This window comes from Lygodium microphyllum, chromosome 4 (genome assembly GCF_053477565.2).
Source record: "Lygodium microphyllum isolate KBCC chromosome 4, Lygodium_microphyllum_v1.1.10, whole genome shotgun sequence".
Lineage (NCBI taxonomy): Eukaryota > Viridiplantae > Streptophyta > Polypodiopsida > Schizaeales > Lygodiaceae > Lygodium > Lygodium microphyllum.
Window position 1 is genome coordinate 146,594,843 of NC_141138.1, and position 144,179 is coordinate 146,739,021.

Consider the following 144,179-nt stretch of genomic DNA (forward strand, 5'->3'; position numbering starts at 1 on the left):
ATCTACTGATCAAACCAAGGCCCTTATGGAAAAGTTAGTATTGTCCAATGACCAACTTTTGGCACAAATCTCTAAACTCATACAATTGCAAGTGGCATCAAAAGAAGTTAATGAGAAGGCTTGTTCAAACAGTGACCCTTCAGTCCCACTTCAGCCATCCAACCAAAATGGTCATGGAGATGGGATCATTGGAAGAAGAGGCATACCAAATAGTCAGTATGAAGTAGGAGAAGCTTCACAAAGATATGATGACTATTTGGGCAGTTTAAATGGAGCCAATACTCAAACTTTTGGACTACATACTCAGAATTCCAGGGGTGCCTTACCAACATGAAGATTACATAGTAATTCTCAGCCACCTGTTGGAAGATTTCAGTCTCAATTTGGGGGTTCTATACTTAGAAATCCTGATCAGCCAGTTTTGGGACAGCAACCCTTTCATGATAGAGAATTCAAGGACAAAATTGTTTTATCCATATTCAATGGTCAGTCTTCTTCACCATCAGAATTAGAGGAATGGACCTCTAAGATGGAGTCCTATTTTGACATATTTCCTAAAACTGATGATATGAAGATACACTTTGCCTCCTTGCACTTAGAAGGATTTGCCCACACTTGGTGGAGGTATATCAAGAAAGAGAATGTACTTATTGAGAATTGGGAAGCTTTCAAGGCACTTATGGCTGAAGTCTTTGTTTCACCTCTTGAAAAAGAGAAGTTAGAACGAAGATGGTATGGTTTGGAACAAAGGGGCCTAAGTGTAAGAGAATATACAAACCAATTCCTCAACTTGACCATGTATGTGGAAAACATCAGTGATGAGGCCAAGTTACACAAGTTTATGTATGGTTTAGAACCATCCTTGTCAGCTGATGTTATGGCGCAGAATCCTACTTCACTTTTCAAGGCTATTGAGCTTGCAGAGCGCTATGGAAGGAAGTATAGGAAAGAGTCTTCATTTCAGCCAAGTTATGGACAGCCAAGGACTGTTTTAAAGCAAGGGCAAGTTGGTATCAATTATGGCAGCAATCATATGCCTAGTGGGAGCTTACGGATACCAACTTATCCTCCATTTAATGCTTCTAGGCTTCAAAGCAATTTCAGGACAGCAAACAGTCCAAAGGTTGAATTTAAGCAAGGTGACAATAAGCCTAAATCTACTTCAGCCAATACAAATTTCAGAAATATTCCCATGGATCTTTACAAGGAAAGAAAGGACAAAGGCTTATGCTTCAAGTGTGGAGAAAAGTATACTCCTGACCATGCTTCAAAGTGTGTATACAAAAATGCCAAGCCAAAATTTCAGAGTATGCTAGTTCTTGAGGACTTTGAAAATGACATAGATGAAGTTAATGCAGTCACAATCAATGCTGAAAATGAAGATTTCAAGGATGATGGTGGACATGAGTACTTCTATGATCCATCTGACTCTTTTCCTTTTGATCCAGGCGGTGATATCCCATTTGATCCTGGTGGATTTTGTAATGAGTTGCCTGCTGCCACTAATTGTTCTATCTCTATGGATGCTTGGACGGGATCTAAGAGCCCCAATACACTTCGTATGAAGGGAAGCATATGTGGAAAGCCAGTGTTCATCTTGATAGATAGTGGTAGTACTCACAGTTTTGTCAATAAATCTATTATGTACAAGTTGAATTGTGTTTCCACCGACTTACAGCAGCCCATTCGAGTACAAGTGGCTAATGGTGAAGAGGAAACCAGCACGCAGATTTGCCCACAGGTTTCTTTGCAGATGGCTGAAAATTTTGAAGTCAAAGTAAACCTGATTACTTTGGAAATGGGGCCCATAGATATTGTACTTGGTTGTGATTGGTTGATGACCTTACGCAGGATTACTATGGATTTCTCACAGTTATATATGGAGTTTTTCTCCAATGGACAGCTCATCCGTTTACAGGGGATCCCTAGTAGATCTAATTTTCAGCTTATCACCATTCAACAACTCAAGAGAGAGTATAAAAAGCGTTCACAGATATTTGTATTGCATTTGAACAAAGAAACATAGGATCAGCCCAATAATTCAGCAAACCATCTAGCCTTGACAGCTCTTCTTGAGGAGTATAGAGATTTATTTGAAGTGCCTACTTCATTGCCTCCTAAGAGAGCGGTGGATCATCCCATTGATTTGGAACCCAACTCAAAGACAATCAATAAGCCACCTTACAGACTATCAAAATGTGAACGAGAGGAAGTAGCCAAGCAAATCAAAGAGCTTCTTGAAATGGGATTTATTGAACCCAGTTCTTCACCATATGCATCCCCAGTCCTGTTAGTCAAAAAGAAAGATGGATCTTTCAGAATGTGCATTGACTACAGGGTTCTCAATAAGATAACAGTGAAGAACAGGTATCCTATACCCATGATAGATGATTTGCTTGATGAGCTTAAGGGGGCTCGATTCTTCACGAAGATTGATTTGAGATCAGGGTATCATCAGATTCGCATGAGAGAGGGTGATGAGGTCAAGACTGCTTTTAGGACTGATCGTGGGCTCTACCATTCCTTGGTGATGCCATTCGGCCTTACAAATGCTCCAGCTACCTTTCAAAGCCTGATGAATAAGATTCTATAACCTTTCCTCTTTCAGTTTGTCTTGGTGTTCTTCGACGACATTTTGATCTACAGCAAGACTTTTCAGGATCATTTGTCGCATATGAGGAAGGTTTTTGATGTGTTGAGACATCATAGGCTTTTTGCTAAGGAGAAGAAGTGTTCTTTCATGCAGACTGAAGTGGAATACTTGGGACATATAGTCAGTGAAAAAGGAATACAGGCTGATCCCAAGAAGGTGCAATGCATAAAAGATTGGCCAACGCCTACTACTACTACCTCTCTTAGAGGATTTCTTGGTCTATCTTCATTCTATCGCAGATTTATAAAGCATTATGCGACAATTGCAGCCCCTTTAACTTACAGGTTGAAGAAAGAGGCTTTCTTTTGGGATGCTCTTGCAAATAGTAGCTTCAACCAGCTAAAGGAATTACTTACTTCTGCTCCTATTCTTGTATGCCCGGATTTCTCTAAAGAGTTTACTATACAGTGTGATGCTAGCGGCCGTGGCATTGGGGCTGTTTTGCTTCAGGAGCATGGAGTAATTGCATTTGAAAGCCGTAAGCTTACTGATAAGGAGATGGCCATGAATGTTTATGACCAAGAAATGTTGGCTATTCTGCATGCAATCAAGAAATGGCACCATTACTTATATGGCAGCCGGTTCAGAGTACATAGTGATCATCGGGTACTCAAGTATTTCCTTACTCAGTCAAATCTTACTCCAAAGCAATGACGATGGGTAGCAACATTACAAAATTATGACTTTGACATCACTCATACAAGGGGCAAAGATAACATAGTGACTGATTCTCTCTCTCGTATGTGGGCCTGCAACGTATCCGCCATGACAGAATTACATAGTGATTGGATTGAAGAGCTACAAGAGGCATACCTCTTAGATGAGGAATTCAGCCAAATCTTTCAGAAATTATAGCAAGGTCTTATGGAAGAAAACTCACATTACTAGCTTAAAAATGGTCTTATTTGGTGGAAGGGCAAGATTGTTATTCCCTCTACTTCTTCTTTCAAGCGAAAAATTATGGAGTTGCATTCTTCGCCTTTAGCTGGACACTTGGGAGTTTTCAAGACTTATGACAGGATCAGCAAGAGCTTTTATTGGAAAGGATTGTGGAAAGATGTCAAGGACTTCGTTATGAAGTGTATGCCTTGTCAGCAAAATAAGGATAGCACCCATAAGCCAGCAGGTTTGTTGCAACCATTGCCTATTCCTACGGGTAAATGGACTCATATTACTATGGACTTTATCACTGGCTTACCTACTACCAAGAAGGGGTGGAATAGTATTTATGTGGTGGTTGACAGACTCACCAAAGCAGCTCATTTTATCCCAACAAAAATTCAGTTTACTGCTTCTCAGATGGCCAACCAGTTTATGGAGCATATTTTCAGATTACATGGATTACTGCAGGTGATTGTCCATGATAGGGACTCAAAGTTTATGAGTAACTTTTGGCAAGCGGTATTTACATCTATGGGTACTAAGTTGGCTCCATCTACGGCTTATCATCCCCAAACTGATGGACAGACAGTGAGAGTTAATAAATGGTTAGAGACTTATCTTCGCCATTTTTGCTATGATGTCCAAACCTCATGGGATTCTTGGTTACACCTGGCTGAGTTTGCTTATAATAATTCCACTCATGCGAGCGTAGGAGTTTCACCCTTTGAGGCTTTGTATGGTTACAAGGTGCCCCTACCCACAGTCATTTTTAACGAAAAGATCAACCCTCATGGGAAGGAAGAGTTGGAAAGAATGCAGACCCTTCTTCAGCAATGCAAGGTGAATCTAAGGAAGGCTCAAGATCAGATGAAGATGTATGCTGATGAGAAGAGGAGGCCTTTAGAGTTCCAAGAAGGAGAGCTGGTTTTGTTGAAGGTGCCCAAATCCAAGTACTCTACATTGAAAGATGGATCCAGTAATAAGCTTGCCCACAGATTCTATGGCCCTTACAGGATCCTTAAGCGGATTGGAGATTTGGCATACAAACTAGAGCTTCCCTCTTCTACAAAGATTCATAACATCTTCCATGTTAGTCAACTCAAGCCCTATTATGGTGATCCAGTGGATTTAGTTGATGATCTGCCACCTATTGATGAAGATGGTATTGTTCAGTACATCCCAGAGGTTGTTATAGGTCAGCGTGAAAAGAAGCTTCGATCACGTTCTATTGTGGAATATTTGATTAAATGGAGAGGTTTACCCTCTGAAGAGGCTTCTTGGAGACCTGATTCAATATTGGATGAGTATCCATACTTGAGGGATACATTGGTGGCTGAAGCCTATTGCTTATGGAGCTAGTATTGGTGCAGACTGGTTCAGGACAGCACGCTGTTTTAGAACAGTTTTTGTCGTACTTCATTTTTAGAATTGAGCTATCTATATGAGCTTAAAGTACTCTTCAAGAGCTTCGTTTTGATATGTGGTACATCTCATTTGAACACTTCTATCAAAAGTTATGGCTGATTTGGTCCAGCAGGGACTGTTATTTCAGCAAGCTGTCTACTTTCTTCTGGAACTATTTGTTGAAGATTTTATGGCTCCAATTGCTTCTGAAGTTCTTCAAATCATGTATATAGCAAGGTCCTCTTTCCATTCTTCAAATTCAACCCTTGTAATGATAATTCTTCACTCATCTCCCATTTGTAAGCTGTAAAACAGAGTAGTACTCTATTCTATCCATCTCTTCTTTAGTTCTTTTTAGGTTTGTTTTTTAGGACAAAAACTTTTGGGAAGGGATGGATTGTAAGAAGCTGGGAATAGTTAGAATGCTAATAATATGCCATGTCACATAGACACTGGTATATAATGAGAGAAGTTGTAATTTTTCACATCTTTTGGACATATCAATACATTTACAATCTTTCTCTTCCTTCTTGCTCCAAGCTTCCATGGCTTCTTCATCTTTCCTGTCTTTCTCTCTCCAATTCTAGTCTTTCTCTCTCCTCGTCACTCTATTTCTCTCTCTTCCTGCAGTCTTTCTCTCTCCTCTGCAGTCTTTCTCTCTCCTCGTCACTCTATTTCTCTCTCTTCCTGCAGTCTTTCTCTCTCCTCTGCAGTCTTTCTCTCTCCTCTGCAGTCTTTCTCTCTCCTCTTTCTCTCTCCCTAGTTCTCTCTCTGACAATAGACCCACTATCAGGTGCATCACTAAAATTCTTCATCATCTCACAGAGCAAAGCATCAACTACATCATCAACATAAGTTATAGGTGCCACTAATAAACATCCCAAAGAGTAGCCCCCCAAGAGATCCACCTATAGCAAATCATCTATATAATATTATTTCAAAGGATATTAAGAAATATCAATTCTTTATATGCTATAAGGCCGTAAAATAACCCATTTTACTTTACTAAACTTACAATTTTTTTTCAAATTGTAATTCAAAAAACCATTTTGTAAATATAATCCACTTTCTTTTGAACTCACATGGTATCTTACATTTTCTATAAGGTGCACTCCCCATGAGCAACCCCCCATCGCATCCATGTGTATTGACAAATATAGTCCTATAATAAGGACAACTATTGTCTAATTGAAGGTCTAAATATGATGGAGTAAGTAGATAATAGGTTGATATCTAGTAAACTCTTACTACTCTCTATCCATTTGGTATTAACGAATGACATGCTCAAGGGTAAAAACACTAGCATAATCATGGTGCTGATAAGTGTAATCTATAGCTTCGTGCATGGCAGTGATACCATAACATCAAAAATGTGTCCAAGAATGCCAACACAATAGTTGTGCATATACATAAAGATGCCTCTGGCACAATCAACAACTAAAATGGGGGTGGTTCTGTAAACAAAACATAACCACAAAATATACACCACAACACATCTCACCCCTCGGATCATACAAAACCATGTTGTGCATCTGAATTTGAGGAATATTATAAGGTCCTACATGTATAGGATCATAACTATTGGCATTGAGGTGAGATCTGAGTGCATCCACCCATAAGATATCCATATTCATAGCCCATTAAGAATAAATCCCCCCCAAAAGAAAAAAAAATCCAAAATTCAAATTAGACCATGATTATCCTAACCACAAACCTAATTGTACCTAGCTAACCCTAAGTCACAAAATGCTTAAGGCATAGGTCATTAACCCTAAAGATCTCATTCTCAGTATTAATGTCTTGTGCATCGATAGATCCATTGTCATTAATGTTAGTAACCTTAAAATATTGCAACAAAAAAACTTTAGGCTTCCCTAAAAATTTGTCGTAATGGCTATCATAAAGTAAAACTAAGTCACCCTCTTTAAACTCTTTTAATTTGATATTTTGATCATGCCAAGCTTTTCGATGTTTCTATATTGCTTCTAAGCTTTGTAAAGCTAATAGTCTTTCCTCATCTAGCTTCACTAATTGTAAAATCCTTTCCTTCAATGATTCAACTTCTCTTAACCATAATGATAGGGCTACTCGCAAAGTAGGAAACTATTGCTCAATTGGAAAAATAGCATCAATTCCATAAACTAAGATGAATTGTGTATTTTGTAGTCTCACCTTGTAGGTGGTTCTATAGGCCCATAAGGCCTTATACAGACCCTCATCCCAATCTCACCTATAGGAGAAGCAACAGTGCTAGTTAAAATCCCACAAATAATTCAATTAGTTACTTCTACTTGGCCATTAGCTCTAGGATAATAAGGTATTGATTTGTGATGTTTAATTTTGTATAATTTTGTCAACTTGCTTATTAAACCATTTAAGAAATGAAAACCTCGATCACTTATTAATTCCAATGGGATACCAAAATGTGTAATGATATTCTCATACATAAACTTAGCCACCTCAATGGCTTTATCCATTTTAAGCACTTTTTCTTCCACCCACTTAGTAATATAATCAGTACAAACTAAGATATATCAATTAGATCGATATCTTGTAGGTAGATAAATTGGGTCTACAAAATCAATTTCCCATTTTTAAAAAGGTACTAATGCCAATATAGGGATCAAAGGTGCAGCAAAACTTTTAGAAGGTCGACTAGTCCTTTCACATATGTCACATTTTCTACAGTAATAATGAGCATCTTTAACTAAGGTAGGCCACCAATAACCAGCTAAGAGAACCTTCCTTGCTATTAGTTCACTATAGCAAAATGGCCACCACAAGGCTCATCATGCAATGCTTTGAGAACCACCGGAACTTCATCTTCTCGTACACATGGACAATAAATACCCTCTCTTAGAAACAATTTATATAAATAATCCCCTAATAATCCATAGGAGTGTGCTTGCATTAGTATTTGTTGCTTTCATCATTTATCAGCACACTAGGTGGATACCAAGCTGTGCTAAGAAAATTAGTGATATCAGCATACCATGGAACTTGTGTCTCCACAATAAAAAGTGATTCATCCGACAAATCATCCTTCACACCTTCTTCTTTATCTAATGTTAATAATCGTGAAAGATGGTCCACTAAAACAAGTACTTACAGATGAGGCATTTCTTTTGCCATCCCATAGACAGAAACATCATCTAGAAAAACTTCCATCCATTGCCATTGAAAATATTGATAGGCTGCAATCATAATCCTTTGAAATGATGCAAATGCATTGCACAAACCAAAAGGCATCACTTTGTAAGCGAATATACCCCATTCCATACTAAAGTTAGTTTTAGATTGATCCTCAGGATGAATCAATGCGGCTTTGTCAAGTACTTGATCTGTAAATGGCAGAAGAAATTTATATTTTCATGTTTTACTATTAAGCTTCCTATAATCAACACATATACATATTTTCTTGCTATTCTTCTTTGGTATTATAATGATAGGAGTCACGCATTCACTTTATTCAACAAGATCTATAAATCCCATATCAAGAAGCTTAGTAATCTCAACTTTCAACAATTTTATATACACAAGATTTGTTCTACGTTGATGTTGACATATGAATTTTATGCCTGATTTTATATCAATATAATGTTGACAAAGTTTAGCCTTGATACCCTTAAGGTCAGTATAAGACCTCTGTATAAGACCATGCAAATCCCCCAACATGTGCTCATAATAATTCTTCAAATATTTCTCAATCTCTGGGTTCTAATTGAGCCCCTATATTTAAATATTTCCCTTCTATAGTTTCTATTCTAAGTACTTCCACCTCAAGCTCTTCAAATATGAAGAAGCCATTTTGCAAGGCGTAACCATAGGCACATCTTCAAATCATGTTTTAGCTCTAGAAAATTCTTAGGTACTAAAGGTTAAAACTAAGTCATGGTTCTTTCAAGTCCATTCCCATAGACAGTAAAATCCATTACTCTTTCTTTGGAATGGGGTAACATGACCTCACTCATATTTTGCAGGCAAGCCTTGATTGGTTTCAATTGGCTTCTATGATATCCCACTAGCTACCCCTTGGAATAATGGTACGTCTTCTGCTTATTGCCCATAGAGCGCTTAAAGGAATTGTATGACCAAGGAGCAGTAGTAGGATTTTTCTATATCTCGAAGTGAAATTTATTCTAGATAATGCATCTTCCTAATTTGGAATTTTGACTCCTCTTTTTGTAGCTCGGCAATTTTCTTCATCACTTCATTCATAGTAGTCACTGCTGCTTCACGTTCTATTTTCAGTGTCTCATTTAATTATCTAATTATTCTATCACAACTACCATAACATTCATCAAAAGTCAACACAAATCTATTTAAAGATGGAGATGGGTCATCCCTATCATCATGTAATATTAGTTATTGACTATCCATGTTTCTCTTCACTCTTTCCTTATTTTCCAACTAACAATAATAAGACCTTTTAGCAACAACGGGAAATTATTCGAACCCAAAAGGAAGAATATCTACCTCCTAAGGAAATGTAGTAACTAAACTCTCCTTACGTTGTCATTTTCATCCTCAATACTATCAACTAATTCCTCCATTTTTATTGAGGAGCATGTTGAAATTTCATCTAGGTGTCATGTTCTTGCCTTGTCCTCCTCCTCCTCTTCAAAAGCCTCAATAGAAAGGATTTCTAACTTGTTATATGCAAAAAATGCATCCCTAAGGTCACTTTTCTCCTTATTTTCACATAATCCAAGACATGCTTCAAAGAATGAATCATTCAAATCATTAAATGTATAGATCAAATCATCACGATGTTTATCTTCCCCTACTAAAATCAATAAATAATTTAGGGTTGTACCTTCTAAAGTGGATATCCAATTAGTAATATCGCTATCAAAGTCATTATGTGATGAGAAATAACAATATATTCACCAATACCCACTTGATCAGCTTTGTTAGGCTGATGTATAGTATTCACCTCTACTTTTTTTGCTCTTGATGGTCATTGTGCTTCAAATAGCTAGGCATAAGGCCCTTCGTTATCGATCCTCTCTACTTTCGAATCATAGAATTTTTTATTGGATTTTTCATCCCTCTTGTTAACTAGTTTATCTCCTAACTCTCTCAAAAACCTGTTTGTGATAACTTGTATCTTGACCCTATCGTTTCGAGGATGACCAAACACAATTGAGCCTTTATACCAATCATGAGTGCATCTTACTTGGTATAACTAAGGTCAACCTAGCAACACATAATATAAAGAGATATTCGTCGATGAGAAAACTACTAGGTAATTCACATGAATTCCTAGTCTAGCAATTACAAATTTCACATTGTCAAGCAACCCCAAAAGAGTCACTTTCATTTAATCAACCACACATAAAACTATATGTGTAGGTTCTAGATTATTCAACCCTAATTCTTGCATTATTTCTTTATCATTAAATTAATCAATAGACCACCATCTCATTGTACTTCATTCAATAAGTGTCCATTGATGGTAGTGTCTATAAGTGATGCTCCTAGATCCACAAAAAAATCTACTATTTTTACTTTCTTAGCTATTTTCCTTTTAGACGTATTTTCACTTACCTTAGAAGCATTAGTCTCAATCCTTTTCCTTCTACACCGAACTAGCTTATGATAAAGCTGCCTTTGGCATGTAAGTACTATTTCCAAAAATTGGATATGGTTAATTATTAAGTTTACTTCCTCCAGTGCTTCCTATAGATCATAGGCCTTATTTACCTTTTCCACTTGCTCTTTGCTTCCTTCCATTGGAGGTACCAGCCTTTCAAGAAAAGGAGCTACCCCTACTTAAATCTTAGGGTTTGCCAAGGGCACATACAATAACATATGATCAGAAGCGTGTTGAGGTGAGTCCAATTTAGGTGGCTCTATATTAGGATCTACATCCTTTGATTTATCTTTTGAAACTCCTTTTAATTGCAGACTTTCCTCATCTAGACTACCTTGCTCCTTTTATTGCTGCTTTTGCACTCTAGTAACGAGACCAATCATGGGGTTGGCCTTAAAGGTCACCCTACAAGGTAGGAATTTAGACTTGACTCCAATCTCTTGCCTCTTTGCAACTAAATTTGCAACTAATGTTGAGGATCAGTGGAGGATTTTTTTCCTTTATTGTTGGTCTTGTTATTATCCCTCTTGGGGCAATTCTCTTCATAATGCCCCTCACCACCACTACACCTCTTGCAAAGAGGAATATAATCTTGATTTTTTTGTGCATTCGGGAAATACATAGCTATACAACCTTGTTGTTGACATCGATAACAAATTATCGGTCCCCTGGGCCTCTATTGTCCACTTTGCCCCATTTGATTACAAAATTTACCATTATTTCTCCTAAAATGAGAATTTTTTTTCCTCAATTTCCATCACTATTATAATTGTTCCAAGGCACTAGAGATCTTTCTTGAGTAGACAATCCACAAGGCCGAAAAGGTTGATTGGGTGGCCCAATCTCGTAAGTAGTTTTATTGCATTCCACATAATTGTAATTTGTTTGCATCGCATGAGCTTGTTGTTGTTGTTGGCCAATCTTATGCCAACAATTGGTGTTTAAATGCCATGTTTTAAAGCAAAAAGTACAAAATGGAGGATGATCATGCATTAATCTTGAAGGCATTAGACATTCAGTAGCCACATGACCATAAGCATGACACTTACCACACCAAATATTTGATCTATGTGGGTTTGAAGTCGAGCTACTCGAAGGCTATTGTGAATTAGCAACTTGTGTTGTTATTGAAGAAATCCCTTTAATGGTGCTTGGACTGCACCCATTATTTCCCCTTTTAATTTTCCAAGAGAATTTACAATAATTTCTAGTATGTTAGCTTCATCTAAAGTGGACTAAGTTTGAGGTATAGATGACATAAATGTTTGCATCACGTAAGCCGAGATTGAGGTGTATGGATTCAAAGGTATACTTTCCACATTGAAACTTGCCATTGCAAATGGATTTAGAGGAACGGTCACATATGACATGTTCTTAGGTAGCCTACTTGAAGTGATGGAATATTCCACTCGAAGCTCCTTAAATAGATCCTTCTGTTGCTATTGGCTGAGTTGCATCTCTTTCCAGCATCTAGCATGTGTTTTACTATCAGCTAGAGTAGCTAGCCTTTGTAAGTTAACATGCTGATGGACTTCAGGATTAAGACCATCAATAAATTTACACTTTTTCGCAGGCTCATCAAGGGATGGATTCGTCTTTCAAATTATTGTTTCCATATGCTCTATATAGTGCTCAATACTTGCTCCTTGGGATAAATAGTCCAATTAAAGGACTAACCAGTCTTGGAAACCTTGTCGCCACCAAAACTTTTCTAAGAAAGCTCCTATCAAGAAGTGAACTGGAGAGAGAGAAAGAGGAGAGAGAAGAAGAGCAGAAGTGCGAGAAAGAGAGTGACGAAGGAGAGAGAAATACTAGAATAGGAGAGAGAAAGATAGGAAAGAGAAAGGAGCCATTGAAGCTATGAGCAAGGTAATGAGAAGAATGATAGTAATGTATTAATTTGTCAAAAAAGATGAGAAAATTTACATGTCCTCTCCTTTTATACCAATGTCAATGTGACATTGCATCAATATTATTTACACACTAAATTCTTATTCTTCCCAGCTTCTTATAATCCATCCTGTCATCCCAAAGGTTTTTGCCCTCAAAAATAAACTTACAAAGACTGGAAAAGGATGGATAGAATAGAGTACTACTCTGTTTTTAACTTTACAAATGGGAAAATGAATGAAAGATGAAAGATATATGGACTGAAATGGAAGAATAAGAGTAGGCCTTAGTTATATACATGATCAAGAATGCTTCAAAGGTACTTGGAGCCTTAAAGTCTTCAACTAATGAGCTCAAAATGAAGTAGATAGCTTGTTGTATAAATAGACCTTATTGAACCAAATCTTCCATAGCTTTTGGTAGAAGTATCCAAATGAGGCATGCCAATGTGAAAACATGGCTCTTGAAGAGTGCTTTGACCCTATGTCCTATGTAGATGGTATAATCTTGAAAATTAAGTAAAATAAAAATTGTTCTAAAACATTCTGCTACTCCTTGTCTGCACCATAACTAGCTCCATAGTCAATAAGCTTCAACCCCACCAATGTGTCCCTTAGGAAAGGAAACGCATCTAATATATGGAATCATGCCTCCAAGAAGCTTCCTCGGGTGGTAGACCTCTCCATTTGATCAAATATTCAATGATGGAATGATATCAAAGCTTCTTCTCATGCTGACCTATAACAACCTTTGGGATGTATTGAATAAGACCTTCTTCATCACAACAGGTGGCAGCTCATCAACTGTATCCATAGGATCACCATAGAAAGGCTTGAGCTGACTAATATGGAATACATTATGAATCTTAATAGAAGAGGCTTGGGCAATTTTATATCTATCTTTCAAAGTAGAGTACCGAGACTTGGGCACCTTCAACAAAACTAATTGTCTTTCTTGGAACTCTAAAGGTCGCCTCTTCTCATCTGCACACATCTTCATTTGGTCTTGAGATTTTGTAAGATTCATCTTACACTACTGAAGAAGGGTCTGCATTCTTTCCAATTCTTCTTTCCCGTGAGGATTGATTCTTTTATTAAAGATGATTGTGGGTAAGGGCACCTTATAGCCATACATAGTCTCAAAGGGTGAAACTCCAATGCTAGCATGAGTGGAGTTATTGTAGGCAAACTCATCCAAAAGTAACCAAGAATCCCATGAATCTGGACATCATAATAGAAATGGCAAAGATTTGGAGAGACCACTTATTTAACCTTTCTATCTGTATATCAGTCTATGGATGATAGACCATAGAAGTAGCCAATTTAGTGCCCATGGATGTGAATACTACCTGCCAAAAGTTACTTGTGAACTTTGAATCTCTGTCATGAATAATCACCTATGATAATCCATGTAGTCTAAAAATCTGCTCTACGAACTAACTGGCCGCTTGAGAAGCAATAAAATGGGTCTTGGTTGGAATGAAATGGGTTGCCTTGGTGAGTCTATCCACCACCACATATATACTATTCCATCCCTTTTTGATAGTAGCCAAGCTAGTAATGAAGTCCATGGTAATGTGCATCCATTTGCCTGTAGGAATGGATAATGGCTGCAACAAACCACCTGGCTTATGGGTGATGTCCTTATTCTACTAACAAGGAATACAATTCATGACAAAGTCTTTGACATCTTTCCACAACCCTTTCCAATAGAAGCTTTTGATGATCCTATCATAGGTTTTGAAAACTCCAAGGTGTCCAGCTAAAGGTGAAGAATGTAACTCTTCCATAATTTTCCGTGTAAAAGAAGAAGTAGAGGGAATGACAATCTTGCCATTTAACCAAATGAGGCCGTTTTGAAGTTGATAATACGAGTTATCTTCCATGAGACCTTGCTATAATTTCTGAAAAATATGGTTGAGCTCTTCATCCACAAGTTAAGCCTCCTGTAGTTCTTCAATACAGTCACTATGTAGCTCTGTCGTTTTGCTCAAACTTTGTATGCCCACATACGAGAAAGAGAATCAACCCCACTACATTGTCTTTGCCCCTCATATGAGTGATGTCAAAATCATAATTTTGCAATGTAGCTACCCACCTACGCTGCTTAGAAGTCAAGTTAGACTAAGTGAGAAAATACTTAAGGACCTTGTGATCACTTTGAACTCTAAAGCGGCTACCATACAAATAATGGTTCCATTTCTTAATTGCATGCAAGATATCCAACATCTCTTTGGTCATAAACATTCATAGCCATTTTCTTATCTATAAGCTTTACGCCTGTCAAAGGCAATCACTCCATGCTCCTGTAACAAAGCAGTCCCAATGTCTCTGCCTGGCATCACACTGTATGGTAAATTCCTTCAAAAAATCCGAGCATACTAGAATACGAGAAGAAATAAGGAGTTTATTTAACTGGTTGAAGCTAATGTCTGCAAGAGTATCCCAAAAGAAAGCTTCCTTCTTCAACCTATCATTCCAAAGGAGCTGCAATAGCCGCATAATGCTTGATGAATTAGAGATAAAATGAAGATAAACCAAGAAATCCTCTAAGTAAAGTAGTGGTAGCAGGTGTTGGCCAATATTTAATACACTGCACCTTCTTGGGGTCAGCGTAGTGGATCCCTTTTTCATTGGCAATATGTCCCAAGTATTCCACTTTAATCTACATGAAAGAGCATTTCTTCTCCTTAGCAAAGATTCTATGATATCTCAATACATCAAAAACCTTCCTCATGTATAATAGATGGTCCTAAAGGGCCTTACTATAAATCAAAATGTCATCAAAGAATACCAAGATAAATTGAAAAGGCTGCAAAATCTTATTCATCAGACTCTGGAAGAAAGTTGGAGCATTTGTAAGCCCAAATGGCATGACTAGGAAATGACAGAGCCCTCGATCAATCCTAAAAGTAGTTTGATCTCATCACTCTCTCACATGCAAATCTGATGATACCTTGACCTCAAGCCAAACTTCATAAAGAATCTAGTCCCCCTTGAGCTCATCAAGTAAATCATCAATCCTAGGTATTGCATACATGTTCTTCACCGTGATCTTGTTAAGATCCCTATAGTCATTACACATCCTGAAAGATCCATCTTTCTTTTTGACTAACAAGACCAGAGATGCATAGGGTGAAGAACTAGGTTCAATGAATCCCATCTCAAGAAGCTCCTTGATTTTCTTGGCTACTTCTTCCCATTCACACTTGGACAATCTGTAGGGTGGCTTATTGATTGGCTTTGAGTTAGGCTCCAAATCAATGGGGTGATCTACTGCTCTCTTGGGAGGCAATAAAGTAGGCATCTCAAACAAGTCCCTATACTCCTCAAGAAGAGCTTTCAATGTTGGGTGACTTGCTAAATCTATGGATTGATCTTTAATCTCTTTATTCAAGTGTAAAACAAATATCTACAAGCACCTCTTGTACTCCTTTTTGAGTTGTTGAATGGTGATAAGGTGAAAATTTGATCTACTAGGAATTCCCTGTAAATGGATGAGCTGTCCATCAAAGATAAACTCCATATGAAGCTGTGAGAAATCCATAATGATTTTGCCTAATGTCATCAACAACAACCAATCACAACCAAGTATAATATTTATGGGGCCCATTTCCACAGTAATCCGGTTTACTTTTGCTTCATAATTTTCAACGACTTGTAAAGAAACATGTGGGCATATTTGGGTGTTGATTTCTTCTTCACCATTGGCCACCTAGACTCTTATGGGCTGTTGTAAATTAGTGGGAAGAGTGTTACCCTTTATAGGGAGTGTATTAGGGCACTCTTAGAACCTGCACAAGCATCCATGGAAATTGAATAACTAGTGGCAACAAGTGGCTCATCATAAATCCCACCTGGGTCAAAAGGAACACTCCCACTTGGATCAAAAGGAAAAGAGTCGACCGGATCATAAAAGTAATCTTGCCCAACTTCTTCCTCAAGATCATTATTTTTAGCAATAGGTGCAATTGCATTATCCTCATCAATATCATCTTCAGAATCCTCAAAGACTAACATACTATGAACCTTGGCTTTTGCATTTTTGTATACATACTTTGCATATGATCAAATGTATACTTTTTCCCACATTTGAAACCTAAGCCTTTTTTCCTTTCTTTCTTTGTAGAGGTCCATAGGAATAAACTTGGGATTCATATTGATAGGCTTGATGTCCCCTTGTTTCAAATCAACTCTAGGATTGTTTGCTATCCTAAAATTGCTTTGAGGTCTTAAAGCATTGAATGGTGGATAAGTTGGTACTCTTAAGCCCCCACTTGTAGGTGCATGATTGCTGCCATAAACATTGCCAACTTTTCCATGTTTGAAAACAATTCTTGGTTGTCCATAACCAAGTTGAAATGAAGACTCTATTCTATATTTCCTTCCATAGCGGTCGGCAAGCTCAATTGCATTGAAAAGAGTGGTAGGGTTTTGTGCCATGACATCAACTGTGATAAGGATGGCTCTAAACCATACATGTACTTGTGGAGTTTAGCTTCATCACTGATGCTCTCTACATACATAGTAAGATTGAGGATTTGGTTGGTATACTCCCTTACACTTAGGCCTCTTTGCTCTAAACCGTACCACCTTTGTGCCAATTTCTCTTTTTCAAGAGGAGAGAAAAAAACCTAGCCATAAGTGTCTTGAAAGCTTTCCAATTCTCTACAATTATGTTTTCCTTTTTAATATACCTTCACTAAGTATGTGCAAATCCCTCCAAATGCAAGGAAGAAAAATGAATCTTCATATCATCAGTTCTATGGAATATATCAAAGTAAGATTCCAATTTGGAAATCCGTTTCTCTAGATCACATGGTGAAGATGATTGACCATTGTACTTGGCCAAGATGATCTTATCTTTTAGCTCTCTTTCATGGAAGGGTTACTGTCCCAAAATAGACTGGTCATGAGTATTAGGCATCGAACCCCAAAATGAGATGGAACTCTCTCGATAGGTGGCTAAGAACCAATATGAAACCTTCCCATTGGTAGAGGACCTCTAGGAAGTTTGGTATTTAGTTCAAATGCTTGGGAGTTCGCACCATTCAAAGTCCCCAAATAGTCATCATCTCTGTGTGAAGTCTCATCTACTTCATATTGGCTATTTGGGATTCCTCTTTGTCTAATGATTACATGACCTTGACCATTTTGATTAGGTGGCTGAAGTGGGACTAAGGGTTTACTATATGAATAAGCTTTCTCCTTTGCTTCTTTGGATCCCACTTGCATTTGCATCCATTGGGAGAATTAAGCCATTATTTAAGCATTAGATTATACTAACTCTTCAATGGAAGCCTTTGTTTGGGTAGTTGAATCCACTAACTTCTCAATGGAAGACTTCGCTTGACTAGTAGACAAGATCATCTGCTCCACTCTCCATATGACATTGGGCATGCCTATTTTCATATTCACACATGGTATTGTTTAAGTGCACTAATTTCTCCATGCATTTGAGGCTCTTCAAGGCTCTCTTGGGGTATATTATCCAGCTTAGAATCTCTGATTTGCTGAGCATACTCATCCTAGGCCTTACTTTTGCCTTTATGCCCTGCCATAATAGTGTAGTCATGTAGTAACCCCTGTTAGAAAATTGGCTATTGCTTGAGCTAAGAAGCTCCAATTTGCAAGATTTTTTATTCAAATCAAATCCAATGATGCCCTCTTTGAGGTGAGCTATATCACGTCATAACAGGCTTAGGACAAAAAAAATTTCAATTCAATCTCTAAGTATAAACTGTCCAGGCCTACACCCTGTTTCAACTAATCCATTGCTTGAATCAATCCATTTATGTAATTCAATGGTTGGAAATTAATGAGAGAGATTAAGAATTGAAGAAGAGTATCTTTGACATGGTTGATGATGACTTAACTAATCCCCAAATGCTTTATGAAGCCTTCGATGGTCCAATGTTGCCAAAACAATCTTCAAGGCTTATGTATTTAATGCTTAGGAGCAATCTTGAAGCTTCAGATGCTTAAGATTGAAGCATTAAACCTGTTTTCCCCAAATTTTGGCTCCATGGAAGCTCTTGAGCTTCAATCTTTGACCATTTATGCTTAATCCTTGCAATTTCTTCAAAAATCCTTATTGAAATGATCCCACGGGCTGAATTGATGAAGAATCTTCAAGAAATTGATGAGAATTGAAAGCTTGGGCTAAAGCTTTCATGGCTGCCCATGGACTGTTCATCTAGGGTTTTAAGAGAGTGAAAGGATGAAGAAATCGAGCTTCATTTGAGACTCCAAACATCAGAGACTTGAAGTAAACAATGCCAATGATCATTTAGAAGCATCAATGTTGTCAATGAGCTGAATATTAGCTAAAGAACAGGGCTAAAAATTCAGCACAAATTTTGGGCTACCTTCCTGCACATGTGGATGTCCACACAGTCATGAAAATGGTATTGAACATGTTGGATTTGATGCCTAGAAGGCCATTATGCAAGCCATTGTTGAAGAGGAGCCAAGATCAGTGAAGGAGAAGAAGATCTCTGCTAAAAACTCCATGGAAGCTTGACCAAAGCTTGAAGAAAGAGGAAAGAGAAGCCTCTCTTGAAAAGTAACCACAGTTTAATTCGCAACTAAGCCCGGTTAACTCCCATTTGACTTAATTACCTCCAAATTGCATGAAAATTTGGTGACAACTTGCTATTTTAGCCTTCCACTACCATATCTACCCTTGAAGATCTCCAAATATAGTATCCTACTAACTGTAGATGACCTGCAAACCTCCACTAGTCACTGTCTATGTCAAGTACATGTAGTACTTCTCTGAAATTGGTTTTTATAGTGAAAAATTGGAATGAAATAGAAGGAAAAATGGATCAAAGACAAATGCTCTAATACCACTTGTCAAGAAGTGAACAAGAGAGAGAGAAACAGAAGAGAGAAGACTGTAGAGGAGAGAGAAGAAGAAGTGAGAGAGTGACGAGGAGAGAGAAACACTAGAATAGGAGAGAGAAAGACAAGAAAGAGAAAGAAGCCATTGAAGCTATGAGCAAGGTAATGAGAAGAAGGACAGTAATGTATTAATGTGTCAAAAAAGATTAGGAAAATTACATGTCCTCTCATTTTATACCAATGTCAGTGTGACATGGCATCAATATTATTTACACACTAAATCCTTATTCTTTCCAGCTTCTTACAGCTCATGACAAGGCAGCATAAGTCCCCTTATATTGAGCATCTAAGTTCTCGTACCACCTTGCTACCTCATCCTTAAGGATTGTTGGAAAGATATGGAGTTTTTTATCATTGTCCACTATCTCATTTGCCACGTAAGTCACTTCAAACCTTTGTATATGTGCATCGGGATCTTCATCCCACAACCCTCTAAATTGGGTGAAGTTAGCTAGTCTTGCAAGTTACAATCCATTGTTTCTCTGAAATCCAAAATTCAATTCTAAGTCGCAATCAATGGATGGTTTGTTACCCCCTACTACAGCATTAGTTTCGCTTTCTATACTTTTGCTACTTTGTCTATTCCTTTCCCCAATGGAACTACTGGTACTACACGATTCAATCTATATGAATCTACTTCACTTTCCTTTGATGGTTTTCTATCAAATTATATGCTAGGTCTAAAAGGCTTCATGTCTGAGCTTGACACAGCATCTATTTCTAGGTTCAGCAATGCGTTCACCCTTTCTAGCCCCTCTAGTAGCGAAACCTCCTGTTGAGCTACTCATTCCCTAACTTGTTGATCTCGAGATTCATTTTATTGTTTCTAGCTCATATAATACATTTTCTCTAAATCTCTAAGGTTAGGGATTTCTTGGTACACGCTTAAAAGTTTGAGAATAGTCAGTAATTCTAGGCCAATTTTTCTTCTTGCTCAAGAATCAAACCTAAAGTTTTTGCAACCTATTTCATGTCTTTTGTATCAAAAGTAACTTTTAATCCTCTAGATACTCAATTCCAAGGTAACACATCATTCCACTCGACCCTTCTAAAAGTCTAATAGGCCATCATATGGTACCAATCAAAGTGATATGAGACACTTATTGTATTTATTTCAATTTCATCTACCAACCCACAATATACCGCTAATAAAGCAATGGTTTGCACATAGTCGCTATACCCCCAACTCTAAGAAGATAGTTGTTTAATGTCTATGGTCAATTGTGGCCCAAAATATTTACCCCCCTCAACTAACTCTGTATCTCTTGCCCAATCTTATACATTCCTTTGGCAATCTTGGGGCAAATTTGGAAAATAGTCCCTTAAGAAAGAGACCTCATATTCACTCATTGATTTCCCAAAAGTATACTTGGGATTTAAATGTCCTAGGGAGATTCACAACCCATTCTAGTGCACTTAGCTCCTGGGAAAATGCACCAAAAATGATTGGCCAAAGACCACCAAGCCACTTTTAGCCAAGTTTTCAAGCCAACTTCTAAGAGTTTTTGCATAGATGGGCAAGATTTATCACTAAATTCTATGGATTTAATTAACCTTCCAATTATTTATGACACTCTTTTATGTCCAATCAACATTGAACACTTTCCAGAAACTAAATAAACCTAATCAGTTTCTATTTACGTCTCTTTAATCTCAATAATTCATAGCTGGGTCTCGAGATGGGTACTAGAATTCTAACCCTAAGCTAACTATGGTTTTCCCCCATCTTTCAAAAGGCGGCTCCTCATAATTTGCTCCTTGCCATCTCAGTGGTGGCAATTTATCCAAGATTTTCTTGTTTGACTTTCAAAAAGTTTGTTTCAGGATATGGATCCACTAGATCTATAGTCATACACACCATTTGAGTTCCTTCTTAAATTTCTTTCTTTGTCATTATACTTTAATTATTTTTATATAATTTACAAAAATAAAGCATTCAAAGAAATCCACCTATCGTGTTCAAAAAAACCCATAAGTTTTAATGCCCTTTGAAAATATTACCCCTCTTACCGTAAAGAATATCTTGATGTTGCACATTTAATAATTAAATAATTAGTTTATTAAAAATCTTGATAGAAATGTCCTTCTCTTCATTTTTTAAATTAAACAGCAAACCAAGTAAAGACAATTTTCTTTATCGATATCGCACATTCTCACATAAAGTTCATTTTTTAAACCCATAGTTTTATTCTTAATTAATAATTTATTCTATTGTTCGTCCTCTCTTTCTCAATATAATGATTAGCAACCAAATGAATCGATTTACAATATTTCTTCGTTAGTACTTAGGCTTATCCTCATGCCATTAGTTTTATGTCTTTGACAAATAAATTCCAAATAACGATATAAAATGTTTTAAATAGTTAGAGTATTTTTATCTTATTTATTTATGAATATAATATTATAAATAAATTATATAACTCACTTCAAAATTTTCCAACCCTTTAATTCCAATATGATCATATAATTGCATGTTAGAGAAACAACTACATGTTCTTCCTTCATCAATTTAAGTGCTTAATTTGGCAGAAATTTTTTATTTTATTTACTTATTATATTTTACATTTTTATTAAATTATATAAAATCAAAATCATGTTTTATTCTATTCTTACAAATTTTCAACTAATTATGGCCTATTTTCATTATATTCATATAATAAAAAGTATAATTTTCATTCAAAAAGCTTAGTTTTTTAATTTTCAAAAATAGTAAATAGATTCTAAAAATTATGAGAAAAATTTTAGAGATTAATTTTATTAATTAAAATATCAAAAAATAATTGTATTCGGCTAGACTTATGCATTATGTAATTTTTTATGACTTTTTAAAGATTCATTTATACATATTTTTACACATGTTTCTCATTTTTTTTATTTTTTAAAATGTTCAAACAATGTCTAAAAATCATATCAAATTCAGAGAATGCAAAATAATGGTTTAATGCATAGATGAAAATTATTAAGAAGGGTAAATTGAAATTTTCTTGTATTCTTAATTCATAAAGAAGTACTGCGCTTACTTGAAAAGTTTACAGGTTTCGTAGTTGCATCTTTGGAGTGCGCATCCTCCATAGTCCAACATAGGGATTTAACCTATCAGCACTCACCTCAGCAATATTTGTTTGATTTCCTCTCACTCGGCTTAATCCCACTATCTATCGCCAAAATAACTTCTCTCCCCTTGTGCGCATGAATTGAATCTTATAAACTTTTAATTCTACCTTTGAGAACCAAGATTAATAGAATAACCTATTGAATACTTCCTCCTCTATCATTTGAATAGAAAATGGCTGCTAAGATTATTCCATGGCCCACCCAAATTATTGATGCTTTGATGCTTAATTGATTTGCATTTATCAAATGAAAGCAAAGAATTATGATTTCCATGAATATAATGAAGATGAGAGGGGAATATCAATCCGTAGTAGATCAATGGTGAGCATGAAGAAGGAAGTGTTGATCATCATGATGGTTGAATTCTTACTTCTATCATCATCATCATTCCCCAATTGATTTGTCCTCTCTCCCTCTTAGTCTACTGCACCCTTCAAGATCTCCCCCCAAGAAGATGATGCCACCTTCATTTGACATGACCTCTCCCCTTCTCAACTTTTTAATATTTTTTTCTTTTCTAAATTTTTTTAAAACCTTCCACTCTAAACATTATAATCATCCCCCCCTTAGTCAATGCAAATCATAATTGTATGTTGTGCTAATTGACTGTTGTCGATTATCATATATACATTATCGAATATCATCAAATATAATCACATATATCTCCAAATATATGTGTATAAGTTCATCAAGTATGTGCTCTTGTTCTTGTTTCTTTTTAACAGACTTATGAGTCTTCCCACCATAAAGAAGGACATTGTAACTTAGATCTCTACCTTTAATCATAGCAAAATGCTTAACCAGTTATACCTTGATGTACAAGGTAGGAGAGCCAAGCTTCATTTTGGTAATGTGCCAGTATGGGCTATTTTACATGCTAAGTTACTATTTGTCTTCTTTTTCTTTCCAAGCTTATTTCTAGAAATGCAACTCCCCCTCTACCCTAAAAATATGTCTATCATATATACAATGGGGCAAAGAAATTGCAAATCCATGAAATCATCCTCACTAATTAAATAGCATATCCAATAGTTCTAATCCAACTCATTTCCTCTACTACTACCTAGGTCATACCTAACTATAATTCTAAACCATCTATGGCTTGCAAAGAATCCTCTAGATTTATCTATATATTCTAACTATAATTAATTAATTCTATATGATATTTTCCTAAGCCCACTCTTCCTAGTATGAAACTCCTTTGAATCAAAATTTCCCACTTCCTAACTATAGAGATATGTCCTCCAAAGAGAGCAACTACAACCCCAACTGTATAAATTTAATATGAAAGTTTGATAGCAATGTGTCAGATGTATACAATCTTGTTAAAACAATATTTTGGCATATGTCTATGTGTTCTCAGAAGGGTTAACTTATACTTACTTATTGTCATATTTATTGCTTACTACTATTTGCTTTGCGAAGGGCATTGGAGTCTTATATATGTCGACATCCTTGCTAGAGAAATTATTCTCATGAACTCTCTAATTGGTATTCATGGCCAAGAAAAAATGTGTATTGAATGGAAAGCTACTTGCTTTTTTGTTAATGATTTATTTTATTTGTTTGTCTCTTTTAGTTACAAGCTTCCATATACAGTGTTGGTAGGCTTATGACTATCTTTTTGGACACCACATATGAGGATATTGTTGATCTTGGAAAACCTTATAACTTTCTCCAACAAAAAGTACCATTACAAAGTGATGCACAATCTTACATATGGAGAGTGATTTCAAATGCCCACGTGACAATAGATTCAAAGTTGCTGAAGATAGATGAGGTGAATGTAAGTCTTCTTTATATTGTTCATTTTTTTAAGGACCCTTATCATTTCACTGACTTATTACATTTATTCTTGCACTACCAGTATTACCCTAATTCATATATATAGTGGATAAGCGAGTGGTGCATTGAGTTAATTTTGTATAGGTCAATCACACCACTCGATCCCGACACCCCTCCTCCACAAAAATCTTCAACTAAGGGCAAGGGAAATGGCCATAGCAACGGCAAGGACAAGGGTAAGTCAACCACAAAGACCACTTAGACGAACTCTAAAAAGAAAGAAATGCCAACACTTTCTCCTATGAAGTTTGATCCATCTTCTCTTAAGCCTAAAGAGAAGAGAGTACGTGTCAAAGTCAAATTATTCCAACAGCCAAAGAAAAAAGCCCTTGTGAGAAGACTAAAGATCTTTGAGGAAAGTGACAAAGAAGCTACATTACCAAAGAATGAGAAGGTGCCAGAGACAAGAGAAACATAGAAGCAATTAGAAACTTAGAAGGATGCCTTATTATTTTACATCCTTGTATATTTGCACTTCAATTTTGTAACTCATGATGTAATGAAAAGATTTTTATTCCATGTAAATGTAATAATTTCATTTTTATAGATTTTAAATGCAATGTACTTCACAATGACTTATAAGTTTGTACTGAACAATATATTTTTAACCATGTCACTCAACAAAATGAGATCTTTAAAAGTTTATATTTATGGCTCAAAACTTACATTGTGGAAGGCAAACAACTTATACAAGGGAAAGAGTGTTTGGCTCTTTTTCCAATTATTGTACCATTGACTTTGAACTTATATCCAGGGGTTGTATTATTTGGCAACTCCAAGGTATCCCTTACATCCTTTAGACTCCAAGTGCAAGAAATATTTACCTCCTTAGCTTCTTCATATGCCATAACTTGCACCTTAAGTTTAAAAGGCATGCAATCTATATCAGAATCCAAGGAAACCCAAATACCCAATCTAATTTTGTATCTCATATAGTCAAAATCCAAAGCAAGAGTTTGTCGAGAGATGTTATAAGACAAAGCCAGGGATTAGGGGCATACACTGCACCTCATGATATCGCCCTTATAGTCATAATCTCTAGATTTCCAAAGCCTTCCTATAATGTTTTCCAAATACTCTTTCATAAAAATTTTACTTAGCCAAGATACCTTTGTCCTTTATAGATGTGCTATTTTGAAGCAAGCCATAAAGATATGTGAGGGCATAAACCATGATAAGTATATTCTTCTTGAGATCCTTCTAGCCATCATGGGCTTTTGAATATCTTGAGATATTTTGAATTTAAAACTCTATACCATTGCCTTGTCAAAAATCTCCCAATCTAGAGATGAAAGACTTGGCAATGGAAAATTCTTGATCTGTCCATACATACCTGCTCTAGAGGGAATCACATGTTGTGCATAATATATAAAAGCCCTACCCTCACTAAAAAAAGCCACGGTCCACCAATCAACATAGACAATGGCTGGCAAACACCTTATGAACTGCATAGAAAGTTTCATTTAGGCTTTTCACATGTTTCCATTCAATACTTGTTGATAAAAATATGTCTGTGAAAAGGGAGTGAGTCCGAACTGGAAGCTCATAAGCAGAAGCAAGAGCTATGGTGGAAGAAGCAAGAGAGTAAGATCAAGAGACACAAGATGTGGAACTCCAATAGTCACAATGTGTGATTGGTCTTATTCAAATATCACTAAAAGAATAAAGAATAAAGTAATAATGATTGGTGCCTATCACTTGCAGTGTATAGATGCATAGGTACTATCAATGTAACTAATATATGGATTGCTAGACACATCCACTTACCCCCAATATCCCACTTAAAGGAGAATGTGCCCTTAGTGAGGAGACACTACAAAAAAAGTAACAATGTACAAGTATACATACAATATAATAGGATAAGGAAAGACGTCATCTCATCGAATGCCCATCAACTTCCTAAGGAAGACAGAATGCTCCACCGAGAGACTTTTGGTAAGCAATGACAATCTCAATGGACTTGTCTCCTCAATGACCTCTCAAATAAAGTGGTAACACACCTCAATGGGCTTTGTCTTTGCATGGAAGATCTAATTCTTGGCCAACTAAATAGCCATCATTAGTAATATCAAATGGCCTAACCACAAAGCCTTCTTGCAAGCCTCGATGGTTGCAATAAACTTAGCCTTGATAGTAGAAAGGGCCATACATTTCTACACCTTGGAATCTCAATGGACTTGTCCCCTCAATGACCTCTCAGATAAAGTGGTAACGCACCTCAATGGGCTTTGTCTTTTCATGGAAGATCTAATTCTTGGCCAACTAAATAGTCATCATTAGTAATATCATATGGCCTAACCACAAAGCCTTCTTGCAAGCTTCAGTGGTTGCAATAAACTTGGTCTCGATAGTAGAGAGGGCCATACATTTCTACACCTTGGACATCTAATAAATAGCACCTCTAGCAAAGGTGAAGATATAGCTAGAGGTAGACTTCCTACTATTTGCATGTCATGCATAATCAGAGTTGATGTACCCCATGGCTCATGTATCCTAACTGCTATAACATATGTACATATACGTTATGCCCTTCAGATGCCTCATCAGACTACCCATTGCGGATGCATAAGGGATCTTGGCCATTGTGGCCTTTTGCTCATCAAACTATGGACAATTGGTATAACTAGCCTTCACATGAGAAGGAAGAGGATAACCAATAGGCTTACCATATTGCATATGAAACCGCTCAAGGACTTTCTGGATATACTCCTCCTATGATAGATAAACAAGCCCCTTAGAGCAATTGGGCATGATGCGCATCACCCAAGAATATGTGAGAATCGACCCATATCCTTCATCTCAAAGCTCATCTTAAGCTAAGTTTTCAAGGCATCCAAGTTATCATGAGCTCTTCCATCAACAATAAGCATATCATCCACATAGAGTATCAAAATCATAAGGCTACCATCACAAGCCTTCTTTGTATATAAACACAGATCCATAGTACTATGGATATATCCTTATGATTACATAAAAACATCAAACTTGTGGTACCATTTCCTAGATGCTTACTTAAGACCATAAAGGCTCTTTCTCAAACTTGCACACTAGGTGTTACTTGCCTTTTTCCTCAAAGCCCTTAGGCTACTACATATAAATCACATCATGCAAGTTCCCATGTAAAAAAGACATCTTCACATCCATCTGCTAAAGGTCTAGTTCTACTTGAGCAACTAATGCTAGTTCCAAGCATGGGTTTGTCATCTTGACTACGAGAGAAAAGACTTCATCAAAGTCAATACCATGTTCTTGCTTGAAACCCTTAGCTACCAATCTATCCTTATAAGTGGGCTTGGGGCATCCAAGGATACTTTTCAACTTGTATACCCACTTGCATAGCAATGCCTTCTTTCCACTATGAAAATGAACCAAATCCCAGATGTGGTTTGTCTGTAAAGAGTCAAACTCTGATTACATAGCCCTATTCCATGAGTGACTATCATCTCTATGCATGGCATCATCATAAGAGAGAGGCTCATCTATATCCGTCACCATAATATAATCCATATAGGAGGGTGTAAAGCACTCATGCTAACATCTAGCTCTAATAGAGTGTCTCAAAATAGGCTAATCTTGCACAACAAGGGGATCTTGAGCCATTGGAGCATCAACTATTACAAGTTGTCTAACTAGCTATACGGGAGCAAGAGGTTCCTCTTGAAAGATCACACTACGTACCTCAACTTCTTAATCAGGCTACTTATGCATCTTTTCCTCATGAAAAACAACATCATGGCTACATATAACCCTACAAGCCTACAAATCTCATAGGCAATAGTCCATCTCACCTACATGCCCATAACCAAGAAAGATGAATTTCATAGACGTAGAATCTAGCTTATTATGCTCATCCTTTAGAACATGGTCACAACCAAAGATGTGCAAATGAGTATATGATGGAGGCTTCCCAATCCATACCTCCTCTACAACAACCTGGCACTCAAGAACAGTGCAAGGGGGACCTATTAATCAAGTATGTGACAGTAGTAACTGTCTCAATCCAAAAGTGTTGATATAAGCCTGCTTGGCTAAGCATCTTGTGGACTCTTTCCTAAATCATCCTATTCATGCATTTGGCAATACCATTTTAGGGAGAGGTGTAAAGGGCAATCAGCTAACCCTTAATACCCCATTATCACAAAACTTCTCAAAATATTTCAAGATGTACTCACCCACATTATCTAACCTTAGGCATTTCGGCATATACCTAGATTGGTTCTCAACAAGAGTAAGCCAACACTGAAAGATAGATAAGGCATCTGATTTCTACTTAGTAGGGTAAGCCCAAACCAGTAATCATCAATGAATGTGACAAAGTACTTTGCACCACCTAATGGCTAATAGGGCATGGGATCACATACATCTGAATGAACAAGAGCCAAAGACTCACCCATGCATTTATAGAAGACTTCTCATGTGTACTACGTGTCTGCATACCATATAAACAATATTCACAAAACTCAAAACACTTATAGTCTATGGACACAAGATACTGCAAACTAATAAGCATTTTTATTCCTTTCAAAGGCATATGCCCAAGGTGAGGATGACAAAGAAATACATATAGAACTGCAGCCTCAACCAAAACATGGTCAATTGACACATATATAAGGAAGGGATAGAGCATACTAGACTTAGCACCACATGCAATTACAAGATTCCCATGGGTAATCTTCCATGAGGAATCACCAAAAGAGACAATATAACCTATATCATCCAAGGTGCCAGTAGAGATAATGCTCTCCGTGAGAGCCGGTACATGATGTACATCATGAAGAGTGAACATGCTTTCTGAACCAAATTGTATGGACATCATCAATACCAACTATCTCCAGTGCTAAGGTCATTACCAAAATAGACATATCCAATCATACTACGATAGAAGTGAAATCACTCTCTATGAGGGGTCACATGAAAGAAAGCCCCTAAATCTATCAACCAACACTGAGTATATCGTGACAAAGCATTAGTCAGTTGTGAAGCATCCAAGGAAGGGGTTGACAAGATGAGATCATCAGACATATCAAGCTACACCACATTAATCTCCTCAATCTTTATGCTAGACTTACTAGGCACAATGTGGCAATCATCATTTTTGTCATGCACTTTACCCTTTTCCTTTTTCTCGCACTTGTTTTCGTGCATCTTATGGCACTGTGACCGAACATGACCTGATTTCCCACAATAATGACAAGTAAGATTAGACTTATGGCCACGAGACTTATTGCGAGATTGTCCATGTGTCCTAACTGAGACCTTTGAGAGTCTCTACCATGACCATTTCCATCTTGCCAACCTCTCACAGTCAATGCATGTGACGTACATGAAGCATCTACACTCTTTCTCTTCACTTCTTTTGTCAAGGGAGTACTCTCAACATCCTGTAATTTCAGCCCATCCTTTAAGATATTAGCACATAGAGTTGTATGGATAGTGTCTCATGACTCAAGTAGAGTATTGAGCAGAAATAAAGGATGCAAAGGATCCTTAAACTCAATCTTCTACAAAGGTAGATGGCTAATAATGAAGTAAAAATCATTCAAATGGACAAATATAGAAGTCCCTTCCTTCATGTGAAGGTTCATCAACTACTTCAACCAATACATTTGAGATGCACAACTCTACTTATCATAAAGATTCTTAACCTATGTCCAAAGCTCATATGCAGTCTAATTGTCAATCACAACATTGTAGTGAACCTGGAGAGTGATAAAATGATTGTGGACTTACATAACTCATCCAGCTCAACCCAAACCCTAGCCCCAATGTTTTCGAACTTGGCACCCTCTTTTTTTAGTGGTCTAACCTGCAATTTTAGCACTAAAACTTGCCATATCTGTGTTTTTCAATAGTTGTAGTTGGTCCCATCCATATTTTCAATATTGAAGATAACACTATCATGAGAACCACTGGCCATTATGAGACCAAGCAAGTGCACAAAAGGGAAAAATAGGTTGCTATAATTTCTTGTAAATCAGCCCTAAAGACATTGCCAAATCAAGTTGTAAACAAGAAAGACTACCAAGGTAATGAGCTATCCACAAACTGCAATCAAGAAATTGTCAAGTGCAAGTGATTGCCCTCTTAAAGAATGTATAGATTAGAAATGAAGTGTGTCAATAAAACCATACATGCAATAGAAATAGACATCATATACAAGGTAGGTCTTAAGAGTAAATGAAGAAAATTTTCATATGCATAATCCACTAAGCAAAGCTCAATAAATAACCCACAAGCATATAAATACGATTGACAACACCCTAACAAACATAAGTGACAAATCCAAGTAAAGAGATCAAATCAACCCACAATAGGGTAACTGCATCTAATATATATCAAGAGAGCATGTACATGTCACAATGAGTCCCATTGTCTCACTAGAATACAGTCAAGCTCAACTACAAATAGCAAGTGCTCTATGTAACCTCCAAGTGCCAAGTAGCGGCTCCCACTAGGACAAAATTAGAAGGCTAAATAAGCATCCACAATACATGAAACACAAGCCGAAAGCAAAAAACCCAATATATTCTTCAAGCCTAAATGGCAATGATGGAAGCAATTGAAGCATAAAACCAAGGTGCCAAAGCATCTGATGTGGCTCAAAACAAATCCTCAAACATCACCATAGCCATGTCCAAGCACATACATCAGTGCCAAGTATGTACATTATCATATGTCATACCCAAGAAGCATGTAAGCCTTCAATACATAAGGCTTTCAAGTGAAATAGTTTTTGCCCATTGTATATATAGCAAAGAACCATGCTCCAAACTAAGTAAAGAAAGCTCAAACCTATCCAAGAAGTATCTCAAGACATGTATCAAGCACCCCAACATCAATGCATAAGTGTATGAGCATCAATGAAGCTCAAACAATGAGGTAATGGATGTCCCTATTTTTATTATAGCAAATTATCATAAACTGTGAGATAATGACTAATCTTGGGAACCTCAAATGATGCCTAAACTTAGGCCCAAAGTGCCAAGTACAATGTCAAGTTGATGCCCAAGTTCTTAGAGACTCCACGAGCTAAGGGAGATGGCTAGGTTTATCAGAGATAGTAAGGGGAGCTACTAATGTTAATGATGGTGGTGCTCCAAAGGCACTCTAAGTTGCTCAAGTAGGCCAAATGAAGCCTTAGAACAAGCCTCAAGGGACGAGGAGAAGCTGGGTAAAAGATGGAGCTCAATGTATACCTTGAAGGGAAGGATCACGGGCTGAAGCAAATTGAAGGGGAAGAGCTCCTCAATCTCGGCTCTAATACTAATTGAAGGGAGTGAGCCCAAAGTGGAAGCCCACAACCGAAAGCAAGAGGTATCATGGAAGGAGCAAGAGAGACACAAGATGTGAGAACTCCAAGTCACAAATGTTACTAAAAGAATAAAGAATGAAGTGACAGTGATGGGTGCCCACCACCTGTAGTGTATAGGTGTGCGGGTACTATTAGTGTAACTAAAATTAGTGTAACTAATACATTGGTAGCTAGGCATAGGCACATTTACCCCTAATAGTCTACAACCAAGAATTCATCATTAATACTTGTTTAAATGAAAAAATTATTACATACATTATTCAACTAAAGACTTACAATATGTTTATTGGGAAACACATCCGTTTGGAGACAAGTGTATATCCTTGGCCACGTAAACATGTTGCACCTTGACAAACCACTCTTCAAGCATAATTTGGAAGGCAATGATACGTCCCTTCTAGTGATGTTTTATATCCTCTCATTTTCTTCTTTTTACCTTATGAGAGCCCTTGCAAGAGGGCAGCATGGTAACCTAACCGTTTATGCTAAAGCTTTTGGGCTCCCAATTTCTATCTATTTCTTGGCTATAGATAGTGTAAGAGTTTACTAAACGAGAAGGGCGCCTTGTAGATGCCATGAAAAGAATGAACTCGTAGAGAAAGAAGCTCAAAGAGAAAGGTGAGTGAACTAAAAAGGAGCATCAAGATGGCCAATGAAAATATATTGGGTGCCAAAAAGAATATTGAAAGATCTCCCAACTTTCAAAAAATTCACTATTAACTTTACCCCATCTTTATCACTTCTTTTGTCAAATTTTGTAAGTAAATGACTTTGGGACTATCAAAACATGATAGACTTTGGAGATTTCAGCTAAAAAGGAGGGGAGAATCATGGAACGGAATCTATTATATCCCAAAATGAGGAGATAAGAACACCATATTTTTGCACACATGACAAACTCTCTTTGGCTTTTTGAAGAATTTTTGGCCCTAATGGCCTCATTTTAAGTTGAGAGTTTATAGACAATATAGAATGTGTATTCCTTAATTTCAAGCTTGAAATGTGACTTTTTCGTTTACACAAGTACTTGTGGATTAGATATGTGAGCTAAAAGCTATGGCTAGAGAAACAATTTAGATTATGACTAAATAAGAAGAGCTACTTGAGAGATGGGGAAGCTACAAGAGATGAGGAGTGTGTGTTAAGAAAACTCTATCCTTTTAAAAAATAAGGCTATGGAGATCTTAAGGCAAAAATACCACTACATGTTTGAATATAAATGGCTACTTCCACGTGTAGAATCTAGTTAAGAAAATTCACTAGCAAGGTAGCCTAGAGCTCAAAATTACTTCAACTTAGAGGAGGCCTAAAAATTGTTTGCATTGTTCCCTTATTTAATACAATCTTAGATTGTTCAAAATTGCCACATTCAGAATTCACAATTCTATGTTGTTGTTGTGAGTGAAATGTTTGCTATTTTTCTTGGGGAAAATAGTCGCCTAGAATTCTAACTTTAAAAAACCAAATCTTTTAGATAATAGATGTAGTGACCCTTCTATTGAGACAATCTAGAATGTTTATAATTAATCTAAAGCTTGAAATATGACTTTTTGCTTGCACAAGGACTTGGGGATTAGATATGTGAGCTAAAAGATATGGCTAGGGAAAGAAAATAAATCATGACTAACTGAGGATGGATACTTTAGAGATGGTGAAGATGCAAGAGATGAGGAGTGTGTGTGTGGCTCTAATGCAAAATGAACATGAAATAAGGTGCATTTTACGTAAAGTGAGCCATGATATGAGAAAAGCAAGAAGATAATATTGCATTACTAGTATCTCTTTAAATAGGCAAAATAGTACATGATGTACATTGCACTCGAACACTTTAATATGATAACTCATCATCCTTATCAATCTACATATATATTTTCATCATTCCACACTCTTAGCCCTAGTTCATATTGGCCTTTCTATTTCTATAGGGCACCACAACGCATGTAGAGGAAAACAATCATAATAGAATGTCAAAGCTTCAATAATATACTGCTATAAGTCTAGATAACTTATTGTCTTTTTAGTTTGTACCATTAGATATACAAAAGTGGATTGTGATGAAATCTAGATAGATATCCTATGGCATTGCCCCATGCATCTTACAAGCACTTACATGGACAAAAATATTAGTTTTTTTTTTCATTACATCTCTTGTAAGAATAAATTTACTCACTTTTTAACTATCCATCCTAGCCACACCTAAAGTTGTTTAAAATGATAATGTTTGCTTTGTGCAAAAAGTGATAACATCCATTCATAGACTCAACTACAGACCTTTTTGAAAGTAGGCATATAAGTTAAGGGACGTATACACTTGCACTCGCACATGTCTATTAAAAGTAGGCATGTAAGTTTAGTCATTTATGAAAGAATGTGTTGCTTTAAGTGTGGGGGGTTGGAACACAAGGGACAAATACGCTTGCACATGTGCATGTATGTGCCCACACATATGCATGTGCGTGAGAGCATACGCACGCGCACACAGAGCTAATAAAACCACAAGAATATGAACAAATATTATTAACAAGGCATTGTAAAGAATGCAAGTGTAATTAATTTAAAAATATGTAGAAGGAAAAGGTACAATTGGTCACAAACACTTTAGACACCAATCTAGCAATATGCACTCATGGGACTACTCTATTGCATATTCATATAATTGAACTCTTTATGGACATTTTTTTATTACACTTCTAATATGATTTCTACCTCTACTTTATAGACACCAATTGCAAGTATTTTGAATTTCTACCTCACTTTGTGTCGTCTTATCTTTGTTGACCTTTTCTCTTCTCTCACATGTAACATTCATCATCCATGGATGCTTATGTGCACATGCACACACACCTATGCTTATGCACATGTGCACATGTACACTCATCATTTTTCTAAGACCCACCAAAAGGCAATAAGGAACACGAAGGCAAGCTGTTGGGCTTGGCCAGATGACAACTTAACAACATTTGAGCTACGGCAGCTCTTAGAATTTGCAAGGAAAGAGATTGCGGCAAGCTTAAACACAGAGGTTCTCAAAAAGCTAGTTAGTAGCAGAAGCAGAACAGTAACATAAGAAAGAAAGGTGCGGGAGATTCCAATAACACAGGAATGTATAGAAGCAATGAAGAAAATTGGAACCTTCCACTCCCCTCTCAATGGAAATGTCATTTATTTCGAGAGCAATCATGGTGGGGATATTATTAACACAAGTGATAGAAGCAGAATGGTAACATAAGAAAGAAAGGTGCAGGAGATTCCAATGACACATGAATGTATAGAAGTAATGAAGAAAATTGGAACCTTCCACTCCCCTCTCAATGGAAATGTCATTTATTTGGAGAGCAATCATGGTGGGGATATTATTAACATAAGTGAAGTTGGAGAGGATTTCCTCATATGGTGGATGTGCACATGGAAGCAAGGAACTTTGAAACACATATTTCAGGATGGACGTTTTGTTACGAATGCATGGCACGACGTGCAGATGACCAACCACAGTTGGGGTCTATTGGAGTTGCTCCGTTAAAAGTGCAATTTTACCAAATAACAAGACATGTGCACATGTCCGTTGGTTAGACTCCATAGTTAGTGGTATCGCAGAGTAGGAGCAGCAGAAAACAATTACAAAAATCTGGTTTTGCAGGCCAACAATCTTAGTGCTGCACAACTGTGTTTCACCTCTTCCACACAGGGGCTTTCCTCCTCCTCAAAAGACCAGCCGTTGTTATGCTCGACTACAGCAACGCCTGCCACTCTAGTCTCATCTAGTTCTCCACCGTATACTCTTATTTTGCCTCAAATCATTTTTCATCCAAAGGCCCACCTCAATTCCCTCTCCATTTGCATTCCTCTTGTCGTTAAGCAGTCCATCCTAGGCAACCGTACACATGGATCAATCTCTCGACATGTACTGAATGCTCACATTCCTAAACACATTTGAAGTCGAGGACATGTCCGCACCTTTCACATTCTTACTTTGCATATATGGGTGCTCGTTTGTGTTGTTCCTAGCAGTTACAAGAGATGTGCATCAATCAACATCATATTTTCAAAACTAGGGGGTCTTCCCAAGACGACACACATTTTGGATCGAGGTTCAACAATCAGTTTGGATTCGTGAATTGGATGCACATGAACAACTCTTTTGCAAGTGGTTTAGATTTGATTATGCCTCGTTACACACGCTTCTACAACTCCTACACCAAGATAAGGCAAAGGAGATTATGCTCGCGCACCAATCGAGCTAGAGCGTGCTCTCAGTTGTGCACTTCTTTGACTTGCGCACAACAACTCCACACGTCATATTGCTGATACCTTTGGCATGGGTGAGTCCACAATGTGCAAATATTGTCACATTGTGGTCGATATTCTTCCCACAAAGCTTCGGGTAAGCATCATCTCGATTCCATCTAGGGCACAATTGCAGAGAATCATTGCAAACTTCCAGGCCCTCACATTGCTACCCAATGTTTTTGGTACTATTGATGGCTCGCACATCAAACTTGCCAAGAAGCCTAACATAGAGAACATACCAGCACAATATTGGTGCAGACATCATTTCCATTCTGCTCTTTTGCAGGCCATTTGCAATGCATGGAAGCGCATATGGGATGTTTTTGTATTGGCTCTTGGTAGTACCAACAATGCGGCGCATTGGAAAGCATCAACTATTCACAAAGAATTTCAAACACAATGAAGTCTTGCAAGAGCCAGCCAGGCTACTTCATGGTGTTCGTGTGTGCCCTTACCTCTTGGTTGATTCTGGGTATGGGGCATGTACAAACCTTATCAATCCAGCAGTTGTTGCTATTGCGTTCTTTTTCATTAGAATAGTAGAAGTGCAACCTTTTTTTTTTTTTTCTCATGGTGTAACTGGATTGTCATAATTCCATAAGTGGCTTTACTTATAACCATCTCTACATTCATTCATGATCGATACAACAAATGCTCAAGGTAATGAACATTGATACTAGCAATCACGTACGACTAGCAAACATTTAATCAATTCAACATCTACAAATACCATCTTTCAGTTCAGTAAGGCACAATGAAGTGACAAAGACCAAGTCTGGGAAACACAAATAGGTTGCACAACACGTGTGCTTATTTCCACCCTAAGGTGTGTCCTCTATCTACTTGTGTTGATCACTTGATGTGGATGGATGACGAGGAGCCAGGAGTTCTACCATCCTAAGCTACATCTCCAACCTTTTCTTCTCTAATTCAATGCCTCAAAACTCATCTAGCTCCAAAGCCAATGCCAAAGCACCAATAGAACGCTCCATGGACATTCCCAAACCATCCAATGCCAGTGTTGTCTTCCACTTCTTTGTCTTATGGCCCCTTACCGTGTGTGTGATAGCTGACCCCAGAACTAGCTCATTGTTGTTGTTGTCTACCATTGGTGTGTCTTGGTCCTCAACGCCCTCAATTAGAGGGGGAGGCACAATAGCATCTTCATCTTCTTATGCATTGTCCTCATCCACAATAAGAGAAACCACTTCAAGAGGAATGTAATCTTGGCCCAAGAAGCCATCATTCAAACCTCTCACCTTCGGTGTGCCTCCAAGAAGTTCTTCCATCCTGTTGAAGAACTCCCACCTAGAAGGCTCCACTCTCAACTACGTCTCTTTTTGCTTTTCTTTCATAAATGTTTTCTTTAGGTTTTCCCACTTGTATTTGCATTAACTATCTGAGAAGTCTATGTCGCACCTACCATGCGAACATCACACATACTTTAGTGGGGTCCATTATGATGAAAGCAAAACAACAATACAAGAAGAAGATATGGAGATGCACCTGAAATTGAGGTCTCGTACAAGGTATGCCCATTGTTTAGCCTTGAAGTTACCCTTGTTAAGCGAAAACCACTTGTCCTCGTACTAATCAAATAGCACCTCAACAAGGGCTGGTGTCCAAATTTATGTGCTTTTTCTCCTTCGATTTGTACCTGCCTCAGATGTTGCCACGTGCGCTACACCAACTATGGGAGCAGGAGGGGTTGCTTCCAGAACCCTAGTAGTGGGAGCTTGTGACGCCATGGGTTGCATGGGGCTTGATGGTAAGGGTGAGAGTGCTCTTTGGGCGATGGAGGGGCTTGCACCACCCATGGGATGCACCGAAGAAGGGGAAGGAGGTTGCTCTAATAGTGCCTCATGCATCAGGGTTTGGAAGGTCGAGCCAAATGGCAACACTCTACTAGAGGATGCATGGGTGCTCTCCACAATATCATTGCAAAAGTATGAGCTAGACAATTGGGTCCCATCACATGTCATACCATTTGACATGCTTGCAGCAAGGAGAGGCCTAGACGTCATAGGAAGCGGGGGGTGAAATGGAGCAATGGCATGGGAACAAAAGAAAGTGTTTTGTCCTTCCATTTCCGAGGAATCCTACAAGAAGAGCTAAAGCAAATAAAGACCATGCTTGCTACACTCATAAGGCTAGGACAAGCTTGGGATATAAATACCAAACTCAAAGCTATCCATATCTAAACATTTAATTGGACTGTAAATCTGACAATATATTATAAGTTGCTTTATGCCAATTTTTAACTTTAGTATACATGTGAATATTAACGCAAGGGATCAAATTTGGACTTCAAGTTTTTTTTTTAAATCAATAGGTCTATATTTTCACCTTGAACCAAGCTATATAATAAGTAAACAATTGTATTTGCACTACAAATTATAGAAAGTTGCAACTACTTAACTACAACTTATAGCGTAAAAATGGACTTGTGTTAATTGATGTAAGAATATAGAAATACTTGATATGTTTTCTAAGAAAATATAATTTAAATACATTTATATTAGTTAAACCTTTACCATTAGTTAAAATCTCTCTACCTAAAAGCATCAAGTTTCTAATCATACTCAAAATGCTAGCCATTATAATTCTAAAATAGAAGGTATAACAAAACTTTAGCTATCCAGCTCTTCCAAGGATACCTAAACCCAAGTTAGTTAATATTAAAATAAATTACTATATAAAACTCAACCACTATTAATAGAGTGTTGAAGGAACTAGCAAAGACAATGTGATATATCCCCTCTGTTCTAAATTTTGAAATGCCTTCAACAAACCATTTTTGTTATCGTCAAGTAGCAAGCCAAAGTAAAGAAAAGAGAGGGGATCTAGTTTAAATAAATATCACTCATCACCTGTATGAAGAAATGAGATTTGAGAACAACATTTTAATGTCCACAAATAAAGAAACTATCACATCAATCAATCATAGACATTTCAAAAACTAAACAAAAATCCTTAAGCACTATCCATGACATAATAGTTGTTCTTTGCAATTTTCACAAAAGGCACTACCACATTAAAAAACAACAATAAGAAGTGGATACTCTCAAAAAAGTTGTCAAAGCCTCGACAATTAGCTATAAAAATAATTCAAATCTAAATTAAATAATGTTATATCCAAAATCAAGTCTCTACCAAAGAGAGCTTATTTGTACGACATTCATATGAGATACCATACTTACACCCTTTATGTTAAAACCTAGAAAATATGGGTATAAAATTAATTCAAAAGCTAAATTAAATTGTTTTATATCTAGAATCAAGTCTCTATAAAGAAGACCTTATTCATGCATTTGACATTTATATGGCACACCATATGTATGTATCTTCTCTTTTTTTTTTTCTTTTTTTTTTGGGTATGTGCTTTGCAAGACTAATTAACTGCCTAAATGAAACATGAGTGCTCATAATTTACCTCAATCAATTGAAGAGCTCTAAAGATGTTATGATGCATGCATACGTATTTCTCATACTTGGATAAATGATGCATGCATATGTAATTTCAATGTCGATCGCGATAGATTTCAAAAATCAATCAATTGCTGATTCATTTGAAAACAATGGTCGAAAGCTGCCAAACTATTGTTTTCAGTGATAATGGTCAAAAGTTAATTCATCTGATAACAATGGTCGAAAGCTGAAAACATTAGCGACAATAGATGAAGCAACTAACTTCAACAGTGAATGCATATATGATCGTGCTTTTGCTTCTTCAATGCATAGCTTAATTTTGTGAATAATAACTATCAAAGATAGGTGAGAGAGAGAGAGAGAGAGAGAGAGAGATTGAGACAGAGAGAAAGAGAGAGAGCATGCCTATTGATTGAGATGAGAACACGCACAATAAACGCAGAGTCCTAATGATCGTGCAAAGTCTTGCACAAGAGAGGGACAAAGATTGCACCCAACAATTGTGTGCATGTCAAAGAGAGAGAGAGAGAGAGAGAGAGAGAGAGAGAGAGAGTAGGGAGGGAGATCGTACCTGTTATTGACGACCCTAGACGAGCAAGCAAGGGCGATGCTTGCAAACAAGTAGCCTCTTAACATTGATCGAATGGAAGCTCGCAGCAGCCTTGCTCCTCGCGGTGAAGATGGAGCGGCGAAAAGAGAGGTGAAGGAATATGTGAAACCACTTTTCACAGCAATGCATGGGAATTTGACATGTGACAATTGGAGCACGATCTCACTTCAACTTGCGTGGTGCAACACGGCCTCTCCCCGTGATAATCAAATAGGAGCATGGTGAACAGAGATGCCCAGGAATATCCGAGCCACGTAGGTGCATCAACCACAGTTCACAATCACATGACCACAGTTCACAATCACAACCACAGTACATCCAGTACGATGGGAAACTAGATAAAACGGGCAGGACAAAGATGATTTTCTTGTTTTGGCCTAAAATGGTCCCTCTTTTTTGCAACTCTGATAATGTGTTTCCATCAAGTATAAGGGGCTGCATTCCACAGGCAATAATTGCCAGGCACCCATCGCAAGTACCCTTGAGCAGGTTGTAGAACAACCTGTGGCAATGTAGATAACACTGTACGATGCATTCTCGTAACAGGGTAAACAGGGTTTGTGGCTATTTATCATCCGAACAGCAACAATAAAAATGCTTCAAAATTAACATAGCAAGTTAAAGCTTCTGCCCTTGCACGATATAAATGGACACATCTGCACTTGATCGCACATACTTGACCAAATATTAAGAAATAGACTTCCACGCATTGAAGTTCATTACTTCCATGCAATAAAAGACATTAACGACTCCGACACCTAACAAACAATTCAAGTTACCAAAAACCTAACTGCTTGATTATTTCTTAATTCAAACAATCCAGCTTTTGAACAAGGTAGCTACCGCCATGTAGAAACAATGCCCCAATATGTGCTACAACAAAACTCTTTATCCGAATTGACCTACTAACCAAGTCACTTTGTGTGAATGCTGGCATTTATTACACGTTTTCTGTCAGCTTAATTTAGACAAGAAAAGATAAAGTTGAATTACTAAACATCAAGCGTTACAAATACCTATGGCCATTCAAATATGGGCCTTAATCTTGGCCATATCTATGTTTCCAAAGATATGATATTCTGACAAAGCAGGAAACCTCCAAAATTTTATAAGGCAACGGATTTGGTACAAACTTTTACATTAGCTCTCGTAATAATAATGTTTCGAGGAGTTTAGCTTTTGGGTAAACTAGCCTAGCCTCCCAATAACCCTGCATTCCATTCATATCACTTCTATCTCAATGGGCCCCCCTAAACCAGCCAATCACTAACACCTGATTTAGCATATACAAGTGTTCCATATACATGATTCCAACTTCCAATCCCTTCTAGATCATCAGAGAGCAAAACATTTTCGATGCTCAGGGAATCAGAATCAGTAGGGACATTCACGTTGAGATGGGAAGGAATCAAGACTATTAACGCAATTTTGAAAGACTGACAGAGAACTTTTATAATCCAAGGATCTTGCACCCACTCATCATATTCCTACAGTGTAGGAGTGCAAACCCAAGTAACAAGTTTCCAAATTGTAAAAACAATTATCTGGCTCACATCAAGTTCCAGTCAAGACATTAACCAGACAATAACCAGCCAATTTAAATCACAGATACACACAGCAACCGCTGCTAAAGATCAATCCATTGAGCGCCCTGGCAGCCACTTCCTGCATATCATTGGGCATCTCTTTGCTTGCCCAAAGACTTTCTACTTCATCAAAAGCTCAGAATAGAAAGTACATTGTTAAGGACCTTCAGGAGGGACTTTACAAAGTTCCACACCTCTGTTTCACCCACATCCAGGTGTGTTTAGCCACAACCAACACATTCTAACAATGGCTGTATCCTATCCTAAAACTTTAAAACCTAGGATACACCATCAGTCCTTTGCCTGACACGCCGACCATCAGTATCACATCCATCAAACAAACTCCTGTTCATTATCGCTTTCCTGTTGGCAACTGGTAAGGTTACCTCTCCATCATCCTCAACACCAGCAACCGTTTTCAATAGTTCACATTGCAAAGATGGACAGCTCTGCTGTAGGTGCTCGTAACCTTCAGAACGTATAACATCTGCTTCAACATGTAGAACTTGAGGTAAGAAACCCTTAAATATGCTATCAACAATACAGAAGAAATTAAACCAGCATACAGACCTGCAAGATTTGCAGCAATGAACTTTAAGCACACGGCCTTAAGCTGCAGAGAATGATGTTGCTCCGCCAAGGTAAGAGTGGTGGCCACTGTGTCCACGTTGACTTCATCACACAGCTTTGATTCGCAGAGCAACCTTAATCGATCCAATCCATAACGATCTGCTGCTGCCAGCAAATGCTGGGCCATCAGTGTGGATGTTGACGGAGATTGAGGGCCGGACAATTCTGTGTCATCTGGAAGAACATCCCTGTAGATAAAATGCAGCATTGCCTGCAAACATGAAACCAAACTGTGACTCCCAAGTGCTTCATCTGCAAGAGACAATTTCAATACAGCCAGATAATCATGCAATGACCAAACCTTGAAAACCGGCGCTTCCATATCTTGAACTTGGATGACATCACAGTCTCTGTCTCGCATGGGACCAAATAGTTGTGCTTTGAACACAGGGGATCGTGAAGCTAGAACTAACTTGTGAGCAGAGAATTTTTCTCCATCCACTTCAAAGGTGATATCACTGTTTGCACCACTGTCTAAGAGCCCCCCAAAATGAACACCTAAGTTGGATTCTGGCACAGGAATAGAATACAGCTTTGGCCCCTGAGTAGCTGAGACAACCACACCAACAGTGCAAGCTATTGAAAGGCTATCATCCTTCAAATAATCTGACGTCTCAAGGACAGCTCTCCTAAAGAAGCGCTTGTAGCCCCTGAAAATTAGTAACAACAAACTCTTAAGCCTTTAATAGAGACTTCACTTTTCAGGACGATAAATTGTTGCACCAGCAGCCTTAAGCCACTGCATAAAGAACTTCTGCATCATTATGGGAGTTCATTTACATGCATGAAAAGAGCTTTGAAGTAAGACCCAAAAAAGGACACTTGAAGAGCAAGTGTTCCTTATGTTCAATGTCCATAAAACAAATTCACATGTGTTTAGTTTGTGCATCTGCAAAAGAACTGATTTCTAATCCCTCAGCACACACCTGCCTCACTTTGGACTTTTGCTTCTTGCTTCTATATAGAAACATGAGCGCATACATCCCTCAATCTAGTGGAGAGTTCCTATCTTATGATCAAAATTGCTTAAATTCGTTCACAAAGGTGTGTTTTGAAAACCTACAGAAGAATTGATGTTTAATCCCTCTGCACACACCTGCTCAGTCACATTGACTTTTGATTCTTGCATCAATAGAAAAACATGAGCATATGTACTCACTCTAGTGGACAGTTCCAACAGCATTGCTTACACTCATTCACAGAGATGTGCTTTGAGCTCCTACAAAACAAGTGATGTTTCATCTGTCTGCACACAGTTGCTCAGTCACTATACCTTTTGTTTCTTGCATGGACCAAGAAATGTGAGACCATATTATGGCACACACCTGCTCAGTCACTTTAGCTTTTGCTTCTTGCATCTATATAGAAACGTGAGAGGCATGATGTACATATGCCTCAATCAAGTGAAGCATCCCTATCTTGTGAACATCATTGCCTCTCATTTCCAAATTCACCAACTCACTAAACTCTACCTATTTGTATAAGTTAGCCTCGGATCCAATGGCTCTTTATTTCCCAATATTGTTATATAATCAGACAATCATTGCACACCCTTGATGCAAGTAAACTGGCTAGCCAATCCACCACTGCAGACTTATAACTTCATGAGCTGTATACAAATTTGCTTGTCATCTCTTCAGATGATCCCAAATAACATGATCTTTATTGCTGCATTTTGCCAAATGCAGAAATCCCAGGCTTTTGATGAAGGCAAATCAATTTTGCATCTTGGAGATTTTCTTATGCACTTTCAGCAAAGAAGGAACATATTATGTCAAGAGCTCACTGACAGGCACACAGTTTATAGCTCTCCTTTCCCAATTTTGAAGCTAGATTGCCACCAGAAAGGCACCGTGAATATGGATTTGCAGCAAACTCGTATGCTTCAAGGTGTGCTGCCTGTATAAAAACTATAGCAGCTGAGCCTGCATCATCACATGCCCCGGAAGCAATTCATTCATCCTGCTTTGGAAAATACTTCAAACTTGGAACTGTAGCAGAAGGCTTTCCACTGATAGCATCTCAATTCTTGAATTAAGTCCAGATATTGTTTCATCTCCATCTACAAACGTGCTGTTGCAGTTCCACTTAAAAAACCTAGAATCTAATACAAACAGTCTGCATAACAACCTAAGCAACCTGCAGTAGTGACTAGATTTTCAAGGTAGTACATGCATGAAACCAAACGCAAGTCCAAGGCATGTACAAATGAGCTTACTAACATCATTCCAACATTTTTCTAGCATGCTCAAAGATACTAACTTGAGACTGCAAAACTTTTAAAAAAAGAGCGTACCACATGCTGCCACGGTATTTCAGAGTGTACGGACCACTCTCAAGAGATCGGTCAAAATGGCTGTGCACTTTGTGCTTGCCCTTCCCGCTTTGATCGAGCAGCGTAAGTTCGAACAATGCCCTGACATCAGTTCCTTCGCTTGCGAGTGCGATAAAGACTGAAACATAGAGTGAGTTGTCCTCTGCGTTTTTGCCATCGGGGTAAAAGTAAACGGCCCACTGGTATCCACCAACTGAGAAAGTGTCACTGGAGATATATTTGCCGACTCCCATGCCTTTGGCAAGAGAATAGCCATCAATTTTGAAATGATGAGAACCATTGACCGTCTGTGTAACAGATCTGGAAGACGATGACAAAGAAGCGTTGGAAGATCCTCCCTGTGCGCCGCCTCCTCTAGTGCCAGGTCCTGCACTCTTACTGGCCTGCAGGGCCAAGGGTAGACGTGCCATGAGAACGGGTAGAATTAGGTGTCAGGAGGCCCTGAGGGTGAAAGACATAGAAAGAAGCAGGGCCAGGTGGAGTGGAGGCCCCTACCAAGGGGGTGAATCCGGCAGAAGAGGAGAACAGGAGGCAGCGGGATTAATGCTTTGGCGCAAAAGGAGGTATCGAGTGAGACGGCACGGGGGTAAGGCCACACCGCAAGAAGATGGATGTGTTGTGTGTATTGTGAGAGAAAGGGAGAGAGAGAGAGGCCGCTGTGTCGCGGAGGATATAGGGAACGGAGAAGCGATTCGCAAACCTTCTCTTTAGCGGCAGAATGAAAAGACGCCTTCTCAGGGAGACCTGCGAGTGGAGCGGCGAACAAACGCCATAGCCAGCGACGAGAAGTTCAGCTGAGATGCGCTTCAAAAGGCCTGGCGATGGTGTCCTCTGCGTTCTCACCAAAAGCACGGAACGATGGAAAAAGTAGAAGGAGAAAGAAGGTAAGCAGGAGAAGAAGAAGAACGAAAGGATGTTCAGGCCGCGATAATTGGAATTTATATCGTCCCCTGGCGGTGCCTCTTCACATATGTTCTTTACCTGAAGTCCTCTTTACACCACTAATTTCGTCCGCAGGTGTAAAAAAGCTACCGACAAGGTCAAAACTTTACCCATGGCATCGAAGGGAAACCCAAATTATCGTTTGTTGAAAAAATTCGAACGTTGCCCTAACTATCATGGAAAATTCCAAGTGCAATAACATTTGGAGGGGACGAAAAGACATGTGTACATAAAAGACCCAACAATCGCCCCCATAAGGATTTATAGATAAATCATGGTGTTCTCTACGAATGCACCTATGAGGGAGGTCAAGCGTACAAATCATTGTAACCAAGTTTTCATCTTGCATACGCCTGGGTGTTCGTCCCTCCACCCAGGCCTTGCGCCTACATAATACAAGTATCATTTCTTTCAATCGCAAAGCTATCTTGCTCTCTACTTTCTTTCTAAGCAAAGTGCCTTCTTGTAAGCAAAGGTGGGGAAAGACCGCGAGGGATCACGGTGAAAACCGTGGGTGACGAACGCAAAGTGAGAAGTTGCACGCTACGCACGCCTTGTGCATCACACTTGGTATCAGAGCTCAACTCACGCAAGGGCTAGTCCTTCAACAAGCATGGGGGCGATTTTGGAAAGGAAGCTAGTTGTGTTTCATCAACATGGCTGGACGCAACAAGAACAAAAGTGGGATTCGAGATGATCGAGATGAAATCTCGGTGGCCCTTGGAATCGAAGCAAGCAAGCCTCAATTGGTAATTGGGGAAGGATATGCAACGGAGCACGAGAATGAGATGGATGCTGCTATGCACGATGAAGAGGAGCCGCGGCACGAGCCCGACCCAATGGATGCCATGCGAGAAATGATGAAGGACTTGCTGGCTACCATGCTACCCAAGGCACTAGGAAATGCTCAAGCTGAAACTGACAATGATGTGGAGATTCACCAAAGGTGCCGAAGGAAAGAGAAGAAGGATTAGGATGGCTCCTCATCCGATGAAATGAAAAAATACAAGCCTCAAGCACCAGAAAGTACAAAGGAGAAAGGGACTTAGTGAGCCTAAACCGATGGATACAAGAGGTGGATGGCTACATGAAGTTACTCAAAGTCTCAAGCAAAAGAAGAGGATTGGTGGCGGCACAGCTGCTAGAGGGTGATGCCTCAAAGTAGCTGATGTATGAGGAAGATCAGTTTGGCAGAAAACTCACATGGGAAGAGTTGCAAAGGAGCATGAAGGAATACTTTGTGCCAAAGAATGAACCATTCAAGGTTAGAGAAGAATGGAGAAATCTAAGGCAGAATGCGGGCCGAATGAGAGACTATGTACAAAAGTATAGGTCTCTAATACTTCAGCTACCTGACATGGACGTGGCCACCAAACTGCATGGTTTTTTATATGGGATGCAGCCATGGGCTCGAAGAGAAATAGAGAAACAAGAGCCAAGAAGTGTGTTGGAGGCCATGACGATGGCCGAGAGGCTCACAGATTATGATGGTAGACAAGGAGGGGCAGGTCAGGGTCCTCTCAAGGAGGCAACACCCCTCAGTCCAATTCAACATGGGGAAATCAACAAAACCAAGGATCATACCAAAACAATGCATAGGGAAATAGTGAATGGAGTGGCAAGCAACCCCTCAGATTGGAGTACACAAAGACTCGGTCTGAGACAACCCCAGCCAATAGTTCTGCCAGTTCCAAGACAACCAACTCAATGGTCAGCCGAGGGAACAATTCAAACAGAGGAGGCTACGGAGGAGGGGGTAGAATTGGGCAAGGAAGAGGAGGCCCATTGGCTTGTCACCCATGTGGAGAACCGCACTTTGCACAGGATTGCCCGAGAGGAGCAGCTTCATCAAGTGGCTCAAGGTTTGCTTATGCACAAGGCAGACGCAGAGGGGTCGAGGTCGACAGTCCAGATAACGGAGATAGATGAAGAAGAGAAGGAGTGGGAACCAAAGGCAAAGGCAGGGGCAGTGGGGGCAAAGCCATCAGCCACTATGCCAACCTTCATTCCCAGCATATGCAATATGTTTGTTCAAGCCAAGTTGGGGAACCAGCCCCAGACGATGATGGTGGACACAGGGGCCACACACAATTTCATAGCACCTCAGGTAGCAGCCCAGCTAGGTGTGAAGCCAGTGAGGGCAAAAGGGCTGGAGGTGTCTTTTGTATAGGGGAAGTATAGGTACTACGAGTTGGCAAAAGGGGTCCCAATTCAAATTGGACAGTGGTAGGCAAGCCTGGATTTTATAGTGGTCCCAATGGATGACTTTGAAGGCATCCTAGGCATGGATTGGATAGACAACCATGTCGTGCAGATATTAGGCATGACGAAGAATAAAATATACTTGCAGGCCCCTCATTCAGTGGTATGGGTGCCATATTTTCACACCAAATGCAAAGGCCACAACAAGTCATCGCGGCTGGAAATGCAGTGGATGCTAGATTGGTGGTTACCAAGGTGCAGGATTCAAGCAGCCAGGAAAAAGATAGTCCCGCAAAGGTGTGGGTTCAGAAAGCACCAACAAAGGAGCAACTAGAAGAAGAGCAAGCCAAAAGCGTAAAGAAGATGGAAGCAGTGGTGTATCAGGCCACGAAATCAACTCAACAAGCACAAGTGGAAGCCCAAGGCCCCATGGAGATTACTGTCAAACAACTAAAGAAAGAGCTGAAGCACGGGGGGCAATTGTAGCTCTACATGATGAGGCTCATTGAAGAGGAACCAGTGATCCAACAGATCATATGTACAATAGGAGATGATAGGGTCTGAGAGGTCTTGGACAAGTTCCAAGATGTCATGCCCGACAGGTTGCCTTCAGGCTTGCCGCCTTGCAAGAGTGTTGATCACCGAATTGATCTCTTGCTAGGAGTACAGCCTCCAACAAGGCCAGCATATAGGATGACAAGAACGGAGTTAATGGAACTAAAGAAACAACTAGGAGAGATGGAGGCCTCAAGTCACATTCAGCCTAGTAGATCACCTTGTGGTGCTCTAGTCTTATTTGTCAAGAAGAAGGATGGGTCTCTTCGACTATGCACAGATTACATGGCTCTCAACAAGTCTACAGTGAGAAATAGATACCCAGTTCCAGTGGTAGATGAGTTGTTGGATCGGCTGCAAGGAGCACATTACTTCAGTAGAATTGACCTAAGGTCAGGGTACCACCAAATCAGAATAGCGGAAGGAGATGAAGAAAAGACAGCTTTCAGAAGCCAGTATGGAAGCTATGAAGGGTTGGTCATGCCAGAGGGGCTCACGAATGCACCAGCAACTTTTTGTGAGCTCATGGATAAAATATTCATTGATTACCTTGATGACTGTGTGATCATCTACATTGATGATGTCCTGATTTACAGCAGAACGATGAAAGAGCATGTGCAGCACCTGGAGAAGGTCTTTTCCCAACTCTGGGCCCCAACCAGTTATTTGTCAAGCTAGAAAAATGCGAGTTTACTGTGCAAGAGATTGAGTTTTTGGGCTATCTGGTCAAAGAAAACGGTATTGCCATAGATCCTAAGAAAGTACAAGTAGTGAAGAATTGGGAGGCTCCCTGCAAAGTTGAACAAGTGGGGGAATTTCTGGGATTTACTTTCTTCTGCTGAAGGTTTATTCAAGGATACAGCAAGATTACAGCCCCTCTGATAGATCTAACATCCAACTCAGCTATGTACTAATGGACGGAGCGAGAACAGCGGGCTTTCGAGCAGCTAAAGAGCATGATGGTTCAAGCCCCGATGTTGAAGATGGCTGATTTCTCACACCCGTTCGAGATCCACACAAATGCGTCAAGTTATACCATAGGTGGTGTGCTCATGCAAGATGGGAATCATGTGTGTTATGAATCGAAGAAGTTGGACCCAACTGAAAGAAGGTGGGTGACTCATGAGAAAGAGATGTATGTAGTGGTACATTGCTTGAGGAAACAGAGGCATTATGTACAAGACAAGCCAACCAAAGTCTATACAGGCAACATTTCTCTCAAGTACTTCCAAACTCAGCCGAAGTTGTCACCAAAGCAGGCCCGATGGCAAGACTTTTTAGCAAAATTTGACATCGAAATCATTCACAAACCCGGCTTCTCCAATAAGATGTTGGATGCTTTAAGTCGACAAGCAGAACTTCAAGGCATCACAGTGACAGAAAGCAGATTTCGAGCCCAAGTGCAGGAGAAAATGGATGGAAATGAAGAAGCTCAACAACTCTTGAAGGAGATTGAAGCATGTACTACACCATGGGGAATGTATGAAGTCAGAAATGGGCTCATCTACTATCAAGGAGCCTTGTATGTACCGAAGAATGATGAGCTAAGGAATCAGATACTATGGGAATGTCATGATATGTCCCATTGGGGGGGCATTCTGGTCAGATTAGGACCTTTGATTGCCTAAAGAGATTTTTCTACTGGCCCAAGATGCGGGAGGATGTCACCGAATATGTCCGCACCTGCCCGACTTGTCAGATGGTGAAGGCTCAAAGGATGAAGCCAGCAAGAGAACTTCAATAGATGCCGATTCCGTCTCAACCTGGGATGTGGTAAGCATGGATTTCATCACAAATTTGCCAAAGTCTCATGGATACACAGCGATCTTCGTGGTGGTGGACTACCTCTCCAAGCAGGCTCACTTCATTGCTACCGAGCAGCCTATTACTGCACCAAAGGTGGCAAAGTTATTCTTTTCCAGGGTCTTCAAGTATCATGGTCTGCCACTCGCCATTGTATCTTATCGCGATCCTCGCTTCCTCAACAACATGTGGCGGGACCTCTTCAAGTTGATGGATACTCAGCTCTGGTTCTTTTCGGCCTCTCATCCTCAAACAGATGGCCAAACGGAGTGACTCAACCAAGGCATTGAAGATTACATCCGAAGTTATGTCAGGGCAGATCAGAAAGATTGGGTGTAGTATCTCGACATCCTGGAGTTTCACTATAATGCCACCCTACATAGTTCTACTGGTTTCACCCCCTTTGAGGTAGCAACAAGTAAAGAAGTGATCACACCCCTCGCCCTAGCAGCAAGTAAACAGTATGTGGAAGATCTAGATGCCGAAGAATTCCTGCTCAAATGGAAGCAAAGAATGTTGGTGGCCCAAGAAAGCCTCCGAAACAACAAGCTGCTTATCGCAAAGAGATATAATGCCAAAAGGAAAAAGCATGTGGAGTTCTTCCCCAGTGATTTGGTGCTGGTTAGTTCCAAGAACATTGATTTACCCAAAAACCTCACCCCCAAATTCAACAACAAGTACTATGGGCCATACAAAGTTATCACCCGGCTCAATTATGTCACTTACAAGATCCAGCTGCCGTCGAATGTGTTAATCCATGATGCATTCCATGTTCAACTACTTTGCCGCTTCCATGCAAATACCTGGTTCGGGTGCACGACCACTCCCAGCACAACTTGCGCAACTTCCCTTCGAGCTAGAGATCATCCTGCAGACGCGTTTCATCGGCAGACACTCGGAGTTTCACATCAAATGGAAGAATCGACCTCTGAAGGAGGCTTCATGGGTGGCAGAACCACTAGTCATTGAACATGCTCGCGATCTTCTACTTCAATTCTACAGCGAGCGAGAAAACCTGGATTTGTATCATTCACCATTACCCCCAGAGTGATCATCTGTCTCACAAGGTGTAAGTGAGTAGTGGGCAGAAGAATTGTTGTATCTCAATCAAAGCCCTTGTCTCCACATATGTACTAGAGTCAGTGGGCAAGGCAAAGTTAGGTATAGGTATGTCTATTTTCTGTTTCCAATAAACAAAGACCTTATCTCACACTTGTATTGACTTCGTGAATAAGGCACTTAGCGGGATAGACACTGATCTACTCACTAGGAGTGGATTAAGACCCCCGAATTTTGAAGTCAACTAGTCCCACTCCCACTCAATGAGGACATTGAGCTTCCTCGTGGGGGGGTGTGTATGAGGGGGGTCAAGCTCACAAATCATTGTAACCAAGTTTTCATCTCGCATATGCTTGGGTGTTCCTCCCTCCACCCGGGCCTTGCGCCTACATAATGCGAGTATCATTTCTTTCAATTGCAAAGCTATCTTGCTCTCTACTTTCATTCTAAGCAAAGTGCCTTCTTGTAAGTAAAGGTGGGGAAAGACCGCGGGGGATCATGGTGAAAACCGTGGGTGACGAATGCAAAGTGGGAAGTTGCATGCTACGCACGCCTTGTGCGTCATAGCACCTATATTCCACTCTCCCTGTGATTCTCTATACTCAGTGGTGAACCCTCACTTGCGTAGTATCATGAGGGTGTAGTCCTAGAATATACCCACCCATATTATACTATTTCATTCTTTGAATAGTACAAATGTATATCTTCCTCTCACATATCGTATTATCTTTTTGTGCCATGTCGAGTGAGTGATTGAGTGCAAGTGCATTACACTTGATATTAGAGCAACTCTTACTCGAAGTTAGAAGTGTTCATGGAAGCAAGAGAAAAGATCCAATGTCTTGAAATTGTATCGTGACGCCCTACATTGCACGAACCATCTAAAGCCAAGATGTGACTTCCCCATGATGTAACTATAACCCGAAGGCGAAATGCAACTTCCCCACCACTATAACGACCCCGAAGCCGAGACACAACTGCCCTGCAACCTAATACCTAGAGCCATGTGCGGCTTCCAACAACACCACAGGAGAATGCAAGGAATGCATCCAACCCACCTACTCCAGTTGAAGACAAGAATAAGAGTTTGAGGTCAAGAATGGAGAGAAGCTCGTGAAGAGAAAGTAGTTGGATTAGAGAGGCAGTTAAAAGGCATATTAGGCATGTTGGACTCCATATGGAGGAGCATGTAATAGAAAAAGACTAAAGAAGAGCAAGGGTTTAAGAAGTGGATAATTGAAGAGAGGAAGGGAGAAGTAGCAACCATCTATCTCGAAGAGGATACAACTAGTTGGTACCTATTGGAACAAGAGCAAGGCCCCACTGTCTTCTCATGGGAGGAACTACAAGAGGAGCTTAAAGACTGCTTTATCCCAAAGATAGAAAAAATCAAGGTTAGGGATGAGTGGAGAAACCTCAAGCAAGCACAAGGGAAGATGAAGGAATATATCAACAAGTATAGGCAATTGATGCATCAACTCCCAAACATAGACATAGACACCAAGTTGCATGGATTCCTATTTGGCATGTAAAGAGAGAAGAACCAGAGAGTCTATCCGAGGCCATGAGAATGGCTAAGAGCTTAGTAGACTTGGAAGGAAGGAGAACTACCCAAGGGAACCAAATGAGATTCAACACAACCCCCACATCTAACTCTTGGACCATGAGATCAAACCCCCTAAGAGGAGATCCTGAGCCACCTCTTATGGAAGTTCAATGTTTCAATCCACCCTAGTGCTAATGGAAGCATCAAAAGGTGAGGCAACAATCACTATAGACCAACTCCAAGTATGTCTTACAGATTAGCAAGTCTCTTAGGAGTAGCCCCAGTCACATTACAATCCACCTTGGTGCTAATGGAAGCATGAGAAGGTGAGGCAACATTCACTATAGACCAACTCCAAATAGTCTTACAGATTAGCAGGGTCGAACACATCATGGTGGAGACCCCAAGCCTCAGCCACATGGGAGTTTGATTTTCAAGTGTGGCATCCTGCGCTATTAGAATAGATGTATTATGGAAGACACAACATCAATAAGTGGATCCAGAGTAGTAGCCATAAGTGTTTATTAAGGAGATGAGCCACAACCCCCACGCATTCAGGAGATACCCAATGGGAGCAAGGAGAGCCTAGATCACCAAAGTGGGTGCACATTCCCAATGCATAGCGACACGAGTAGAAGGAGTGCACTACCTATACTTAAAGGGAAGAGTAAGGGAGAGGGATTAAGCAATCGTGGTGGATACATGAGCGACCCACAAATTCATCATGCCAAAGTGTGCAGCAAAGGATGGATTAAGATTGTCCAAGGCCCCAGAATGATTAACCATGACCTTTATGCAAGGAGAAGCAAAGGAGGTGAAACAAGTGTTTTACAGTACAAGTGGAAGCAAGAAAATGGAAGGTCAAGCTCAAGTTCCTGGTGATACCTATGGATGACTCTAAAGTCATTTTGGGCCTTGAGTTTTATGGCAAGTATATCATTGCAATGTTTAGGAAAGGAGTTAATGAGATGCTACTAGATATGTAAGGACAAGGTGTACGAGTGCCATTGAAAGAATGCAACTCCCCAATCAAAGTACAAATGAAGGATAGCAAACTAGGAGCCTCTTGCCAAGCCATAAAGTTAGGACCTAGTACCCAAAGAGCTCGAAAATAATCAACCCAAGAATCTGTCACAAGCATCAGGCCTTGCAACATGACATGTAGTGCTAAACAAGTATAGAAGTCAATTAAGCAAGGGGATATGGTGTATATTTGCATGATAAGGCCTAAGACGAAGGAATCAACCAAAGCACCAAAACTCCAAGTTAGCAACAACAAAGAAGTAGAAGAAGCACTCAACAAATATGCACATGTGATGCCCTCAAAACTACCCAAAGAATTATCCCCAAAGACATATGTAGACCATAAGATCAAGTTGATCTCAGAGGTAATACCACCAGCTAAGGCCTCAAACCACATTAATCACACCGAGCTAATGGAGTTAAATAAGCAATTGCACAAGTTGGAAGAGCAGGGCTTCATTTAGCCAAGCAAGTCACCATTCAAAGCACTAGTGTTGCTTGTCAAGGAGAAGGATGGGGGACTTACAATGTGCATAGACTATATGGCAATCAACAAAATCAACATAAAAAGCAAATACCCCATACCCTTAGTGAATGGTTTGTTAGATAGACTACACGGAGCCAAATAATTTAGTCACATAGATTTTAGGTTGAGCTACCACCAAATCTGCATAGCTAAGAAGAAGATATCCCAAAACTTCCTTTCACACTAGATATGGAAGTTTTGAATGGCTAGGCCTCATATTTGGGCTTAGAAATGGGCCAATAACATTTTGTGGGTTGATGAATGGACTATCCAAGCTCAAGATAGATGTGTTTGTCATCATTTATATAGATGATTTGTTCATCTATAGCAAAACGTTGGGAGAGCACAAATAACTTTTAAAGTGTGTATTCGAGAAATTGCGGCAACACAAACCATATGCCAAGCTCATGTTAAGCCAAAGAAGTGTGAGTTTGCAATAAAGGAGCTAGAATTCCTAGTGTTTATCATAAGGAAGGAAGAAATCAAAGTAGACCCAAAGAAAGTAGTAGTGAAGAAGCGGCTAGTTCTAAAAACAATCTATAAAGTTAGAGAATTTTTAGGCTTCATACTATTCTATAGAAGGTTTGTGAAACACTACATCATGATCACATGGAGGAGTGACTAACCAACAACATTTGACTTGATGAAGGAATATATTAGCAAGGCCCCCACACTCAAAGTGCTAAACTTCACCAGGCCCTTCAAGATCTCGATAGATGTGTCAAATTATGGCATTTGGGGAGTGTGAATGCAATATGGCCATCCGGTTTCCTATGAATCCAAGAAATTCACAAAAACAAAAACAAGGTGGAGTTCCCATGAGAAGGAGATGCTAGCAGTGATGCATTGCCTTTGAAAGTGGAAGTATTATGCATAAGATAAACATACAATCATCTTCGTAAATGACATATCTCTTAAATACTTCCGGTCACAACCTAAGTCGTTTGCCAAACAAGCAAGATCACTAGACTTCCTGACAGAATTTGACATAGATATCAAGCATAAGCCGCCAGATTACACAAACAAACTAGTTGATGCAATTAGTTGGAAAGCAAACTTGAAAGCAATGAGCATAGCTAATAGCAACTTATTAGAGCTAATGAAGGAGGCACTAGAGCATGACAAGGAGATGCACAAGTTGATGGAATAAGTGAAAGCTGAGAAAACACCACATGTTTACACTTGAAGAAGGGATCATTTTTGTAGGCGCAAGAGATTGTACATCCCCAATAGTGTGGACTTGAAGAAGATAATCTTACATGAAGTGTATGATGGAAAATTCAAGGGTCGCAAAGGACAAAGCAAGACCATAGAGGCCTTGAGAATGTAGTTCTTTTGGCCAAACATAAAGAAAGAGGTTATTGACTATGAGAAAACATGCCCAGCGTGTTAACTAGTGAAAGTCCACCCACACAAAAACAGCATGCTTGCTTCAACCCATGCTAGTACCAAGTCACTCATGGGACATCATAAGCATGGACTTCATTGTGAAACTCCTAATCCCATGGGTATACCATCATCTTTGTAGTGGTGGACTATTTTTTCAAGCAAGCTTACTTCATACCAGCGAAGCCATCATTGAATGCTAAGAAGGTAGCCCACCTTTTCTTCATTATATCTTCAAGTTGCATGGATCACCCTTAGCCATTGCATTAGTTCATGATGGTCACTTTAGTAGCGACATGTAGAAGGAGCTCTTCAAGACTTTGGAGACACAACTAAGATTTTCCTCATCCTTCCATCCATGGGCAAATAGAAAGAGTGAACTAGGAAATCAAACACTATCTTAGAAGCTATGCTCAAGTGGACCAAAAGGATTGGGTCTTGTATCTTGATGTGCTCGAGTTCCACTACAACAACTCAATCCACTCAGCAACAAGTTACACCCCCTTTGAGTTAGCTATAGGAAAAGAGGTCATCACCCCTTTTGCCTTAGCCTCTAGGGCTACCAAAGTAAAGGATTATGATGCATAATATTTCTTAAGAAAATAGAGAGAGAGAAATGCACCAGGCAAGTAGGGTCTAGAAAAGAGCAAATCACCATGATCAAACAAGCCAAAAAGAAGCACAAAGTAGTCATCTTCACTAAAAGAGATATGGTCTTTATTAGCTTAAGCATATGTCCTTACCCAAAAACATGAGCCTCAAGTTCAATCATCGATACTATGGACCATACCAAATCACCCAAGTTTTGAATGAGGTCACCTACAAGTTGGACCTATTGGAGAGCATCTGTGTGCACAATATCTTCCATGCACACCTTCTACATAGGTTCTACCTAGATACGCAATGAGGTTGGTAAACTCCACTACTTTATTCCAATGGCCCCTTCAAAGTCAAGGCAATCCTTTGGTGCTAGGAGCACAAGGGTTACCCCAAGTACCTCACCAAGTGGAAAGGGTGCCCTCTCAAAGAAGCCATTTGGATTTTAGAAACAGAGGTTCATGAATGTGACAAAGAGACCTTTGTCACCTAGCTCAAGGAGAATCCCACCAATACTTCCAATATATCTTGAGCCCCTACTTAGATTGTACAAGGACCTTGCCATCTTCACTCCTCAAACCTAATTGAGTTGAGGGTGGAAAGCCATGCTAATCAAATAAAGAGCAAATAGTCAAGATGGGCAGACACTGGCTAGTTTGATAGGAAAAGTTATTTTAAGACCCTTAAGTCATAGTGTGGCAAACATTGACTAGCTTGATAGAAAAGGGTGTGTTAAGATCTCACTTATGAGTCAGGTCATAGACCATCGCAAACACTGACTAGCTTGTTACATGGGTGATGTTAAGACCCCAAAATGAGTCAAATAACCGCCCTTAGATTACTGAGGATAGCAATCCATTTGGTAAAGGTGAGTATAAGACTTTGTAGGTATACCATGGCCTTGCCTACAATGCACCTACACATGGAATAGTAGTGACTCTGAGCCTTGCTTGCTTTCCACTCTATGTGTGATTCCATATACCTAGTGAGGAATCCTTACTTGTGCAATGTCACAAGGGTGTAGTCTTGGGGTGTGCCTATGTTGTGCCATTTTTGTCATTGAGTAATACAAGAGTATACATTGCTCTCACATATTATGTTGCATTTCTGTGTTGCGTTGAGTGAGTGATTGAGTGTAGGTGCATTACATTTCCCCTTGGATAGAAAAAATGGCAATCAAATGAGAGTAATAATAATTAAGTCTATATTATTTATCAATGATTTCAAATTGTTATTTAGCATTTTCTTAGCACAAAGAGAGTGCATATTGATTTGTATAAAAATGTAACAATTTATAGTTGGTTGTACCTCCATTCAACAAGTATCTTAGTGGTGAAGAAGGATAGGAAAGGAAGCATCATCAGTACCAGTACATGCAAGGTGGTTAGGAGAGGAAGCATCAAGTGCACCATGATGGGCTAGATGTTGGGGTGACCACTAAGGGAACCCTTGACACAAAAGATCCTATGTGCAAACAATAATGCCATAGAAGTTGAGTATGAGGAGGTAATCCAAAAGCAACAAATCAACATGGGAAAAGTGGAGGCAACCTCAAATGCTATACAAAGAGGCCCTACAAGGAGAAGGAAAAAAAATTATCAAGATCTCTGCTGCCTTTAGCTTAGAGCATCTTCAAAAATTTATCAAGATCTCTACTACCTTTAGCTTGGAGCATCTTCAAAAATGTTATGCTTCATATTCTACTTGTGGGGCTTTTCTATATTTCATGGCTAAAGCTCCCACAGAATGGGAGTTTGAATGGTGGTTCATTTCATCCTTCAAAGCACTGAGTAGTATCATTGTGGAGTGAGGGTTTTTCTTCACTCTTGTGGGGATGGAAGAAGAGAGGGAGCTTTTGTCGCACAATGTTCTTATTTAGAAAGGCAATACTGTATACATCATGCCTTGAATGGCCTCATTTGTGCTTGAGAAGATGCTTAAACCCAAATGCACATTATGGGTATCATTCCTAGGGCTTCTAAACCTTCTTGAGGGTGGGAAGAGCTAGCCACCATTGTAGAATGTCTCAACCATGTCTTATATGTGCCAAAGGAAGATTCAAAGGTCATTCATGTAGAGAAATGCACTTGCATTTTGTGGGATTGCCAAAGTCCACCTCCAAACGTTCTTGAGCTCTTCAACCAAAGTGCAGTTTGCTACCTTTCCAAATAGTTGCTATGTGTGTAAAGGCATGGGACACTTTGGCCCCAATTGTCCCAAAAGGCATAGTGAAGAGGCAAAGGAGCTAGATTGTCAATGGGCCACAAACATTTCCCCTAGACAGACCATGCAAGTGCAACAAGCTACACATCCAAATGTTGTGCCTCTTCCATCTAGCAAAGGAAAGACCACTCAAAATATACAACTTGACGCTTATCAACCTTAGCAATGCCAAAAGCAAAGCAAGCAGAGACTACCAAAGCAAACAACTACTGGTGGGGCAAGGGTGGAAGGAGCCAATAACATAGAGCTATTGAAACCTACTATACAAAGACACAAGTTCTAAACGTCCTAGTGGACAAGCCAACATGAGGAAATATTGGTAAGCCCTCCAAAGGAAAGAAAAACATTTCCCTCTGATTGAGCAAAATATTTTCAATGTCCTTGGAGAGGATGGATATGAAGACATTTATTAGAATGGTATCTCGATCCAAAAAACTCAAATGTATCCAATTGAATGTTCGTGGGATGTGCTCAATTAAAATAAGTATGTTTATTGTTGCCTTGCAAGAAATCAAACTAGGAGAGGATGACATGAAGGAGATCAATGAAGACTTCACCTACTTCTAGGACTCCAAAACAACGGGAGTAGGAGATACCTTGCTCATAAAAAATGAGCTCAATCTCTACTCCAACTGAAATGGGGAGGGGGTGCCGTAGTAGCTACCAATGTCGTGCTTTATGGCATCAATCTTGAGGTGGCTTTAGTCTATGCACCTAACATGGTTGTGGTGAGAAGAGCTAACTAATAGGCTTGCATCATAGCTACTATGTAGTGTTAGTACACACTCATATTGGGCAACTGGAACATGACAAACAATGTTGTTGATTGAACTCATGGTCAACCAACTATGATTAGCAAAGAAAAGCAAGCATGGACAAAGCTTCTTTCCTTTCATGATTTGGTCAATGTAGCTACCATGGACCAGAGTAGAGGTGCAAAGTTGACATGCCACAACTGGCATGAAGCAATGACCTAGAGAGAGGGGCATGTCTAGACAAAATATATGCTAGTCAACAAGGTTGTTGGCTCTCCCCAAACTCCAACATTAGAGTTTTATCACACATATGGTGTCAAATCATCCAAAACCTAGCCCATAGTGGACCCCCTCCATTTAGGATGAACACTTCCTTCTTTGGAAAACAAAAATTTGATGAAGACATTACAAATGCATGGAAATGGGCTACACAGTAAGAATTGGACCCACTGGCAAGGTGGGAGAAATGCATTAGGGCTACAAATTGGGCCAAAGCACATGGAAAGAGGGATACCTTAGAGTGCAAAGCAACTTGAGAGAAGAGAGCAACTAAAGTAGAAGTCAAAATCTAATCGAGTTGCAAAGGACCTCAAATAACATCCATCTATGTTGAGCCCTCAATCTAGTGGAGATGGAACTTAAAGAAGCTTAGCAAAGGTAGATAGAGGCAGCCCAAGTTCAATTGAGGGAGAAATGGCTTATCAAGGGCAATACCCAATCAGCTTACTTCATCAAATCAATCAAGATTAATTAGCAGAAGGAATCCATAATAATGATTATAGACAATGAAGGTAGCATACATCGGGATGATGATGCAATTGGAAGGGTGTTTACTAAATACTTGTCCTCTACTATTGATGTAAACCATCATGATGGATGTAAAGTGGAGGGTGTCATAAACTCATTCAACAGAGTGTTAGCAAGACAAATCCGATAGAATGAAGCTCTATTGCTAGCATGCCACTTCACCATTAAGAAGCTCAAAGAGGAGGTGATGAGAATGAAAAGGGGAAAATCCCCTTGATCAAATGTGATACAAGTAGAGTTCTATCAACACTTTTGGCAAGTTTGTAATGCACTCAATGTTGTTAGGGAAATGGGGGAAATGACTTCCTACATTATCAAGGGCCTTATTAAGCTTGTATCAAAGGGATCAAATAGGCTAAATCTCTCCAATTAACACTTGTTGACCATGTTGAATGTGATGTACAAAGTTATGGCTAAAACAGTAGCACAACATATTAAATTTCTACTACCCAGGTTCCTATGTAAGTATCAGTTTGGATTCATCCAAGGCAAGTGCATCCATGAGGCAATTATGAACCTAGCACTTATCATGAACTATAGAATCAGTGAGGAAGGCAGTTGGATGTTGGTTAATATGGACTTTGAAAACTCATATGACATGATCATATGGTCTTTTATCAGGCACTTGGCTTTAACAGAGCTTTCATAGGCATGATTAGATTGCTCTTCACCAATGTTGTAGTAGCATTAGTGATCGATTGTCACAATGTTCGACCCTTTGCAATATAGAGCTTCATTAGGCAAGGTTGCCCCCTCAAGCCTCCTTGTTCACTCTCATCATGGAGCTAATACTTTGTGACATGGAGGCTAGGGTGCGGGAAGGAGCCATTAATGCTCTCTCCCTACTATAGATGGCAATCAATTTATTGTCCAGATGTTTGCATACGATAGCTCAAACTTTATTGTTGTAGAACAATAATCAGTACAAGCTCTTCTCGATGTATACAACTAGTTTTCAAAGGTCTCTAGATCAAGGATCAATCCCCCAAAAATTGAACTAGTCTACCTCTCTCTAGATGATCCTCGAAGATGGCTACTTAGCACTTGATACAAAATCATTAGGGTGGAGTGGCCCTTTAGATAGGGATTTCATTTGGTCCTATGGCACTAAACAATTGCTACCTACCATAGCTTGGGAGTAGGTGACTAAAGCTAAAAGTGAAGGGGGACTTGGGTCAGAGTCTCCCATTGTTAATTCCCAAAGGCTCTCGATCTATTGGTAGTAGAATTTGCACATTAACGTGCCATGGGTAGTGATCTAAGGACATGATCAAGAAAGCCAAGTTAAGGCATAAAGGCTTTGAAGACCTCAATTCTCGCATAGTTGGTTAATGGGAGGTGACTATAACTGCATCACAAGCTTTGGTAACCAACTAGAAAAATATAATAGCTTGCATAGAGTGGGGATGTCTTCCCAACCACAGGACAGTGACTCATCACTTAGGTTGTTAATTTTGGCATGCAAACTTCCCTATGGAGACTAAATAGCCCTAGTGGAGACCAACTTAAGAAGGTTTTCAAATCCTAGAGAGATCTATGGGATTCATCCAATCTCAAGTTTTTTAATGCTAAGCAAGTGTAGTTAACTTTTAGACTAAGTGTGACCAAGGCAAGTTTTGTGCAGAACACAATGAACTAGCTTAAGGAGGATTGGCCCTCCTCTTATGTGATTAGAGAAATTAATCTAGCACATGACCTTAAGCTAGTGTTTGGTGTGCAAAGCAAAGCATAGAAAGGACTTCACACTAAAGCATGTCCATTGGTCCCTAATAGCCATGTTGAGAAATAAAGGGGCTTTATGCTAGGCACCATTTCCATGAAGGATAAATTGTCAAAGTATAAGGAGATCTTCCCTTGGTGATTTGTTTGCCAATATAGGGAGAAAAATATGATACATCTATCATGATCTTGTCCAAAAACAAGGTGACTACATAACAAAGTCTTCTCCCTATTGAGAAGGGTTGGCCAACACATCAAGATTAGTGTGAAGCAGGTGGTCATCAAAGTCAATGGAAATCTAAATGATGACCAAGAGAATCTCAGATATTGTTAGGAGTGTGACCTACAAGCACATTTGGGCCATCAAAATACTGCTATAGCAGGACACCTCGAGTTTGTTAGGGATGCTCTAGCTAGCATTTTCAAGTCCTTGCTCCAAGACATGTTAACTTGGTAGAGAAAAGTGGGCAAGCATCACAACTACTATAAAGTTTCCTTTATACTTATTAGAAAGAAAATGTAACTATTGACAAATGTTTTGAGACTACCTCATACACTTTGGTGCTTTCCATTAAGTGGAAGTATATCCTTATGGACATGTATCACTTCTTACTTCTATTAATATAAATTTCACCCTTTGTGCATTTAAAAAAAAAAACTTGCATATTCTAGAAGGTCTTAAAACAACCTAGGATAGATAGGTACAAGAAAACTTCTTTAAAAGCTCATAAAAGCCCCATTCCACCAAGTGTGAACAAGGGCACAAAGAAACAGGTGAAGGTTTTGATAAAGCATAAAAAATTTAGTGGTCTAACCTCCTAATGAATTGTGACTAACAAAATATTACAAAAGTTTGGTTGACATTTCTTATCTATAGGTGATGCATGAATCAGATTGATCAGCATTGCTATAATGTTGGAAATACTAGGTATTTTTGGGGTATTTGTGGGGCATATATAGCCCTCCTAAAATTTTGCAACTCCTCATATCTTGTGGAGCAAATAAATATTAGTCATGGTAACATCATATCAAAGTCCTTGGAAATCCTTGGTGTGAAGGGGCTTTAAATGACATTATAAACACTATCAATAGGACTAAGGCACCTAAGTCTAATTGAAAGATATTGCAAGCAACCAAGAAAAGCCTAAGAGATAGGGCCTTTAATGGCTTTTTCTTGACCAATCAAAAGGAAGTTATTGGCATACCAAATCCTCCTCAAAACAATGGCTCTAATGAGATTCCAAATCTTTTCATACTCATCCTTCAACTTGCTATGATCACCAAGTAGTACCTATTTCATATTAATTTGAGAATGGAGACTAGCTTTATTTCATTAGGCCCATGAACTTTCCATAAATGTCTCACCTAAGGACATTCCCACAAAAGATGAATGGGTTCTTTCTAATATGCTTGATCTTACAAATTCATTCTTTAGTAGGGAGTTCATCCATTAATACCCTCCACGAAAAGAAATTGAATGTGAATGAAGGTGTCCCCTTCTACACCTTACCAACACTTCTTCCAAGATCTAAAAGAATTGGTGGGAAAATGAAGAATTGGGAGAGCATAGAAGAAGAGTTTGGCTAGAAGTTGTTCTCTACAAGGAACTTCCAATGTGTGGTGACATGCCATGTGCATGCATACATATTGGGGAAAAGGGTAGGCAATAGCCTAAGGCAAATCAAGTAAGTGGAAGAGCTTCTTACCTGTTGCTTGCTTGCTTACTACCATGCTCCAATGCCTTCAGCTCAACCTTGAATTAAGTTTTGCACAGTCATGAGATGGCTCTGATACTATGAAAATAGACAAGAGGAGAGAGAGATGAAGCACCCAAGAGCACACACATACACACAAAATCAATGGAGACTTGAAAACATAGAAAGATAGGGATCAAAATCTTCTTATTCTTCTTCTTTCTTCTTCACACAAAAAAACTAAGTCTACAATATGATAAAATACTAATATGAAGACACTACAACATATATGCATGTGATCTCACTAAGTGTGAACCCGCTAGAAAAGAAGATATGGCATAATAAATGTGCCATAACCAAGGATGAACTACATGGGTGTAGTCCAACTATAGTATCACTAGTGTATCCCTAGTCATGCATGATGAGAAGAAAAATAGTCTCTATGATGTTTTGCATGTACCATCTATTACTAGAAACATATTATCATATGGTTGTCTGAGCAAAATTTGCAAGTTAGATTCAACAAAGATAAATGTTTCATAGAAGAATATGGGAATGGCTATAAGCAAATTGCAAAGGGTAAACAAAATGGTAGAGTTTTTACTTTGGATGTCACTATTCCTAAACCAAAGAAAGCCATGTTTGCTCATGACAATGGAGCAATCAAAGATATAGAAATTTGGCATAAGCACATTGGACATGTTAATATACAATAGTTGAAAACTATGTAGTAGATAGAGATTGTACTTGGTCTTCTGAGATTCAAGTATATGGATTTAGGACACCTATGTTCAATTTGCTAGTTTGGAAAGCAAGCTAGGTTTCCATTTGTTAAACATGTCAAGTACAACACTAGACTATTGCAGTTAGTGCATTCAGATGTTTGGGGTCTAGGACATAATGCATCATTCAGTGGTGCAAGGTATTATTTCTCTTTCATTGATGATTACATCATGTACACTTGCCTATATATTTTGAAGAAAGGGATGAAGTACTAGATGTCTCTAAGGATTTCAAAAGGCATCCTAAAAAAGAGTTTGGGTCTTATATCTCTTGCTTGAGATCAGATGAAGAAGGTGAATATATCTCTCATGAATTTGACAAGTATTTGGCTAAGCATGGAATCAAAAGGTAACTTACATGTAGCTATACACTGCAAAATAATGATGTAGTAGAGAAGAAAAATAGAGTGCTTATGAAATCTACAAGAGCTATGCTAAATTAGAAGAATTTGCCAAGCTATTATTGGGTTCATGCAATTGTGACTGCAATGTATGTCTTGAATTGGACTCCTATAGCTGGTGTTCATGACATTACACCACCTTATGATAAATTGTATGGGCACAAACCTAATATTATCCATTTGAAAGTCTTTGGTTGTATTGCCTATGTGCCTGCTAATGAGAAAAGGAAGAAACAAGATCTGAAGGTCGTCAAGTCTATCTTTGTTGGCTATGCACGGATAGGAAAGCATACAAATGCTACAATCCTTCTACTCATGAGACATTGTTTGGTAGAGATGTTGTATTTGATGAGTTTGCTTCTTGGTAGTGGTAAATTGTATGGGCACAAACCTGATATCAACCATCTAAAGTCTTTGGATGTATTGCATATGTGCATGTGCTTGATGAGAAGATGAAGAAACAAGATCTAAAAGCCATCAAGTATATTTTTGTTGGCTATGCATATGACAAGAAAGCATATAAATGCTACAATCCTTCTACTCATCGTGAGACATTGTTTGGTAGAGATGTTGTATTTGATGAGCTCACTTCTTAGTATAGTAGTCCAAATGTGGTTGTTTCTAATGGATCAGCAATAGATTATACTCATGCTAAAATTTGTACTATGGATAGATGGTTTTATGTCCACTGACACGGATATGTCAATGGGTGAGGGGGAGATTGGATAAAGGAAAAGAGAAAATGTTTGAAGATATTATTGGGCCACTTACTTCTAGTTATGAGTCACTTGGAAGTGACATCTTAGATAGTGAACTTGGAATACTTGCAATGTTGATTGCGATTTGGGACATTAGCTTCCCTACAACGAAACCCTATGTATTCATTTGAACTAAGGTTTGTCCCGTAATTCATATATTTACTTAAGGACTTTGAATTCCTTTTAGCTTCAAGCAAGATGGGTCTTGAGAAGAATCCTTCAATTCTTTAGGGTTTGAAATTCTTTCAACTTCTTAGGAACCCTACGTATTCTATCACAAGTTCAATCTATGTTTTGTGAGATGTAATAGGATTTCCTATTATTTCAACCAAGCAAATGGATGCAGATGCATAAAATCTATCTGGCTTAATTGCAATTTAATGTGTATTCTTGAAACTTTTCATATATATATTAGCATGATGCAATTTTAATTGAACACCTAAGATGAATGCGATGAACAAAATTTTCCTAGTATGCTCATTATCTTAAAACATGCTTAATTAAGTTGCGATAATTAATGTAAATATTCTTTTCTCCCAATTTCTTTTCCCTAATACAATGAGGTGCACTTGATTCATAAGAGATGTGTTTCCTGTAGTTGTGATCCCTTGGTTCGCCATCCCGTTGGTTGTGGTGGGAATTTTAGCATTTGGAGAGATCTTTCGCTTGGGGACCATTGTCCACAAGTGGATTCGAGAGATAAAGAAGGAGGAATGGATTTGAGATGGGAGAGCGTAAGAGAAGATGGCTTAGTTGAAGACTGAGATAGGGAAAATTGAGCTAACTCTCTCCCTCACAGCCTCTCGAGGTAACTCCTCTCTCTCTCTCTCTCTCTCTCTCTCTCTCTCTCTCTCTCTCTCTCTCTCTCTCTCTCTCTCAGTGTCAAGCTCCTTCTTGCAATCTCTTGGAGGGGTATCCTTCTACCTTCTTCTCTCTACCTCTCTCTCTCGTAGCCTCTCGGGGTCTCCTTGTGCTTTCCTAACTACTCCCCATGCCTCATATTTATAGCTAAATAAGAGAAGAAGGGTTGTGGCTGAGAAAAAGAGCTCTTTATGGAGGGGATCTTGAAAAAATCAGTCATTTGATGCTCAAATCACAATTCTAATAGTACTGTTGGCTCTGAAAGGGGGACAAAACTCCAAGACACTTGCTTAGAAATCTTCCAGATCACTCCTTCTTCCTCTTCTTGTTCAAAGTACTGTTTGCTGCCTATAAACTATGATCGTGACGTGTGCGATTTTGCCAATCCTTCCTTTTTTGTATTAAATCTCCAAAACAAGCTATTAAAACCACTTGTTTTTTTTACATGACATCTTGTTTTAAAAATCTTCATAGCTTTTTAGTATATTTACAATAAGTAATATCTAAAATATCTAAAATATCTAAAATATACTAGTTTTACCCAAAAATCTAATATTTTTGGACCATCCATACTATACACATTAACACTAGTGATTAATATGGCTCATAACTATTGTTCATGTTGTAACTTCTATGAAGGGTGGCTATAGTCCTTGTCAATCTAGGAAACATGTCGGATTACGACTTTAATTTTTTTAATTATTTTTAATTAAATAAAAATTGTTAGTTATTAATGTTAGTTTTTACTTTAGTTAGTCTTTAGTTTGTAACCTTACTAACTTATTAAATGAGTAACCAACTTTTGAACTAACCAATTAATTTGTCATTGCGTGAAAGTATTACAGAGAGAGTCAGAAAGCCTGTTGATAAGCTAACTTACAATAGGCATTTAGCTAGACATTGTGCTTATATAACAAAAGTAATGGATTATAAAGAGCCTAAAAATTCAATGAGGCAGTTGTTGTTGATGAAAATTGGTGCATAGCTATGGATGAAGAGTATATTGCATTGGTTGAAAATGATACTTGGGATTTGGTCAAATTACCTGAAGGTAAAACACCCATTGGCTGCAAATGGGTTTACAAGGTGAAATGTAGAGGGTCATTAAAGAGATTCAAAGCAAGGCTAGTTGCCAAATATTATACATAGCAATATGTACTTGATTATGAGGAGACTTTTAGCTCAGACTTTGAGAAATGTCACCGCTTTAGCAATTTGATAGATGTTAAAAATGGATCATTGAATGGACATTTGCTTGAGGAAGTATGCATAGAGCAACTAGAGGATTATGTACATCTAGGTTATCCTGATCAAGTATGTAGTTGAAAAATGCACTTTATGGTTTGAAGTTGGCAACAAGAGCATGGAATGCTAGGATCAACACTTACCTATAGGAGCTTGGATTTCATATGGGGAATGTAGATCATAGTCTCTTCACAAAGAAGATATATACATCTTATATCTTCTTAGTCATTTATGTTGATGACTTAATCATCAATGGAGATGATGGTTCTAGAATTTGTGAAATTAAGTCTACGTTATAGGTTGAATTCAAGGTGAAATATTTGGGAGAGTTGAAGCACTTTCTTAGCATTGAGGTAATGACTATATCTCAAGGGATTTGGCTTCTACAGAAGTGGTATGTACAAGATATGTTGCTCAAATATGGAATGCTAGATTGTAAGCCATGGAAATTCTTTTAGACCAAAAGGTAAAGCTTGGAGTTGATGATGGTAGTGAGATAGAGAATATTACAATGTACATGCAAATGGTAGACAACCTTATCTAACTTGCCATTATGCATCCTAATCTTAGTTACTTAGTGGGGTTAATTAGTTAGTTTATGCAAAAGACACACAAACCTCATTCGGATGCAATCATGAGGATTATGTTGTATGTTAAGGGTACATTTGAGCATGGGCTATTTTATGAGTTTGGAAAGCTTGCTGAGTTGATAGGATATACGGATGTGGATTGGGCCGGTTGCTCATATGATAGACAATTGACAAGTGGATATAATTTTAGTCTTGGAAGTAGTATGATCGATTGGAGTAGCAAAAAGTAGTCTACAATTTCTCTCTCTAGCATAGAAGCATAGTATAGAGGTGTAGCACTAGCTACATGTGAAGCAGTTTGGATCTTGAAATTGTTGAATGACTTGAGCATACATATGGATAGATCAATCACATTGCATTGTGACAACATGAGTAGTGTGCTTCTTGCTAGCAATTGAGTTTATCATGCTAGATTAAAGCACATTGAAGTACATTATCACTTTATCAAGGAGATGGTGCTTGTAAAAGGAAGATAAATTTGATTCATGTGAAGATGAAGGACTAGGTAGCTGAAATCTTTGCCAAATCACTTGGTAGAGATAAGTTTGTGTACTTCAAAGAGCTACTTGGAGTGTAGCAAATGACTTGAGCTTGAGGGGGAGTGTTCAGAATCAAACTCAATGATTGACACTGTATGACAATTGTAGCCAAGCTATCAACCATCATGTGTGACATAATAAATGAGTCGATCTATATCAACCATAGTTTGTATATGTGGTCAATTAGTGACCTATCTTTATTTACTAGAGTGTGTGACTGAGAGTCTTCTTCAGCATCAATGATGTAATGAAGGAATGAGGGCACATTGCCCTTTGTTCTTGATGACTCCATCTTGTGTCTATCTCTCTTCCTCTCTTTAAACAAAGAGTACTCTATTTCATTTCCATTTATTTATTTACTAGCGTAACAATATTCCTAAAAGCAATAATTCACAATATGCAGGGGTATTGTCATGTATGAGAGTCATAACTATTGTGAACTAGAGGATATCCTGTTAGATAGCTATTGAATTCTTTGCAATATATGTTTTATTTTCAGTGAGACTTTTTGGTAGATATAATATTCAATGAATTCATGCTAATATATCTGTGAACATGAGTAGCTACTACACATAGTAGATGTTATTTTCAAAGAGATTTGTTCAAAGACTTTATACAATGCACACTATCAATTATGCATGAGAACCAAACTTGTTGCTCATAATTGCTCTTCATAGTCATGTATGAGATCTATGAGTTACTATACTTAGCATAGAGTTGGTAACCTTATTGCATTCATGCTAAAACATGAGTGGCTACTACTAAACGTGGCAAATGCTAGGAAATATTTATCATTCATGCTTAAGGATTCCTTGTAACAAGGAATTCCCCATTACTGACAAACTAGTATAGAGAATCATTTACAGTTATGCATAGTTAATCTTTAGTCAAGACTTATAACTCTCTTTGCAGTCATGATTACATATTTGTGAGCCTAGGTGGTTGCTACATAAGACATGTAATGAGCATGGCAAATCTCCCCCACATTCTTAGTTGTTGAATACGTGCACAAACAAATTGTTTATTAATCATGCACGAGGGCTATGATTGCTACTCACAAGAGAGAATTAGTGACCCTTCAGAGAATCAGTGCACAGATATGAAATCAATGACTTTTTTTCATAGTCATGTATGAGATAAATGATTTACTATACTTAGCATAGAGCCAATGACTTTATTGCATTCATGTCAAAAAATGAGTGGCTACTGAATAGGGAAAATGCTACACAATATTTATGATTCGTGCCTAAGGACTACATATAACAAGGAATCAATGACCTTGTGAAAATTTCATCCTTGCCCATATGTTTGTGAACATGAGTGGCTACTACCCACCAAGACATGCAAAGAGCCAATCAAATCTTTCCAGTTGTTGTTGACAAACTAGTATAGAGAATCATTTACAATTATGCATACATGGTTTATATTTAGTAAGACTTTATAATATTCATTGTAGTCATGCTTATATATCTATGAACGTGGCTGGTTGCTTCATAGGACGTGTGTAATGAGCTTGGCAAATATTCCCTACATTTTTAGTTGTTGAATTCATGCACAAACAATATTTATCAATCATGCATGAGGCCCATAATTGCTACTCACAAGAGAGAATCAATGACCCTTCAAAATACTAAGGATAACCAGAAGATTTCGAGGCTACTATGAGGTCCCAAGTGCATAGATAGATTTATGCATGATGATCTGAGTTTTTGTAGATAGCAGAGGCACAATGACCTAATGCATGGAAGTTATAACCATTTTTTTAAAATTGGTGACACTAGTAAGAGGACCTAAATGCATAGATAAATAGTCATGTATGAGGGCCAATGTTACTATAGACAATAAGAACTTGGTGTTATTATGCAAGGATGATCAAGGTGAAACAATTGTATATGATGAATATGTAACTGAACTGTTTATTAAGTTTCATGCAAAGTACATAATCATTACTTAATAGACATATATAGAAAACTATTTGCATATTGAACTCATGTAATGAGGACTAAAATTTTGGGCATACATGAGATCCCATTTTTTAGTGGAGAGCATTTGAAGGTCTCCAAGAGTACCATAACCAATTCTTTCATGAATGAGGTAAAAAATTACTGCATGCATATTGGGCTTGCTACAATGTAAACTTTCAGCAATATGTAGTATGAAAGCATTGACAGTAATGGTATACACAGAGACCATAATCATAATATACATGTAGATAAAGTGATTATGTGATAGCCATTAGAGGAGAGAAAAATTAATAATTTGTTGGTAGACATTGCTTGAAATCACTACTAGGTAGAGCGCCTACTTGATTGCTTGCAAATGTAATGAGAGCCATGTAGAATCCAAGAAAGTGATGAAGAGAAAAGAGGATAATATCTTGAAAACATTTGTAGGAAAGACACGAGCATCTCCATTTTTTTATATCTACATGCATCAGTTATTGACTGTGAAGATCAAGCCAAAAAGGATTCTCTATTAGTAATCAGTGGAGTCAAAAAAGGGGGAAGGGAGAAGTAAGGGAGAGCAAAGTGAAAAGAATATAGTTTATCGATATGGGTAATTTGTGTGTGTTGTTATTTTAAGGGGTGTTCTCTGTGTGTGTGTGTGTGTGTGTGTGTGTGTGTGTGTGTGTGTGTGTGTGTGTGTGTGTGTGTGTGTGTGTGTGTGTGTGTGTGTGTGTGTGTGTGTGTGTGTGTGTGTGTGTGTGTGCGTGTGCGTGTACATGTGTGCGTGTGCGTGTGTGTGTGTGCATGCGTGCGTTTGTGTGTGTGTGTGTGTGTGTGCGTGTGTGCGTGTGTGCGTGTGTGTACATGTGTGCGTGTGTGTGTGTGCATGCGTGCGTTTGTGTGTGTGTGTGTGTGTGTGTGTGTGTGTGTGTGTGTGTGTGTGTGTGTGTGTGTGTGTGTGTGTGTGTGTGTGTGTGTGTGTGTGTGTGTGTGTGTGTGCGTGCGTGTGTGCGCGCGCGCGCGTTTGTGTGTGTGCGCACGCACATGCGCATGTGTGTGTGCATGTGCGCGTGTGCATGTGTGCGCGTGCGTTTGTGTGTGTGTGTGTGGGCACGCATGAGAGCGCGCGCATGTGTGCATGTGAGCTTTATGGCTCAATTATATAAGTCCCATGACATTTTTATTTGTTGTTTTTAACTTTTACAACTTATATTATGTCACAATTTAACATCTAATTTTTAGCAAAAGTTCTTTTTTTTAAAGGTTCTATAGCACAATAGCATCAATTTTAATCATCTATGTCTCTGAAAAGTTATTTTTTATTTTATTTTTTCAATTATACTATGGGATTCAAGTTCAATTGAGGGGATATCTCACTCAAAAACACATGCCCATGCACATATACACACAAAAGGCTTATTCTAAATGGCATTTCTATCATGCTAGAATCCAACTAAATGCTTGGAAGAAATTATGCAACAAGTTTGAGTTCTAGTGCTAAAGGAGATAGAAGTAGAATACCATAACAAGAAGATTAAAGATTTTTTTTTTCAAACCCAAAAGTATTCATTTCATTAACCACAAATCATCTTCCAACCTGTTAATGTATAGTTATTTGCTATTTGAAACTATTATCACCAATATATTCTAAAGAATGTTAAAGATGTCACACACATGCTTTTATTTTATGTTAAAATTGGCTACCTTTTAGTATGAATTCTTTTGGATGTAGAAAAGGGTCCAAACATACTATATGTGCAACTTCTTTGAGAGAATGAACTTATCATGATCGTGCTATTTATAGTGAGAAGGTTCATGAAATGGGCTTTGTCCAACTATAGATGAGAGCTATAGTTATTTTAGACCTAATGAGTTAAAATTAGTGTTATGTTATTTTGTTGTTAAAGTCAAAATTCATGTGGCTATATCATATTGAAACCTCCAAGAATGGCTTTCAATGGATGTGCTCCATCCACTTTCTTGTAGACTTATAGGATGGAGGTTAAGGGAAAGCGAACGTCATCTTCTCTAAATTATCTAACCTAATCCCAACAAGAGACATCAAAATTGTTGTGAAACTGGAGATTTGAGAAACGTTATTTTTTAGTAAAATCAAAGTAAGAATTGAATTGTCTAAGTTTATCACAATCTCAAAAAAGGCCTAAAATTCTTAGAATAAGATAGTTTCCCTGACATGAATAGTCCATTATAGGAAAGGCTTATTTGTCTTGTATGGTCAAGTGCAAAAGTTTAAAAAAAAGTGACCCTCTTCCCTATAAGCTATTATTTCCAAGTAAAAAAGGTAATTGATATTTTAGTCCTCTTCAATACAAGAACTCTTTGTTATTTGTATCAATATATGAGGGAATCATGAAGTGCTCATATATGCTTTTGCAAGGGTGACTCTAAGTAATTGTTTGATGAGAAGTCATCAACTTAAGAAATCCCATGGCTTTAGAATTTGGTTGAGAGTATAAAATATTAAGAGAACCCCTCTTGATAAGGATGTCATTACTAGCATATTTGTAGAGATGAATAGAATTTGACATCCAACATCTTGCCAAGGGAACAAGTAAGAAACTCGGAAAGCAACATCATTCTGTTGGAGAACAATGCTCTGTGTAGGTAATTACTAACTCTTTATCTTTTGAGCACCCCATATGAGGAGAAAACACTTATGAGTAGCATATTCACCTAGTAGGTCCCAATTTTAACATTGGATGGTGACCAATTGTAGCATATTCACCTAGTAAGTCCCAATGTTAACATTATATAGCCAAAGACAAACCATTAAGGGGGTTAGGGCATTGTTAGCCTGGATGCATGCATATATGCATTTATTACTACATTAGGTCCTTATTTGCAAGGCTGGTCATGACACCACTTTTCCACCCAACTTATTGGGGAAAAGTGAGAAGGGGTGTGGAGCCACTCTCTATTCCCCTAACTCAAAGGGTCATTATAGTAAACACCATGCTTAATTGATGGACCCACCAAATATACATTTGGTGGTCAATTTCGGTCACATGCTCAAAAAACTATGCATGCAACACTTTATTAACATGTTGATTTGTGAGTCATTTTAGCAATTATAGCCATGCTTTTTCATATACACAACCTTTGCTCTCACCTACTATCAAAGCTTCCTAATAGAAGTATATGACTAGGTAGCAATAGCTATCTATTGTAAATCATTAGGAATAATCAAAGTTTTCTATTCTCCATATTCTTAGTTGGTCACTTGCTCATAAATTTCCTACACTCTTTTATGTTCTATTTTCTTACAAATTCTCTCTTAAAGGTAGTGGATTGAATTAATTAGTTTTGTCACTTTATAGCATTATTACAAACAAGCGATTTGGTATAAAATCAATATGGATATATGTAATCTCTAGAGTTGTATGGAAGCTAGAAACATAAGTATTTGTTTGGTTGTATCTCTTAACTAGGATTTAATCCCAAAATTCTTACAACAATAAGCATTAATATGAGAATAATTTTAAGAAATTACAAGGATTAAGAGAGGGTCAAGTTAGATCTCTTCTGCCCCACCAAGTCAAATTGACATTTTTGGTCAATGTATAAAGGATCAAGCTTTGAGCTTTATAAGGGGGCTAGGATATGAAGCTAGTAGCACAAGATTATGGACACTAATAAAATGTTATCAAGAACACAATAAGAGAAGTCATTAGTACACATGGCTTATTCGTTATATGGACCAATTGAAGTAAGAGCATATCTCTCAATGGGAATCTGCATACTTGCTAACACCATATCAAAGTGCCAAACATGTAAATCCACAATTGCCATAAATACATCATGTAGAGATGGGACATAAGAGCACTTGAAATTAAATGCCATTCTACAACATACCTAAGATTGGTATATTCTACTTGTGATGGTGAGGCATCTTTCATAGCCATCCTTACCTCTTTCTCCCTTGCTTCCTTAATTAACAACTTCAGGCATTCTATAATGAAACCTTATCTCCTTCAATAATCACCAAGCTTATCAAAAACTTTGGTTAGTCAATGCAACTATTTGTTTGTTATTTAAAGAGTTGCTTCTTCACCTCTTTGACTAAACAATCAAAACTTGATATGCAATACACATATTAGATCCATATTTAGAAGCTACAACACACATCAAGTTTAGGTGAAGATTGCAATTATTAGGACTTGTTGGATCCTTCTTTGTACTTGTAGAAATAGTAACTACTACTATGCTACATACATTAATGTTGTTACATCTTTTGAAAAATTGTAACCACCTAACGATGGTCCATAGAGAGATAGAATTATATATATGTGATCTCACAAAAATTTACAACCCAAATAGCAAACATAGTATTGGTCAAGAAAAATGATGATTGATTACATATTCATAGGAGTTACAACAAGCATATGGCCCTAAAAACCAAGTCAACCTTAAATTCAAATTGAAGTCTAAGTACAAAAATGTGATTTAGATGCAAATTTGCACACCATACTTATATATTGATTATGTTGTATTCAAGATTTCCAAAATGCACACAATGGCTTGAGAAGAAGAAGATTGAGAGAATACAACACAAAATGTATTAAAAGATATCAAAATAGGATATTTACAAGACTAAGTAAGTCCTTGAGTAAATAAGCATATATATAAGGCCAATGAAAAAACATCTAGAGAGAAAGAAAAGTGTTCCAACAATCTTAAGTGTGTTCATACATTACCCTTAAGATATGGTAACAAACCTCCCTTGCGAGTGATGCAATGAACAAGAGCTAGCACTCATCTATAAGAAAGTGCCAAGCCTAATGGATGTTCAACACATAAAAGGAACTAGGTGTTGAGAAATGTGCAATCACATCCACTATAGCTTCTTTGTAAGGAACAACAAGGCAAAGAAACACATTGCAAATAAAGCCTTAGACTAGGTCATGTATGCATGGTTTATTAAAACCACAGTTGGTGAATACCATGGTCACTTTCCACCTTTTTTCCACTTACCAATACCACCTACTATAAGCCTATAAAAGGCACTCATCCCCACACTCATTTCATCTATCATTATCATTCAGTTGTACTTGCATTATGCTTGGATAATATCAGTTGTTCTTCTTTGTCATTGCTTATGCCTTATTATGATTATCTATTTGCTCATCAGTGATCCTTCTTAGCATGTAACTTCAATATTCTAACATGGTACTAGAGCGGGTTTCAAGTTAATGAGTCATTAGGCCGCCACTGATTGGGTCAATCCAGTTTGAATTTCTAGCTCCCTCCACTTTTCCATGAATTTGTCACCTATCTCCATAGCCGCCCACCTTCATTGGAGGGCTTGAATCTCTCAAACTAGACCATTTCAGCTTGGACTTTCTTCTGGGGAACTCTTTCTTGACCTAGGGCACTCCTTCCTATCACTTTACAGTGTGACATTGGTGGCTCTCCTCTCCAGCATTGCGTGGTTTCCAAGTCATTGCCTGTTCGTGCCTGCAATCCGTTCGTATAGCTTACGCAACAGTCCATGCATGCAACATTGCTGACAATTTCCATGGGGCTTTTGAAGCCTACTATCTAATCTACCTCCCCATAAAATCTCTTGCTATATAATCACATGTACATGCTGCAATCAATAAAAAATTAGTCGCATGCTATAACCCTAACAGAGAAGCCATAGCTCTTTCAACTTCAAGCTTCTATTTCACTTCATTTCTCTCCTCTGCCACTCAAGCCATAGTGTTACCACTCAAATATTATTGGATTTGGCATACATTCTCACAAAGAATCATTGAGGGGAGATCTTGATGTTTTTTTTTGCAAGATTGAAGCATAGTCAAGAATAGTGTCTCTTGACACTGATCTAGTGACTCTTGTCACTATGTCATCTGAGACAATCAACTTTGCCTCTGATCAAATCTGATTTTTTTGTGCTATTCTAGCATCAAATCAAGGAGGGGAAGACTTAGACCTACAAGATCTTGAAAATCTCAAGTTCAAAGGGCATACTAGTCACCTAGTATCTCTTAATACTAATCACCTAGTGCTTCTTGGCACTTGTGCTCAACTCTTCTGCTATTGAAATTTGAAATTTTTGGAGCTAATTTGTTGTTGATCTTGCAACCTCAACATGGGCAAGGACTCACCGACAGCTCGATTCAATGGTGTCAGATTCCATACATGCAAACTAGGATCAAACTGATCCTGGATGAAGAAAGGCTCGTGGTCAATCACAAGTGGTCCCAAGAGAAGAAACCAAGGGAAGCTGCATTTCAATCATATGGGATAAAAATGATGATAAGGCTCAAGCTTGAACTTGATGACAACTACATTCATCATGTTGATGATTGTGAAACCTCTCAAGCAACATGGGATCGATTAGAAACCCTATTTGGAGCTCACTCAAAATCCTCCCCAAATATGGCTTACTAATTGAAGTTTTTAGACTTGACATGAAAAGTAGTACCTGGAAAGCTTGTTGACACAATTTGTAGGAATCAACTTGAAGATGGATGAACACATTTACATTGGAGTGCTTCTCAAGAGTCTTCCACTTGAGTTTGATAATGTGTCTACCACATTAATCAACATGCCAAAGCAAAGCTTGTGGTTATCAAAGCCTCTCTCCTAGAAGAGGAAAAGAAGATCAAGAGCAAGGGAGAAACAAGCATCCCAAGAGGAGACCAACAACTCCTCTATGTGAAAGGGAAGAAGAGCATAGTTTGTGACTTTTGTAAGAAACTAGGCATATTGAGAAATTTTGCCATGCTAAGAAAAGGTCTCAAAGAGCATATCTTGCTACAATCAAAGAAGATCAAAACAACAATGGAAAAGAAGAAGAAGAAGACACCCAAGAACAAAAGGATAGGACTCACCAATCCCTCTTTTGTAGCTCAATTTCTGATAAACTTTTTTAAGTTTTAAATGTGGACTTGCCTAATGTTCTTACCATAAGCTCCTGTACTTCTCATGTAACCTTTGCACATTACAGCCTTTACACACTTAGTGAGGCAGTGTGATAGCCTCTAGCTTTGTATGGTTGGTTCTTTCCATGTCTACACTTAGCAAGGTTCTACTTACTGACAGCCTCTATATACTCACTGTCTTTCTTGGTTGTGATTGAGGAGGGGTGTTGAGAACTGTGCAATCACATCCACTATAGCCTCTTTGTAAGGAACAACAAGGCAAAGAAACACATTGCAAATAAAGCCTTAGACTAGGTCATGTATGCATGGTTTATTAAAACCACAGTTGCTGAATACCATGGTCACTTTCCACCTTTTTTCCACCTACCAATACCACCTACTATAAGCCTATAAAAGGCACTCATCCCCACACATTTCATCTATCATTATCATTCAGTTGTACTTGCATTATGCTTGGATAATATCAGTTGTTCTTCTTTGTCATTGCTTATGCCTCATTATGATTATCTATTTGCTCATCAGTGATCCTCCTTAGCATGTATCTCCAATATTCTAACACTAAGACCAAAGCTTTACGAAAATATTCAAACTTCTCAGAGGCAAAGCCTTTGTGAAAATATCTATAAGATTTTCTTATGTTGCCACATAAGCCAAGTTTATATCACTGCAAAGGGTCTCCTCCTACCATAATGATAATGCACCTCATTGTGCTTAGTATTATCATGGAACAATAGATTCCATGCAACTACCCATGCAATTTGACTATCATTGAAGATGGTAGTAGCAAATAATTGTCCAACACTCAAATTAACTAAAAGACATCTGAGCCACACACACAACCATAGCTATGAAAGTTACCCTACACTCAACTTCATACCTAGAAATGGCCATAGTGGGCTACTTCTTAACACCAAAATAATTATGCAATAGGCCCAATTCTAACATGTCAAAAGCCAAATTTCAATTCAACCTTGAAATCAATACTATATGTCTCAATGGGACCAATGTGCAACATGTCATCTACATAAACAACAATAATTAGAGATACATCACCCTCATGTCTAACATATAAGGTGCTTTCAATTGAAATTATCTTGAAAAGCACATGTAGTATCAAGCATGCATATGTCTTCTCATATCAAGCCTAAGGTGCTTGCTTTAGACCATGCAGTGTCTTTTTCTATCTTCACACTTTGTTTTCATACCCCTTCTAAACAAAACCATGAGGCTAAAAAGTTATAATTTCTCATGAGCAAATCACCATTTAGAAACATACTTTTAATATCAAACTAATATACATTCTAGCCATTATGAGTTGCTATTGCTATCATATAGCAAGTGTGATCAAAGATCTTATTGAAGGCAATGCCCTTCTATTGAGTATAACCCTTCACCATAAGTTTGACCTTATATTGATCAACACTATGATCTAGCTTACATTTTAACTTGTAAACCCACTTAGTACTAATGAACTTTTTTCTAGGAGGCAAGTCACATACCATTTTTGACAATACTATCATACTCAGATTGCATAGAGCCATCCGATGCTCTAAATATTGTGCATCTTCAAAAGAAAAAGTCTCATTCTCATCATAGAGACTTGAAACAACAAATGCATAGTAATATAATGTATGAAAGACATTATGAGAGTCAAAGCAATTACAATCAGGCAAAGGTGTATCCAATTTACTATCATGCAATGTTTTCACCAACAATTTTGGCATAGTCTTGGATTGCTCCATCTTTATTCTCTCATCAATAAGTGCATCATTCACATTTGCATAAAAAATAGGCTGATTTGCGAATTCATAAGAAACCTACATAGACTAAAAACTTACCTCATTCCGTGCTATATTTGACTATCTAGCACAACAAAGTCTCATAGATATCTTTTGAGGGTATATTGTCTCTTTGACATAGGAGAGTGAAGGCTAAACAACAATGTTCACAATGACAACATCACAACTTACCAAAATATGCTTTGCTTGTCGATGATACAAGTTTGCAACCTTTGATTTGAGCCAAACTTTTGCATTTGAAATGGCCTATGAATTTGCAAGTACACATGCCATATCTTCTACACATTTACCACAATTATTGAGTTGTGTATCTCATGGCATAGTGAATGAGAGGTAATACTTGTATCACCACATGAGAGCTCATGAATTGCACATCTGTCATCCATACATTTAACAATCAAGCCAATCTTGGTAAGTGCAAAAACTGACACAAGTTCTTATTGATCTCTAGCACATAGAAAAGCATTCGTAAGTGTGAAAGTGTTGCCTTGGTAGTAGCAAACAAATATTGCAATTGCTTTAGTAGGATAAGACGAGTTATTGACACATGTGACAATACGAAACCAAAAGTAATAAATAGATTGTATTCTAAAGTAATACACATAGTGGCACCACTATCAAAGTACCACACTTCCAAATCCACAACAAGCATGCAAGAATCATGTAAAGAACGGTCATAAATTTATTATGGATTTAATACCCAGTCTATATCCTACACAACATTTACATATTTTGATTTAGGAGAAGCAACTACAATATTCATGCTAGTCTTTTTCTTCTTGGCCTCTATTGTAGCTAGTTTAGGATAATTTCTTAATGACATGATCTCTTGCCTTACAATACCTACAATGGATTCTACTACCCTTTTCCTTCTCGTCCTTATTAACTTTCTTTATTTGAATAGCATTTGCAGATTTTTGCTTACTTGCAAAAAAAAATTTGATTAGCCACAAAAGCTTGACATACAATGCATAATGGTGTTTTGCCAATATCATTCTTCTTATAACAAAAAAAAAAACTCATCAAATGACAAAGCATTCAAATTGCATTTCATTGTCAAACAAAGAGTAAATGCAAAACTTTGGTGATAAGAATCAAGAAGACCACTGAGACGAATCTGCATCCATATTTCACTCTCTACTTGCTTACATAGATAAGCAGCATGGGCCTCAGCTTTTCCTTGATACAAATGTGCACATATATACCAAGCATATTTAGCTATCTTATATAAGATAATGTATGGGATCATGGTATATTTAATAGAAAATGCAATCAAGGCATTCATCTTTGTATCTCTGCCATCCCAATTAACCTAGTCAAGAGTAGGTGATGGTGGTGCCCTAACATTAATTAAAGTAGAAATAGAACCTACAACATCCTCAATAGCATGTATGTCTACTTTACTTACAACTTCCAAAACTAAGTCCACAATAAATAGTTGGTTCCATCCAACTTATCATGAATAAGCAATACACAAGATACATCATCGTTGATAGCTAGCCATTGATTACACTTAATAAAAAGTTAATGTATAGAGGAAAATATGCACAAAAACAATCTATGCTATATAGCTTTGCACAAGTATACTGTAAGAGACCTTAGCTAAAAGAATAGCCATTTTTAAAAAGCCTACACAAAGGATAAAATAGCCTACAATGCAAATAGAGGATGAAATGATCTCAAATAAAAATTGTAAAGCCCTATAGGCTTGCTTGTAGTATTTGTCAACCTACAAACATTTTTCAAATCTCATCCCAAATATAGGAAATCAAGTGGAGGGTATTGACAACTCTACCCAAGAGGTCAAAGCCCACTTTGATACCAATTGCTAGGTTTTAGCTTTGCAACAGTGTGCACACACAGGTTGAGAAAAAGAAGCATAAGATTAGAAAAATAGAAAGTGTATTGAGGAGGTATCAAGGTAGAAGATTTATAAGAACAAGTATGCCTCCCTAGAGTGAGTAGGTATATACACAAGTCTAGGGGGAAAAAAACCTCCTAGAGAGGAAAAAAGCTACCTCAATGATCTTAAGTATGTCCACATCCATCACTTTTGAAATATGGTAACTACCTCTCTTATGAGGAATTTGCAAGATGAAGAATATAAATGTTCTCTGATAAGGCATAGCACTATTGATCTTGATGTAAAAAAGGCTTGCTCAATAACCAATTATTTGATTTAGGGTTAAAGTTATTATTAATCATGATTGATTTGGGACTGCCAAAACTCACATTGATTACCTGGAATGTACATGGGCTTAGTGTCCCAATCAAAAAGGAAGCATGATGTTTGTTACTAAGAGCCTCATGCCCTCACACTTCACAAGGTCAAACTTGGAGCTAAAGAGGCTAGAGAATTCAAGTGCAAAGGATATGTTTAGTTTGGTGATTATTGTAGGCAAGGTAGGAGAGGAACCATGTTTATGGTTAAAGAAACTTTAAATCCTTCTTTCTTTTTCTACAAAGATGATGGCGATCTTGTTGTTGTCTATTGAGATTGGTAGTGGGAAATGATTTATTATTTTGTTTATGGTCCAAATGCATTAGTAGATCTCTCTATTCTTTGGATTGAGATGCAAAAGCTCATGCTAGAGAATAATTTTGTATTTACGGGTGATTAGAATATGACACTCTACGATTTTGATAGATTGCATGGTTCTAGCTCTATGTTGTGCATGGAAGAGATAGTTGGCACGATTTTGAAATGTCCCATGAGTTGGTAGATCTAGTAGTGGCATTTATTGAAAGGGGGTTCACATTAAAATATAAAAAATCAAGCATGGAAATTCACACAAAAATTAATTGCATAAAATTCATCAAGCAAAACAAAGTGTGGAAAGAAGGAAGATCATCCAAAATGAGGAGCCAGACATGCCTATTACATCAGAATGCAATTCTGATGAGAATGAAACCCGTTCATATGGAAAAAATAAGAAAAACACACCCAGAAATTTGAACAAAAATTAATTCTCAACAATTCGTAACTCGAAATGCAAAGCAAAAAAAAGTAAAAATATCTCAAGGATGGGGGTCGATATGGTGTCAAATCAAAACGCAATTCTAATGCAAGAAAGGCACGTTCACATGGATAAAATAGTAAAAACAAGCACAAAAACACATGAAAAATTTAATAACACAAAATCAATGGGCCGAAACATTATGGAGAAAAAAGAAAATTTGTACAAGGGAGTAAGTTGGACAAGGCTATCTAATCAAAATTGAATTCTGGGAAGATTAGGGTAGGTTCACATGAAAAAGAGTAAAAATCACACACGAGAATACCCGAAAACATGGAAAATTTAATAACAGACAAACCATGCATCAGAATGACAAGGAGTAAAAAGGAAAATGTAAAGGGGAAGGGATAGGTTGGGGCTGTCACATCCAATCACTATTCCAAAGTAAAAAATGTGCGTTCGCATGAAAACACGTCAAATTGGCAAAAAAATCTTTAAAATTAATAGCTAATAAACCGTTGCTCGAAACTAAAGGCCATAAAAGGATAAGGGCCTAATGCAAAGGGACGACCAAGATTGTAAGATCAAATTTTAATTTCGATGAACATAAGGTATGTTCTCATGGAAAAACGGCAAAACAAAGGATAAAGATAAACAAACAAGGATTGGCCCCAAAGCAGGGTGCAAATAGGATGGCTGGGTGGGGAAAGGACCCCATCAAGGCAAAATTAGGGCATCGTATACATGAATGATCCAATAGGGATGTTTCCATGAGGGTATGTGAAACAAATGCACTGGGACATGTCCCCACACTTAAGACCTTAATAGATCAGGTTGACTAATCAATAAGAGCCTAACACTTGACCACGATCATACTCGTACGTCTCCACACTTAAAACATGACCAAATCTTGTAAATAAAAGGGGTAAGATTAGAAAAACTTAGCAGATGGTCTAGGTGAACCGCCTCTAACATCATGCGAAGGGTTGTAATCATCGTTGATAGGAGGTACCACGACTCGCCACATCACACTTGTCCAGCATGGTAGGGACCGTGTGCAACACCACCCAGGGAGTTAGCATTGTTGATAAAGAGCTAGTTAAATTGTCGATGGCAAAGAATACATTACTCATCTCAACAATCACTTGTGTGAAGATGATAGATCAGGCACTCACCCCATGACTCATGTCACTCGAGGGATACCCCATATCACTCATGTCACTCGAGGGATACCCCATATCTCACACCCAGTTCAGAGATCAACAAGAGGAATGGTTCAAAGGAGTACGCTAATGTGCACATTTGATGGTACATCAATGCATCCCAACCTATTTGGCATAGATGTAAGAAGGAAAGCCATGGAGCCTTATTGTGTAGTGCACTGAACAGAGTGAGGTGCGTGAGGTGATGAAGGAGGCCCGTCCCATATGTGCATAGGAAAATGAGAACGTACCTGACTCCAATTGTCATAACGTCACTCAATCCTCACCTCTCAATTGATGAAAGAGAAATCAATTACGCTTAGCCCCCCCTCTGTTTCACGCTCTGTTGACAAATACAGGAGGGCAATCGAGTTCCTCACGCCCATTGATGTAAGTCTCACTACCACTTGTGTGAAAGTTGTATGCCTTGTGTACAATTGATGGTGCAATAGTGCATCCCAACATACGATGCGAGAAGAAAGGCCAAGGAGCCTTATTGTGCCATGCACAGAAACAAATCGTACTTTGTGCATTGAGAGACCCATCCTTGCATGCAACGCTCCATTCACACATCTCACCTCTCATTTGAATAAAAAGGGCAAAGACCGGTCACTCACCCCATGTGCTTTGTGTATTGAGAGGCCCAGCCCGTGCATGCAACACTCCATTCACACATCTCACCTCTTATTTGAATAAAAAGGGCAAAGACTGGTCACTCACCCCACCCTCTATCTCATAGTTGATGGTGCATCAATGCATCCCAACCTATCTGGCGTAGATGCAAGAAGGAAGACCAAGGAGCCTTATCATGTAGTGCACTGAATAGAGTAAGGTATGTGAGGTGATGGAGGAGGCATGCAACGTTCCATGTGTGCATAGGAAAATGAGAACGTGTCTAACTCCAATTGTCATAATGTGCCTCAATCCTCACCTCTCAGTTGATGAAAGGGAAATCAATCAAGCTTAGTCCCCCTCTTTGTTTCACGCTCTATTGATAGATACAGGAGGATAATTGAGTTCCTCATGCCCATTGATATAAGCCTCACTGCCACTTGTGTGAAAGTTGTATACCTTGTGCACAATCGATGGTGCAATAGTGCATCCCGACATACGATGTGAGAAGAAATGCCAAGGATCCTTATTGTGCCATGCATAAAAATAAATTATGCTTTGTGCATTGAGCGGCCCAACTCATGCATGCAATGCTCCATTCACACATTTCACCTTCATTTGAATAAAAAGAGCAAAGATTGGTCACTTACCCCACCCTCTATCTCGCACTCATTTAATAAATACAGAGGGCAGCCCATACTCACCTCCCCATCCCGTTAGGATAAAAGCTCACATCACTCAAGGGTTGTCAATGAACATCGGCTTCGTTTGATTAATGATGTCAACTTGTATCGAGTAATGAAGAGGTGTACCTAGGGAGGTAGCCAAAAAGTCTGGTATTGGGATTACAAATTGAAAATGTCATCTGTTGTGTAGAAGTCAGAAGCACTAAGGAAGTTGCAAGATACAACATATCAAGGAAGAAAACTTTGGAACTACTTCTAGAAAAGTTTTGCTAGTGATTCAGCTATCATGGGACTGTGGGGTGTTACCACCTTTTCCATGGCCTGCTTCTTGTCCAAGGGTGTGTGCCACCTTTTCTTGGAACAAGACCTATTATGACAGGGAATTACTTCCTTTTCTCCCATAATAGTTTTGATTTTTTTTCTCTTTTTTTATTTTTCTTGTTTCCTACTCCCGAGGGTGTTCCCACCTTTTCTTGAAGAATAGGTCGATATGATAGGGACTCAAAGTCCTTTTCTCCTATGACCAATATATATATATACATGTTATTTTTTTTCTTTTCCTTCTTTTTTTTCAAAGAGAAGAATGGCAAGAGTACCGTGTATCAAAACCATCCTCTCCACCTCTGTTGGATCAAACGGAAAGGGAACAAAGGAGGGATGGAAGGTAGTGGCTATGAGGGGCTAGAGGAATGAGGCCACCTCATCAGGATAAGGAGGAGGGCTATCATGGAGCAATAGGCAAAGCCTTATCGATCCACGCATAAGGAATAAAAGGGCTATCGGTGGTAATTGTCAAGATCCCCAAGGAGAGTAATACTTCTTGAGGTGATAGCCATTAACTAGAAAAGGATCATCAGAAGCATCGACTATTTGTACTTGGACAGAGAGCCATTAGGGTTGATAGTAAGTACCTTATAGGGGCCCATCCATCGTTGTTGAAGCTTGCATGGAAACTTTCTCAAACATGAATCATAAGCTAGGACTAAATCATATTTCTTTAAACTTATGCTTGATAAAGCTATCATGATAGGCATTTCGTCGAGCTTGCATGGCTTCCATACACTATAGAGCACTGTAGAGCTATCATGTGAGTCTCATCCAAACATTCCAAGTGCAAGAGGTGGCACTATAGGGACCCGTCATCTCCCAAGCGCTCTTTGATAGCTATGTGCAAAGAGAGCAATTCCAGTTCTCAACGGAAAAAACCGCCTCTATACCATACACTAGTTGGAAGGGTGTTTGTCCTCTAGTAGCAGCCTCATAGGAGGTTTTGTATGCCTAGAGGGCCTCTATAAGTCGATCATCCCAATCACGATGATGTGCAATAAACATCTTGTCTTAGAATCGAGGATAGGATGCGATTGGTAACTTCCACTTGGCTGTTGGCTTTGGGGTATTAAGGCATGGACTTGCAATGGCAGATCTTGACAACTCTGTCAATTCTTCCTTAATCTTGTTAAGAAAGTGAGTACCTTTGTCATTGACTAGCTCTAGGGGACTACCAAAATGGATTATGGTATTCTCATACTACACAGGAACAAGGCCACATTGTTGCCATCACCCCACTTCAGAGCTTTAGCTTCACACCACTTTGTCACGTACTCTCCTTGCGGATCAAAATGTATATGTTCTGCTTTCTTCTGGGGCTGGCGGATCAATGGGGCCAATAAAATCAATTCCCCACTTTTCAAATGGCTTTAGGGGAAGGGTGGGTTGCAGTGGCATGGCGCTAGATTTAGTAGGCTTTCCCATTCATTGGTAATCATCATAACATTTACAATAGTCATATGCATCCTTATGGAGGTTCAACCACCAATATCGTGCAAGAAAGGCCTTTTTGGTTGTCGCTTCTCCTGCAAAGTATCCTCCACAAAGCTCATCATGATAGGATTTTAGCACTACTCCAATCTCATCTCCTACTATACATCTTCACAGTAGTTCATCCTTGCCTTTCTTAAACAAAGCGTTGTTGGAGCATTTGGGGTCCAAAGTCTACCATGGGGGTAAGAGACAGTAGGATGAAGGGAGATTTAGGGATAGGAGTAGACGAAAGAGAAGGGGTTTAAAGAAATAGAAGAATACTCATAGAGGTGAAGCCTGTCAATTTATTTTTGCATCCTGAGAAGATAAATCTCTTGTAGATAAAAAAAACGTGCATAAAATAATAGCTTCCTCTTTGCTGCTCAAACCGCCAATTTGATGCTTCTGTTGGATTTGAAAGAGGGGTAAAATAATAGGACACTTGGCCAAAATTCTCCCAAATCACTCCTTTTTCTCCCAATTCGGAGTGTTGTTTGCTGTCTGTAAACTACGATCACACATCTCATGATTTCACCAATTCTTCTTTTGCATAAAATCCCCCAAAAATGGCTAAAAGCCACTTGCTTTTTTTTTTACATGTCATCGTATTCTAGAAGTTTTCTACGGCTTTTGGATATTTATAAAAAATAATATCAAAAATAGGCTAAACTTGTCCAAAAATCTAGTATTTTTGAACCATCCATAATAGGCTCTCTAGATCAATAAGAAAGTCGAATGACAATGCACTCTAGAGTTTTTCACACTCTGACATCATAGCCACACAATATCCACCCCCTCCTAACCTACACATCCTTTGACAAATGCTAAAGGCTTATGGATCTACAATGTCAGAAGAAGTATCCTGTGCCGCCATGTCAATGTCTTCATCTTCTACCTCTTATTCTTCTTCCATATTCACATGTTCATGCTCAATATCCAACTCCTTCAACTCATATGCTAAAGACTCCCTATGATGCACTCTAGAGTTTTTTACATTGTGTCCGCATAGCGGCACGACAGCACCACCTAACAAAGTGTAGGAGATTGATTCCAACATAAGCTTCTTCTTTTCACGGTTGGAGATACTAGGAGGATATTGTTGAGTAGACAAGAGGTTGGCTATGTCTACATACCATGGGGTTATAGTTTCGACTAGAAAAAGAGAAGCATCATGAAGGTTTGGGTCATCCTGCTCCTCTTCATCACTCTCTGAGGGATCCGTGGTGACAAATGATCAGCCATGACATGGGAGCAACTAGGTTTAGTTACCACTTCAAAGTCGAACTCTTGAAACGGAAGGAGCCATCTCATCTTTCTTCCCTTCACATCTGCTTTGTTCATCAAGAAGGATAGGGCCTCATGGTCCACATAAAATTTAAAGTGAGTTGATAACAGGTAGCATTGGAACTTCTCTAGGGTAAACACCATTGCTAGACATTCAAGCTCTATCACTGTATAGTTTCATTCTCTATTAGTTGCTTTTTGATTGGCATAATGAATGGGTTGATCTAACTTTGAGAAGCCCTTTTGGCATAAGAGCGCAACTAGGCCTTCAACAGATACATCAGTATGCACATGGAACTCCTTTGTCCAATCAGGATGCTGTAGGATGGGTGCTTCAATCAGACACTACTTTAGAGTGTTGAATACTTCATAATAATCAATGGTCCATGTAAACTCTACATCTTTCCTCAGAAGATTATGCAAGGGGGCTACCTTTGTTGCAAAGTACATAATGAGCCTTCTATAATAGCCCACATGGCCAAGGAATCCCCTCAATTGTTTGAGATTTGTTGGCACTATTGAAGCTGCAATCTTTCCAATCTTAGCAAGGTCTGTTGCTATTCCTTGTGTAGAGACAATGTGGCCTAGAAGAACTCATGAAGAGACTCCGAAGACACATTTGTCAGGGTTGAGAGAGATCCCATACTCTTGGCATCTATCAAAGCACTGCTCCAAGTGTCCCCAATGCTCACGAATTAGGTTAGACATAGCAGTCATCTAGGTACACCTTAACGAAATAATGAGATGGTTTTGGAATGCGGCCATCATCACTCATTGAAAGGTAGCAAGAGTATTAAACATAGCCCAAACGGTATCACTCTGTAAGCATAGGTTCCCCATTCTGTTGTGAAGGTTGTTTTGGATTGATCCTCTTGTGCGATGTGAACTTGATTGCATCTACTGAATCCATCCAAGAGAGAATAAAGCTTATGGCTAGCCACTGTGTCCAATCGTTGGTATGTAAAAGGGATAGGTAAATGATCCTTCTTAGTTTTAGAGTTCAGCTTTCAAAAGTCCACACATATTCACAATTTTACATTCTTCTTGGGTACTACCATGATGGGTGAAACCCATTCACTAGCGTCCTCATTGGATAGATAAACTTAGCTTTAAGGAGCTTCAACAATTTGGCTTTCATGAGGGCAGAGTAATTTGGATTCATGCACCTCTGTCTTTGCCTCACATGCTTGGTATCAAGCTCTAAATCGATGTGGTGTTAATACATGGCAGGATTAATTCCCTTCAGATCTTTGTATGACCATGCAAACACATCCAAGTTCTCTTTCAGAAGGTCATGCAGGATTGATAGCTCCTCTTCCGAGAGGTTGATTCCCACTTTCAGGTGATGTTTCGTACCATCAGCATCCACGAATGGTAATTGCTTTTCACCTTCCACTTCACAGATGAAGGTCCCACGAACCCCTTCTTAATAGAGATCTGACTCCTTCAAGGGAGTGGACTCCTCTTTGAATACTGAGAGTGGAATTTAGGTGCCGGGAAGTGCTTAAAAATAGCTAAAAATTATAAATATCAAGGGAAAAATATTCACTGTCAAAGGTGGCGGCTCGATCTAGGATGATTTTAAGCATCAAAGTGCTTTAAAGGTGCCCAAGCGACACTTGTTGATTTTTCATAAATTTTTAGATAGTCGTGCGGGTTGACACGAGCTACTGGCCAATGCGGGATGCTAAGCTAGATGCCCAAGATTTTTCAGAGCTCAATTCCAAGTCCGGACGGGGAAATGGCCAAGAAGTTGGGCAAGATTTGAAGAGGTGGACATTAGAGTGGCCAAAGTGGGCATGACCTTTGGGAGCCCAAGAAATTTTATGCCACATGAAAAGTTAGATGAAGAAATCATGGAGAGAGAGAGAAGAAGCCCACCCCTGCATCACACCGAAAAATGCGCCTTCATGGTGGATGATCATCATGGCTGCTTGCAAACAACCCCCCCATCAGACATTGGCCCTTGCTTCCCTCCTGAATGCTGACTCTATCGCCATCCTTCGCTCCTCAATTGATGGCCTGAATGCTGAGATGGAAATCTAGTCTTTCTCTCTCCTCCCTCTCTCTCTTCTAAAGGCAAGTTCATGTGGGAAGAGAAAGGAAGAAGAAAGAATGATGGAGGCTTGTCCGGCATTGATCGGATTGCTCCGCGGGCTGGAAATGGTGAATTGTGATCGTCATGGGCATGAAGTGCTGCTAATTTTCAGATTTGCAGCCATGGACATGAAACCCGAAACACGCAAATAAGCGGTAATTCAATTTTTTTCAAAGGAAATTTGAGATTTCATGGCTTTTGATTGATAAAATGTTGTTCATGTGGGCTAAAAATTGTTCACGTTGCTGTTTTCCATGAGTGCTTGTTGTTCATAATCAGAAAATCAGAAAAATATGCATCTTGTGACTCAAAATAATACACTAAAACACGTAAAATATGGAAAATCAAGGAAAAATGATGTTTTTGGGCATAAAAATGGAAGAATAAATAGGAACACCATCTAAATTTTCATTTTTGCTGCAAGAAGGAACTAAGGGCCACAGCCCATAACCTATTTTTAATTTTCAGTAATTAAGTAATGCAAAAAATAAGGAAAAATACAAGGAAAATAGAGAAAAACCACTAAAAAATAGGGGGAAAATGCATTTTGGGTGTGGAAAATTAATGAAAATTAAGACTAATGTTTGTGAATGTTTGTGGGGACTGAAGCATGAGGATTTGCCTCAGTTCAACCCCACCTTCTTGTTCTAGTGTGTTTTTCCCCGCTTTTTACACATAAAATGATGGCAAAATGCCCTATAAATCTATACCACAATGCAACATTTGATCAATGGGAGGGTAGAGTGGTTAAAATGTGTCTAAATGTGGAGTAAAATGATGAAAAGACTACTGTTTTTGTTTGCATGCCATATAGGTCGGTGAATAATTATAAAATAAGAGCCTAGTAGCACGAGGATTTCCTCGGTGCTAGGTTCGTGCAATGCCGCATGAGAACGCTAGTTGAAAATCATTGAAAGGATGTTTTCCACATGTGCACAATATTGATTTTATAATTGTTTGAGCACTTAGCATCCACAATCTGCATAAATCATGAAAATATTTAAAGGTATCAGAAATCCTGGATGCACAACAATTGCTTTCATTAGGACCTTGACCCACGTTGAGTGAGAGACAAGACACCCTAAGCCATAGGCTAGTCGTGGGGTCTAGGGGAAAGAGAAGTAAGGACAATGGTACATTCCTGTATACGATTAAATGGTACCTTGAGTGGATTTTGTGCGAAATGTTTATATGTTGAGCGACGCATCGAGGGGCCAATCCCCAAGGTGTAGGAGAGTCGCAGAGGGGTGGCGACATTCAGCCGTTGGAGGACCCCCTATGTGTGTGCTTCGTGCCATTAGGCAATGTGTAAGGGACTCCCTCTGAGGAGTAGTGGGTGAGAGAAGAGTGGATTACAAAGGACGTAATACAAACACAAGATGTCTAGGAAGGCAATGTATGTGTCATCAACGCTCCTGGCCGCGAGGCCATGGGGTTGTTGAGCGCGTGTGATAGAGGTCCGGCTAGTGCACGAGCCAGTGCCAGCCCGTTCTAGGTTGGTGCATCTGCCGGGAGCCGCTTAAAAGTGGCGGTTCTCGAATCCTGGTTGTCTAGGGACCAACTTGCAGTTTATGCCAAAGGATACTGTGATTGATCCATTATTTATCGATAAGCATCGTCTAGCAGAAATCCAAAAGCAAGAGAGAGATGAAAGAGCTAGGTGACGTGCTGAAATTTTTAGGAGATATTTCCCTAAGGGTAGCGGTGGTGAACCCTTACGAGGGAGTGGATCTAGTGGTCTTGGGGCCACAAGCAGTAAGTTAGCAGAAGGTGGAAGCCTTAGTGCTCCCCTTCCTTCCATAAGCCAGTCTACATCAAGTGTGGGAGGTGTAACCCCACCGTCATTTATCCCTAGTGCAAATCCAATCCTCGTCATGGCGCAGCCTATTGCAATTCCAGCAGGAACGACAGATTTGCCGGCTCTAGGTTACTCGCTACCCATTTTTAATGGGTTAGTTGAGGAAGATGCGGAACTCCACATTAGGGAGTTTTAAAAGTTGATGTTTAACTGTCGCATCCAAGAAGAAGGACATTTAATGATGTTCTTCAACATGACTCTCAAAGGAAGAGCCACTATATGGTATCATGGTTTAGAAGCTGGAACCATATTGAATATTGATTCATTTTATGGAGCTTTTCGAAGGGAGTTTGCCCCTGAAAGGGGTGGACAATATTGGTTGCGTGTACTCAATGTGACCCGCCAAGAACCACATGAGGATATTCGTGCTTATGCGAAGAAGATAAAAGAGGTTTTCCATAAGTTGGACACCTCTATTCCTATCCCCGCAGCTGCCCAATTGCAATATTTCCTACATGGTTTGGACTTTAACATCCAATTGCAGTTGAGTAGTGTCCCCTTGGGGGATATAGATACTGCCATTACACGAGCACAAGAGGTGGAATCTCGACTACAAGCAGCCTATGCTTCTCGAAGTAATTCGAATATGGGTTTAGTATTGGGAAACAATATGGCGATGGCCAGATGAGGGTGCACCTTCGAGGTTTAGTTGCAAATGGTGTGGTGGGCAGCACTATCTAAGGAATTGCCCAAATGTTAAGTGCGATATCTGTGGAAAATCCGGCCATTTAGCAGCTACTTGCTGGAGTAAGATTAGTTCCCTCCAGCGAGGTAGTCGGCAACCAGGGCCTGTTAATCATCGTGCCCAAGGAAATGATTCCCAGCGAGAAGACGGGCCTAAACAAATACTTCAACGACCAAAGACTACAGTGGAGGAGCTACCCAGTGGTAGTGGGGTTAGTTTGATTGAGGCTGTATGCGTTAATGATGCTGAAACCTCTAATCTGCGAGCTGTCCTTACAAGAGGTCAAAAGGGTAGAGAAGCCGATAAGGATAAGCCTGTCAATGGAAACCCTAAACAAGGCGACAAAGGAACACAAGTTTTGGATCCTACCATGGAAGGGGGACCTTTGAAGCCCGTAGAAAGTAAAGCCGATAAGGAACCACCAAAGAAGAAGGTGAAAGTTAAGAAAGAGTCAATAAAGCCGGTTCAACAACCTAAAGAGCGGATGGTTTGGCATGAAAAGTGAGCTCTATCGAACTATCATGAATTCGATTTGGCGAGCTCTCTTTGTGAAGTAAAGCCGGATGTGAATCTTTTACAGCTTATTAAGCTTTCCCCAGGAGTACGCAAGGAATTTAGAAAGATCCTACATACCAGGTATATCGTAGAACCTTTGGGTATTGCGCGAGTTGGTGATGACTGGTTCGAGCATGCTGAGAAGCATTGCCCAAGGGTTGCGGCCTATGTCGATGGGATATTAGTAGATTATGCCATTGTCGACACGGGATCATCTGTTAACATTATGAGTTCTGAACTGATGGAAAGGTTGGGTCTTGCAATCCAGAAAGATACCTCCACAATCCTCAGAATGGCAGATGATAGTTTGAGACAGCTGGAAGGTTGCATTACTAAGGTCCATGTCACTGTTGCAAATGTAGAATGCCTGTTGGACTTTAGGGTGATTCGTTTTGCAGGGCGTCCAAGTTACCAAGTATTACTTGGACGACCTTGGATCTTGCAAGCGGACTGCCAAGTAGATATACCTGCCGGTCGACTAATATTCGGCAGAGGTGCCCAGCGTGTGGTGGTTGATGCTTATCCTGAGTTCCCGCAGAGTGAGAGAGCTCCTCTATCCTCTACAGAATTGGAGACATTAGAAGATTTATCTGCTAGTGAGACAGTATCGAGTGATGAGTCCAAAGAGGGATCCACCATGGAAGACATCTATCAGATCACTTTGAACGAGCCGATAGAGGCCCAAGATCGTATAAGAGATGTAGATGTTATCGAGCTAGACCTTGGTACACCTGATGATTCGCGGCCAATCAAATTAGGTTCTATGCTCAGCACAGCAGAAAGGGAGGACTATGTGGCCTTGATTCAGGAATTCCATGAGATCTTTGCATGGAGTTATGATGAGTTGAGAGGCATTCCTTCTAGTCTTGTTGTTCATACAATTCCGTTGAAAGAGGGCAGTCGTCCTGTACGACAGAAAGTAAGGCGTATACCTTTCGAGCTGAGGGACGGGCTGTTTGAAGAGTTACAGAAGCTTCGAAAAGCGGGTTTGATTTTTCCTATGCAACACACGGAATGGTGTTCGCCAGTTGTGATCAGAAAGAAGAAAAATAATCAAATCCGATTATGTGTAGACTTTAGGGAGCTGAATAAGCAGACAGTTAAGGACTACTACCCGTTGCCATTTATTGACCAGATTTTGGATCAATTAGCGGGTAGGGAGATATATTCATTTATGGATTGCTTTGCAGGATATAACCAGATGGCAATTGCAGAAGAGGACAAGTTGAAAACAACTTTTATTACTGTCTTTGGCACTTTTGCGTACCATGTGATGGCCTTTGGTTTATGCAATGCGCCTGGTTCGTGGCAACGAACAGCAGATAAGACATTCGGTGACATATCCCCTGAAGAGTTGAAGGTGTTTATTGATGACTTAGGGGCCACCACCGTGAGAGAAAGGCAGTTGATCATTTTAAGAAAATGCTTTGAGCGCTGTAGACAATTTTGCATCGCCCTAAACCCATGGAAGTGTGTTTTTGGAGTACCTTATGGGCTACTACTAGGTCATGTAGTCAGTTCGGTTGGAATTGCGACAGACCCGGAGAAGGTCAAAGTTATAGTTGCCATGGGTCCACCACGCACTCCGAAGGAAGTTCATAGTTTTCTATCTTCGATTGGTTATTACCGTAGATTCATAAACGCCTTGGCAGAAAGAACATTGCCGCTTACAAATTTATTGTCCTTTAGCTGTTCGTTTGTATGGGGTGACCCTTGTAAGGTAGCATTCGAGGATGTGAAACAGGAGCTAGCAAGAGCTCCCGTTTTAAAAGCACCTAAAAGAGGTGAGGTGTTCTATATATTTTCAGCAGCCACCATGTATAGTATCAGCTGCTGTTTGGCCCAAATTTGGGAAGAGAAGTGGTACCACCCGATTGCTTTTGCTAGCCGGAAGCTGGGGGTATCCGAAATCAATTATACCCACATGGAGAAGTTGTGTCTAGCGATGGTCTTTGGGACCAAGAAATTCAGGCATTATATTCTCTATGAGAAAGTAGTGCTTTATACGAAGGCGGAGGGACTTCGACTATTGATGAATAAGCTACAGCCGCCTGATCGTCTAGCAAAGTGGTTGATCACTTTGCAGGAATTTGATTATGAAATCAAGAGTAAGTCACCAAGGTTGCAAGGCATCGTGGAATGTCTTGTGGACTTTGGGGAGCCGAAAGAATCCGTGGCTGAAGGTAGTGACATGGAGTTGTTATTTAAAATAGATATTGCATCTATTCCCTCCTGGTACGCTGCAATAACGCATTATTTATCGACGGGAGAGGCGGGATCCGAATTATCTAAAGCTGAGAGAAGGAAAATTAAGTAGCAAGCGTTAAAGTTTGCCTTGATCGCAGGTACATTATATCGGCAAGGGGTTGATGACATCTATCGCCGAAGTGTGATGCCTGACGAGGTGCCATTCATTTTGGAAGAGTGCCATGATTCTGCTTGCGGTGGCCATTTTGCTGGATGGCTTACAGCACAAAAGGCTTTAAGAGCAGGTTATTGGTGGCTTGCCATCTTCCAGGATGCGTTTGCGTATGTCAAGAGATGCGATATTTGTCAACGCCATGATAGTCGAGAGAATAGGAAACGACCACTCACCGCTACTATGGCGATACTTCCATTTGAGAAGTGGGGAATAGACTTTGTGGGTCCTATTACTCCGTCGTCGACTGTGCAAAAGAGGTATATCATTGTAGCAACTGACTACTTCACAAAGTGGTCAGAAGCACGTGCAACAAGGAAAGATGATGCTAAAGAAACTGTTAGTTTCCTTTTAGAGCAGATAATATACCGTTTTGGTCCGTCGAAAGAATTAGTGTCGGACCGCGGAACCCATTTCCTGAATAAGGTGATCAAAGGTTTGACAGAAACTTGGCAAATCAAGCATAACAAGACAACCCCATATAACCCGCAAGCCAATGGGCAAATTGAAAGCACCAACAAGCAACTTGTGGGCATTCTGTCCAAAATTGTGTCAGAAAAGAAATGGGATTGGGATAAAAAGTTATACGTGGCAGTGTGGGCCTATAATATGACTTTCAAACGAGCCACTGGCCATACCCCGTTCAAGTTAGTATATGGGGAGGAGTGTGTCTTGCCTTTAGAGATTGAGCTGCCGACTATTCGGTTTGCCATCAATCATTCTTTGAGTGATGAAGACGCACTTTTTGAGCACTTGACGACACTGGCACATTTAGATGAGCTTAAGCTACAAAGCTTATTGCACTAAGAGGTGGAGAAGCGCCGAATGAAGCAGCTACACGACCTTAAAGCCAAGAAATACACCTTCAAGAAAGGACAGCTTGTTCTGTATTATGATGCACGACGTGAATTATTTCCAAGCAAGCTAGAGCCCAAATGGGACGAGCCCTACAGGATCGTTAGAATAGGAAAGAATAAGTCCCCAGTCTTGTTAGCTGACCTTGAGGGGATAGAATTTAAAAATAAGGTTAATCTTAATAAGATTAAACCTTATTATTTTTGATTGCACTAATACTATGACTGCCTTGTAGGTCTAGGAGAGATCGATCAAATATCTGCAAGGAAATCGTGATAGAGATTGATGGGTCGTTTGATCCCTTATTTAGAACACCCATATTTAGAACAGTGGTATCACCAGGGAAAGCTCATTTGGTGGAGCAAAGGATATAAGGTGACTGAGCAAGAAGGCGGGACATTTATTTGGGAGATCAAGGTCTTCTGCCATCACTGCCTACAAATTTTGACGAGCATCCTTGTTGAATTCAATGATGATGGAGGGATGGAGCCTACAGTCCACCCATTGAATATGCTGAATTTTGATTACCATACTTACGAGTAGAGTTCAGGATGGCGGGATATGTAAACCCTTTATGGACGTACACCTTGTACTTTGATGGGGCATCCAGGGGTGTATGCAAAAAAGGAAGTGTAGGAGTTGTCATTCGAGACCCCCGACAACGCATTGTCATGAAGTTAGCTGTTTATCTTGGGGTGGATTTTACCAATAATATGGCAGAATACAAGGCCCTGATTATGGCTTTGAATATTGCAAAGAAGGGTGGTATCCGCCAGTTATTGGTAAAAGGGGACTCTTAGTTGGTTTTAAATCAACTCAATGGGACGTATATGGTACGAAACCCCATCCTTTGCATGTACCATCGTACTGCCATAGCCCTGCTAGACGAATTTGATAGAGTGTCTTTTCAGCTGATTCCACGAAATTGGAATCAGTTTGCCGATTCATTGGCTAATTTTGCATATGAAGAAGACCTCTTCTTTAATTGTGGTCCTTGTCGCGATATATCTATTGATGGTGAGACAGGACCTGGTCGTTTGTGGGGTCTGCTTTCTGAACATGCCCTCTTTGGCAGACGATGGTTGATCTGGGTGATGCAGAGGGTAAGTGAGACTCATCTGCCTTTATTATCTTGGACTCACAGACTGATTAGACGACATGTGATGCGAACACCTCTTGCGATATACGCAGGAGGGATGGGTCATAATTTAATGCATCTAGTTTAGGGCTGCGAGCCTCTGTTCCCCTAGGAATGGTATGCTTTGATGTCTATCATAGTTGTTTCCAGGAGGATGTTATGCATAGTATTGTTTGATTTCATTAGGCCAAGAGGGCCAATCTATTAGCAAAGTCATGTTTGATTTCATTAGGCCAAGAGGGCCATTTCCCTGTCTAGTGCGGGTGCGTTTAATCGGGTTTTTGTTTTAAGTGTTGTGCCATTCCTGGAATTTGGTGGAGCTTGGAGGAGCCTTTCCTGCGATGGAAGCTTCTTGTGGCCAGTCCAGGTGATACCTCTCCTTTACGAGTACCTTTCTTTCCTATTATATGTGTATTTGTACTTGTCGAGGGGGTAGATATTTTTGTTGGGGACCGGCAACCAAGGCATGAAGTCCCAGGTTTAGGCTAAGTATGTTTGAGGGAGGTCGGAGTAGTCATTGCCTCCTGTAAAGATATTGTCAGGCATCAAAAGACCTGTTTTAGAAGGAAGTCCTAGTGACCCTGTTCTGCTAGCCTGCTAGGCAGCCGTTCTAAGAGTTCTTGTTAGTAGTGAGGCAGTTAGAGAAGCCTGCCAAAAGATAATAATGATGATGCCAAGAAACCCCGTACATCCTACAATATGAATATAAATACGAAGGTATGTAAAAAGGGGTTCTAACCCCTGTCAAAGAAAAGAAATGAAATGAAAATGTATAAGCAGTTGATCATTGCCTTGAGAAGGCCTGGTAGGTTCCTGGGGACGAGTCAAGCCCGGGGCCGATACCTTGTCTTCCTAGGGGTGGCTTCTTGCTGAAGAATGAATGACAAAACAAGGAAGGTTGGAGCGAAAATAAAAGTGAGCATTAGAAAAGGATTAAGTGTTGCCTTGCGAGGGCTTGGTAGGTTCTTGGGTGCCGAGACAGGTCCTGAGGCCAATGCCCTGTTTTCCTTGGATCACTACGCTCAACTCCCTCCTTTTTACATGCCCAAGTATGTTAATAAAATAAAAACCCTAAAAGAAGAAATGTACTGAAAGAAAATACTCCTTGATCAGGCTATAGGAGTCCTCGCCTTGTAGGAGCTCCTAGTTGTGTGGTCTTTAGTTGGTAAGTAGTTCAGACTACCACTAGGGCAACCCCTTTGATAGGGTTTTTTAGTTTGGCTGTGTTGGAGCAGGTGGTTAGTCACTCGCTTCAGATCTTCTATTAGATGATGCTAGGCCTACTCCTTGTGGATGTCATGCCTTGGTTCTGTCCAGGGGTAGGGGGAGCATTGTGCTGAGTTTTATTATATATTTGTTTTGTATCAGTTTGATGCTTCTTTGGTTATTTATGTGCAGATATGTTAGTGGATTCGACGGGCTGAGTCACCCTATCCTGTGGTCGCCAATGAGAGCGGAATTTAGGTGCCGGGAAGTGCTTAAAAATAGCTAAAAATTATGAATATCAAGGGAAAAATATTCACTGTCAAAGGCGGCGGCTCGATCTAGGACGATTTTAAGCATCAAAGTGCTTTAAAGGTGCCCGAGCGACACTTGTTGATTTTTCATAAATTTTCAAACAGTCGTGTGGGTTGACACGAGCTACTGGCCAATGCGGGATACTAAGCCGGACGCCTAGGATTTTTCAGAGCTCAATTCCGAGTCCGGACGGGGAAATGGCCAAGAAGTTGGGCAAGATTTGAAGAGGTGGACATTGGAGTGGCCAAAGTGGGCATGACCTTTGGGAGCCCAAGAAATTTTATGCCACATGAAAAGTTAGATGAAGAAATCGTGGAGAGAGAGAGAAGAAGCCCACGCCTGCATCACACCGAAAAATGCGCCTTCATGGTGGATGATCATCATGGCTGCCTGCAAACAACCCCCCCATCAGACATTGGCCCTTGCTTCCCTCCTGAATGCTGACTCTATCGCCGTCCTTCGCTCCTCAATTGATGGCCTGAATGCTGAGATGGAAATCTAGTATTTCTCTCTCCTCCCTCTCTCTCTTCTAAAGGCAAGTTCATGTGGGAAGAGTAAGGAAGAATAAAGAATGATGGAGGCTTGTCCGGCATTGATCGGATTGCTCCACGGGCTGGAAATAGTGATTTGTGATCGTCATGGGCATGAAGTGCTGCTGATTTTCAGATTTGCAGCCATGGACATGAAACCCGAAACACGCAAATAAGCGGTAATTCAATTTTTTTCAAATGAAATTTGAGATTTCATGGCTTTTGATTGATAAAATGTTGTTCATGTGGGCTAAAAATTGTTCATGTTGCTGTTTTCCATGAGTGCTTGTTGTTCATAATCAGAAAATCAGAAAAATATGCATCTTGTGACTCAAAATAATACACTAAAACACGTAAAATATGGAAAATCAAGGGAAAATGATGTTTTTGGGCATAAAAATGGAAGAATAAATAGGAACACCAACTAAATTTTCATTTTTGCTGCAAGAAGGAACTAAGGGCCACAGCCCATAATCTATTTTTAATTTTTAGTAATTAAGTAATGCAGAAAATAAGGGAAAATACAAGGAAAATAGAGGAAAACCACTAAAAAATAGGAAAAAAATGCATTTTGGGTGCGAAAGTTAATGAAAATTAAGAACAATGTTTGTGAATGTTTGTGGGAACTGAAGCATGAGGATTTGCCTCAGTTCAACCCCGTCTTCTTGTTCTAGTGTGTTTTTTCTCGCTTTTTACATGTAAAATGATTGCAAAATGCCCTATAAATCTATATCACAATGCAACATTTGATCGATGGGAGGGTAGAGTGGTTAAAATGTATCTAAATGTGGAGTAAAATGATGAAAAGACTACTTTTTTTGTTTGCATGCCATATAGGTCGGTGAATAATTATAAAATAAGAGCCCAGTAGCACGAGGATTTCCTCGGTGCTAGGTTCGTGCAACGCCGCATGAGAACGGTAGTTGAAAATCATTGAAAGGATGTTTTCCACATGTGCACAATATTGATTTTATAATTGTTTGAGCACTTAGCATCCACAATCTGCATAAATCATGGAAATATTTAAAGGTATCAGAAATCCTGGATGCACAGCAATTGCTTTCATTAGGACCTTGACCCACGTTGAGTGAGAGATAGGACACCCTAAGCCATAGGCTAGTGGTGGGGTCTAGGGGAAAGAGAAGTAAGGACAATGGTACATTCCTGTATACGATTAAATGGTACCTTGAGTAGATTTTGTGCGAAATGTTTATATGTTGAGCGACGCATCGAGGGGCCAATCCCCAAGGTGTAGGAGAGTCGCAGAGGGGTGGCGGCATTCAGCACTTGGAGGACCCCCTATGTGTGTACTTCGTGACATTAGGAAATATGTAAGGGACTCCCTCTGAGGAGTAGTGGGTGAGAGAAGAGTGGATTACAAATGACGTAATACAAATGCAAGATGTCTAGGAAGGTAATGTATGTGTCATCAACGCTCCTGGCCACGAGGCCATGGGGTTGTTGAGCGCGTGTGATAGAGGTCCGGCTAGTGCACGAGCCAATGCCGGCTCGTTCTAGGTTCCATCAAATACTCCATTGGAACCGACTTTCTCTTTCAGTGAGAACTAAGTTTGCTCCTTGGTATGCTAAAAGGGTATCAGGGATGTTTCAAGTTTGGGTTGGAAATTAGTTACTTTGGCTCGAGGACTCATCTTTTGAGGATACATCCAGGAATGTCACACAACAAGAACCTTTGGAGGTCTGTTTGGGCTGTAATAAGATTGGTGGTTGTTAGCAAGGTGCATCATCATCATCCTCTCTTAAGAAGGGTAGCTTCGGGTGACAAGAGCCACTATTGAAGGAAGGCTTATTTTGCTTAATCCATTTCTTATAAAAGTTTTGCATATGATATGACTCATTAGTCAATCCAAAGGGTACCAGAGACATTTTGTCTAACAACATGGAGCCTTTTGCTACATGCATAGCTCATCAAACTCTACCCAATCCTTTGCATCATAAAGCTCAAGCTTTATGCCTCTAACTTCATTGGCTTAACCCATCTCTTCTACACTAAGATTTGTCATGTCTGTGTCTTCCAATATTTGAAGTTATTGCCATCAAAGTTGAAAATACTACTATCTGTTGATGAACCACCCATAATGACTACAAATGTGTACAAATGACAAAATTATGAGCTATTATAAATTCAGCAAAATAACCCCAAAACTGATGCAAATGGCAAAGAAAAGGGCAGGAATAAATGAGGATATAGTTGTTCGCAAACTCCAATCAATAGAGTGCCAAAACTAACTATAGCGAATAACCAAGAAAGCAAGCTTTCACTACCAGGGATATCCAAGTAGCAACTTAAGATATACAGAATGCAACTATCAATGTAACAACCAAGTACCAATAACTGTCAAAGAATACAAGATCAAATCAGCCCACAAGCAAAGGTAATCGTGTCCAATAGCATATAAGAGAGCATACATGAACCAAGAGTCCAATTGTCTCAAAAAATCAAGCTTTCCAAGTACAAGCATCTCCTACTAGACGCAAATTCAAAATGCAAAGTGAGCAAGAAAATCTCAAGACATATGCATCAAAGCATTTGGGAAGCCCAAGTGCATCACAAATACTGTTAAGGGTAAAGGCGCATGTGCCTACACCACCTTGTATTTATTTCACATATTGTGACCACATATCTATACACTGCAGGTAGCAAGCACCCATCACTATCGTTTTATTCTTTATTCTTTCAATGACTACTGAATAAGGGAAGTCTGGTCACACATTATGACTATTAGAGTTCCAACATACTATGCCTCTCTCTCTTGCTCCATTTGCCGTAGTTTTTCTTTGCTCTTGCTTGCACTTGTGTGCTTCCACTCAAGCTCTATCTTTCAATTAGTATTACAACCAACCATTACTTCTTTATCCTTTGCTTCAGCTCAAACTCAAAGCTTTAGCTCAAGGTTTCATAGTAGTATATTGAGTCTTTCCTTCTCTCAACTTATTCCAGCTTGCTCCTGATTATTGACAATAAGCTTCATAGGGCTTTGTTGAGCCTTATTGAGTGCTTATTGAGCTAATTGAGTAACCATTCTATCTATTTTGAGTGAATATAGAGCATACTGCAAAAGTCATGGACAATTATAGTAGCTTAATACCACTTTCGTATTTTGACCATAACTTTTACATGTAATATCAAATTTAGGTGTTCTATAGCTAAAATGGATAGCACAATGAGAGTACATATTTGAGCACTCATAAAGTTGATTCTATACACTTTCTAGCTCTTTATTTTGTATAAAACAGAACAATTCTAGTTTGAACAGTAAACAATGAGCTCCATTATGCATGTTTAATACATCAATGATGTTATTTTGGTGCCCGAATGTTATGATCATGCTTTGGGATGCTACTTCAAATATTTAGAGCTTGACTAACTTAGTTTTGCAAAATTTCATTGCTATAATAGTAGTTTGGAAAGCAAGCTATTAACAATAATTTTATTCTTATTGAGACTTGATGTTATTCGGGTATGCCACTTACATGTATTGATGTCTAGTATTGATACTTGGACTTGAATAGAATTATGGATGGCTTTACCACTTGGATTTGGGCTACATTGGATGCTTTGGAGCTTTAGCTTTATGCTTCAATTGCTTTATTTATTAATATTACAAGTTTGAAGACTTACTTGGATTTCATGCTCCTGGGTGGATGTATCTTGGATTCTGGACAATCATGTACTTAAAGTCTTGAACTTGTATTATGCATTTGGCATTTGGATTTATTTTAGTGAAAGTTACTTACTATTGGCATTAGAGCTTTGGATTTTGTTCTTTGACACAACAGGACTCTTGGTTCATGTCTATGCTCTCTTATATGCTATTGGATGCAATTACCTTTACTTGTTGTGCTTTTTTAAATATGCCTTGGATACTAGCACTTACCTCTGTTAGTTGTTTATCAATTATGTATATGCTTATGGAATGTATGGTTTACTGGCACTTTCAATTCATGATAGTCTTTAGTACCAGTGATCTATGCTTAGTCACTGTTGCATTCTCTGTATCTCAATTACTACTCGGATATCTTTGGCAGTGGGAACTTGCTTTCTTGGCTATTTGCTAATAGTTGGATTGACATATACTATAGTCTTGATTTCAACATTGTTGTAATTATAGTTTTTAGCATTATCTTAGAGAGCAGTCACCATACTTTGGTAGTCTACTACTTGCAGTTGGTGGATAGCTCTATACTTTGGTATTTCCTCCTATTTTGTTCTTGTTTCGGCTAAGTTTTGGGGGCTGATTTGCATTCATTTATAGAAACCTATTCTCTTGGATTTTGCATTGGTATACTATCATATGCTTGGTTCTTCGAATGATAGTTCTATTTTTAATATTGAAAAACTTGATGGTACAAATTTCACCTATCGAAAGGCATAGATATAGCAAGTACTAGTTCAAAAGAAGAATTTTAGTCCATTGAAAACCAATAGTGTAAAGCTTGAAGGCATGTATCAGAATAATTGGGATGAGTTGGATGAGCTATGTAAATCCACCCTTATACTATCATTGACTAAAGAAGTTTACTTCAATGTTATTGCACTTGAGGACAATTCTTGGCAGTTATGGGAAAAAATATGCAATATTTATGACAAGCAAAGTCTTGCTTCACATATGTACTGGTTGAAACAACTCATGGACCTCACATGAAGGAAGAGACTAGTATATTTGGTGATGATTACACCTTGGCAAATTTTTCTCTTAATGCCAGTCAATTGGTTGATGCCTTGTCCACTTTTTCTAAATGTTGGCTACTTGATTTTGGGGCTTCTTTCTATGTTATCCCATGTAGGGATTGATTTCATTCATATCGCAACATGACTGGTACTATGAGACTAGGAAATGACCTAGCATTGGATATTATTGGCTTTGGTAATGTTAGATGGTAGTTTGCTTCAAGTAGTACTTTTGTTTTGCACGGTGTACACCATATTCTAGCTTTGGCCAAAAGCCTACTCTATGCTGGATAGTTGGATGCTGGAAGATATCATGTATCTTTTGGTGATTTCACGTGGAAGATTACTCATGGGAATCTTATCTTTGCTTGAAGTGCCAAGGCTAGCGGTATTTATTCCTTACTTATATTTAGGTCTATTAATCATGTTTTGGTTATGGCTCATATACCACATGTATCTTTATGGCATTGTCACCTCGAGTATATGTCCTTATTAAAAGAAATGAAAATTGTTTCTCATTTGTAGTATCTTCTACCCTTTGATTATAAATGTTTTGATTCACATGATCATTGTCTTTATGGTAGGCAAACACATAGTTCTTATAAGAAGTCTGGTGTTACACACATGGATGAGCCTTTGAATCTTGTTCATTCTGATGTATATGGTCCCATGCCTTGTGAATCACCAGGTGGCATGAAGTATTTTGTGACTTAATTGATGATTATTTGCACAAGGTCTAGGCATATTCCATCAAGTAGAAATCGATGCATTAGCTACCTTTCAATATTTGCTTGCTCTTGTTAAGAACCAGTATGGGTATAGGCTGAAATACCTAAGACCAAATAATGAGGGTGAATATATCTCTAAAGCATTTGAGCAGTTTTGTGATGAGTGAAATATTAACCATCAGTTGACCACCCCATACACTGCACCCTAGAATGGTGTTTCCAAGTGCATGGATAGGACCATTTAGGAAAGAGTCCGCAATATGCTTAGTCAAGGTAACCTTATCATATCATTTTTGGGCTATGGTAATTGCTACTAATGTACACTTGATAAACAAATTTCCATCCACCGCTAATAGTTGTCAGGTTGTAGAGGAGGTTTGGTCTAGAAAATCTCCATCATATGCTCATTTGTGTGTCACTGGATGTGAGGATTTAAGCCATGTTCCCACAAGGAAAAATACAATAAGCTAGTCCCTAAGTCAATGAAATGCATATTTCTTGGTTATGGGGATGTAGGTGAGATGGTCTATCGCCTATGGGAGCCACAAGCTCAAAGGGCCATCTATAAACATGATGTTGTCTTCTGTGAGGAGAAGATACATAAGCAGCCTAACCAAGTAGTTGAGATTTGCACAGTGATCTTTCAAGAGGAGCCTCCTGTTACCATACAACCAGCTAGACAACCTACAATTTTTTGATACTCCAATGTCCCATAAACATTATGTCATACATGATGTATATGTCATAAATCACATGGTGGGGTGACTTGCTTGAGGTATTGTGCCAAACACACACTATACACACAAGAGGAAGCTCACTCAAGAACACAAGAAGAGAGATAGAAGCCAAAACATTTCTTGTTGGTTTCTTTGCTTCTTTTACATGATTTTCAATATACATAAATTATAGACCTATGCTAGTTGTAGATAGGTATAACAAACCAAATATAACAAGTGATAAGTCATTGTCCATGTAAGAGTCATAATAACCACTGATGTGCTAAGTATAGATGTGCAAACCCATCTAACTAGGTGGTCCATCATCAGTGTCCACACATGTTGAGCTTGCCATCTCAATACTCCCCCTCAAGCTCAACTGCATCTCTGCAACTCCAAGTAATCTTTGAAACTTTCAAAGCTTCTCTTTACCCAATGCCTTCATGAAGATGTCTGCTATTTGATCTTATGTGCTAATATATACCAAGTTGATCTCATCTGTAAGTACCTTCTCTCTCATAAAGTAATAATGCACTTCAATGTGTTTTGTCCTAGCATGGCACACATGGTTCCTAGGCAATTGTATACTACTCATGTTGCCACAATGAATGACAATTGGACCATCTACCTGCACATCCATATCACCCAATAACTTCCACAACCATAGCATCTCACATGTTGACATAGTAGCATCTCTGTACTCAATAAAGCTACTATAGGTTACTTTTTGTTGTTCCACGTAACTACTGCACTACCAAGGGAAAACATGAATCCACTATTAGATCTTCTATCAGACATGCTACTAGCCCAATCTGCATCTATGTATCCAAATACCTATATATATTTACTTGCCTCATAAAAAAGTTCATAATGAAAAGTAGACTTCACATATCTCAATATGTGTCTAACTGCATCCAAATGAGGCTTTCTAGGCATTTGCATAAACCGATTGGTAAGACCAAAAACATAGCTCAAGTCTGAGTCATGTAAATCAAACCCTCTACTATTCTCCTAAACATAGTAGAGTCTTCTATCTCATCCCTAACGTACCATAGTTCGACGATAATATATCCAAGCCATACTACCTTTACGACAACCATATACCATCATCACATTTGATCACCTCAATAACATGAAAGTACCTCAACTCACCCAAATCCTTCATCTCAAACTTCTTCTTCAAAAGGTTCTTGACTTCAATGATCACACTCTTATTGTCACTTGTAATAATCAAGTCATCCACATGAATGACTATGATGACCAAACCTCTGTCTCCCTTTCTCACATAAAGTAAGTGATCAACATCAGAAACATAAAAGCCAATGTTGATAAGATACTCTCCAATCTTGTCTCACCATATTGTAGGTGCTTGCTTTAGTCCATAGAGCATAGTCTTAACTTGTACACATATATGGGATGCTCTATATCCTCACAACCTACTACATGCTCCATATACACCCCTTTTTGCAATTCACTATGCAAGAAGGAATTCTTTACATCCATTTGCTGCAAACTCTAACCTTTGGTTACTCCTAAAAAAATCACACATCTAACAATTGACATCTTAGCAACTGGACTAAATGTTTCTTCATAATTTATGCCATATGTTTGAGCATAGCCTTTTACAACTAGCCTAGTCTTATACCTGCTAATATAACCATCTACATTGTGCTTAATTTTGTAGACCCACTTACAACCAATAGCTTTCTTACCCTTAGACAATGATACTAGATCCCAAGTCTTGTTGGCCTCTAGTGCAGTCATCTTCTCATCCATTGTTGTATCCCAATGAGCATGACCAACAACATCCTCAAAACAAGTGGGCTCAACATTCTCAACCACCTTTATCATATAATCATAATGGTGAGCTACATAATATTCAGAACCAAATCTTTTAGCAGGATATCTAACCTTGGCAGACCTATGTACCACTAAATTACTCAATGGGGCCTTTATATTGCCATGTGCTCTATGTACACCTAGTGTCATAATTGAAGGAATATCAAGCTCATCATTCAAACTCTTTGAACCACTAGAATCTCCATCAAACCCCAAATGATTAGCAGATACATCATTACCATCTAATACTTTATTCTTCCCTTTGTCTTTACCTATAACACTAGTAGATTTATATGAATATGTGGAACTATTACTTAGTCTCCCAAGCCAAGAGCTAGCTGTAGATCTAGTACTAGATTATGTTTTTGATCCACTAAAGCTTTGTGATTCTTGCTTTTCTTTCTACATAAAACTATCATCATCATCATCTAATGCATCACCAACTGCTTATCTCATAAAAAATAACTACTCATTCTCTCGGATTTTGCATTGGTATACTATGATCTCACCTATGGTAAGGTTATAACAACAAGATCCTTTCTACTCCAAAGAGTATCCAATGAAAATGCATTTTTCAATCTTTGGATCAAGCTTCTTCGAAACTCATCTACCATATGAATATATGCAATATGACTAAACACCTTTAAGTGTGACACATTTGGCTTCTTACTTGTAAAGTATTCTTAGGGGGTCATTCCATGAACTTCAACTATGGGAGTTTTGTTTACAATATAAATAGTAGTACGAATAGACTAAAAATATTTTCGAGCACATAACTTTCAAGTTTGTTTTTGTTTCAAGTTTTGAAGTGCTCAAACACATTACTCTTTTTTTCAATGAAATATATCCATAACTTTCTTGAACAATCATCAATAAACATGACAAAATATTTATTATCACTAAGAATATTCTTCTATGTAGACTCCCAAACATCTATGTGCACAACATCAAGTATAAACCTACTCACATCTCTATCATGCGAAAAATGTTATTTTCTATGCTTACCAAACTAACATGCTTCATACACTTTATGAAATTTTACAACTCTAAAAGCAAATAATCCTATAATCAACACTTTGGACTGCATTAATTTCAACCTTTACACAGTTACACATCTAATACGTTTGTTCCATATTTCAATGTTTGCAATCACTCATTTGCCTTTAGCATACATAGCATGAATTTTAAATATGTGGCCAACTCTACTTCCTTTTGCAACTAACCTGCACTTATCATTAAAATCTTTTACAAAATAGCCTTTTGCATTAAATCAAACATGTAGCCCTTGATCTACCATCTGACCAATAGATACTAAATTCTTTGTGATGGATGGCACATGTAATACATTTGACAAACACTTTGTCTGACCATCATGCAAGGATAAGGAAACTTTTTCAATGTGTGAAATCGGATGACATGAACTCTCACATGTCTACACATAACCTAGATTTTGTAATTTCTACATCTCTTAAAACCATTTAGTATGGCTAGTCATATTATTAGAGACACCTGAATCAATATACCATGCATCATCATGTATTCTCTTTCTGCCATACGATGCATAACAAACAAACACTCATTTTTATCTTCATTTTATCATAAAGACAATACATAGTTTCCTTGCTATAATTTACCATTGTAGATATCATCCTTCTTAGCATAAGAATGGATTGCAATATGATCTATTTTGCCACGATAATGATAAACAATATCAGAATTGTTGGAACCTCTATTTTACCATCCATCTCTTCCTCTAGAGTTTCCCCTATCTCTAAAGTTTCCATGGCCTCCTAAGCCTACCTATCACCAAATTACTAATTTAACTTGTTTTATGGTTATTAGTATGTTCCATACCACATCCCCTTCTTTAATTGGAGTAGAATGCTTGGACATGTTCACGACTTTTTTAATGATTCACCCTATATATTGCTCTCTTTGATAATCATGATAGAGACCAACTTATCAAAATCTGAAAATGGCTTTCATACATTCATAGAAGTTACAAATGATTTCCAAACCTTTTCATTATTAAGACCACCCAAAGTAGATAATACCAAATCATCATCATTGAGCATTATATCAATTACTATTAAAGCATCTACAATGCTCCCCACCTTTAAAACATACTTGTGACAAATATTTTTCATTTCTTTAAAGAATTCAACTCTTTCTTGAGCTAAATCTTGCGTGCCTTTGTATTCACAAAAAATATATTCTAATGGAGTCCATGTTGCATGTGAACTTTCTATATTTATAGCATACCACAACATAGTATTATCAATGACTACAGATAGCCAATACATCACATTTTTATATTTTGCATTCCATTCTTTTTAGGTCGTTGATTCGTCTGCAATTGTAGGGTCACTCAACTCTAGTTTCTTTTTTTCACATTAAACAAACTCGAAGATGCCTTTCTTAATAAGAAAGTTTGTTATACAAAACTTCCACGATTACATAGTTGTTCTTATCCAACTTCTCAGTGATGGGATTTCCACTATTCTCTACCATTATCACAAAATTGATATAAGATAGTATGCAAGTCTTTTGCAACCTTTCACAACAAGTATGCATCAACATACTAAGCAACCTTTTTCACTAATTGCTCAATAGTACATGTAATTTGTAACTTGTTTATATATAAAACTTGTGTTTGCCTCCTAGAAAATACCTCAAAACTTATAGATTCAAAATCTGTAACCTGTGTACCCACAACTAAAATTACAATACATTGTGAAATCACTATCAATAACCTTGTGGGTCTAAAACGAGGCTCAAAACGGCCTAAGATGGCTAAAAAAGTAGTAGATAATCCCTTAAAGGATTGGGTTGTAAAATATAGAGTGTTGTGCTCGCATACCAAAACTCACAGCAATTTGAGATTTTCACTCTATCTTGCTTTTGGTGCCTCCACAAGCACTATCCAAGAGAAAGAGTAAGAGAATGGACAAGCTTTCTACATGTTCTTTGATTGTTCAAATCCTTGCTTACTCTCCTTCACTTCAACCTCCAAAACCAGCCTCTATTAGTAGTGCCATCTCTGATACTATGCCACAAATCACGTTGTGGGGGGACTTGCTTAAGCTGCTATGCCAAACACACATTGTATAGACAAGAGGAAGCTCACTCAAGAATATAAGAAGAGAGATGGAGGCAAAATGTTTTCTTGATGATCTTTTCTTCTTCTTCCATACAGTTTTCAATGTACATAAAGTATAGATAAGGTGCAACATAAAATAAAGTGGTCTACTAAGTTAAACAATGCATGACAAACTATACTAATTGACTGGTGCTATAACTATGCCAGTTGTAGATAGGTGTAACAAACCAAATATAACGAGTGATAAGTTATTAACTATGCAAGAGTCATAATGACCACTGACATGCTAAGTATGGACTTGCAGACCTATCTAACCATGCGGTCCATCATAAATATTCACACGTGTTGAGCTTGTTATCTCGATTGTACAATCCCCATAATCAAAAAAACTTATCAAAGTTCAATTATATCGAATGTAGCTCAAATCCAAGTGCCAAAGCATGTCAGATCCATATCCGAGCTCATACACCAATGCTAAACATCACCTAGACATGTAGCATACCCAAAATACCATGTAGGTACAATAGGCATTCAAAGTATGTAGCTCAATATTGTAAGCTTCCCAAACTCTTATTATAGTAATAAGCACTTCAATGACTGAGCTAATCAAACTCTAATCAACCAAAAGTATTTTTAGAGCATCATGCATCGTGCATCATCCATGCATTGCAAACATTCGCCATAGCAAAAGTAGAGCATAAACCAATCAAATGCTTGCTATCTAAACTAGAACTATTCTATTCTATGTAAAATAGAGAATTGAAAACTACATAGAATTAACTCTATGAGTGCTCAAATCTATAACTCTCATCACATCTTAATTTCTAGCTATAGAACACTTGAATCTAATATCGTATGTAAAGATTATGGCAAAAACAAAAAAGTAATGTCAAGCTTCCATAGCTAATATCGCATGTAAAGATTATGGCAAAAACAAAAAAGTAATGTCACGCTTCCATAGCTATTATCGCATGTAAAGATTATGGCAAAAACAAAAAAGTAATGTCAAGCTTCCATAACTATCCATGACTTCTGCAGCATGCTCTATATCCACTCAAAATAAATAGAATGGCTACATCTAAGCTCAACAGGACTCAACAAGACTCAGCTAAGCCCTAAGAGGCTCGTCAACAAACCAAGAGCAACCTAGAACAAGTTGGGAGAAGGGAAGATTCAATGCATACCTCAAGAGGAAGAAATAATGGCTACCATAAAACCTTGAGCTAAAGCTTTATCACAGGCTAAAGAAAATGATCGGTGAAGCTCCTCAAGTCCAAGCAATAATACCAATTGAAAGGTAGAGCCCAAGTGGAAGAACACAAGTGAAAGTAAGAGCTATGGTGGTTGGAGAGAGAGAGAGAGAGAGAGAGAGAGAGAGAGAGAGAGAGAGAGAGAGAGAGAGAGAGAGAGAGAGAGAGAGAGAGAGAGAGAGAGAGAGAGAGAGAGAGAGAGAGAGAGAGATCGTATATAGAAAGTCTAATAGTCACAGTATATCACTAGCCTTCTCTTATTCAATAGTCACTGAAGGAATAAAGAATGAAGTAATATTGATGAGTGTCCACAACCTATAGTATATAAGTATGTGGGTCTATATACAATAAATGTAGGCAGCTAGGCATTTAACCCCCAACACTTATCCCATCTAAGCTTCTTTAATCCTACCATTAGGATGGAGATCCAAAACATTCTTAGGGAGAACAACATGGTTTTTCTTTTATACGACCTAAGAAGGATTCAGTGCTACTTGTAAAGTGTAAGAAGTGGGACCCTCAATATTGTGGACCTTACAAGATGGTCAAATGTTTAGGCACTGATGTCTATGATGAAAATTATACACTCCCAATTGTGGTGGCTAGCTATTTTCAAGGACATCACCCATTTTGTCAAACATTAGAATGAGTGTCAGCAAACCAAAATTTCGATCAAAAAGGATAAAATTGAACTTTTTCTTGTAATTGTAGGCCAACCTTTCAAGAAATGGAAAATAGACTTCATGGAATCCATAAATCCTACTATCTAATATTCTCAAGTGCACTATATTATAGTGGCTGCTCTAGTGATTACACAACCAAGTGGGTAGAGGGTAGGGCCACTAGAAAGAATGATACCACAACCATTGAAAACTCTTATCAAAGCAAGTCATCTCACAATCTGGTTATCCCATTGAAATTATTAAGAACTAAAGAACCGACTTCTTAAATGAAAATATCAAATATCTCATGTTTATGCTTCTTGTCTTGTATTGCAAGTCAAGCTCTTACTACTCTCAATGGTGAAGTAAAAGCAACTAATAAGATACTCGTTAGTATCCTAGCCAAGATTTTCTTAGCTTCATGATCAAACTAGGATCATAAGTTGATGGCAACACTCTAGACTTATCATATAGCTTAAAAGATGGCTATGGGGCAAACACCCTTCAAGTTGACTTGTGGGGCTCACACATTAGTGCTAGTCAAGTTTCCTATCCCTAGTCTTTGCATTATGGTGCAAGAAGGCTGGGAATACACTAAAGCTTGGACCAGTGTAAGAATGCTAGGAATGCCCATATTTATGTCAAAGCCAAAGCAAACATCAAATTCAAAAGCAATCAACATTCATTGATTTTGACAAAAGTTCTAAAAGCTCTATCTACTACATTGTTGAAAGATGCCCTTTTAATCAATAAGAGCTTCATGAAGGTAAGGCTTTAAGCATAGCACTAAACAAAGAAATTAATATTATTAGAAATTGACTTATGTTTATGTTTTTCTATTTAAAGACAATGCATGCTCTTCCTTCATAATGTCCACACATACCCCATCAAAAAACTATTTAGGACACTCCTTGCACCTCCTATCATAGAACTACCCCTCCACACTCAACTCACAAACACAATTCACAATGCACACTAACCCCACTTCATTACAACAAGAGGAGCCATCATAAGGGGAGTTCAAGATGCGAGCTTTCTTATGACAAGCACTACTTGGGCTATAATACTCTCTCTAATTGTTAAGATTCTGCTTGAGCAAGAAGCTTAATCTCTAACACAATACAATTTATGAACTAGACCTTATGGGCCTAAAACACTACACGAATGCTATGATTGTCTATGCTATTATCACCATCACTACTGCTACCCTTGGTGTGAGGAGCAATGTGGATATAAACCCCAATGGAGAGATGACAAACTTACCATCTAGTAAAATTCAATCTAAATTCCTACATCTCAAAACCAAATCATCATAGCCTGAGTTCACTTTTTTTTTTGAAGTGTAATAAATAAATTATTTCTTAGAAATGGATGGTTTCATATGATAGAAAGGTGCCTCGCAACTCTTGTTAGTATGCTTAAGTTTGGATAACTACCTAATATTAAGGACATGAGTAGGTGGTAATAAATCCCAAAACTAGTGCTGATGTCACTGGAGGAGTGAAAGGGTCAATTGTTAGGTCAAGTGAGGAGCATTAGCTAGCTCATCATGTTATCAACTACCTACGATAAGTTGTACAACTTGTTAGAGTACATACAAAGTGATAGATTAGAGATTAGCAATAGATAAGTAGGCTGAATTTGGCTACAAAAAAGTAGGATCAAATACTTATTTGATCATTAAAAATGATAATCCCTCTTAAGTTCTAGGATTGTAGAGAGGGGAAACCATAATTTGGTTGAAAAAGTGGAAGGATTTTGATTAGTAAGGTTGTGTTTGGATTAGCAAAGCCATGATCGTTTGGAAAAATCATATTTTGAACAACTCCTTTTAGGACTTTAAAAAAAAATGCAAACTTGATTATATTTACTTCATCCAAATAACCTAGTGGACAATAAAAATTGGTTTCCTCAACTCCTTTTCATGACTATGGGAATTGTTTGGGGTAGATGCAAACTTTTTCTATGTAGGCTAATTAAACACCATAGAGGTACTAATTTTGCTCAATTTTGATTGTTGACTAGGCATAACCACCTTTACTTGCTTCTTTTGATTATTCTTGGGCTATGCTTCACCCACCATAGGCTAATCATTAGTAGGAGCATTAGGAATCTTCTTGTCTTTAGGACTTTCCTTTGCCTTCCCTTATTTAGCAAGCTTTGTGGGGCATGAATTAGCAAAGTGCCCCATTTCATGGTAGGAGTAGGAGGCATCTAGAAATTGTGAAATTTTGACCTCAAAAAAGATTTCAAACCCCCTACTATCTTGTATTTTAAGCATTTTTGGGGGATCCATGTAGTGACCTTTTGGATTATTAAGCATGGAAGAACATGTAGAACACAACCCAACACATAAGGAATAGCTCTAATCTTAGACTCCAAGATTTTATGCCAATAACGAAAGCTGGCCCAAACATGCCATTCAAATAATAATATTTCTTCCTACTTGAAGGCAGTAGACCATGGCAAGATATGCACAAGATTCCCCCAAAACCCTATGTAATAAGAGAGACTAGGCCCCTCTACAAGCCTAGCAAAACCTGATAAAGCACTTTTCCAATAACCTCATAATACCAAAGTGAACAATGAACCTAATAAATAGCATTAAACCAAAAAGATTGATTATGGGAACACAACCCATAAAGTAGAGGAAAATACCAATAGTAGAAAGCTCAAAGCACTTGGTGGAAATCAACTCAAGGGGGAAAGAAATGTTTTCCTTAGGAATCCTTCTCCCACTTGCCTCAACTCTAGACTTCTTTGCATTGTTTTGTCTTTTGCATATTTTCCCAAAGAGTTGTTGCTATAGACTCTACATGATTGATTTTCCCTTTGCCTAAGAGGCATAGGTTTCTACCTCCATTTTTAGCCTATCATCAATGCATAGTGCTTTGGTATTAGCACACTCTGCATGTCTTATGAACCAAGTGAAAAGAGGGAACCTATCCATTAATGATTGAGGAAAAGAACCTTGATTTCTATGAACCAAGGGATGATGTCCCTAACTTTGCAAACTTGATTTCTATGCTAATGCTTGAGGAAAAGAACATTGGCTTAGATTCCTCTTCTTCTCAAAGCAAAAACAAGTTTGAATATGTGTTTTACTCTACTAGCATAGGTAGAGATTGTGGTAGAGTCCAAGGTGGTGGTCATGGTCAAGGTTATGATGGACAACAAAATAGAGGAGGACAATCCCAAGGAAGGGGAGCCAAAGAGGGTAAGTTGCAAATTCTAATAGACAATAGAATTCTGGTGATAGTAGAAAGTGTTTGCGTTATGGTCAAAAAGGCCATATTTCTTTAAAAATTTTCAAAAAGAAAGCTGAAATTAGAAATGAAAAAAAGTGGCAAGATAGTTATGTATCCAATAGTAGAAATAATGATAACAAAAGTGAACAATTCTCTATTATGCAGCACTTCACGAATACTATACTTACTGATGGTTCATCAAAGAATGATAAATGGTATGTAGATTGTAGAGGTGGATCATGCATTGATGTCAGAAAGAAACTTGTCTCATTACTATTGGGCTAAAGCAATTTCTACAGTTGTATACATTATGAATAGGTACCCATAGTTGTTGTACATGGTATGACACATGAAGAGAAGTTTACGTGTAGAAAGCCAAATCTATCCCATCTAAAAGTATTTGAATGCAATGCCTATGTGCATATTCGTGATGAGTTGCGTAGTAAATTGGATCCCAAAGCAAAAAAGGTGTGTTTGTTAGATATTCTCTTGAGTAGAAAGGATATAGCTATTATATCCTCATTATATGTGAATCGAGAGTTAGTAGGGATATCATTTTTTATGAAATGAGTAATTGGTACAATATTGTACAGAATGCAGTTGGGATTGATGAGCATGAGAGTGTGGCTATGTCTAAAACAAGTTAGTAGTCACAAACATTGAGTGGACCACAAGAGTATCTTACTCATGGTTCTATTGATAGACCTTGGAGTGGCAAATTGAGGTCACAGGTTACTCCACCAAGTACATCACAGATGTCAAGAAAAGGTAAATAGAAAGTTTGAGACTCGCCTATTGTGACAAATGTATCATCAAGCTTCTCTCAAGTTGATGATGATTCTCAGATGGCTCTAAGTGAGCTTGGATGACACGTTTGGGATTTTATCGATTAAAACACTTGGTGTGCGAAAGGCACAAGAGGATGTTAAAGCACCTAGTAGTGATCCAAGTCCAAGCAGGTCAAGTAGAGTGAGAAAGCTAATGCAACAATTAACATATGATAGCTATGTAGCTCATCACTATGCATACATGGATAAGGTTGTGTAGGATGTGGAACCCACTTGTTTTGAGGATGCAGTGGGTAATGAGTAATGGGATCGTACTATGGATGAAGAAAGGAATGCACTTATGGATAATGACAAATGGGAGTTAGTGCCCTTACCTAAAGGCAAGAAAGCTATTGGCTACAAATGGGTTTACAAGGTCAAAGCATAAGTCAAATGGATGTATTGAGAACTATAAAGCATGGCTAGGTACCAAAGGGCAAGTGCAAACTCATGGTATTGATTATGAGGAGGCCTTTGCTCCAATGGCTAAAATGGCCACTATAAGGAATGTCATATAGAAATGGCTGCATCAAAAAGTCGGATCATGCATCAAATGAATGTTGAGAATGCCTTCTTGTAGGGAGAGTTGTAAGAGGAAGTTTATGTGCAATAGCCAGCTGGTTATGTGAATGAGAATCATCCAAATTATATATGCAAGATTTGTAAGGCCTTAAGGGCTAAAGCAAGCCCCTAGAGCATGACATGATAGGATTGCAGAACACCTTGTAGCATTGGATTTCACAGAGCACATGCCGATCACTCACTCTATTATGTGAGAGTGATGAAAATGTTGTGGTCATTACTATATATATGGATGATTTGATCATTGTGGGTGATATTGAGACAAATATTGATCATGTGAAGAGTCTTCTCAAGGTTGAATTTGAGATGAAAGATTTAGGAGAGCTGTGCTATTTTCTCCACATAGAGATAATCAGGACTCCAAAGAGTATATGGTTGTCACAGAAATAATATGCATTGGATATGTTGAAGAAGTATGGTATGGCTGATTGCAAGACTATTTCCATACCTTTGGATGTTAATGCTAAGCTTAGTGCATGTGAGGGTGACTTGATTGAGGATGTCACTATGTATCAAAAGATTGTGTGTAGCCTTATCTATTTGATGATCACTAGACTAGACCTAAACTAGACAATTGGTTGGAGAGTTAGTTTATGTAGCTTCTATGAAAGCCACATTTGGATTCAGTGCAATGCACATTGTGCTATATCAAGTCTACATTGGATTATGCCTTATGCTATAGTGCATGTGTGCCATTGGATTTACATGGTTATATAGATGTAGATTGGACTGGTAGTATTTTGAATAGGAGATCTATTCGTGCCTTTATGTTTTGCTTTGGGAGTATTGTTATTCCTTGGAGTAGTAAGAAACAACCAACAATTGCCTTATCTAGTACAGAGGCAAAGTATAGAGATGTTGCAATTGCAGCATGTGAGGTAGCTTGGTTACACAAGCTACTTGGTGATTTGGGGATGCAAATGGATAAGAAGGTTATTATCTACTGTGATAACCTTAATAGCATTCAATTGGCTAGGAACCCAATGTATCATGCATGGACCAAACACATAGAGATGCCTTACCATTTCATTCGGGAGTGGGTTCTAATAGGTGATATTGACTTAGTTATATCATCATAGAGGATCAAGTTACTAATATTTTCACTAAGGCCTTGGGAGCTGAGAAGCTTCAATGCTTCAAGATTATGCTCAAAGTTGACAATCTCATGTTTAGCTTGAGAGGGAGTGTTGAGATGTCGAGCTCTACATGAGTTGGCATCCACTATGTGCCTTGGTGTGTGGCATGATATTATTCACTGGTGTGCTAGGTGATCAACATGAGAATATGCCAATGAGTCTATACTGGACTACACCCATGTAGTTCATCCTTAATTGTGGCACATTTATTGTGCTACCTCTTCTTTTCTAGTAAGTTCACACTTAGTGACTGCGTGTATATACATTGTGGTATTTTCATATTAGTCTTTTATCATGTTGTAGACTTAGTTCTTTTTGTGTGAAGAAGAAAAAAGAAGAAGAAGGAGATTTCAACCCTATCTCATTGTGTTCTCAAGTCTCCATTGCTTTTGTATCTATGTGCGGTCTTGAGTACTTCACCTCTCTCTCCTCTTGTCTATTTTCAAATAATGACAATATTTGTCTCTATTTGACTAATCACTAAATTGCCAAGTACCTCTACCTCTAGGTGATCTCCTAGTGCCTTTGAAATATCCTAAGCCTCTCTGGCCCTATGCATTTGAACCATTTCAAAAATTATGTTGTTACTGCCCATAGCTATTTCAAGCATCACCATGACTATGAGAGGCTCCTTGTGTCCTACCACCTCTATCTCTTTGACTAGAGTAAAAAACTATATCTTTGCTCTGAGAGGTACTTGATCCTATGTTCCAACAACAATGCAAGTAGCTCATCCCAATCAGGGGGATTCTAGTCTTATAGAAATCGATGTATTAAAGGCCTTGTATTCTTGCCCAAACCATTTAGGGTAACTACAACCATATCATCATCCTCGACCTTTGATCTAATGGAAGCGAGTTGATCATCAATGGTTTTAATTTCAATCGTGTAAGCTTGTATGCTTCTGCCATTTCTAACCATGTAATTAAACTATTACGTAAGTTGAATTTTCCTTGCACGTGCCACATTTCCATAATTCTTCATAAGAATCACCCATGCATGCTTCAAAGAGATTGATAGTAAATGATCTTTACTTGCTCTTTTTATCCACTTTTTATGAGCTTTTTGTTGCTCAACAATAGGATTTCTATCAAGTAATTTTGATTCAGCTTCATCTCCAGTACATAAGCCCCAATAACCTCTTCCAATCAGAGAGTTGTGCATTTCTCCCCCATAATTTGAGTAATATTGTCAGTACTTGTTGCATTTGCCATGATGCTATTGTCAACTAATCAGAATAGTAAAGGGGCCCATTTAAGCAATAGCAATGCCTTCAACAATCTACAATGACCTATCACAGCTTGCTATCTACAGCAGCTGCAAATATTTCACAAGCAAGATTTCAACAAGTACCAACTACTCAAGATATGTAGAAGCATGTAAGTTGGATGTACTTCGATTTTAGCTCAATGTAAACATGCATTCACTTGTTCAAAAAGACATAAACTAAACATTTTTCAAATTTTTTTCAATAGATTCTACTGCCATGCAAACTCTTCACTAATTTAAGTACATTTGCAACTCATAACATCCATGACATATATGAATACATCACCTGAAGTGTTTGAAATGCAATCAAGTACTATAGGCATAAATTTGGGACCCCACAGGATCCTCAAGTGCCTAGGGCCCAATGCCTAAAAGTCCAACTCCTCGAGAATGTGAAGGTTCACAATGTATTTCATGTTAGCCTATTGAAGAAATATGTATCCAATCCTAGCTATGTACTCGATGATCAACAAGTTGTAATGCCAAGCCAAGGAGTCCTTGAGCTCTAGCGAGATAGAATCCTAGACATTCAAGAAAAGCGATTGAGAAGTAGAATTCTCAGAGAGTACCTCATCCAATGGAAGGACTATCCAGAAGAAGATGCCACATGGATTGATGAGAGTATTCTCTCCCAACAATACCCCCAATTCCTTTCGAGATAAGGACATCTCGATCCCTTAAGGGGGGAAGGATGTAACATCCCCATGATCCGTAAGACCCCCCCCCCCCCCCCTTAATAATTAAACAAAATTTTGGGGACATCTCAATCCATTAAGAAGGGAATGATTTAATATCCCCATGATCCGAAAGACCCCCCCATAATAATTAAATGATTTTTTTAAATACTCCCCATGTCCATGCCGCCAGCTAGTAGACGGAGGGGGAGTTGCAGTGAGGTGTTGCGCCTAATGACGGAGCTGCAGTTGTTGGCAATGATGTCAAGAACGCTGATAGGGATGAGGATGACAATGAGAATGACGATGGGGAGGAGGGGCACATGTGTGCCACCTCCAACCCCCCCACTATCCCTTCTCTTTCCCTCAACCATAGTATGCATGGTGGTGGCCCACCTAGCAGTCTTTTGGGAGATAAGGGGGCTCCATGCCACGCCAATCCCCCTCCCCCAATAATACTATAAAATCCCCCCCCCCCCTTAGGCGAGAGAGGGAGAGAGAGAAAAGGGGGAATCTTCCTAGAAGCTTTCAAGCTTCCTTCCCCCCCTCTTTGAGAGGGTTCCCACGACCGTTCTCCCGCGAGGATTCAACTCCTTAGTAGCCCATGGTGCGTATCCGTGAAGGAAAGGCCAAACTAAATGATGCCTCCCAAGCAAAGTAAGGTCCAATCGAGCATGAATCCCACATCAACTGCTGATGGAGCTATGGGTCAAGGAAGCGCAACATTTGGTAACCACGTGCATTCCATAAACCTTACTCTGGTAGGAAACTTTTATAAACGTAGATCGACTATATTTGGTAGGAGGAAGTGTTCATGCAAAAAATGTATGGTAGCAAACCACCAATTAGGTTGTATTATAAAATCATGTTGAAAATTGTGCTTTATCGCACTAAGGCATGTTATAGAATGAACAATTTGCACAAAAGACTTCGCATTGGTGCACACCAAAATCAAGGATTTTACTGATTTTGTTCGTAGAGCATTAGATTTATGCACTAGCATTGGCATGCTTGAGAGGTAAAAGAAACTAAAAAATTGGTTATTGGGTATACATGCCAATTCGTCACTCCAAAACCAAGTACCACTATAGTGACTTGTCCTATGAGCGAAATGATAAAGCATAGTTATCATAGAAAGTAGTCATATTTCTTTTCATCATGTGATTTGTATAACCAGAAAGGTAGATGTGTATGAATTTAGTTCATGATGGTCATGATAGGCCACGAGTTGATTAAGCATTGATGGGTTGTTGCAATACTAAACTGATTGTTAGGCACAAATTTTTGTGAGTGCATCTTAGACTACCGATATAAATATACAAGACTGTGTAAGACGATTGCATCCTATAATCCTTTAAAGAGAATTAGCTTGCATTTACATTAGGCATGATAAATTCATGTACCTCGCACTTGAAACACAAGTCACAACTTATGATTTGCATAAATTCATTGAAATAAATTTTCAAGGATCAAAGCTCCGCATTGTATCATCAACTCAGTAAAGACTTGCATCTAGAATTTTCTGGCATCGTGGATAGTTCGGTTGCTCTACATGATAGAGATTCATCCTAATAGATAGATTTATGAGGCGCATGTAAATTATTAAACTTAACTACAAGAGGCCTATCGGTAAATGAAACCCTATATGATAAGTAAGGCTAGGGTTTAATTTGTCTTGTTTAGGGTTCACTGTAAGTAGGCCAAATTATTGTTACTATCGTGGGTTGACTTAGAATCAAGTAGACACCCTCATAGGTTCCTGCACTAGCAACTAGCCGCGATAAGCCCAATAACACTCTTAGAGATATCATTTTAGGCCATGATACAACTCGATGTCAATACAAGAAAAACTCGAATGTTGTGTCCACAAGAAAGAATGACCATTCACTACATGACACTCGATGCTCACAACTACTCAAGGATTGCAAGGTTCTAAGTTTACTCTTGGCTTGCAGAAGGAATGAACGAAAGTTTCTGTTATGAAATCTTGAGGAAATGAAACCCTAGGGCAGACTTAGAAACCCCAATAAAGTTCTAAGGAGGGAAAATGGTTACCAAATGACCAATTGAAATCCTAGTTTGAATCATCTAAGAACTGTGATCTCAAGATAATAACCCCGGACTAAAGGTTAGCAAATTAGGGCAACTACCATCCGGGAGCTATTGGATACAAACGCAATGGCGTAATTACTCGCTCTTATCGCATAAGAATGAGGGTTAGAATGAGGGTATTTCCTATCCCTCAAAAGGTCATTACAGTTGATATCAAGGCAAGAAAGAAACCCAAAAAAAAAAAAGGGTGAACGCTAAGCGTTCAAAAATAGGGACTCCACCTTAGCAGATGTTCTGAGCACTCACCTTCATTGTTGTTTGTGCTTGTAAATTTAGGAACCCATGTGATATATACATATATTTATGACTAACCTCCCCGGGCCATACATAAGTAGATAGACTTGTAATGGAGAGACCCTTGACTTGCAAGTAGATAAGTCATGCTGAAGTCGACTTTCATGGGGGTTTGACAGTGTAAGCCTAATAAAGATGCTAAAGGGGGGGAGAGAACCTATCTCCAATAGATTTAGAGGTTCCCAACACACAGAATGCTAGGGCACTTCGCGACAGCTTTGCTACCCCAAAGTAGTAAGTGAAGTTATCGCACAACTTCGCTCCTCTCTCCTCTCTTTTTCCTCTCTCTCCTCTCTCTCTCTCTCTCTCTCTCTTTAAATCTTATATTTCTTTTCTCTATAATTCTCTCTCCATGTTCCCTCTCTCTTCCCCCCCTTAGCCTCTCTCAAAGTATGTAAATTTTATATTTTCCCTATAAATAATTCTCTCTCTTTATGTTCATATTCTCTTTATTATTCTCCTCTCTCTCTTTCTCTCCCTCTCTCTCTCTCTCTCTCCCCTTTTCTTCTCCTCCCCTTTCTCCTATTTTTCCTTTTTTTTCTTCTCTCTTTCTCTCTCTTTTAAATGTTATCTTCTCTCTCGCTTTCCCTCCCCCTCTCCTTCTCTTTCAAAAAACTTTAAATTTAAAAAAACTTTTCTCTTTCCTCTTTTCCCACATCTCTCTTCCTTCTATTCCTCTTTCTTCTTCTTCTTCTTCTTCTTCTCTCTCTTTCTCTCTCTCTCTCCCTCTCTCTTTCTCTCTCCCCCTACTTTTCTTCTCTCTCTTCCCCCTCTCACCTCTTTGTTCTATCTCTCTCCCTCTCCTATTTTTTCCTTTTTTATCTTCTTCTCTCTCTTCATTCTCTTTAAATTTTTTCTTTCCTCTCTCTATAATTCTCTCTCTGTATTTAAATTCCCTCTCTTTCTCTTTCTTTAAATTAAAAAGGTTTTTAAATGTTTAATTAAAAGGAAAGTTTAAATAAAATTTTTAACCTAACTAAGAGAGAGATATATAAAATTTTTATTTAAAAAGAAGTTTGATTTAATTAAAGGAGAGAGAGAGAGAGAGAGAGAGAGAGAGAGAGAGAGAGAGAGAGAGAACCTAGGTCCTACACATGAGAGAGAGAGAGAGAAGGGGGAGGGGGAAAAGAAAGAGAGAGATTACAAGTGAGAGAGGAGAGGGGTTTTAATTGTGTGTGTGTGTGTGTGTGTGTGTGTGTGTGTGTGTGTGTGTGTGTGTGTGTGTGTGTGTGTGAGCCTAAGCCCTTCAATGAGAGAGAGAAGGGGGGAAGGGGGTTTTAATTTAAAAGAAGATGTGTGGAAAGAGGTTGTAGGTTCAGAACGCCCTCTAGAGGTTCAAAGCTTTCTGAAGACCTACAACCAAAATAATATAGTTGTAAGAAGAATGAAAATGATATTTGTAGGTAGGTTCTTTAGAATACGAGAGAGTTAGACAAATCTATATGCACATGGTGTTTGCCAAGACTCTATTCATTGAATATCTCAAGATGATATCATAACACCCATGTGCACACCCACATGCTCATCAAAGTATGTAAATTTAATCTTTTTCATATATATAATTCTCTCTCTTAATGTTCATATTCTTTCTATTCTCTCTCTCTCTCTCTCTCTCTCTCTCTATATATATATATATATATATGCCCCCTTTTCTGCTCCTACCCTTTCTCCTAATTTTTCTTTTCTTCTTCTCTCCCTCTCTCTCTTTTCAAATTTATCATCTCTTTCTCTTCCCCTCCCTCTCTCCTCTCTCCCTTCTCCTCTCTCAAAAAATAATTGAATTAAAAAATGCTTTTCTCTTTCCTCCTTTCCTGCATCTCTCTCCTCTCTTTTCTATCTCTCTCCCTCTCTTTTTTCCTTTTTTATCTTCTTCTCTCTCTTCATTCTCTCTTTAATTTTTTTTCTTTTCTCTTTCTTTTAAATTTTATATTTCCTCTCTATAATTTTCTCTTTCTCCTTCTTTAAATTAAAAAAACGTTTAAAATGTTTACTTTTAAAAAAAAGTTTAAATTAAAAAGTTTAACCTAACTCTATGTGTGTGTGAACCTAGGTCCTACACATGAGAGAGAGAGAGAGAGAGAGAGAGAGAGAGAGAGAGAGAGAGAGAGAGAGAGAGAGAGAGAGAGAGAGAGAGAGAGAGAGAGAGAGAGAGAGAGGGGGAAAAGAAAGATAGAGATTATAGGTGAGAGAGAGGAGATGGGGTTTTAATTGAGAGAGAGAGAGAGAGAGAGCCTAGGCCCTACAATGAGAGAGAAGGGGGCGAGGGGGTTTTAATTAAAAAAGAGAGGTTTGGAAAAAGGTTGTAGATTCAAAAACCCCCCCGAAGGTTCGGGACTTTATGAACCTACAAGCAAAATAATATAGTAGTAAGAAGTAAGAGGTGTGTGTGTACGCTATGGAAATGGTGCCTCCTTTTGAATGAGTCAAGCATAGAATGGTATTCCAAATTATTCTAAGTTTTTCTACTCCTTTTTTATGGAATCATCGATGCCTCCTTCAGCTGCATTACTACTCCAACCAAGCTAAAGACAGGAGCTTGTGACAGGAGGTATGTATGGATGTGGATGTGGCCATTTGGCCTTCGTATTTTCTGCTTACATTGTTTTTCCTTGCACATTGCAGGTAGGCTAAAATTGCACGTTTTTACTACAATGTTTACTTTGCAAAGGGTTTCCTCCTTAAAAGGAAACAACCTCATACTCCAATATTTGAAAACTGTTCTTACATTCTGTATTCTTTGATGTAATGAACTTATTAGATTTAGAATGATAGCATCATGATCTTTGTAAAGATAGGAGGTGAACAATAACAAAATTAAATGAAGCAGACGTAGAAGCCTCATGACAAGCTCCTCCATGTGTGCATCTCCCTCACCTATCCATCTACCACATATGGGGAGCATTGAATAACCATTGTTGATGACCATGTTTATATCAGGGACTTCTCTAATTGATTAACTTGCATCTTGCTTCTACTATGGAATATGCTAGGTCACACATTGCTGAAAAAAGGACATGTCATACTGTGTGGGTTGTTGCACATGATAGAAGGAAGTTCCTCACAGAGGAAAGTGATGTGAGTGCACAACAGAAGGTCACACACACACACACAAAGGAAGAGAGAGACAATAGGAAGAAGAAAGAAGAAATCTACAGTGGTTGAAGATGAATGTTGAATACACCAATGTGGACTAATTAGTCCCTACACATACCCTGAGGCATCAGTGAGGGCATCAGATTAGGCTAATAATGATGATGGTAGTAGCACTAGAGACGAAGGACTATGCAGGAGACGAAGTGTGCAAATAACCAACGTGCAGAAGAATATGTGTCTATCCAGCCAAACCTAGCAACTATAAATAGCTGAGCATATGCCGAATTAGCTAATTGTTATCTATGGGGCCAAAAATATTGCCGACCTACCACCAAAATCTTAACGACTATAATCTGGTCCAACTGGACTAGCAGAAAGTAAAAATGTTGGCGTGGTAGTATAGAAGCTGATGTGGTAGTACGAATGTTGGGGTGGTAGTTGCAATGTGATAGGGGACATCAAAATGATTAGAAAACCTAGAAAATACACACAAAAAAGTAGACTAAACTATCAAAGCTCCTATCTCTCCATCAAACTCTGACAAGAGCTCACAACTAGGAGATGATAGAGTTACAAACCCTAAAATAGGCAAGCTAACAAGTGAATGATGAATGTTTGAAGAGCACAAATAGTTGTTAGTTGATGGACTTACTCCTGATGTCAAAGTTCCTAATATCCCCGTTTGACTTAGACTAAGGCTCATAGGCAAGAGATATCTATGCAAGAGACTTACTCCTGATGTCAAAGTTCCTAATATCCCCGTTTGACTTAGACTAAGGCTCATAGGCAAGAGATGTCTATGCAAGTCACACATGACTGCTAACATGATTTGGTACAATACAATATGCAATGATAATGACTCATTATAGTAAGAGTAATGATAATCAAATAGGACAATGAATACCCAAGTAGTGGATCCATAAGCCACCACCAAGGGACTCAAAAAGAGTTTGAGTATCAGTGTTGATCATACTAGCTTTTGAAAACAGACAGTGGTCATAATAGTCTCTCATGTGTGAACAATGCCTTTGTAATAGTAAACATGACCTTGGTTTTCCCATCTTGAGCCATATTACCAAAGTGTCCCCACATGTGACCTCTAACTTGGAGACAGTCTCTGTCTCTGTACTAAAGAGGTATGCATGCACTTGGATGTCAACCCAATACTAGGATTTTGATTTGCTAGATTTTAGTCATCAATGCGTACTCTTCTTTGGGTCCTTTACACTATATGAATATATTAATGAAGCTTGTCTGCCCAACTACTACCACCCTCTCACACTTCCTCTAATGAGTAAGCGAATATAGTTTGACCAACAAGACAACGAGTCTCTTTAGATAGTAACTACTTGAATTTAAGTAGCACATGGATATAGTATGCAAAAGATTGAAAAGATTCAAAATGACAAGCAGTTGAATGCAAATCTATAGCAATTCAATGCTTCATATATTAGAGATTTATTCATCCCATGGAGGACAAGAATTAGCATGCTACTATTGTATAGTTAAAACTCTCAAGCATAGTTACATGAAGAGAATAGGAAAGAAATTTTGATTTTTAAGGGCAAGTGGGGAGTTGAATGTGGCCAATGCATATGCATTCCCTATTTATCGGGTCAGGCATCTTAATGTAGTATATAGTTCATTTCTAGCTCTACCAGGAAATCATGCAGGCTGTGCAAGTTGCCACATGGTAGCTACAGTTTATGTGCAACATTTTAGTCATTATTTTATTAAACAATTTCTATTTTGGCAACAGCAAATCAACTAGTTTTTATTGACCAACGTGATTATTTTATTGCTACTTTTTATGCCTATTTATAGGCAACCTATTCCAGTCATTCTTCACATGTTATTTTAGTGGAGACACAGGTCAACTCATGGAGATACATTCAATAGCTGTGTATATATGTGCATGCTTCATTTCAACATTCATCTACTACAAATTTTTGTGTTATACTATCTCTTTTGTCTATCCCTTAGCTCACTCTAATATCATATTCACTCTATGCTTGATCAAGCATAGTGCTATGGCATTCTACCAAGCTTTGGAGCAAACCATTTTTGTTGCGCATAGTCATTATCTAAGCATTTCAAGCATTAAGAGCTTTAATTGCATTCTCTATTAGCTATACGTTTATATGGGGTGTATTCAAAATAAATTTGTGCATTTTTTGGCTTGATTTGTCATGGTTAACTTAGTGATCTCTTGCTTCAATCACTCATTATCAAGTAAGAGAATACTATACTCAAGAGTGTTGAGCAGCCATTGTAGCCTACAATTTAGTGCAAATAGAGTAACATAATAGGGCATATTGAATAAATTATCTCCATTAAAATCTAGTCATTAAGAAATGAACAACAAGCCTATGTGATTCTGGGGGTAAGACAACAATTTGGCATTGTTGAACTAGTACATTCAACAGCTCAATCTTCTACTACAATAGTTATATCTTTTATAGTAGCTTATAGGATTGTTTTGGAGAATTAATTATGCTAGTTTGAAAAAAAAAATAGTACTTCTTTACTTATGGCCATGCTTTTGACCTAAGGGAAGTGGATTGATAAAGTCAGGGCATATTTACACCCTAGTTATCATCATTCCAAGGAACACCTATAGCTCTCTAATACTTTTTCAAGAATTAAGGGTCATCATAGTAAAATCCTTGGCAAATATTTGAGGCTCTCTCTTCTTCTTTCTTGACATTCATCCTTATGAAAACCTAATGGAGAAATAGGACAACAACTTGATCAACATGGATTGAGCAAAATGAACATCATAGATAGATCATTAGGCTACTACATTATACATCGATCAACTCTTAATCAAGATTGAAGTATATATTTCATTTTTAATGCATCCTTTCTTCTTTATAAGCTCTAAAGGAGCAGGGATATATCTATATAACTTGTCATTATATGTTGTTATAACATGGCAGGCTTGGTATTTGCAACTTTTAGGGAAATAAATATACTTAAAATTTGGACAAGATTATAGGTTGATATATTTGGATGTTAGCTTTCAAATGAGCTTTCATATGGCCAATTTAGATTAGCCATGAAGGAGTTATTGCAATTTTATGGTTAGATATGGTTGTAAAAAGCACTATGGACAGCTTGGTAGTGCAACATGTTTCATAGTAGTTGAAAGAGTTGCCTATTTTAGAACCAAATTGTTATCAAACTTACCTTTTTCCCATTCCTCAAGCTTCATTTGAATCCATATATAATTTGGTTTTAAGAAATATCTAACAAGATATTTCCTATTCTTTGACTGACAATCCAATTATACTACACTCTTATGGATAGGGATTCCAAGTTCAATCAAGCAATAGCAAAATTGATAGAGACATTTATGAATTGGGATGGAAGATTGCCAAACACTCTACTAATGATACAAAGCCAATGAATTGATCAAATTATCCCCATAGATTCATTCATGAAGATTATAAGGCACATGCATCCACATCAACCTCATGATCAACATTATTATGAGCAACATTTTTCTTATGATAGGTATTTTTCTTATGTGGACAGCCATCATATATGCATCATGGTTATGGTTATGATCATGGGAAACATAATGCATAAAATGGATATCATCATGATTATGATGATTATGCAAATCCTTATGGACACGAGCATATAAATGAAGATCATGCATATTATGGGTAACGTCATGAATATGGATGACAAATTGTTATTTTATTATTATGGTAGTTAGCCATTCCATGGTGAGTATTATGGTGATCATAATCCATTTCATGGGTAGCAACACCCACATTATGATGTGTAGAAATTACATAGTGCAATAGACAAAATCTGAGCAAGGAGTATAGAACACATATCAAATATGAGAAGAATAGAAACCAAAATAATATCAAACAAACTGATATAAAGATGGCTTTGTCCATCTGTGTGCTTCCACTATGAAGCTTTGATGGTGATCTAGACAGATGATAGGCCAAGAGATTAAGGGTAGCTGGAAGAACTCTGAATGGGTGAAAGATAGATTGATGATGGATTTGGAGGGATCTTCCTTTTATAGCCTGGGAAGGTAGTCTAGTTGGCATGTCTGACTATATTGTGGATCTTTCTGGGCTATAAATCCTGTACCTCCCAATGTCTACTATGTTTGATGTATCCTCAATGGATAACTTCACATTGACCTCCATAAGTGTAGTTATCTCCTTACACTCGGTCATGCCAAATGCTTTTAAGATCTCCCATGCATACTTCTTTTGAGAGAAGAAGATTTCGCCACTTCAATCCCCAAAACATAGTGCAATAAGCCCAAGTCTGTCATTTCAAACTCAAAGCTCAAAGCCTTTTGATTCTAATGAATCATATCTTCATAATCACCTGTAATAAGAAGGTCGTTCACATATAGGAGAATCACTACGGACTTTTCATCCCTATAAACATACAAGTTAGCATCTAATGTATATCTTTTGAAATTCAAGCCTAAAAATAATTTAACTATCCATTGGTACCATGTGCTAGGGGCTTGTTTCAGCCCATACAATGCCTTCTTTAGATTGCAAACTTTATTATTAAAATGAAGAGCCTCAAACCCCAATGATTGGACCATGTGCACCTCCTCCTTGAGCCCACCATTCAAGACCTCCTTGGTTCATCTTCATTTTCCTCAATTGTGGTAGACACAGGATTACTATGATCATAAAGCTACTTCTCCCATCGAGGCAATGGCTTTTCCAGTAGCATGATTGCAAGTTGGTGAACTTTTTCCTTATCATTTGAAGATGATGCTTCCTCCTCCTTGAGGGTAGGAACAACTCTTGGGATAGGTTCATAGTAGACTACTTCTTTGTTGGGCGATATAGTGAAAGAACTTTTATTCTCCTTCTCCACTATATATGGTTGATCCTTGAACACTGCACCACAGCTCACTATGATCTTCTTTGACTCTTGGTCATACAATTTGTAAGCCTTTTGCTCATCACTATATCCAAGAAGATACATTTTGTGTTTTTTAGGTTTGACTTGTTTCTATTATCCTTTGGAACATGCACATAACATTCACATTCAAAAGTTCTAAAGTGTGAGATAGATGGTTTCTTACCAAAATAGGTCTCATGAAGAGTTTTCCTTTGTGTAACTCTAATTGAGAATGTAGATTGCAATATTAATAGCTTTAAGCCACAACTTCTTCTCCATTAGTAATGCACAAAATTTATCAAACATCAAAGCTTGGGGTCTCATTTGAGTGTTTAGGATAGTTACTGATCCATTAAACTTTGGTAGATAAATCCGAAGACACCTGTAAGCTAGCTCCTTACTAGTCTTTTGCATCCTAGTGCCAACCATCTAGTTGTGCAGATCCTTGATCCAAGTGATGAAGCTTCAATTATCTCTCCTTCAACAAAATTCTATGTTGCTAGTTGATTCTCCAAGTTGTGAATCCTTCTTTGATTTTGTGTTTCTACTGACTCCTCAATACATTTCAGGTCTCAGATGCATTGGTTGCATGCTGAATCAAGGTCAAAACACTATCAGAATAGCTTGTAACTAAGGCATATAATGTATCTATGTTCCTTCGTTTCCAAGCTTGTAGAAGATTTGCATCTAGAGGAATCATAACACTCAAATTTGATGGGTTGGGGGTGGGTTTTGGTTTTGGATCAATCCCCGACACAGTCTCTAGAAGCTCATATAAATCAAGGATAGTTGTAATTTTAAACTTTCACAAAGTATAGTTTGTACCATCTAGCTTACCTTCACTAAAGGTTTGTGGACAAATCCTTAATGTTTGAATTTTCAGTATACCAATAGCACCGCCTAATGTGCAAGCACCACTACTTGATGTAGGAGACAATATTTATCCTCGTCCTTGTTGTTAAACCCCTTGTTGCCTCTCGTGTACTTTTCACTCCTAAGAGCCCCCTGGGCTCTAATACCATGTAAAAATTATACGATGTAGTGGACAAAGTCTAAGCAAGGGGTAGAGAACACACAACAAGTATGAGAAAAACATAATTTACCTAAATTTTAAACAAACTAATATAAAGATGGCTCTATTTACATGTGCACTTCCATTGTGGAGCTTAGATGGTGATCCAAATAGATGATAAGCAAAGAGATTCAAGGTAGCTAGAATAACTCTAATTGGTTGAAAGATAGATTAATGATGGCTTTGGAGGGGTCTTCCTTTTATAGCCTAAGCAGGTAGTCTAGTCGACTTGTCCAACCATATTATGAACCTTCCCTAGTCGACTAGAGAATATTCTAGAGAATATTTTCTTTATCATCGAGGGTCTCTAATAACTTCCACACCTTGCAACTTGCTGTATTGTGCCTTAAGTTTCTATGAGCATAACTACTCTATCTAACCCAAAGGCTAGATTCACAAAAGTCACCTTTTTGCCATTCAAACACATAGACCTCATCTGACATACAAGTTAGAACCCAACCAATGTCCATGCTCACATATGGCTTCTCCTCATAATGGGGTCCTTACAACTTAGAGCATCATGGATAACTGGTGGCACCTTATGAGGGTGGGGTATTGAGCATATCTAACATGATCATCGATTTCTTGACTAGTTTTTTTTTGGACGTACATATGGCCATAATTCTTTGGGATAGCATGATATGTATGATTAGCATTCTTGTGGGTAGAATGATGCATATCTTCATGATGTATATGATGCAGATGGATAGCCTTTTTATTTTGATCAACATATCAATGATGGACAACATCCACATGTATTTGAGAAACATCACTATGAGAGGCCACATCCATATTTTTCATCACTAAGCAATATATCTACTTCTTATGCAAAGTGAGGTCTTTTGCTAAAGCAAACAATGAATGCAAGTTTGGTGACTATTTTGGAGGAACTCCAACCAAGGCTACTCAAAGTTGGTATCTAATCAGTGAATGAAAAATCTTATATCTAAAAAAGGGATATGCAATAAATTTTTTTGATACATCATATAAGTATAAAAAGGGGGTCATGTGACTTTTGCATGAATCATAGATAGGGGGTTTTCCACGATTCTTCACTCACAGGTGACATGTCTACTTTACAAGAGTGGGCTCCTTGAGAAAATAATGAAGTACCTAATACCAGTAGATAGCAAGCTTGAGACATTCAAGCATTTTTCTTTGTATATAATAAAACAAAATAGAAATGCTTTCAACAGAAATTGTAGGTTAACATTGCATTATATCTAATGAATATATTATCTATGGATATTTGTTGGCAACAAGGTTAAGCTATGATAATTTTGCATTTCGTGATTTACTTTGCTTTAGTCATACTATTTTCATTCCATGAACATGGTTAGACTATCTTTTATTTTATGCTTTCGCTATCTTATTATCAAGAAAATACTACCATTATTAGTTGAAAGTCAACACTTTTGAAGTTTTATATCTTTATTAGTGTTATTGGAAGTATTCGCTAGACTAGTTATAAGATTTCTTTTATTTATATTAAAAATCAACTCACTTTCTAAAGTCTAAGCTACAACTTTAGCCACATGTTCTATAACATAAAATTATAGATAGGTCATTACAGGAGTCCTTAATCCTTATTATTCTAAAGGGTCATTGATTCTCTCTTGTGAGAAGAAATTATGGGCCTCATGCATGATTAATAAATATTGTTTCTACATGACTTCAACAACTAAAGATGTAGGGCTTGTTACTTGTCCTATGAAGCAACCAGATAGGTTCACAAATATGTAAGCATGACTACAATGAATATTATAAAGTCTCACTAAAGATAAACCATGCATGGATAATTGTAAATGATTCTCTATACTAGTTTGTCAATAGTTGGAAAGATTTGACTAGCTCTTTGCATGTCGTGGGTAGTAGCCACTCATGTTCATAGACATATGGGCAAGAAGGAAAATTTCACTAGGTCATTGATTCCCTGTTATGTGTAGTCCTCAAGCATGACTCATAACTATTGTCTAGCATTTTCCATATTTAGTAGCCACTTATTTTTTGGCATAAATGCAATAGAGTCATTGATCCTATGCAAAGTATAGTAACTCATATATATCTCATACATGACTATGAAGAATGATCACTAATTCCATGTTTGTGCATTGATTCTCTTAAGGGTCACTGATTATCTCTTGTGAGTAGTAATTCTGACCATCATGCATGATAATAAATATTATTTGTGAATGTATTCAACAATTGAGAATGTAGGGGAGATTTGTCGTGCTCATTACATGTCTTATGTAGCAACCACCTCGGTTCATAGATATGTAAGCATGACTATAATAATGAACATTATAAAGTCTCACTAAAAATAAACCATGTTTGCATAACTGTAAATGATTCTCTACACTAGGGTATAAATAATTGGAAAGATTTTATTGGATCTTTGCATGTCTTGAGCATTAGCCACTCAAGTTCACAAATATATAGGCATGGATGTAATTTCCACAAGGTCATCGATTCCTTGTTTATGAGCACTCCTCAAGCATGACTAATAAATATTGCCTAACATTTGCCTTGTTTAGTATCCACTCATGTTTTGGCATGAATGCAATAGAGTTGTTGACTCTACGTTAAGTATAACAACTCATAGGTCTTATACATGACTATGAAGAATAGTTATATAAGTTTGGTTCTCATGCATAATTGATAAGCATTGTCTATGCATTGTATAAAGTCTTTGAAGAAGACTCTTTGAAAATAGCATCTACCATGTGTAGAGTCATTCATGCTCACAAGTATATTAGCATGAATGCATTGAATACTATATCTGCAAAAAAGTCTCACTAAAAATCAAACATGTATTGCCAAGAATTTAATAGCTATAAATTGATTTCTATATTGGCCAATCAGTAATTAGAAAGATCTAATAAGTTGTCCTCAAGCTCACGTTAGTTCTAACCCTTATATGTAACAATACCCTTGTATATTGTGCATTATCTCTTCTATGCATGGCATTAACTCAATAAATAAATAAACCAAAATAAAAGTGGGTACTCTTCTCTCATGAAAACCTTAATTACCGTTGCATATTGATTCTCTGCTATAGACAATTTTTTGGTCCTCATACAGGCTTGGACTATTGAAAACTATCTATGCAATACAAATCTCAATGAAGATAAAAGCTTGCACTAGTTTCTCATTATAAGGTCGAAAGCTAGTGTATGATGATTTGATAGTTTGAATGCACTTATCTAGCTGCTTTAGCAAGGATACTCACATCCAGACCAAGACTTTGGATGAATAAATAATTGAGGGGATCCAACAAACTTATTATCTTTCTTCAACCTTGTAACTATTATGGGTCTCATGCATAACAATCAGTAAGTGTATGATGGTATGTCAATGACTATGAGAATTTGGTAGGCTCCTTACCTCATATTGTATAGTGTCACTAACAACTATAGGAGCCTCCCACATATTGAACTTGTGGCCATCCAGTATGCACTTCATCAAGATGTACTAAAAAGGGATAAGCTAACAAGGATAATGCCAACCTAAGATGTCTAGAGTGTGAAATAAGACACCTATATACCAATTGACCCAGACAGAAGCCCTCCACTAGCTCAGATCATGCAACCAATACCACTCAAAAGTTGTTAGTGTCAAGACACTTGATGAGGATGCTACTGATTCTATTGAGGTTAGACCAAGTGAAATAGATTGGCATTTTAGTGCTTGGATCTATCTAGACACATCATTCATAGGCAAAAAGACCAAAAGAGGAGGAGAAAATAGGTGATGTAAAACTTACACTTAAAACTGAGAGTGCTCGATGCTAACTAATGGAAAGAAAGTACTTGATGTGGAAGTATAAACAATTGCCCCAAAAAATAAGGAAAAAGGAAGTGCAAAAAGGGGAGCACCCATTTAGAGCAACAATTGAAAATAGTAGATAAGATTAGAACCTAGGTGAAAGATGCATAAGTGCATCTCCAAGATATGTGGAACTAATAGTAGAAGATGAGTTGCATGACTTCTTGAGTGTGAGTCTACTCATTTCTCCCTTACATTGGGCCAAAAGAAAAAAATGCCCAAGATCATCAAGAGCCAAGTGGCACTATCCACATTAAGTGAGATTGGATGCACATCCTTGCAACCATTGACTTGTCCTTGTCAAATAACGAGGATGACTACAAATGAGTAGTTGATAGAGTGAACAATGCAAAAAAGTAAGGAAAGGTGATAAATTCCTTGAGTTAAGCCTTACCCTCGATCCTGAACTATATGATGGTAGGAAGTATAGAAGTGACTCTTTACATGACCTATCATCTGCTTGCTAACAAATTAGAACTAATAAAAATTTTAGGGGGTAATTCGGCATGGAAGATTACTCATGGGAATCTTATCTTTGCTTGACGTGCCAAGGCTAATAGCCTCTATCCCTTATTTGTATTTGGGTTTGGCAGTTGGCTGACATACCATATGTATCTTTATAGCATCGTTGTCTTGGGTACATGTCCTTAAAAGAAATGAAAATGCTTACTCATTTACAATATCTTCCACCTCTTGATTACAAATGTTTTGATTCTTGTGACCATTGTCATTATGGCAAGCAAGCTTGCACTACTCATAAGAATTCCAGCATTATGTGCATGGATAAGCCTCTTGCTTGTGTATTCTAATGTATATGGTCCCATACCTAGTCATGCAAAGTACTTTGTTACATTCATTGATGATTATTTGCATAAGGTCTATGCATATGCTATTAAGCAAAAATTAGATGTCTCATCTACCTTTTAGCGTTGGGTTGCTCTTGTTGAGAACCACTCTAGGTATAAATTGAAATACCTAAGGTTTGACAATGGGGTTGAGTATGTGTCTACAAGATTTGAGCAATTTTGTGATGTAAGTGTCAATTGACCGCCCCGTAGACCCCAACTCAAAATGGTATTGTAAAGCGCATTAACAGGACCATTCAAGAAAGAGTTTGTGGTATATTTAGTCAGATAGGCTTACCGCAACATTTTTAGGTTGAGGTAATTACTACTGCCATACATTTGATAAACATATCCCCATGTACTGCTATTGGTTGTGATGTTGCAAACGAGGTATAATCTATCTTCTCCATCTTTTCCTTCCTCCCCCCCCTCTCTCTCTCCACCCATTCTTTCTATAAACACATTTCTCTCATCCTATTGATTTTTAAATTTCTAAAAATTGTGCGATCACCATGTAGACTTGGACGTACAATCTCTTTGTGCGTGCGTGCATCTCTCTCTCTCTCTCTCTCTCTCTCTCTCTCTCTCTCTCTCTCTCTCTCTCTCTCTCTCTCTCTCTCTCTCTCTCTCCACCCATTCTTTCTATTAACACATTTCTCTTTCTCTTGCCCTATTTGTTTTTTACTTTTTGAAAATTATGTTATCACCACGTAGGCTTGGACTTACAAAGTACATGCTGTGTGTGTGTGTGTGTGTGTGTGTGTGTGTGTGTGTGTGTGTGTGTGTGTGTGTGTGTGTGTGTGTGTGTGTGTGTGTGTGTGTGTGTGTGTGTGTGTGTGTGTGTGTGTGTGTGTGTGTGTGTGTGTGTGTGTGTGTGTGTGTGTGTGTGTGTGTGTGTGTGTGTGTGTGTGTGTGTGTGTGTGTGTGTGTGTGTGTGTGTGTGTGTGTGTGCACTTGGTGCACCCACTCAATGCTTGCACTTGCTCTACCTACTCTACCTGCCTCTTGTGCCTACTTCTCCCAAGATGCTTCTGGCCACCCCTCCTCTATTAGAGTCTCTATTGTCTACACATCCTCCACTTGCACCTTCCTTGGCCCATTGTCGTTTCCACTAACCTATTTCTTTATCCATGTAGGTGAGGCTTTTTGCAAAAGTGGGCAAGAAGCTGAGTAAGGCTAGCATGCAAGTGAGACACCAAAACTTCTGCCAACTCACCCATCAACTTCAATACCTAGTCACCACTTGGCCACTCTATATTGAAGGGGTCTAGTAGAGAGAGAGAGAGAGAGAGAGAGAGAGAGAGAGAGAGAGAGAGAGAGAGAGAGAGAGAGAGAGAGAGAGAGAGAGAGAGAGAGAGAGAGAGAGAGAGAGAGAGAGAGAGAGAGAGAGGAGGGGAGAAGGGGTTGATCCAAGCAGAAGAAGGGGTGCAACCCAGGCATTGTATGAGAGAGAGAGAGAGATTGAGAGAGAGAGAGAGAGAGAGAGAGAGAGAGAGAGAGAGAGAGAGAGAGAGAGAGAGAGAGAGAGGGAGGGAGGGAGGGAGGGAGGGAGAGGGAAAGAGAGAGGTGTACCATGAAAATCCACAGCTGCCTTATTTTCATAAGCATATCTAAAGATTTACTAGAGCCTGTACATAGATGTATTGGATTTCCTTATTGATGTAGTGTGGATTCACGGCATGCGGTAATACTAGCATATGGCCGATCACTCGTATAGCTTTATTTGTTTTATCAACTAAGGAAATTTGCTTTTTAACCCTGAGGCAATGTTACAAAATGTGCTATGAGAATAAGTTGATGTTATATTTATTGATTTTGATACATTTTCTTTGTCTATTTGAAGAAGGATCATGACCTGCTATGCATGGGCCCACATGTAACATTGGTCACATTATGCTTTGTAGATAGATGGCAAGGAACTAATGTTTTTTCAATTATAGTAAGAAAATTATTAGGTAAAGTTAGGCAAAATAATATTTTCGAGCTAAGCCTACCATAACACATGAGTTTTATTTATTTTTTGTTTCTTCATAGCACGCCATTATATTTTTATAGGCCCTTCCTAGCGCAATGTTACTATTCACACATGCATAAGTTATTTATTTGGTCATAATTTCTTAAAAGAAAATCTAAAAAGGCTAAAATATTATTTTTATTGTAAAGACCCTAGAATGGGACTATAGTTTGATTTTTCTTTGGCTAAAGCATGTCATGCAAGGTGAAGAAATTCAAAAGCCTAAAAGAGATGCCTTTCAATGTATTTTGAGAACAAAAGCTAATAAAAAAATCCATAAATACATGCATGGGCTAGGTGCTCACTCATGCATGGTGGGAGATTGTAGCCAATCTTGTGTCGTGCATACTTTCTCTACTCCTCTCTCTCTTACAATTTGTATTCTCTTCACTTTTCAAGTAATTTTTTCTCTTGTAAGAAGGGCCACAACACCTCTAACACCCCTTATGGATATTTAGATAAACACATCCCCAAGGAAAGCACATTATTTTCCCTAGAGAAAGCAAAGACAAAGCATGGTAGCCATCAACTTCAATATTAGTAGTAGTAGTTACACTATACAATTACCCTTTTATCCATCAAGTTCCATGCACATCAAGAATCTAAACCTTTTGAAGACTATTATGCCACACCAATAGAGTGTGCCATGGCACTAGCATTTGGTTAACAAGGGGGGTAAATGTTAACCCTTATAGAAGATTACTATTCAAGACAAGTAGGAACCTTGATTTCAAGTGTAAGAAGACCAATCACATGTATCAAAAATTATTTTCAAAGTTATGTAAACTCTGAATGTATCAATTTTTGGCAACACTCATCTTCAGGTGCGCTTGTAATTTTTTCTAATCCATTAGTCATCCTAAGTGGAAAGACGCTTTATCATTGTGAAAAGTAAATGAGAGTTGAGGTCACTCCCATAAAAATGGTAATAATTCATAGTTAAATTAAAAGACCCGACAAGGGATTTGAAGGTTGTGAGAAATCTCTATTTACTTTTTCCCAAGTCGTGCCCACAAAGGCCAAATTGCATACAAGAAGAAAATGGATCAGTTTCACAAGTCAAGTGGAAAAGGATAGAGAGTGCTAAACACCTAAAGTAAAAACCCTAACCCTAACGTATATAATGTGGAATAGTGAATAGAGAGCTCATTCTTGTATATGCAACTTTTGAGTTTCTACTCTTTCATATTCTTGTCTACTTTCTTACTCACACCTCCATTGCTTTTGGGAGTGACGGAGAGCGAGTAAGTGGGCACAAGCCAACTAAGTGAGAGATAATTGACTCTTAGATGAGTTAAGCTCTTAAAAAAATAAGAGTGTCCATCCAATGACCAATTGTTGAGCTCTCCTTGAGCTTAACATGATGAAAAACCAACATAGGGTATTGAAATTCTTGGTACATAAGAGAATATTTAGTAAATAAACTTCTTACCTCAAAGGATCCTAGAGAAATTCAATCATTTTTAAATCGAACAGGTTCTTTGTAATAGATGGGTCAAGCACACACACACACACACACACACACACACACACACACACACACACACACACACACACACACACACACACACACACACACACACACACACACACACACACACACACACACACACACACACACACACACACACACACACACACACACACACACACACACACACACACACACACACACACACACACACACACACACACACACACACACACACACAAAAGGGGAGAGAAGTCATGCTCAAGGACGTATTAGTTGAAGGCTTTAAACATAGTAAAACAATATAAAATATTGATGTATTGTGTTTAACAAATATAGAATTGATATTTAAGTATTGAAACGTGTATCATATGTTTAAGTGGCTCAAAATTATGCACCCATTTGTGAAAATTGTCACACTATTGGGGTGGGGTTTATGTTGGTTCTATAAAGTGCAAACTTATTAATCTCTTTACTCTAAATTGTCACACTACTGGAGTGGGGTGTATGTTGGTTTATTAATCTCTTTACTTTAACTTCAACTTTTTGACTTCTAAAAAATATATGTAAGAAAAAGGAACTCAACCAAAGCCTATTCCATGGCAAAGGTTTTGATGTGTAGCCATAGATCAAGTTTTAGTGTCTAGATACTTGGTATTGAAGAACAACGAGGAAATCATGAAGGTAGAGGAAAAGAGATTTACTAAAATCCTTTAAAAATATTAAAAAACAACTATCAAAGGAAGAAAAAGATTAGAGCCTAAAAGAAGATGAGATGGTAGCTAAGATGCTTCTCAATGGTCTCTAGGATGAAATGTAGATTCTTCAAGCTAAGATCATAGACGTACTTAGTAATAAATTGGATATGCTAGAAATTATGTTCATGAGGGCTATGCCAACTTCCTTTTTGTTGGGTCCTATATTGTAAATATTAAATTTTTCTTATATATCGTCGCTCTCAAAAGGGGGCAAAAACAAGAAGATAACCATATGTAGGTCTACTAACATTGAGCAAGCAAACAGAAGTGTGGGAGGTGGGACGAAAGAGAAAACAAAAACAACCGTGTATATATTTCTACATATCATCCTTGCACAGGGGCCATGCTAATTATCCTTGCGTATGTGTATATTTGTGTGTCTCATCCTTGCGCAAGGGGCTACTAGGCACTATGTGCCTAGGACCTATGCAAGCATGTCTTAAGGGCATGTCTAAAGTGTGTTGGGGATAAAGGCATTTGTGCCTATGCTGCCTTGTATTTACTACACACAATATTATCGTAGATCTATACATTGTAGGTGGTGGCCACCCATCACTCTCACTTTATTATTTATTATTTATTATTTTAGTGACTATTGAATAAGGAAAGGCGAGTCACAAATGGTGGCTATTGGAGTTCCCGTACATGGTGTCTCTCTCTCTTGCTCGCTTGCTCCATCAGCCATAGCTCTTACTTTATTCTTTCTTCCACTTGTGTGCTTCTACTAATGCTCTATCTTTTGATTAGCATCAGAGTGGGCATTCCAGGAAATTCCTTATCCTTTGCTTTAGCCCAGATTTGAAGCTTCAACTCAAGGTTTCGTGGGAGCCATTGTTTCTTCTTCCCAAGGTATGCGTTGAGTCTTCCCTTCTCCCAACTTGTTCTAGCTTGCTCTTGGCTTGTTTAGGAGCTTCCTAGGGCTTAGCTTAGCCTTTTTCAGTGCTTATTGAGCTGAGAAGCAACCATTCTATCCATTTTTTGTGATACATAGCATGCTGTAGAAGTCATGGACAAGTATGGTAGTTTGACATCACTTCTGTATTTGGGCCATAACTTTTGTATATGATATCAGATTCATGTGTTCTATAGCTAGAAACAAAGAGTGCAACAAGAGCTACATATTTAAGCACTCACAAACTTGATTCTATACAATTTTCAATTATTTGTTTTACATAGAATAGAGCAAATTTGGTTTGGATAGCAAACAATAAATTTCATAATACATGTTTAATGCTTTGGCTATGCTATTTTGGTGCATGGATGTTATGGTTTTGTTTTGGGGTGCTCCTTGGATTATTTAGAGCTTGATTAGCTTAGTTTTGTAGAGGTTTATTAATATCATAATAGTTTGGACAATAAGCATACAACATTGAGCTTTATTCTTTGAATGACTATTATTCCTATATGGTATTTTAAGAATGATACATGTCAGCAGTGATGTCTAGCATTGATGTATGAGTTCGGATATGGTTATGACATGCTTTGACATTTGGAATTCAACTACATTTAATATACTTGGGCTTTGGTCAATTGATTTGAGCTTCCATGCTTACTCACTTATGGGTATTAAAGCTTCATTGGACACTTATACTCTCGGATGTATTTGTGATGTACTTGGGCTTCTCGCATTCCTTGATGTATATGTCTTGAGATTTTCGTGATCACATTATATTCTAGATTCACTTCCAGTGAGAGACGCTTATACTTAGTAGAGCTTCATTCTTTGAGACAATGGAACTCTTGGTTTATGTATATGCTCTCTTATATACTATTGCATGCAGTTACTCCCGCTTGTGGATTTATTTGATTCCTTATGCTTTGGATATGCTCACTTACCTCTATCAGCAATTTATTAGTGATGTGTATGCTTATGGAATGTATGGTTTATTGACACTTTGAATTTTTTATAGTCTTTGGTACATGTGGTCTATGCTTAGTCATTGCTAGTTGCATTATTTGTATTACAGTAGCTACTCGAATATCCTCAGCAGTGAAAGCTTCCTTTGGCTATTCATCCCACAAATAGATTGACATGTACCGATGTCTTTATTTTAGCATTACTGTAAATAGAGTTTTCAGCATTGTCTTGGAGAGCAAACATTATACTTTGGTAGTCTATTGCTTATAATTGGTGGATAGCTCTATACTTTGGTATTCCCTCTTGTTTTGCCCTTGTTTTGGTTAAGTTTTAGGGGTTGATCTACTATCATCTACAATAGCCCGTTCTCTTGGATTTTGCATCGGTATACTATCATTATGGCTAGTTCTTTGAATGATAATGCTATTTTCAATATATGAATTGTTTGATGGCACAAATTTTAGCTATTGAAAGATGCAAATATGGCATGTATTGGTTCAAAAGAAGTAGGTTAGACTGTTAAGAAACTAAGAGTGTAAAGCTCGAATACTTGGATCAGGATGATTGGGATTAGCTAGATGAGCTATGCAAATCCACCCTTATATTGTCATTGTCTAAAGAGGTTTACTTCAATGTTGTTGCATCTGAGAATAATGCTTAATAGTTATGGGAAAAGATATGTAATTTTTATGACAAGCAAAGTCCTATATTATAGATGTATTGGTTGAAACAACTTATAGACCTTCGCATGAAGGAAGGGATTACTGTGTCCTCGCATTTGAATAATTTTCATTCAATTTTCAGCCATTGACTTTGCAATTGAGTTTAAGGATAATCTACCTTCCATGTTATTACTTGTGATACAACCTAATTTATGGAATGCTTTTTGTATAGCCATGTGTGCTAATATACCTAAGGATGGCTTGAAACTCTAGGATGGTGAGGGTGCTTCATTCACAGAGGAGATAAACAAAAAGAATGTGGATGCATCATGTACTTATTATGCATTAACTATTAGAGACAATAGTGATGCTAAGAGCCATAATGATCATCGTGGTAGAGACTCATAGAGGTCTCAATCTTGTGGGTAGTCTCGCAGTAAGTCATGTGATCATAAGTCCCATCTAACATGTCAATACTATGGGAAGCAACGTCATATTTAGCCATAGTGCCATAATATGCACAGTGATAAGCGCAAAGAAAAATGCAAGGGCAAAGTGCTAAAAAAGTTTGATGATCGCAGCATTATATCTAGCTAGTCCACTATAAAGATTGAACAGATAAATATAGTGCAATCTGAGTCAAATTATAAGTACATCTTGGCAGCTTCCTCTCTTGATGCTTTTCAGTCGACTAATGCTTCATCTACATATTCTTAGTGTTGATTGCTTGATTTGGGGCCTCCTTTAGTATTACCCTACATAGGGATTGGTTTTAGTTCTATGACTTGGCATTGGAGATATACAGCTATAGTTTCCCTAATTAGGTAGCTCTTTTACTTTGCAAATGTATATCATGTACCGACTTTGACCAAAAGTCTTCGGTTTTCTAGATAGTTTGATGATGCATGCTATTGTATATCTTTTGGTAATTCCATGTGGAAGCCTTTACTCATGGGAATCTTATATTTCTTGACATTGGGAATCTTATATTTGCTTGACATGCCAAGGCTAATAGCCTCTATCCCTTATTTGTATTTGGATCTCTTAACTATGTTTTGGATGTGGCTGACATACCGCATGTATCTTTATAGCATCATCGCCTTGGCCACATGTTCTTTAAATAAATGAAAATGCTTACTCATTTGTAGTATCTTTTGCCTCTTGATTACAAATGTTTTGGTTCTTATGAGCATTGTGTTTATGGGAGGTAG

At 38.3% G+C, this 144,179-nt stretch overlaps 1 protein-coding gene across 2 annotated transcripts; it reads right to left on the minus strand.

Annotated features, from left to right (window-relative positions):
• Positions 1 to 41,353: 41,353 nt before the first annotated feature.
• Positions 41,354 to 45,389, minus strand: LOC148037745 (BTB/POZ and MATH domain-containing protein 1-like). Of its 2 annotated transcripts, XM_087676705.1 has the most exons (4): positions 44,440 to 45,387; positions 42,445 to 42,793; positions 42,084 to 42,354; positions 41,354 to 42,000 (listed from the first exon to the last, which is right to left on the minus strand). In XM_087676705.1, exons 1-4 carry the CDS (start codon positions 44,886 to 44,888, stop codon positions 41,792 to 41,794), a joined length of 1,278 nt encoding a protein of 425 aa, XP_087532831.1. In that variant the 5' UTR covers positions 44,889 to 45,387; the 3' UTR covers positions 41,354 to 41,791. The 2 variants fall into 2 exon arrangements, with proteins under 2 accessions (XP_087532831.1, XP_087532830.1); XM_087676704.1 differs by having other exon boundaries at positions 42,084 to 42,793; positions 44,440 to 45,389.
• Positions 45,390 to 144,179: the final 98,790 nt, after the last annotated feature.

Bases quoted from the DNA above. Each gene is read 5' to 3' on its own strand.
- LOC148037745 (XM_087676704.1), bottom strand. From the start codon at position 44,888: ATGGCACGTCTACCCTTGGCCCTGCAGGCCAGTAAGAGTGCAGGACCT. The intron at 42,794-44,439 runs GTACGCTCTTTT...ACTAATTTTCAG, and splicing joins AAATACCGTGGCAGCATGTG to GGGCTACAAGCGCTTCTTTA. The intron at 42,001-42,083 runs GTCTGTATGCTG...ATGTTGAAGCAG, and splicing joins CATTGCTGCAAATCTTGCAG to ATGTTATACGTTCTGAAGGT.